Source organism: Dendrobates tinctorius, unplaced genomic scaffold, assembly GCF_039654945.1.
Source record: "Dendrobates tinctorius isolate UK_male_01 unplaced genomic scaffold, ASM3965494v1 ptg000028l, whole genome shotgun sequence".
NCBI classification, from domain to species: domain Eukaryota; kingdom Metazoa; phylum Chordata; class Amphibia; order Anura; family Dendrobatidae; genus Dendrobates; species Dendrobates tinctorius.
In genome coordinates, this window is record NW_027361696.1 from 6463541 (window position 1) to 6607719 (window position 144179).

The following is a 144179-nucleotide window of genomic DNA, read 5'->3' on the forward strand; positions in this document are numbered from 1 at the left end:
GCTTTGCTGAAGTCAAGATAAACTATATCTACAGCATTTCCTTGATCCACCCAATCAGTGATACCGTCATAGAAGGAAATTAAGTTAGTCTGACATGACTTATTAGTTACAAACCCATGCTGACTCTGTTTAATCACTTCATTCTTATCCAGGTACTGACATACATATTGTTTAATAATTTGTTCACAGATCTTTCCTGGTATAGAAGTCAGACTCACCGGCCTATAGTTGCCTGGGTCCACCTTCTTCCCCTTTTTGAAGATAGGAACAACATTTGCTCTTCTCCAGTCTTCTGGCACTTCTCCTGTTCTCCAAGAATTTTCAAAGATTATGGAGAGGGGTTCAAAAATTTCTTCTGCTATCTCCTTCAGTACTCTGGGGTGTAATTCATCTGGACCTGGAGACTTGAATTCATTTAGGTTAGCTAAGTGTTTCCTCACTATCTTTCTGTTTATAGATATCCTGGATTCTTCTATTCCCTTAATAGGACAGTGAATAACAGTTGATGTTACATTTTCTTTCTGAGAGAAAACAGATGCAAAATAGGAATTTAAAAGTTCAGCCTTCTCAACATCCTGTCTTACCATTTCATCATTTTCATCCTGTAAAAATCCTATAGCATCTTTGACTTTTCTTTTACTTTTGACATATCCCCAAAATCCTTTATTATTGCTTTTGACATCTCTTGCAAGCCTCAATTCATTTTCAGCTTTAGATAATCTGATTTGTGCCCTGCAGGTTCTGCAGACAGCATTATATTCTTCTTTAGATATTTCTCCCTCTTTCCATTTTATAAACATTTTTTTCTTCCTTTTTAGCATATGCTTAAGTTCTGTGTTCATCCATCCTGGTTTCCTTAAATGCTTCCTATTCTTCCCTCTTTTCGGAATTGTTAACAACTGTGCTTTGAGAATTTCATTTTTCAAGATTTCCCATCCTTCCTGGACATTTTTGTCTTTTAGGATATCCAGCCATTGGATCCCTCCAATTCTCTTTCTGAATCCCTTAAAATCTGCCTTTCTGAAATCTAACCTTGACGTCTGAGTCTTCACAGGTCTTCCGCCTCTAGTTATCCAAAATTCTAAAATAGCATGGTCGCTACCTCCTAGGGTCCCAGCCACTTTTACCTCCTCAACCATTTCCTCCCTGTTTATAAGGATTAGATCCAAGGTAGCAGTTCCCCTTGTTTTCTCCCTTACCTTTTGGAAGATAAAGTTGTCATCAAGAGACACATAGGGACACATATGGCAGCAGCGGCTCAGTATTGGGGTATCAGGTGCAGTAATAGGGACACATACGGCAGCAGCGGCTATGTATTGGGGTATCAGGTGCAGTAATAGGGACACATACGGCAGCAGCGGTTCAGTATTGGGGTATCAGGTGCAGTAATAGGGACACATACGGCAGCAGCGGTTCAGTATTGGGGTATCAGGTGCAGTAATAGGGACACATACGGCAGCAGCAGTTCAGTATTGGGGTATCAGGTGCAGTAATAGGGACACATACGGCAGCAGTGGTTCAGTATTGGGGTATCAGGTGCAGTAATAGGGACACATACGGCAGCAGCGGTTCAGTATTGGGGTATCCGGTGCAGTAATAGGGACACATACGGCAGCAGCGGTTCAGTAATAGGGACACATGCAGCAGCAGCGGCTCAGCATTGGGGTATCCGGTGCAGTAATAGGGACACATATGGCAGCAGCGGCTCAGTATTGGGGTATCCGATGCAGTAATAAGGACACATACGGCAGCAGCGGTTCAGTATTGGGGTATCAGGTGCAGTAATAGGGACACATATGGCAGCAGCGGCTCAGCATTGGGGTATCCGGTGCAGTAATAGGGACACATATGGCAGCAGCGGCTCAGCATTGGGGTATCCGGTGCAGTAATAAGGACACATACGGCAGCAGCGGTTCAGTATTGGGGTATCAGGTGCAGTAATAGGGACACATATGGCAGCAGCGGCTCAGCATTGGGGTATCAGGTGCAGTAATAGGGACACATACAGCAGCAGCGGCTCAGCATTGGGGTATCCGGTGCAGTAATAGGGACACATATGGCAGCAGCGGCTCAGTATTGGGGTATCAGCAGGATGAGGGGTTTGCGCAGGTTGGGAATACATGGTGATGAACCTGGAATATGAGAAGTGAAATGTGTCGTTGTTGTATTCTCTGTAGCCGAGTCGTGGCTGCAGAAGTTGTCATGTCAGTCTGGGCCAGATGGAAAAGACGTGAAAAGTGACCCATTCCATCAGAAAGATCGTCAGCGGTAAGACACCAACTATACCTGTGCAGTAATCACATATGTTTTGTAGGACTGGTATTTACCACTGACCATATGGCGGTAATATCCATGTTGGTCTTTATATAGGGATTATTTTCAGTAACAGCACGGTCATCTCCTACATCCACTATTAGGGTGCGTCACCGAGTTGTAATCAAAGTTACCTAGTAAGGCTGTGTGCACACGCTGCGGATTTTGCTGCGGTGTACAGTACCATTATTCCCTATGGGAATCAAAAACCGCAATGCAGACGGTGCGGAATTTTACGTGCGGATTATCTGCGGTTTTCAATCCGCAGAAAGAATTGACACGTCAATTCTTTCTGCGGATTCCGCTGCGGTTTGCCATCTCCTCCATTGAGGAGATGAAAAACCGCAGGGCAAAACCGCAGCGGAATCCGCAGGATTTTACAAAATCCGCGCGGATGAATCCGCACAATCCGCAGCGTGTGCACACAGCCTTAGGGGCCCACTCAGAAGTTTCGCCCCCCTGAACCGAAACCCTAGCTGCGCCTCTGCATACAGCCGATCCCTATACACCCCGCCGTTCACTGCACACACCCTCGATTCCTGTGCACACCGATGATCCCCGTGCACACCGATGATCCCCGTGCACACCGATGATCCCCGTACACCCCGCCGTTCACTGTACACAACGCAGATGCATGAACATTGAACAACACTGAACACTGTATCTGTAATTTGGCAGGCAGCTCTACACTGACAACATGCAACCCTTACCACACCCTCCGGCCGCAAGGAGTCGCTGTCCTCAAGGCGACACCAGGCGCGCAGCCGTCATCCAGCAGATCACCTGGGCTATGACGTCACTGCCAGGACTGCGACAGCGCAAGACACCGGAGATACCGGGTACCGGGGAGAGACAGAGAGGCTGTATGTAGAGAGACAGGCTGTGTGTAGACAGGCAGAGAGAGAGAGGCTGTATGTAGAGAGACAGGCTGTGTGTAGACAGGCAGAGAGAGAGGCTGTATGTAGACAGGCAGAGAGAGAGGCTGTATGTAGAGAGGCAGGCTGTGTGTAGACAGGCAGAGAGAGAGGCTGTATGTAGAGAGACAGGCTGTGTGTAGACAGGCAGAGAGAGAGGCTGTATGTAGAGAGGCAGGTTGTGTGTAGACAGGCAGAGAGACAGGCTGTATGTAGAGAGGGAGGCTGTATGTAGAGAGGCAGAGAGAGAGGCTGTATGTAGAGAGGCTGTATGTAGAGAGGCAGGCTGTGTGTAGACAGGCAGAGAGACAGGCTGTATGTAGAGAGGGAGGCTGTATGTAGAGAGGCAGAGAGAGAGGCTGTATGTAGAGAGGCAGAGAGAGAGGCTGTATGTAGAGAGGCAGAGAGAGAGGCTGTATGTAGAGAGACAGGTAGAGAGAGAGGCTGTATGTAGAGAGGCAGGCTGTGTGTAGACAGGCAGAGAGACAGGCTGTATGTAGAGAGGCAGGCTGTGTGTAGACAGGCAGAGAGACAGGCTGTATGTAGAGAGGCAGGCTGTGTGTAGACAGGCTGTATGTAGAGAGGCAGGCTGTGTGTAGACAGGCAGAGAGAGAGGCTGTATGTAGAGAGACAGGCTGTGTGTAGACAGGCAGAGAGAGAGGCTGTATGTAGAGAGGCAGGCTGTGTGTAGACAGGCAGAGAGACAGGCTGCATGTAGAGAGACAGGCTGTGTGTAGACAGGCAGAGAGAGGCTGTATGTAGAGAGGCAGGTTGTGTGTAGACAGGCAGAGAGAGAGGCTGTATGTAGAGAGGCAGGCTGTGTGTAGACAGGCAGAGAGAGAGGCTGTGTGTAGACAGGCAGAGAGACAGGCTGCATGTAGAGAGACAGGCTGTGTGTAGACAGGCAGAGAGAGGCTGCATGTAGAGAGGCAGGTTGTGTGTAGACAGGCAGAGAGAGAGGCTGTATGTAGAGAGGCAGGCTGTGTGTAGACAGGCAGAGAGACAGGCTGTATGTAGAGAGGCAGGCTGTGTGTAGAGAAACAGCAGGGAGAGGCTGTATGTAGAGAAACACAGAGAGAGAGAGGCTGTATGTAGAGAGACAGAGATATCAGAGAGGTTGTATAGAGAGACAGCAGAATGAGAGGCTGTATGTAGAGAGACACAGAGAGAGAGAGAGGCTGTGCGTAGAGAGACAGCAAGAGGCGCTGTATGTTGAGAGGCAGTGAAAGAGGCTGTATGTAGAGAGACAAAGAGACGGGCTGTATGTAGAGAGACAGCTGAGAGATGCTGTATGTAGAGAGGCAACAGAGAGATAGGGGCTCTATGTAGAGAGAGAGACAGGCTGTATGTAGAGAGACAACAGAGAAAGACTATGTAGAGAGATAGGGGCTGTATGTAGAGAGACAGAGAGATGGGCTGTATGTAGATAGAGAGAGGGGCTCTATGTAGAGAGACAGAGAGAGAGAGTGGCTGTATGAAGAGAGACAGAGAGAGAGTGGCTGTATGTAGACAGACAGAGTGTGAGAGGCTCTATGTAGAGAGACAGAGAGAGAGGCTTTATGTAGAGGGACAGAGAGAGAGACTTATGTAGAGAGAGGGAGGCTGTATGTAGAGAGACAAAGAGACAGGGGCTGTAAGTAGAGAGACAGCAGAGAGATGCTGTATGTAGAGAGACAACAGAGAGAGGCTGTATGTAGAGAGACAGCAGAGAGATGCTGTATGTAGAGAGTTAGAGAGAGGATGTATGTATTGAGACAGAAAGAGGGGCTGTATGTAGAGAGACAGAAAGATGCTCTATGTAGAGAGACGGAGAAAGATGCTCTATGTAGAGAGACGGAGAAAGATGCTCTATGTAGAGAGACGGAGAAAGATGCTCTATGTAGAGAGACGGAGAAAGATGCTCTATGTAGAGAGACGGAGAAAGATGCTCTATGTACAGAGACGGAGAAAGATGCTGTATGTAGAGAGACGGAGAAAGGTGCTGTATGTAGAGAGGCAGAGAGTGAGGGGCTGTAGGTAGAGAGACAGAGAGAGCGGCTCTGTGTAGAGAGACAGTGAGGGGCTCTATGTAGAGAGACAGAGCGTGAGGGGCTGTATGTAGAGTGACAGAGAGAGAGAGGGGCTGTATGTAGAGAAAGAGAGAGAGAGGGGCTGTATGTAGAGAGACAACAGAGAGGCTGTATGTAGAGAGACAGAGAGATAGGGGCTGTATGTACAGTAGAGAGACAGTGAGAGAGGCTGTATGTAGAGAGTCAGAGAGAGGCTGTATGTATTGAGACACAGAGGGGCTGTATGTAGAGAGACAGAAAGAGAGGCTGTATGTAGAGAGACATAGAAAGATGCTCTATGTAGAGAGACAGAGAAAGTTGCTCTGTGTACAGAGACAGAGAAAGATGCTGTATGTAGAGAGACGGAGAAAGTTGCTGTATGTAGAGAGGCAGAGAGTGAGGGGCTGTATGTAGAGAGACAGAGAGAGGGTCTATGTAGAGTGACAGAGGGAGGCTCTATGTAGAGAGACAGAGAGAGGCTGTATTTAGAGAGACAGAGAGAGGCTGTATTTAGAGAGACAGAGAGAGGCTGTATGTAGAGAGATAGAGGCTCTGTGTATACAGACTTTTTATAATCCACAGATGCAGGATGAAGCGAGTGACATCCAGATATTCGGAGTGCAGAGTGACCTCCATTATCCAGGAGTTGTGATGTTCTGGAGCTTTTATCTCTAGAGGCGAGAGGATGTCACCTGTACAGAAAGCGTCCGGAGAGCGCGGTGAGTGCTGTCTGTTCACCATCTGGGAGAGGGTAAGATGGTGAAGAGTGACATCAATAATACTGCCATATAATATTGACAGAACGCTGGCGGTGATGGAAAATGGCGAGCATCCTATATAATCCCTCTTCTGCCACGCCCTCCCCTCATTTCCTGCATCTTTCTTTCCTCTGGGGCTCCGTCCCCTTGTCTGGGACGCCCTCCCTTCTTCTGGTGTTCCTTCCCCTCGTCCGCGGCGCCTTCCCCTCATCCGGGGATCCCTCTTGTCTTCCAGGGCTCCTTCCTCTAGTCTGGTGTGCGCTCCCCTTGTCTTGGACTCCCTCCTCTTTTCTGTGGTGCCTTCCGCTCGTCTGCCACCACCCTCCCCTTGTCTGGGGCTCCCTTCTCTTGTCTGCGGCACCTTCCTCTTGTCCGCTGCACCCTCCCATCGTCCGGCGTTCTCTCTCCTGTTTCAGGGCTCCTTTCCCTTGTCTGGGGCTCCCTCCCCTCTTTCCTCTCGTCTGCGCTGCCTTCCCCTCATCTCCTGCACCCTCCGGTCGTCTGGAGTTCTCTCTCCTCTTCTAGGGCTGCCTCTCCTCGTCTAGGCTCAAGTCCCCTCGTCTCCTGCATCTTCCCCTCTTTTGGGACTCCTTCCCCTCGTCTTTGGCGCCCTCCCCTTGTCTCCTATACCTTCCTCTCGTCTGGGGCTCTTTCCTCTTATCTGGGGCTCTTTCCTCTCCTCTGGGGCTCTTTCATCTCATCTGTGGCGCCTTCCCCTCATCTGCTGCGCACTCCCCTCATCCGGATTTCCCTCTCCTCTTCCAGGGCTCCCTCCTCTCGTTTGGACTTCCTCCCCTTGACTCCTGTGCCTTCCACTCGTCTGCTGTGCACTCTCGTGGTCTGAAGTTCCCTCTCCTCTTCCAGGGCTCCCTCCCCTTGTCTCCTGCTCCTTCCCCTCATCTTCAGCACCTTCCCCTTGTCTGCTGCACTATCCCATCGTTCGGAGTTCCCTGTCCTCTTCCAGGGCTCCCTCCCCTTGTCTCCTGCTCCTTCCCCTCGTCTGTGGGGCCTTCCCCTCTTCTGCTGCGCACTCTCGTTGACTGGAGTTTCCTCTCCTCTTCCAGGGCTCCCTCCCCTCCTCTCCTGCACATTCCCCTCGTCTGGTGCTCTTTCCTGTCGTCTTCGGTGCCTTCCCCTCGTCTGCTGCACACTCTCGTCCGGAGTTCCCTCTCCTCTTCCAGGGCTCCCTCCTCTCGTCTACTGCGCCTTTGCCTCGTCTGGGGTTCCCTCCTCTTGTCTGCGGTGCCCTCCCCTTTCTTGGTTTCCCTCTTGGTTTCCAGGGCTCCTTCCCCTCGTCTGCCACGCCCTCCCCTTGTCGGTGGCCCCTTCCCCTTGTCTGACCCTCGCATTACCTCTGCAGTTTCCTTTTCCTTTTGGGCCCCCTGCATTCTCCCCTTGGCTCCTAGCGTCTCCCCACGACTCCCATATTCTCACCTCTCTTGCATTGTCCTCACAGGTGTAGACGATGTGCAGCACATACTGTCCAAGGCTCCATTACTCAGAGACAGGCGGTGGAAGCTCCTTGCTGCAGGGATCCTTCTGACCTGGCTGATTCTGGTGCACCTCCTGGTGAACGTCTGGCTGCTCCTCCTGTTCTCCAGCATCATGGCTGCTCTTGGGGCTTGGCTGGGGCCACACTTCATACTTAGCAGTGCCACGCCCATCCACTTGGAGAGATTTATCACCTTAGAGCACGGCTGCCGCTCCCCAGACGCCGAGGCGCAGCTGGACAAGGAGATCGGCCTAACCATACAGAAGATCGTGCAGGACTTCGTGTCCTCTTGGTATCGGAGGCTGAGTCATGAAGTGGCATTTGAGGATGAGGTCAGTGGCGTCATGTGGGATCTGTCCATGGCATTGAAGCGAAGGTTAAACTCTGCAGATCGGGATGCCATCACCCGGAAGCTGCTTGTCTTGGCCGGGTGTCACCTCCAGTGCTATAAGTGGGCAAAGGCGCGAGTTCAAAGCCTAAGTGACCCGATCGAGAGGGAGTCCTTACTATGGGAAGCCTACCAGGAGCTGAGTCCTGCCCACCAGGCCATGTGCAGCCCCCCAGATGAGCTGGCCCACACTCGTTGGTTGGTGGACTCCCTACTGACGGAGCTGGTGCCGCAGCCGCACCTGGACACTCGAAGCGGCAAGCACCTGGTGGTGGAGCTCATTGCTTGTAATGTGGTCCTTCCCTTGATGGGGAGAATGTCTGACCCCGACTGGATTAACATTGTCCTGACCACCGTTCTATCCAGATTGCCGCTGAGGCTGGAAGAGGCCAGTCATGAGTCTCCTGCACCCCTGTCTGTTCCCCGGTCACTTCCACTGGGTCCAGATCCGGCTCCTCAGCTCATCCTTCCTTCATCACCGTTGGGCGATGTCTCATGCTATGGTGAGATGGACGGTGCCGACCCAGAGCATGAGCTGGATGGGAGGACCCGAGACTCGGGGGAGGCCATGGAGGAGTCGAGTCCCTGTAAGGAAAGGTTGGAGCTTTTCTCTGTGCAGTATCTGCAGCCCCCGAAGCCCTGCAGCCCCTTCTTCCTGTGTGAGGAGTCTGAACTCGAGTCCCCCCTGTCGGACCCGGGGCGGGAAATGGACCCTCCACTGATGAACTCGTCTGATGACCTTTTGTCCGACTGCTGCTTAGACGCCCTCACCCCGGCCGAGAGCCCCATCATCTCGGCACATGATGAAAGTGAGCCAGCCCTGCCAGAAGATGCCTCTTTGTCCATCCATGGGGGGCCGCTTTCTCACCCCGAGATCCTTGTAGAGTCAACTGGACTGGACCCAGAATTTATTACCATACCTGACAGTGACAAAGAGGGGCTGAGTCCAATGGATGCCTCCCCCGTAATCACATCTTCCCCCACCGCCCCTCTTCATCCATTCAGTTTTGTGCCCCTCAGCAGCCCCGATGGTCCAGTCCTGATCCAGAACCTGCGGATCACTGGCACCATAACGGCTCGGGAGCACAGCGGGACCGGCTCACACCCCTACACGTTGTACACCATAAAGGTAACGCACCTGTGATTGCCAGCCGCAGAGCCCAGGTCCCACCACGCTCACAGTTCAGTACTGTGTGGAGGTCTGCCTAGCAAGCCCTGCTGCGCCACTGTGTGCCCCGCAGCAGTAGAACAGTGACCGCAGCTCTGGAGGATCGGACACAACGAACAGCAACTGCAGCTTCGTAGGATAGGACTAAACATAATAACAGAATAGTGTCTGCAGCTCTGGAGGATAGGGAACAACGTAATAACAGAATAGTGACAGCAACTCTGAAGAATAGGACACAATATAACAGCAGAACAATGACTGCAGCTCCAGAGCGTAGAACACAACGATCAACAACTGCAGCTTCGTAGGATAGGACACAACGTAATAACAGAATAATGGCCGCATCTTCAAAGGATAGGACACACCGTAACAACAGAACAGTGACTGCAGCTTCGGAGGATAGGACACAATGTAGTAACAGAACAGTGACAGCAGCTTCAGAGGATAGGACACAACGTAACAGCAGAACGGTGACCACTGCTCCGGCGGATAGGACACAGTATAACCACAGAACAGTGACCGCAGCTTCGGAGGATAGAGCACAACGTTACAGCAGAACAGTGACCACAGCTTTGGAGGATAAGACACAACATAACAGTAGAACAGTGACCACTGCTCTGGAGGGTAGGACACAGCGTAACAACAGAACAGTGACCGCAGCTCCGGAGGATAGGACACAACGTAACAGCAGAATAGTGGACGCAGCTTCGGAGGGTAGGACATAACAGAACAGTGACCACAGCTTCGGAGGATAGGACACAACAAAACAGCAGAATAGTGATCGCAGTTCCAGAGGATAGGACACAACATAACAGCAGAACAGTTATCGCAGCTCTGGAGGATAGAACACAACATAACAGCAGAACAGTTACCTCAGCTCCAGAAAATAGAGCATAACGTAACAGCAGAATAGTGACTGCAGCTCTGGAGGATAAGACACGATGTAACAGCAGAATACAGGCTGGAGCTCTGGAGGATAAGATTGATGTAACAGCAGAATAGCTAATGCAGCTATGGAGGATAAGGGTATGTTTCCACGTTCAGTATTTGCTGCGGATTGGACGCTGCGAACAGCTGCTGCGTCCAATCAGCAGCATCCAGATGTTACAGCATAGTGGAGGGGATTTTATGAAATCCCATCTCCACTATGTGTTCAAAGACGCAGGTGGCAGACCTGCGTAACCGGACATGCAGCGCGTCTTTCTAGACCGCAGCATGTCTATTTATCTTGCAGAGACCCTCAGTCTCCGCTAGATAAGTAACAAAGTCTAATGTATAGGATGCGGTGATTCTGCATGTGTTCAATGAACACATGCGGAATCACCGCACGTACAAAGCCGACAGTGCTTTGGACGGAGCGGGCATGTGCTGCGTCCAAAGTGCTGCCGATTCCGTACTGTGGAGACATACCCTAATACATAATATAACAGCAGAGTAGTGAATGCAGCTCTGGAGTATAAGACATGATGTAAAAGAATAGTGAATGCAGCTCTTTAGGATAAGACATACAGTAACAGCAAAATAGTCAATGCATCTCTGGAGGATAAGACATGATGTAACAGCAGAATAGTGGACGCAGCTTCGGAGGGTAGGACATAACAGAACAGTGACCACAGCTTCGGAGGATAGGACACAACAAAACAGCAGAATAGTGATCGCAGTTCCAGAGGATAGGACACAACATAACAGCAGAACAGTTATCGCAGCTCTGGAGGATAGAACACAACATAACAGCAGAACAGTTACCTCAGCTCCAGAAAATAGAGCATAACGTAACAGCAGAATAGTGACTGCAGCTCTGGAGGATAAGACACGATGTAACAGCAGAATACAGGCTGGAGCTCTGGAGGATAAGATTGATGTAACAGCAGAATAGCTAATGCAGCTATGGAGGATAAGGGTATGTTTCCACGTTCAGTATTTGCTGCGGATTGGACGCTGCGAACAGCTGCTGCGTCCAATCAGCAGCATCCAGATGTTACAGCATAGTGGAGGGGATTTTATGAAATCCCATCTCCACTATGTGTTCAAAGACGCAGGTGGCAGACCTGCGTAACCGGACATGCAGCGCGTCTTTCTAGACCGCAGCATGTCTATTTATCTTGCAGAGACCCTCAGTCTCCGCTAGATAAGTAACAAAGTCTAATGTATAGGATGCGGTGATTCTGCATGTGTTCAATGAACACATGCGGAATCACCGCACGTACAAAGCCGACAGTGCTTTGGACGGAGCGGGCATGTGCTGCGTCCAAAGTGCTGCCGATTCCGTACTGTGGAGACATACCCTAATACATAATATAACAGCAGAGTAGTGAATGCAGCTCTGGAGTATAAGACATGATGTAAAAGAATAGTGAATGCAGCTCTTTAGGATAAGACATACAGTAACAGCAAAATAGTCAATGCATCTCTGGAGGATAAGACATGATGTAACAGCAGAGTAGTGAATGCAGCTCTGGAGGATAAGACATGATGTAACAGCAGAGTAGATGGCCGTGGTGTCATCATATGATTCAGGCTTACACCGTTGGCCGCTCACTTCTTGTGTCTCATCCTCTCCCGTGTGTTTGGTGCGATGTCTCTTTCTACCCTGAAGACTTCGGTTGATATGAGATTTGATCTCAGGAAGTTGTTTGGAGCGACTCCCATGATTGATAATTGCATGGGGCGCGGAGTGCGGTCCCCCTGATTGCAGACCTGCTGTGTGCAGCTCCCCTGTGTTGTCCCTCTGTGTGCGGATTGCGGTCTCCCTGAGTGCACACCTGTGGAGTACGGTCCCCCTGAGTGCAGACCTTTTGTGTGCGGTCCCCTTGTGTGCGGAGCGTTGTGTGATTGCGGGGGATGTGCGGTGTGGGTTGTAAAGTGACTCTACGTGCGTAATAAGCCAGCTAGGGTGGCTGCATCCCTGACATTGGGCGTCATACATGTCAATTTTCCCCACAGTATGACACAGCGCTGGACAGCCAATCCCTGGGCTCCCTGCAGCCGATGGCATATCATACCGTCAATCGGAGATACCGCGAGTTTCTCAATTTACAGACGCGCCTGGAGGAGAAAGCCGATCTGCGCAGGTTCATCAAACGTGAGGTTCTTCCCTACTGCACGCATGATCCAGGGGCCGATGGTGAACGTATCTCACCATTTGAGCCCCTCCCCGTGTTTCCCCCATGTGAGATCCTCACCATGTTTCCCACATGTGAGACCCTCGTCGTGTTCCTCCATGTGAATTCCTCAACATGTTTCCTCTATGTGAGTCCCTCCCCGTGTTTCCTCCATGTGAGCTCCTCCCCGTGTTTTCTCCACGTGAGCCCCTCTCCGTGTTTCCTCCATGTGAACGCCTCCCTGTTTCCTCCATGTGAGCCCCTCCCCGTGTTTCCGCCATGTGAGCCCCTCTCCATGTTTCCTCCATGTGAGCCCCTCTCCATGTTTCCTCATGTGAGCCTCTCCCAGTGTTTCCCCCGTGTGAGTCCCTCCCCGTGTGCGCTTCTCCCCGTGTTTCCCCACGTGCACTACTCCCCGTGTTTCCCCATGTGCGCTCCTCTCCGTGTTTCCCTCAAGTACGCTCCTCCCCGTGTTTCTCCCATGTGCGCTCCTCCCTGTGTTTCCCCCATGTGTGCTCCTCTGTGTCCCCTTCTCACCAGGCCTCAGTGTGACGGAGATGATCGCGGGGTCTGTGCACACGTTCAGTATTTTCTGTGCAGATTTGCACAAGTTGCAGCATTTCTCCGTCCCTACAATGTGGCTGAGATTGCCCGGCCTTGTTTTGGGTCTTGTTGACATGCTGCTCATGTTTTCCTTGCAGATTTGCAGCACTTTGTCATCTGAGGATGTTTTATGCTTTTTCTGATGAATGGGGAATTATAGGTGGGATTATTCTCCGCTGTGATTTCCTTCCTGGTTTCTGATACAGAAATGTCTGAAACAAACGCTTAACGTGCAGAGGCCTGCAGGGGACGTGTGGTGGTGAGAGCAGAGCCCCCCGCCACCACAGACAAGCCCACCTTGTATCATCGCAAGCTGTCACTGGTTAAGAGAGACCCCAGCTGTCAGTGCGGCCTCCTTTGTACATGTCCGATCTTTTCTCTCAGATATTAAAGGACCTAAGAAGTTTCTTCCAGATTTACCATTTGGGAACATGGACAGTGAGAAGGTGGAGGCGCGGAAAAGTCTTCTGGAGGCGTTCCTGCAGGTCAGTGGGGTGTGGGGGGGCACGGAGGGTGTGGCAGGGCCAGGGGGCACAGAGGGTGCGGCAGGGCCGGTGGAGGACGGAGGGTGCGGCAGGGCCGGTGGAGGACGGAGGGTGCGGCAGGACCGGGGGTGGAGGTGGGGCGGTAGAGGTGGTGGGGGTGGAGGGTGCGGCGGGGCCGGGGGTCACTGTATGACCTCCTTCTGGGTTTGAAACGATAAAGAAAGGGGAGCAATAGCGCAGTTGCCCAATAAACAATTAGTGGACTATAAGGTAGAATTCTCCTGCATGTTGTGAGTATGCACAACACATATAATGAATTTGTCAGGAGGGCTGTAGAGGGCATCGGACCCACAACAGATCTTCAAGAAATTCTGGGCAGGATATTCAAGATACCGATAATTCCGCGCTCCTCCAAAATCAGGCAAGGGAACCACTGGGTTCAGAAGAGTTGCATACTTTATTCAGGGCTATAAAACTACACGTTTCGTGGCAGTTATACAATCATAAATTTGTTGCATATCTCTACAACAATGAATTAAAAATACAATTTATAGACATAAAAATTATATATAACATTAAAAATATATTACAAATAGACCTTTCTAAAAATAAAATTAGAATTAAAAAGTCTGCTGGGCTAAAAAACCTTATGGCAAGGTATTTTCTTGTCTTCATTGCAGACCAGGATTAGAACCTACTGTCCTTGAATACATTGTGGAAATAAATGAACCTCAGGGCACAGACCTCTGGGCTATTCTATTTATTCACCCTTAAAGCTAAACAATCTAAAAAAGATTATCTAAAAAATGAAAACGCTACAGGAACACTTCTGATATTTCATTCAACCCTTCTGGTTTCAAAGTATTAAGTTTATAAATCCAAAAAAACCACCTCTCTATTATGACATTGGATTCTATTGGAGCTCTCAGGTGGAATATGTTCAATGGGTGAGATCCTTATACAGCCAAAATCTTGTTTATGGTGCATACAAATATGTCGTGACAATCCATGTCTTAAAAAACCAGTGACCGCATTGTGTCTATGAGAGTTCAATCTCTTGTGGAGCGGCTGGGTGGTCCTACCCACATACTGTTTGAGACAGGGGCACTCTGTAACATATATACCATATTCGATGTCTCAAGACATTGGAGTGGTTATTTTAAAATTTTCACCTGTAACCACAGAACTGAAGTTATCGACAGTGTGTGTAATGGATTTACAGCACAAACAACTCCTTTTGCCACATTTGGTTATAGCTCATGAGGCTACCCCTGAGTTTTTCAGGGTCCCATAATTTGCTGGGTGCTAATATGTTCTTTAGTGATGTGGCTTTTCTGAAAACAAGGGAAGGGTGTTTAGGTAAAGCTTTTTTAATATAGGGTCACTATTTATAGGGCTGCTCGTGAGGCTACCCCCGAGTTTTTCAGGGTCCCATAGTCTGCTGGGTGCTAATATGTTCTTTAGTGATGGGGCTTTTCTAAAAACAAGGGAAGGGTGTTTAGGTAAAGCTTTTTTTAATATAGGGTCTTTTATCAGACTATGCCAATTTTTTCTTAATATCTCCCGAATTTTTTTGTGTTGATGATTAAAAGTTGGAAAGAAATTAAGGCTATGTTCAAAAGTATTATCGCTACCTTTCTTATTGGAGCCAGATAGGAGGGAAATCTGGTTATTGTGCTATTTTACGATCTGAAGGAATTATGGACCAGTTTTTTAGGATATTTTTGGTTTTAAAAATCTCTCTTTAAGAATATCCGATTGTTCAATAAAATCAGATTCATGGGTGCAGTTCTTCCTAATTCTTTGAAATTGGTTGTGAGGGATATTGTTCAACCATTTCTTGTTATGCCCACTGGTGTAGTGAATATAACTGTTGGCATCAACTGCTTTGAAATATGTTTTGGTACAGATCTGTTAATTTTTAGTGAACGTGGTGATGTCTAAAAAATTGATATACTCATCATTAATTTCTGAGTTGAAAGTGATACCCCAGTTATTGTCGTTTAAAAATTGGATAAAAACCTGTGGGTCAATCACATAAGAACAGGTCATCAATAAATCTTTTGAAAAAAAAATACCATTGTTAGAAGCCCCTTCATAAATAAAAACTTGTTCAAATAACCCCATAAAAAGGTTTGCAAAAGAAGGTGCAACTTTCGAGCCCATTACTGTTCCCCGTGTCTGATGGTAGGTTTTTTAAAAAAAATTTAAATAATTATTCTTCAATATAAAAGATAAACTTTCTAGAATAAAAGATTTATGTGCAGGAGACAGCCGATTATCAGTGGAGAAAATGTAACGCATAATCATTTTCTAATTCAATACTAGATATAAAGCAGCTACATCCATACTCACAAGAATATGATTTTTTCCATTTCAATAACTTTTGGGGTCCGGTTACCCTTAGGAAAATAAAAATTGGGGGTGAAAAGATCATTTTTGTGGAAAAAATATGATTTTTTTATTTTCACGCCCGGGCGTTATAAACTTCTGTGAAGCCCTTGGGGGTTCAAAGTTCTCACCACACATCTAGAAAAGGTCTTTGGGGGGTATAGTTTCCAAAATGGGGTCACTAGTGGGGGGTCTCCACTGTTCAGGCACATCAGGTACTCTCCAAACGCGACATGGTGTCCGATCTCAATTCCAGCCAATTTTGCGTTGAAAAAGTCAAAGGGCGCTCCTTCCCTTCCGAGCTCTGCCATGCACTGAAACAGTATCCCCCCCCCCACATATCAGGTATCAGCGTACTCAGGACAAATTGCACGATAACTTTTGGGGTCCAGTTTCTCCTGTTGCCCTTGGTAAAATAAAAAAAAATTGGACCTGAATTAATTTTTTTGTGAAAAAAAAGTTAAATGTTAATTTTTTTGGGGTCCTGAGGTTCCTTTATGTCCACAGTGTATCCAAGGATGGTAGATTCTAATCCTGCTCTGCAATGAAGACAATAGAATACCATGCAAAAAGGTTTTTTAATCCTAGCAGACTTTATATAAAAAATGTTATTAATTTTTTTTCACCTTCCCTTTAATTTTAGTTAATTTTATTTGTAGAAAAGTTTTACATATTTTTAGTAAACTCAGTACTTTGAAACCACAAGAACTAAATGAAATCAGAAGTGTTTTTGTAGTCTTTTAATAATAAATCTTTAGGTTTTTATCTTTTTTTAGCTTCAAAGGTCAATAAATTGAATAGCCCAGAGGTCTGTGCTCCGAGGTTCATTTATTTCCACAATGTATTCAAGGATAGTAAGTTCAAATCCTGGTTTGTAATGAGACAAGAAAATACCTTGCCATAAGGTTTTTTAATCCAACAGACTTTTTAATTCTAATTTTATTTTTAGAAAGGTCTTATATATTTTTAATGTTATATATAATTTTTATGTCTATAAATTGTATTTTTAATTCATTGTTATACAGATATGCAACAAATTCATGATTGTATAACTTCCATGTTCAGGGCGCCAGGCGTGTTTGACGCCCATTTTTTTCTAAGTCCAGCCCACCTTATATATATATATATATATATATACTGTGTTCCAAATTGAGTTTAGGAGTGATAAGGTTAGAATTTTTTTGTTTGTCATTTAAACTCATTGAAGGTGATGTGTGTCAGGGCTCTTTATATCACTGAAAGCAATTGCAGATACCTGTGCAAATTAATTTGGCAGGTGTGTCCAAATAAAGGCAAGACTACTTAAGAAGGCTGTTCCACATTATTAAGCAGCCTACATTTTTTGCCAAAATTGAAAAGAAAAAGGATGTGTCGGCTGCTGAGAAGCAACAAATTGTGGAGTATTTAGGTCAAGGCATGACTACAATCAACATTGCCAAGACACTTCATCGTGATCATCGCACAATCTAGAAGTATGTAGCTGATTCCCAGCACACACGTGTGCGTGCTGATAAGGAAAAATTGAGGACTCTTTCCAACAGGCAATTGCGTCAGGTTAAAAGAGCAGCTGCAAAAATGCCTTGTCATAGCAGCAGACAAGTTTTTGAAGCTGCTGGTGCCTCCAACGTCCCACGAACAACAAGATGCAGGGTCCTTCAGAGGTTTGCAGCTGTGCGTAAGCCATCCTGTCGACCACCTCTATCCACTGCACACAAGCAGAAACGGCTCCAGTGGGCCAAACAATACATGAAGACTGACTTCCAAACTGTTTTGTTCACCGATGAGTGCCGTGCAACGCTCGATGGTCCAGATGGATGGAGTGGAGGATGGCTGGTTGATGGACACCCCATGAAAACACGGCTAAGGCGCCAACAAGGAGGAGGTGGAGTAATGTTTTGGGCTGGAATCATGGGGAGAGAGATTGTCGGCCCCTTTAGGATCCCTGAAGGGGTAAAGGTGAACGCCATAATCTATGTGGAGTTTCTAAAACAGCACTTCCTGCCATGGTTCAAGAGGAAGAACCGTGCTTTCCACAGCAAGATCATTTTCATGCATGATAATGCACCGTCTCATGCTGCAAATAACACATCTGCATCTCTGACTGCTATGGGCCTAAAAGAGGACAAACTTATGGTGTGGCCACCATCTTCCCCTGACCTCAACCCCATTGAGAACCTCTGGAGCATCATCAAAAGGAGTGTCTATGATGGCGGGAGGCAGTTCACATCTAAGCAACAGCTCTGGGAGGGTATCCTGTCCATATGCAAAACAATTGAAGCACAAACCATCCAAAAACTGACAAATTCAATGGACGAGAGAGTTCAGAAGCTTCTTTCCAACAAGGGGTCCTATGTGCAAATGTAACATCACCTAGAATAAAGTTTTGACTTGAAAACTGATTTCATTTTGTAATAAGCTGATAATGCTTATAATTTCACAATTGACCATTTTTTGGTTCAAAATAAAAATAAAAAGGTTGAAAACTCTGCTGTGCATAATAATTTGGAACATGCATTTTGAGTGTTTCTAATTTCTAAAAATATACTGTTTTCATAGGCAGCTTGTTCATAAACATTGCAATTATACTAGAATATTAGATGACTGGAAAATAACAATGACTGCAATTCATATAGGTAATTTAGAGAAAATGAGGAAATATTTTTTGCATAATAATTTGGAACACAGTGTGTGTGTATATATATATATATATATATATATATATATATTAGTGATACCATGTAGTTAGTATTGGCTATGTACCCGAGGAAGTGGACAGGACGTCCACAAAACACGTAATTTTATAGCCCTTAATAAAGTATGGAACTCTTCTGAACCAAGTGGTTCCCTTGCCTATTTTGGAGGAGCGCGGAATTATTGGCATCTCGAATATCCTGTCTAGAAATCTTTCTGGGTTTGTCTTTTTACAGCACTTGTGCGCGGTGCCAGAGATCGCGAGCAGCGAGGAGGTGCAGGAATTCCTGGCGCTGAACACTGACGCCCGAATCGCATTTGTGAAGAAGCCGTTCCTGGTGTCCCGGATAGACAAGGTGTGTAACATCCGCGCCAGCGGCTCTGGACCCTCAGTGGTCTTGTGCGGTAGTAATTGTCCACTGTTATCAGCCGTCCTGAGAGCACAGCCGTGATGGCTGCGAGAGATCAATCACAGTATCATTATTCCCAGTTGTATCACCACATTTATAACTTTGGATTATAGGGCAGCAGGTTGACTCAGTGGTTATCACTGTATGGTGGCTGGTTGGTTAGAACTGTGCAGTGGCTCAGTGGTTAGCAGCAGGGTGACTCGGTGGTTAGTACTCTATGGTGTCTCGGCGGTTAGCAGCTGGGTGACTCAGTGGTTAGTACTGTATGGTGGATCGGTGGTTAGCACTGTACGGTGACTCGGTGGTTAGCAGGGTGACTCAGTAGTTAGCACTGTACGGTGGTTAGCACTGTACGGTGGCTCGGTGGTTAGCACTGCAGCCTTGCAGCGCTGGGATCCTGGGTACAAATCCAACCAAGGACAACATCTGGAAGTTAGTCTGTATGTTCTCCCTGTGTTTGCGTGTGTTTCCTCCGGGATCTCTGGTTTCCTCCCATATTCCAAAGACTGATAGGGGATGTAGATTGTGAGCCCCGATGGGGACAGTGATGATGTTTGTACAGCGCTGTGGTATTTGGTGGCGCTATATAAGCTTGTATATGCAGCGAGCGGCGTCAGATGAAAGTAGACCGGGTGGAGAGCGCACACACCGGCGGCATTCACACAGTGGGCACTCTGGGAAACAAGCACTGCTAATCAGAAGTGTAAGAAGGTCCCCAATATGCAAATGAGGACATGTAATGTTGCATCCTAATCTTGGCCACGCCCAGAGAAGCACCTCATTTTCATATGGTGGTTACTTTCTCAGCCCGGTGCCGGCACTGCTGTTCAGACTCTGAGCCTTGCACCACTGTCCCCCCCCCCCATGTAATATGCACGTTGGGGGTGACGGACCCCTGTAACTGGTGACAGACCCCTGTAACTTGTCCTTCCCGTTCTGCAGATCGTAGTAAATGCCATTGTGGACACCCTGAAGACGGCTTTCCCGCGCTCCGAACCCCAGAGCCCGACCGACGACCTGAGCGAGAATGAAGTGGACGGGAAGAGTCAGAATGACGCCAAGAAGAGCTCAAAGTGAGTGAGCGTCAGGGACGGCTCGTCATAGCCTGTCACCGGCGGCAGCCTGTACTCCGCTCAGCGTATGGCGGCATTACAACGGGCACAGGAGCTGCACTCTGCTCTGAGGGTTGGCAGCTTGTTGGAGCAGCCATGGCGTGGAGGATGCAGACCTTTTCTGGATTTCACCTTCCATTATGTGAGAGAAATATGCTACAATCTGCGGGAGCTGCAGGACGGGGGCGCAGAATGCAGGCTGCCCGGTCACAAGGTAATGGAACTGCTGGTCTCCAGGCGGCATGGATCTTTAGAGCATGTAGTCATTGCCAACTGTAGCGTCCGTATGGTTGGGGGTCTTCTGGATGAGAGCCTTGTACCTGGATATTCTGAGAGCGCCCTCTGCAGGGAGGCAGCTGCCATTGTCCTGTCAGCCTGTGTGCAGTGACACCCAGCAGATTAGTGCCGGCACCCCTGCATCTCGCTGTGCACTCTGGATCCAGGGAGTTGACTTAACACTTTTACCTGTTTCCTTCTTGCTCTCAGTCTTGGGGATGACAGCCAGGTTTTGCCCCAGATTTGTAAAGTGTCAGTAGGCGAGGGAAGGTGATGATGTCACGGGTGCAGGTGAGGACGCAGGTGATGTCACAGGTTCATGCGATGTCACAGATGCAGGTGATGATGTTGCAGGTAATGGTTGACGTAGGTGATGGTTGGCGCAGGTGATGGTGCAGATGATGATGTCACAGGTGCATGTGATGGATGTCACAGATGCAGGTGATGGCGTAGGTGATGGTGTCCCTGACATTGGTGATGATGCTGTAGGCGATGGTTGTCACGGGTGCAGGTGATGATGTCGCAGTTCTATTTTATGGCTTCTCCATGTATATGTATAACTCTCTATTCCAGTATTGGTCTGGGTCTATTGTATGGCTTCCTTATGTATATGTACAGGTGCATCTCACAAAATTAGAATATCATCAAAAAGTCAATTTATTTCAGTTCTTCAATACAAAAAGTAAAAATCATATATTGAGACATTACAAACAGAGTGATCTATTTCACGTGTTTATTTCTGTTAATGTTGATGATTATGGCTAACAGCCAATGAAAATCCAAAAGTCATTATCTCAGTAATGGCAAAAAAAAAGCAAAACAAAAAACAGCTCAGCTTAATAGCCTGTGGAGCGGGGAAGAACGGAAGCCATGGATTCGTCATGGATGATAATGACGAGAAAAAAGAAAGATTTTCCAGCTTCCAAAAAAATTCCAATTTATTGTAGATAAAACAACATGAAAAAATAGACAGCACTCACATGGTGAATAATTAGTGAATCACATAAAATCACAAAAGACATCAATACAAATGCATGCAAATTTACACATCATAACAAGGAAAAATGCATATAAAATACAATAAGTGAGTAAAGATGGATGAAAAGGAAAAGAAAAAAAAACTCCTTTTCCTTATAAAATATACAAACAGATCTAGTAAGGGAACATTATCTCCTTTCTTGCATTCAGACCGTTAGGATAACAGGTATTTAGACAAAATATCCAGTATGCCTCACGCATCATGAGCCGTCTTCTATTATCTCCTCCTCTTGTCGGTATATTCAGTCTCTCAATGCCAAAAACCTGAAGAAACGCTGTGTCTCTATGATGATGATTAATAAAGTGCTTAGATGCAAATGACAGAGCGGATTCCCACTAGTGGAAGAAACAATGTCAGTGATGTGTTCAGAGATACGAATTTTTAACATGCATGTGGTACAACCAACATATAAAAGATTGCATTTTGTGCATTTAATTACATATACTATATTTTTGCTATTGCAATTAATAAGTTGTTGGATTTTGTACTGTTTTATATTACCACTATCATAAAATACATGTGTTGTCTCTGAATGGACACAAGTTCTACACCTTGCGGTACCGCAATGAAAAAACCCGCTGTATTTCAGCCAGGTTTCTGTGTGTCCCTTGGGATTAAAATAACTTGGGCTTAGAGTATTGGCCAGGGTGTTAACCCTTTTGGCCACAATCTGGCAGCCAGCTGACAAAATTGTAGAAAGAGTTTCGTCCTCATAAAGAATAGGGATGTTTTTTAAAATAAGCGATTTTATATCTCTAAATTGAGGACTATATTTGATAGAACAAATTACTCTATCATTTATAGTATGGTCAACAACATTTGGTTTGTCAGCCAGCATATCAGATCGTTTTTTTCTCTGCACAATTTTTTTGGCTCTATCCACCAGAGACCATATCGGATAACCTCTTTTCTCCAATTTGCTGCAGCATAATTCCATCTCTTTCTTGAGAGCAACAGGATCACTACAATTTCTCTTGACCCTAGTTAACTCTCCAACTGGTATAAACTTAGTGGTGTGACTAGGGTGACTGCTGGAGGCATGCAATATGCTATTGCCTGATACTGGTTTATAATGAGTGGAAGTAATAACGTTCCTACCCTGTACACCATTTCAAGTCCAGAAAAGATGTGTCATGAGGATCGTTAGTGTACGTGAACCGAAGATTAAAGTCGTTGGAATTAAAATTAACCAACTCTGGTATGGCAGATACATCGCCACTCCAAATAAGGAGTGTATCATCAATGTATCTGCCATACCAGAATATGTAGGACGCAAAAGGGTTACTCATGGAATACAAAAATGCCTCTTCCCAATAGGACATCACTAGGTTAGCCACCGAAGGTGAGTGCTTACCACCCATGGAATTTACTACTGAGCAGTTGCTCAATAAAGCTTATGCAACTTATCATGAAGCATGAGGATGAAAAATTAAAAAGTGTCCAATCTGAGATTAATGAGATCAAAACTAGTTTTGAGAAGAAAGACAGTGTTAAATTTAATGACAATCTTTTAAATATACAAGAGTCTATCCTTAAAATCGAAAATTCGATTATGAGTTGGAAAAAGGGCAAATTTCAATGCAGCCTAGGTTGCTTTGATAGCAGCCTTCAGATCGTCTGTATTGTTGGATCTGGTGTATCTCATCTTCCTCGTGACACGTGACAATACCCCATAGATTCTCTATGGGGTTAAGATCAAGCAAGTTTGCTGGCCAATCAAGCACAGTGATACTGTTGTTTTTACACAAGGTATTGGTAGTTTTGGCAGTGTGGACAGGTGACAAATCCTGCTGGAGAATATTTCCATCTCCAAAAAGCTTGTTGGCAGAGGGAAGCATGAAGTACAAAATAGAGGGCTTTGCTGACTTAGGTCCACTGTGTTTTATCAAGACCAATGTCAGCAGATGACATGTCTCCCAAATCCAATATTGATTTTGGATAATTCACACTAGACCTTGGAAATCAAGGTCGCAGAGACTGGAGGAAGAGTGGAGAGGCCACAATCCAAGCTGCTTGAGATCTAGTGTGAAGTTTCCTCAATCGGTGATGGTTTGGGGAGCCATGTCATCTGCTGGTGTAGGTCCACTGTGTTTCATCAATTCCAAAGTCAGCCGTCTACCAGGAAATTTTAGAGCACTTCATGCTTCCCTCTGCCGATAAGCTTTTTGGAGATGGAAATTTCATTCTCCAGCAGGATTTGGAACACTGCCAAAAGTACCAATATCTGGTTTACAAACAACAGTATTCTAATTCAGGGTTCCCCAACTCCAGTCCTCAAGGCCCACCAACAGATCATGTTTTCAGGATTTCTTTAGTATTGCTCAGGTTATAATTGCATCACCTGTGCAATACAAAGGAAATCCTGAAAACATGATCTGTTGGTGGGCCTTGAGGACTGGAGTTGGGGAACCCTGTTCTAATTTACTGAGATAATGACGTTTGGGTTTTCATTGGCTGTAAGCCATAATCATCAACATGCACCTGCATAACTCTCTAATCCAGTATTGGTCTGGGTCTATAGTGTGGCTTCTTCATGTATATCTATAACTCCCTAATCCTGTGTTGGTCTGGGTCTATAGTGTGGCTTCTTCATGTATATGTATAACTCCCTAATCCAGTATTGGTCTGGGTCTATAGTGTGGCTTCTTCACTTATATATATAACTCTCTAATCCAGTATTGGTCTGGGGCTATTGTATGGCTTCTTCATGTATATGTATAACTCCCTAATCCAGTGTTGGACTGGGTCTATTGTATGGCTTCTTCACTTATATGTATAACTCTCTAATCCAGTATTGGTCTGGGTCTATAGTGTGGCTTCTTCATGTATATCTATAACTCTCTAATCCAGTATTGGTCTGGGTCTATAGTATGACTTCTTCATGTATATCTATAACTCCCTAATCCTGTGTTGGTCTGGGTCTATTGTATGGCTTATTCATGTATTTGTATAACTCTCTAATCCAGTATTGGTCTGGGTCTATAGTGTGGCTTCTTCATGTATTCAATTCAAAGAAGCTTTATTGGCAGGACTAAATACACATTAGTTTTGCCAAAGCAAGTGTACAAAAGGGAATAGGGATAAGGGACTGTAGGAATGTTGGGTGGGGGCAGATGCAGGATGGGGCTATAGAAGTCCATGGCATAGGGAAGGTGGATGGGGGGATGGGGCAGATCCAGGGTGGGGGCCATAGAAGTCCATGGCATATCATAGTTCTCTTTCTCGTAGTCTGACATTCGCTGACATATTGTGCTGCTATCTCCACTGCTCTCTCTTCTTCCCCCAGCAGGATATATGTTTTCTCTTCCTCCTTCATGGTGATGAAATCTGGGAAGAGATGTGAGAGTCTCCTGAAGTGAGTGTCCCTCACTGCTGAGTATTTGGAACAGTGTAGCAGGATGTGGGTCTCATCCTCCAGGGCCTCCAGGTCACAGTGTTGGCACAGTCTTTCCTCCCTGGGCTTGTAGCTCTGCCTGTGTCGGCCGGATTCGATGGCCAGACAGTGGGCACTGAGTCTATACCTGCTCAGGATCTTGCGGTCTCTGGGGTCCGGGAGTTTCTCCAGATATGGGGCCAGTCTGTAGTCTCTCTGTAGACTCTGGTACATGGTCAGTTTCTGTGAGCTGATGATGTCGTTCTTCCAGACACTTACGTACCTCTCCTGGCCTTCGTCTACCATCTTCTTGATTCCGGCTTTTGTCAGGTTGTTGTGATTGGTGTTCTGGTCAGGTTGGGTTTGGGTGGGCTGTTCCGAGGATCCTGGTTTTTCTGTTTCACCTACATGTGTCATGTATATCTATAACTCCCTAATCCTGTGTTGGTCTGGGTCTATTGTTTGGCTTCTTCATGTATTTGTATAACTCTCTAATCCAGTATTGGTCTGGGTCTATAGTGTGGCTTCTACATGTATATGTATAACTCTCTAATCCAGTATTGGTCTGGGTCTATAGTGTGGCTTCTTCATGTATATGTATAACTCCCTAATCCAGTATTGGTCTGGGTCTATATAGTGTGGCTTCTTCACTTATATGTATAACTCTCTAATCCAGTATTGATCTGGGTCTATTGTATGGCTTCTTCATGTATATGTATAGATCTCTAATCCAGTATTGGTCTGGGTCTATTGTATGCCTTTTCCATGTATATGTATAACTCTCTAATCCTGTGTTGGTCTGAGTCTATAGTATGGATTCTTCATGTATTTGTATAACCTTCTAATCCAGTATTGATCTGGGTCTATTGTATGGCTTCTTCATGTATATGTATAACTCTCTAATCCAGTATTGGTCTGGGTCTATAGTATGGTTTCTTCATGTATAACTTTCTAATCCAGTATTGGTCTGGGTCTATAGTGTGGCTTCTTCATGTATATCTATAACTCTCTAATCCAGTATTGGTCTGTTGGTCTGGGTCTATAGTATGGTTTCTTCATGTATATGTATAACTCTCTAATCCAGTATTGGTCTGGGTTTATTGTATGGCTTCTTCATGTATATATATAACTCCCTAATCCTGTGTTGGTCTGGGTCTATTGTATGGCTTCTTCATGTATATTTATAACTCTCTAATCCAGTATTGGCCTGGGTCTATTGTATGGCTTCTTCATGTATATGTATAACTCTCTAATCCAGTATTGGTCTGGGTCTATAGTGGGGTTTCTTCATGTATATGTATAACTCTCTAATCCAGTATTGGTCTGGGTCTATAGTGGGGTTTCTTCATGTATATGTTCTAATCCAGTATTGGTCTGGGTCTATTGTATGGTTTCTTCATGTATATAAATAACACAAAAACTGCTGTGGTAGGTTGCCATAGCAGTAAAAAGTGACTGGAAATTAAAATTGTTATAAAAATTATTCTTTATTAATTACACAAAGATAAAATACGGTTAAAAAAAAAGGAAGGGGATGGGGAATATACCTCCAACAAGAATCAGGGGAGCGCACAGCAATTTAATGTAGAATAAATAGCCTGCACTACAAACCAAAAGCATAGAGGGTTTCAATGAGGAATAACCTGTTGTAGGGGGAAAATCTCGGGATATTAAGAGATCAAGCAATGCTATGAAAGCTGGTATCTAATATATAAAGCTCAATGTGGGTGTGTATGTGTGTGTGTATGTATGTATGTCCGGGATTGGCATCCGCACTGTCGCAGCTACAGCCACAAAATTCGGCACAGTCACACGTCTGGGCCCCGAGAGTGTCATAGGCTATGTTGTGAGGCAAAATTTCTCCTTCGTCTCATTGGGGTACACAGGTACTGTGGGTGTATGCTACTGCCGTCTGGAGGCTGACACTAAGTATACAAAAAAAAAGTTAGCTCCTCCGCCGCCGCATACACCCTAGCCCCGATTGCGGGCGGAAACCAGTTTTTTGCTTAGTGTCCTATGGAGGCACACGCAGTCTGGATCTCTCCAGACTATTTTTTTTTTTTTTTTGGTTTCTTGCTATGAAGAGGAGAAAGGGGCGATGGATCCTATTGAAAGGGTCTGATCTCCCCAAACCATCAACGGGTGAGCACGCGTTGAGTATTGCCTCCGCGTATCCTTTCCCGCACCGAGGGACATCTCTGGGACTTTTCCCCAGACATCTATTTTTCTTTTTTATTTTATGAAAATAAGACAGGGTCAACGCATCCTATTGAAAGGATCCGATTTCCCCAAACCATCAACGGGCGAGCACATGCGAGTGTCCCTCCACGTATCCTTTCCCGCGACGTGGGACATTATGCCAGACTTGGCCCTGTCCACCCCTAGGTTTTGAAACCATGGGCTTGGACAGAGGCACAAGACTAGTCTGTGCGGCCCCCTCTGCTCCACCAACGCAAGACGGCGGTGCTGCATGGCGGCGGACGGTCCCTCTCCTCGCCCCTGTTAGGCGGACGGAGTTAGGGTGCCTGCACCGTCCTAAAATGAAATACCCCAGGTGCCGCTACCAGTGGCAAGTATGGAGCTGGGGAGAGCCCTGGGCAGCGTTTTTTGGAGCTCACACTATGAAGTCCCCTGAGGGTTCTCCACTGTTTATAATGGGGCTAGGGCTGCGATCTGCAAGCTCCATTACCCCCCACCCTCCCCCCGCCTCACTCCCTCACCTCTCTCCCTCCTCACCTCTTCGCCTCCCCTCCTCCCTCCTGGTACCTGCGCGTGGCTGTGTCCGGCAGGAAGCTCAGCAGGGCCGCAGACCTGCACCGCCAGCGGATGTGAGGAGAGCGGCATGAAGGACCGGATCGCCGGGGTAGTGGGGCCGACAGCGCACGTGCGGGCGGACGGTGTCTAATTTAGCCCGCGGCTTCGGCCTAGGCCGGGGGTGGAAGTTCCGCCACCCAGCGTGACGTCATATCCGGCGCCGCCCCAGTGACTAGGGCGGGCGCCGGATAAAATTGAGGCCCCGGCTTCAGTGCAGGGTACACCGCGATCAGGAGAGCATTCGCAGCCTACCCAGACTTGAAGGAGCGCATCGGAGGCAGACCCAGGAGCACGGGGGGACACACAGGAGCAGGGTAAGTGCGACCCCGTCCCGGAGCCACACTACGTGCATTAAAGTGCATCCTCCTCCTTTCCCCTCGAACTTTCATAATTTTGGCCTAATCAGCAATATGTCTGGGAAAGGAAAAACGCACAAGTTCCTTCATGCCGCATGCGTTTCCTGTGGGGTTATGTTCCCACGAGCGTAGACTAATAAGTTATGTGAGGCCTGTGACTCCGAACGCGCCCAGGAGCCCTCCCCGACGACAGAGCCCAGGGGTCTGGATCCCCCGGAATGGGCGTTATCACACTCTCGGTCCATGGTTTCGCTTATGAAGGCGATTGAGACCCTTCAGGCCCCGGATAGGGCTAGAGACGACGGCTCGCCTGTTTGGGAGGGTTCATCCACCTCACAAGAGCCTCCGGCCTGCAGGGGCCGCACTCTCTCTAGACAGACGCATAGGAAGAGAACCCAGACTGCGTCTCCAGGCCCCTCCGGTGCTTCGGCATCCGTGAATGCGGCGTCTCGCTCACCGTCACCATTTTCCGGGAGCGAGCAGAGTTCAGGTTATGATGTGGAGGAATCCTTGGACCTGGATACTCCGGGGTGTCGGTAGATGGTAGATTGTCTCATTGAGGCTGTCAATCAAACTTTGGGTATTGAGTAGGACGTCTCCCTAACCACAGGTCATAAGGTATCCTTTAAGAAGGCCAGGCGACCGCATAGATTGTTTAGCACTCATCCAGAGTTCGAGGACATAGTGCAGCGGCACAGGGAACGTCCAGACAAGCGTTTTTCGGGACAAAAACCGCTAGAAACGAGATATCCGTTTGCACCAGAGCTCTGTAAGGGATGGGCAGAATCTCCAGTTGTGGATCCCCCAGTGTCACGCCTGGCCTCAAGAACTTTGTTGTCGGTGCCTAGTGTTTCTTCCATTAAAGACCCCACGGATCGGCTCATAGAGAGTTTAGCCCACTCGGTGTATGAGGCATCAGGATCAGCACTCTCTCCTTCATTTGCGGCAACATGGGTAGCCAAGGCCATGATGTCATGGTCAGATTCTTTAAATAAGGTCCTACAGGATAGAGACCTGCCGACGGAGGTGTCTGAGATAGCAGGTCAGATCGCGATGGCAGGTGACTATTTAATCAATGCGTCCTTGGATGCGGCTAATTGCGCAGCACTAGCGGCGGCGAATGCAATCGCCATTAGGAGAGCCCTGTGGTTAAAGCTATGGCGGGCTGATTCAATTTCCAAGAAATCCTTGACTTCCCTGCCTTATCAGAGTAGCCGCCTATTTGGGGAAAAATTAGACAAACTTATCTCAGATGCTACGGGGGGAAAAAGCAGCTTTCTCCCACAGCAGAAAATTAAACTGCCATTTCGTCAGCCTCAGGCACGCTTTCGAGAATTTCGCAGCCCCGGGTGGATGGCAACAGCCAGTTCTTCCGCCCCAGCTCGCTACAACCAAGACAAGGAGCGTCAGGTCACGTATAGAGCCAACCCGGTGGACAGGATGTGAGGCCGCCCGCCCAGGTCAAGGGGGGCCAGGTCCCAGAGGCCCTCAGCGAAATGACTCCGGACATCCGTACCCGAAGACGGCAGAGTGGGCGGACGTCTACTCAGGTTCTGCCACGTCTGGGTCGCGGTGGCACGCGACGCTTGGGTGGCGGAATTGGTGTTGTCTGGGTACAAAATAGAATTTGTCAGCGATCCTCCAATACGATTTTTTCTTTCCCGGCTTCCCAAGCAGAATCCCGGGCAGAGGCATTGCTAGGGGCCATCAAGGTACTGCAGTGCAACGGGGTCATTGTCCCTGTACCAGAGTGCAAAAGAACTCAAGGTTTTTATTCCAACCTGTTCGCGGTGCCCAAGAAGGACGGGTCAGTAAGGCTGGTTTTGGACCTAAAGCTCCTGAACAGGTTCATCAGAATCAGGCACTTTCTAATGGAATCTCTCCGTTCAGTCATATCGACCATGGAGCAGGGAGAGTACTTGGCCTCGATCGATGTCCAGGATGCTTACCGCCACGTCCCTATTTTTCCCCCGCATCAACGATTCCTACGTTTTGCAATCGATGGTCGGCATTTCCAATTTGTGGCTCTGCCTTTCGGGTTGTCCACTGCCCCCAGAGTGTTCACGAAGGTAATGGCGGTCGTCATGGCCATTCTACATTCTCGGGGCATAGTGGTTTTACCCTACTTAGACGACCTCTTAGTGAAGGGTCCGTCCTTTCGGGCATGCGAGGAAAATGTCAGCATCACGCTGGATACCCTATCTCCCCTAGGATAGTTGGTCAACGGGAAAAAGTCATCCTTTGTCCCAGCTCAGAGGATTTCATTCCTAGGGATGATTTTCGACACCTTCCGAGGGTTGGTAATTCTCCCTCAGGACAAGGCTCGAGCGCTCCGGCAGGGAGTTCGGAATCTTCAACAACCAGGCCCTCACACCATTCGGTTTCGGGATGAGGGTTCTAGAGAGGATGGTGGCGGCAATGGTAGCGATTCCGTTTGCCCAATTTCATCTTCGTCCCCTGCAGCACGCTCACTTGACATCTTGGGACAAGTCCATTCACGCTCGATCATCAGTGCAGGTTGTCCTCTCGAGTCAGACGGTCACTTCAGTGGTGGACGCGTGACTCCTCTCTTCGTCAGGGGAAGCCCTTTCGACCAGATCAATGGTTGGTGATCACAACCGATGCGAGTCTTCTCGGTTGGGGAGCAGTTTTCCGCCATCACACGGCTCAGGGGCAATGGTCGCATCAGGAGGCATGCCTCCCGATCAACTTGTTGGAGATTCGAGCGGTGCGGTTGGCACTGCAACATTTCCAGTACTTTCTAGCAGGACATCCGGTCCGGGTTCAATCGGACAACGCCACGACGGTGGCGTACGTGAATCACCAGGGAGGCACGCGCAGCAGGGCAACCATGCACGAGATAGAGCATGTACTACGCTGGGCCGAAGGGAACCACTCGGTAATCTCAGCAGTCCACATACCAGGCGTGGAAAATTGGGCAGCAGATTTCCTAAGCCGGCAGGGTGTCGCGGCCGGGGAATGGTCCGTGCACCCCGAGGTCTTCCAGCAGATTTGCCAACGGTGGGGGACTCCGGACATGGATCTGATGGCCTCCAGGGAAAACGCCAAAGTGGCCCTGTATGTCGCTCGATCTCAAGACCTGCGAGCAATCGCAGTGAATGCGTTGGTCCTACCATGGAATCAGTTTCGGCTCCCATACCTGTTTCCCCCGCTCCCACTACTTCCGAGGGTCATCAGAAAAATCAAGACAGAGGGGGTTCCGGCAATTCTGCTGGCCCCAGACTGGCCCCGTTGGGCATGGTATGCGGATCTAGTGCAGCTCCTAAAGACGTTCCTTGGCGTTTGCCAGAACGACCAGACTTGCTGTCTCAGGGGCCGATCTGACACCCGAAGTCAGGGGCCCTGTGTTTGACGGCATGGCCGTTGAATCTTGGATTCTGACCCAGGCGGGGTTTGGGCGTGAAGTGGTTGCTACAATGGTTAGCGCCCTGAAGCCAACCTCGACGAGAATTTCCCATAACACTTGAAAGGTTTTCTTTCGTTGGTGTCGAGAGCACGGGGTTGCGCCACTGGCCTTCTCGGTTCCCAACATCCTGGCTGTTTTTCAGTCAGGCCTAGACGCAGGATTGGCCCCGAGTTCCCTTAGGAGGCAGATATCGGCCTTGGCTGTCCTCTTCCAGCGCAGGATCGCTACTAATATGCAGGTCAAGACGTTCGTTCAGGGGGTCTCTCATTTGGTGCCCCCCTTTAGAGCGCCCATAGACGCCTGGGACCTTAACCTGGTCCTGAGTGTCCTGCAGGAGGCTCCTTTTGAACCGTTGCAAGAAATTTCATTATTATCTTTCCAGGAAGGTTGTATTCTTGGTAGCCATAACTTCCATTAGGCGGGTCTCGGAGTTGGCAGCCCTATCTTGTAGAGCACCGTTTCTGACTTTTTACAAGGATAAGGTAGTCCTTAGACCAGCTCCTCCCTTTCTGCCGAAGGTCGTGTCCTCTTTCCACATTAATGAGGACATTGTTTTGCCTTCATTTTGTCCAGCGCCAGTGCATAGGCTGGAAAGGGCGCTCCACACATTGGACCTAGTGAGAGCGCTCAGGAGTTATGTGTCGAGGACGGCGCCTTTTCACCAGACAGACTCGCTGTTTGTGATCCCCAAAGGGCGAAGGGAAGGGGCTCGCAGCCTCAAGGTCGACCATAGCCAGATGGATTTGTCTAACTATTCAAGAGGATTACCGTATTAGAGGCACGCCGATTCCAACAGGGATAGGTGCGCACTCTACTTGGGCAGTGGACGCCTATTGGGCGCTTCGGCACCAGGCTTCGGCAGAGCAGGTATGCAAGGCGGCAACCTGATTCAGCCTGCCTACTTTTTCTAAGCATTACAATGTGCATACTCAGGCTTCGTCAGATGCGAGCCTGGGTAGAAAGATTCTCCAAGCAGCAGTGGCGCACCTTTAGACAGGAGGGCATGCGGCTTGGATCGGTGAGTTGACTTCCCACCCAGGGACTGCTTTAGGACGTCCCACAGTACCTGTGTCCCCCAATGAGATGAAGGAGAAACATGGATTTTTGTGAGTACTCCGCACCCACCCTATGAGCCAGTTGGCTCTTGTTTATTTAATTAGTATAATTCCTTTTTAAAAGTAGGGTGGTCCTTTTTCAGACATATGGTATTCTGCGTTAAGGCTAATTTGTTTTGTGTTCTCCTACTGCTGTTGCACTAAACTGGTTTCCGCCCGCAATCGGGGCGAGGGTGTATGCGGCGGAGGAGGAGCTAACTTTTTTTTTGTATACTTAGTGTCAGCCTCCAGAGGGCAGTAGCATACACGCACAGTACCTGTGTCCCCCAATGAGCGTCTCGGAGAAAGGGATTTTACGGTGAGTACTCACAAAATCCATGTTTTTACCTCCAACACTTTTCCTTTCACTTTTCCCCCATTATGTAGATAGGGGTAAAATTGTTTGGTGAATTCGAACGCGCGGGGTTAAAATTTTGCCTCACAACATAGCCTATGACGCTCTCGGGGTCCAGACGTGTGACTGTGCAAAATTTTGTGGCTGTAGCTACAACGGTGCAGAAGCCAATACATACAATTTTTCCCCATTATGTAGATAGGGGCAAAATTGTTTGGTGAATTGGAACGTGCGGGGTTAAAATATCTTTACACTATTCCTCCCCCCCTTTTCTGTCTTATTCCCTTTCCTTCCCCTTTTTCATTTCACTCTCATTCACCTCAATTCCCCTCTTTTACTTCCCTTCACCTCCCTTTTCAACACATTGTTTTTACTTTATTTCATTCCTCTCCATCTTGCACTTTATACCACTCCATTTTTATGCGCATGCAGGGCTTTCCCCATAGGGAAAACAAACCTTGATTTTCTAATATCCCGTGTGTTTTGTGCACATGCGCTGGACCGTCTTTTCCCCTTGACTTCCGTAGGCGCTCCAATTGTGACGCGTGGTGCATTCCACCGCATGTCATGGAGCGCCTGTCCAGAAGTCCCTTTTGCCTCGGGAATCCTCCCCTAGTTTCATGCGCCATCACAACGTGCGGGACTTTCCTGTTTTCTCGCTTGCACTTCCAGCTACGCTCTACACATGACACGCTGTGCGCTTCACTGCGTGTCACGGGCTGTCTGCCCGGAAGTCATTTTTCCTCCTCCAGCCTTATGCACCATAGTAACACACGAGTTCATGGGGCCACATAACCCTCCAGGTCCTTTGTCGGCACCTGTATATTTTGGTATATATAATCCCTTACCTCAATACTTACCTTAGCCCCAGTGTGAAGAAGCTTTCAAGCGAAACGGCGCTCCTCGGACGCAAGGCTGGCCACAGCACCCTTTCCTTGCCACACCTCACCGCAGCCCTTATCAACATTTGCATCCGGTAAATCTCTTTTCAGTTAAATATATTGAGGAATTTCCCCCTTTTTTCATATTGTTGATAGCGCTGTATGTTGCTTTAGTGTTTAGCCTTACAGGGGCCATTTTGACATTTCTAGTAATTTTACACAACTCTCTGGATTATATAATTTCTTCATGGCCTTTTTTTGCAGTTGCATATAAATAAAATTATATCCTTAATATACACTGCTCAAAAAAATAAAGGGAACATCGTAGATATCAGTGAATGAAATATTGCAGCTGCAAATCTTTATTCATTACATAATGGCATGCATTGAGAACAAGGAAACACAAAAATGATCAATGTAAATCAAAATTAATATCCCGTGGAGGTCTGGATTTCAAAGGAAACTCAAAATCAAAGTGGAAAATCAAATTACAGGCTGATCCAACTTCAGTGGAAATGCCTCAAGACAAGGAAATGATGCGTTGTAGTGTGTGGCCTTCACGTGCCTCTATGACCTCCCTACAACGCCTGGGCATGTCCTGAAGAGGCGGTGGATGGTCTCCTGAGGGATCTTCTCCCAGACCTGGACTAAAGCATCCGCCAACTCCTGGACAGTCTGTGGTGCAACGTGATGTTGGTAGATGGAGCGAAACATGATGTCCCAGATGTGCTCAATTGGATTCAGGTCTGGGGAATGGGCGTGCCAGTCCATAGCTTCAATGCCTTCATCTTACAGGAACTGCTGACACACTCCAGCCACATGAGGTCTGGCATTGTCCTGCACTAGGGGGAACCCAGGGCCAACCACACCAGCATATGGTCTCACAAGGGGTCTGAGGATATCATCTCGGTACCTAATGGCAGTGAGGCTACATCTGGCGAGCACATGGAGGGCTGTGTGGCCCTCCAAAGAAATGCCACCCCACACCATTATTGACCCACTGCCAAACCGGTCATGCTGAAGGATGTTGCAGGCAGCAGATCGATCTCCACGGTGTCTCCAGACTCTTGTCACATGTGCTCAGTGTGAACCTGCTTTCATCTGTGAAGAGCATAGGGCGTCAGTGGCGAATTTGCCAATCCTGGTGTTCTGTGGCAAATGCCAAGCGTACTGCATGGTGTTGGGCTGTGAGCACAACCCCCATCTGTGGACGTCAGGCACTCAGACCATCCTCATGCAGTCGGTTTCTAACCGTTTCTGCAGACATATGTAAATTTCTGGCCTGCTGGAGGTCATTTTGCAGGGCTCTGGCAGTGCTCCTCCTGTTCCTCCTTGCACAAAGGCTGAGGTAGCGGTCCTGCTGCTGGGTTGTTGCCCTCCTACGGCCCCCTCCACGTCTCCTGGTGTACAGCCTCTGTTCACTACGCTGACAGACACAGCAAACCTTGCCACAGCTCGCACTGATGTGCCATCCTGGATGAGCTGCATTTCCTGAGTCACTTGTGTGGGTTGTATAGTCCGTCTCATATTACCAAGAATGTGAAAGCACAACCAACATTCAAAAGTGACAAAAACATCAACCAGAAAGCATTGGTACTGAGATGTGACTTGTGGTCCCCACCTGCAGAACCACTCGTTTATTGAGTGTCTTGATAATTGCCAATAATTTCCATCTGTTGTCTATTCCATTTGCACAACAGCATGTGAAATTGATTGTCAGTGTTGCTTCCTAAGTGGACAGTTTGATTTCACAGAAGTTTGATTTACTTGGAGTTATATTCTGTTGTTTAAGTGTTCCTTTTATTTTTTTGAAGGTTTGGACAATTCTGTTTAAATCTTTGTATTGAAATTTTTAAACCAAAACTAGGGAAGGAAAGGGAATATATACATAGGGTAGGTAAGTGTAATAAAACTAGAGAACCTTTATAACCATGTCCAATTGAAGGGTCATATAGATAATACATATACCAATATATAGCTTCCAGAAGAGAGGTACAAAACGGCAATACCAACCAGCCATTAAGGCTATGTGCCCATGTTGCGTGTTAAAACGCACACTAAAAACCGGACTCCTTCCCAGAAATCGCGCGTTTTTTTCTGCGCGATTTCACCGTGATTATGTTCGCGATTTTGCCGCGATTTTCTCAAGCGCTTTCCAAGCGATTTGAAGCATCGCTTGGAAAGTGATTGACAGGTTGGTCACACTCGTCAAACATAGTGTTTGAAAAGTGTGACCAGGTTTTTACTATTGAGGCCGCCTATGCGGCCTCAATAGTAAAAGATAAAATGTTAAAAATGATAAAAAAATTAAAAATCGGGGTATATTTACCTTCCGACGTCCCGCGCTGACATCCCGGGCCACAGCATTCCCAGTAATGCCTTGCGAGACCTGTGATGACGTTGGTCTCGCGTTAATATAGCGATCTCGCGAGACCACGTCATCACAGGACCGTGCCGCAAGGCATTACTGGGAACGCTGAGGCCCGGGAATGCAGCGCGGGACGCCGGAAGGTAAATATACCCCGATTTTTTTATTTTTTATTCTTTTTTTTTTTTACAGGGGTATGGTACCCAGGGCCTGGAGGACAGTCTCCTCTCCTCCACACCATGGGTACCAACCGCACATGAGACGCTTAACTTCCCGCATGGTGGGCATAGCCACATGCGGGAAGTAAGCGATTATCATGCATTCCTATGGGTGCGGAATCGCGGCAATTATTTGCGATTCCGCACAAAAGAATGAGCATGCTGCGATTTTTTCCGCGATGCGATTACGCCGCGGAAAAAAGCGCAGCATTAGCACAGCATGTGCGGAATGCCATAGGAATGCATGGGGGACGTTCTGTACACGATTTTTAAACGTTTTTGCAGCGTTTTTGCGCTGAAAATCGCGGCAAAAACGCTTAAAAATCGCATCGTGGGCACACAGCTTAAATATAGTCAACAAGATGAAGATTAGAATTATCTAAATTTACTATTCCAAATCATCCCACTTCTTGATGTATTTGTGAATAATGTTATTACGAATTGCAAACCTCCGTTCGAGGGACTTGTGTAGATGAATTTTGTCCAGGATGTCGGAAAAATTTAGGCGGGTCAGGTTCCTTCCCACAAAAGGCTATGTTGTTTTTGACAACTTGGAAAATATGTATGACAACCTGTCTCACCGATAAGTCCAGACAGTCCAAATCTATGGAAAGTAAGGCTTTCTGGGGAGTTAAAATAAAGTTATCTAAAAAAGAATTGATATGATGTGAGACTCGGAGCCATAGACCTTTTAGCTTCGGACAACACCAAAAGATATGATAAAGGTTTCCCTGTTGTCCACAACCTCTCCAACAAAGGGGAGAGTGATCCTGACTAATATGAGAGAGTCTAATGGGTGTGTAATACCACCTGCTAAATAGTTTAAAAAAATACTCGTGGAGAGTCACTGAAATGGTTGAATTAATAGGCTGTGTTCACACACAGCTTTTTTTAGCGGTTTTTACCGCAGTTTTCACTATAAAACCGCTAAAAATAAGCTGCACAGTCATTTCTATGCATTTTGCACTTTTTGTGCACATTGATGCGTTTTTTACCGCGAAAAAAACGCATCGCGGTAAAAAGCGCAGCATGCACATTAATTTTGCGGATTTTTCCGCGGTTTAGGCTTCTCCCATGCTTTTAGAAACCGCTGCGGAAAAAAACGCATCAAAACCGTGCAAAAAACGCCGCGGAAAAATAGGTGCGGTTTCTGGGAAGGGATTCAGGTTTTTGAGCAGAAATTTTCTGCAACGTGTGCACTTAGCCTTAAGATAATATTTTAAAATTCCAAGCTCTACCCGTCAATATTTTTTGTACACAATCTTTTAGCATAAAAAAAGGAATCAGTTCAGAGGATGGTAATTTATATTTGGATTTTAATTCACTAAAGGTTAAGAATTTAGTCCCATTATGCATATCGCATACCCTTTTGATACCCAAGTTATGAAGCGTTATAAAGAGGGATATTAAATATTGAAGCCACAAGGTGTAATGGGACATTCAAGGCCTGTTCTTTTTTTTATCCAAATCTTTGTATGGCTTAATCGTTGTTCTCCAAGCAGAGATAATAGGATGGAAGATGGGATGTGAAGAGTCTCTTTGAAGTATTTGAAGGAAAAAACAAAAAAGTAAATCCCTAGGATTTCCTGTGTTACTTGCTTCCCTCTCTAGGTGAAGCCAAGCTGGACATAACAGATTATTATTGAGCCAGCACCAGCTCTGTTTAATTAGGAGAGCCATACAGTACACATGTATATTGGGAAGGCTTGCACCTCCTCTATATTTGTGTCTATACAGAATTTCTGCCGACACTCTAGGCTTCCATATAAATGAGTTTATAATTTTCTGTATATTGTATATAAACTGAGTTGAAATATTAAGTGGGAGGGCCCTAAAAAGGCAAAGAACCTTGGCTAAGATGATAGACATAAGTCAATATTTTCCCAAGCATGGAGAGTTTTATCCTTGAGAAGAAGGAGGTATCATGGGAGATGGTTTTAAGGATACCATTTAAATTTGCTTTAATTTAACTACTTTTGGCAATCCCGAGGTATACAAATCCCCTCTGCTTCCCAGGTAAACTCAGTACTTTTCCTCAATTCCCCAATTTCCAAGTCTGTCATGTTAAGAGTCAAAAATTTAGATTTCTGGGTGTTGATTTTAAAACAAGAAGCCCTAGAAAAAGCCTCCAACTCCAGGGTAAGTGCTTTGATTGAATTTAGGGGGTCAAGTAAAGTAAGAAAAAGATCGTCAGCAAATAGCCCTATTTTAAGTTGACGGGAGGGTAGGCTAAATCCAACTATAGGGGGGACAGTTCACCGCGGTCCCCCAGTGCAGCACCATATAAGCCCATAATGGGATTTCAATACTTATCAATTCTACACTAGTCTACCCTTCCTTGTATCTCTATTATAAGGTTTGATAAAGACCAGGGACATGGTCGAAATGTTACCTTATGGAATAGCTTGCATTTTCTACTGCGGTGAAGCAATTTTCTTTATTTGGTGATTGAAATAAATCCTTTTTCTGCAAATTACATGAAATCCTGAGTGTGACTGTTTATCCTCTAGGACACGGGAGTGATCGGATAAAGATTTATTCAAAATTTTAATAGATTGGAGCTTCTTTTAGTGTAAAAATGTTAGTAAGGATCAAGTCAATACGTGATGATGTGATATAAACATCCGAAAAGTGAGAATATTCTCGGGAAATTGAGTTTAAACAATGAAATATATCATAATATTCGTTTTGTATTAGCCAATTTTTTAGTACTGGGGCTTTGTATCTTGCCGAGGAGGATGAGTCAAGGCTGTTATCGGGAATTATAATGAAATCTCCTATTAGAATGAGGTCACCCGACTTAATTTTTATTAATTTTCTTTTGCAGCTTATTTAAGAATGCAATATGCCTTTTATTGGGTACATACAGTGGGGCAAAAAAGTATTTAGTCAGTCAGCAATAGTGCAAGTTCCACCACTTAAAAAGATGAGAGGCGTCTGTAATTTACATCATAGGTAGACCTCAACTATGGGAGACAAACTGAGAAAAAAAAATCCAGAAAATCACATTGTCTGTTTTTTTTTCATTTTATTTGCATAGTATTGTGGTGAATAATAAGTATTTGGTCAGAAACAAGCAATCAAGATTTCTGGCTCTCACAGACCTGTAACTTCTTCTTTAAGAGTCTCCTCTTTCCTCCACTCATTACCTGTAGTAATGGCACCTGTTTAAACTTGTTATCAGTATAAAAAGACACCTGTGCACACCCTCAAACAGTCTGACTCCAAACTCCACTATGGTGAAGACCAAAGAGATGTCAAAGGACACCAGAAACAAAATTGTAGCCCTGCACCAGGCTGGGAAGACTGAATCTGCAATAGCCAACCAGCTTGGAGTGAAGAAATCAACTGTGGGAGCAATAATTAGAAAATGGAAGACATACAGGACCACTGATAATCTCGATCTGGTGCTCCACGCAAAATCCCACCCCGTGGGGTCAGAATGATCACAAGAACGGTGAGCAAAAATCCCAGAACCACACGGGGGGACCTAGTGAATGAACTGCAGAGAGCTGGGGCCAATGTAACAAGGCCTACCATAAGTAACACACTACGCCACCATGGACTCAGATCCTGCAGTGCCAGACGTGTCCCACTGCTTAAGGCTGGTTTCACATTTGCGTTTTTTTTCCGCGGTATTTTAGCGCTAAATAGCGCATGCGTTTTTTTTTCCTATACTTTGCATGGGATGCGCTTATGTGCGCGTACACATGCGTTTGTACGCGTTTTTCCGCGCATGCGTTTTTTTGCGGTATGCACTCGGGCGCACAAAATGCAACCTGTTGCATTTTTTGGGCGTCCGACTTGCCTCAAAAAAACGCATGCGCGCGCAATGCGTTTTTTTTACAGCAAGACACCCATTATAAGTCTATGGGTGCGCATATGTGCGCATTGGCATGCTTATGTATGCGTTTTTTTGCACATGCGTTTTTTTTTGTTAACCATGGAATTTAGGGGTTTGGGTTAGAGTTAGGGTTAGGGTTAGGGTCAGGGTTAGTTAGGGTTTATGGTTTGGGTTAGGGTTAAGTATGGTTTGGTTAAGGGTTAGGGTCAGGGTTAGGGTCAGGGTCAGGGTTAGGGTCAGGGTCAGGGTTAGTTAGGGTTTAGGGTTTGGGTTAGGGTTAAGTATGGTTTGGTTAAGGGTTAGGGTCAGGGTTAGTTAGGGTTTAGGGTTTGGGTTAGTAAAGTCATGGTTTGGGTTAGTGTGAGGGGCCACCTAATGTTTGGAAAAAACGCAAACGCGGTAAAAACGCACTAAAAACGCATACAAACACATAAAAACGCTGTGTTTTTTTCATGCATGCTCATAAAAATGCTTGAAAAAAAGCAGCAGTTGTATGCTTTTGTATGTGTTTTTTCAATGCGTTTTTTTGCGGGAAAAACGCGCTGCAAAAAAAAGCAAGTGTGAAATTAGCCTAAGCCTGTACATGTCCGGGCCCGTCTGAAGTTTGCTAGAGAGCATTTGGATGATCCAGAGGAGTTTTGGGAGAATGTCCTATGGTCTGATGAAACCAAACTGGAACTGTTTGGTAGAAACACAACTTGTCGTGTTTGGAGGAAAAAGAATACGGAGTTGCATCCATCAAACACCATACCTACTGTAAAGCATGGTGGTGGAAACATCATGCTTTGGGGCTGTTTCTCTGCAAAGGGGCCAGGACGACTGATCCGGGTACATGAAAGAATGAATGGGGCCATGTATCGTGAGATTTTGAGTGCAAACCTCCTTCCATCAGCAAGGGTATTGAATATGAAACGTGGCTGGGTCTTTCAACATGACAATGATCCAAAGCACCGCCAGGGCAACGAAGGAGTGGCTTCGTAAGAAGCATTTCAAGGTCCTGGAGTGGCCTAGCCAGTCTCCAGATCTCAACCCTATAGAAAACCTTTGGAGGGAGTTGAAAGTCCGTGTTGCCAAGCGAAAAGCCAAAAACATCACTGCTCTAGAGGAGATCTGCATGGAGGAATGGGCCAACATACCAACAACAGTGTGTGGCAACCTTGTGAAGACTTACAGAAAACGTTTGACCTCTGTCATTGCCAACAAAGGATATATCACAAAGTACTGAGATGAAATTTTGTTTCTGACCAAATACTTATTTTCCACCATAATATGCAAATAAAATGAAAAAAAAACAGACAATGTGATTTTCTGGATTTTTTTTTCTCAGTTTGTCTCCCATAGTTGAGGTCTACCTATGATGTAAATTACAGACGCCTCTCATCTTTTTAAGTGGTGGAACTTGCACTATTGCTGACTGACTAAATACTTTTTTGCCCCACTGTATATGTTTACCACTGTGCAGAGCCTATTATTAAGGAGACATACAAGGATGTGGAATCTTCCCAAGGGATCAATGGTCTCACTGAGCAATTGGAACGGGACAGCACCGCTTACCATAGTAATGACTCCCGCTTTCTTTGAAAAAGCTAAGGATTTGAATAGGTGGGGATAGTTTTTGTGGTGGAAGATTGGCTGGTGATTGATTGCCACCTTGACCTCCTGCAGACAAACGACATAAGAACGAATATGGTTAATTTCTTTCCAAACTGCGAACCTCTTGTGAGGACTATTAACACCCCTAACATTGTAGGACAATATTTTCATGAACAAATAAAGAACAACATTTTAACAGAAAAAGAAAACAAACCTAGACAAGTAAACAATTGGCCTATAAATATCGGCCTTAAAGTAAAAGAAAGCTATCTGAGATAGATAGCAAAGAATTCTCCTGGAGGACTTCAATCTCCCTGAAATCTCACCTAATTTGGGGGAAAAAGCAACAAATTTGTGGCTAAGATCCCGAGCAGACAACAATTATTCAGAGGTATTTAGACATCAAAATTTAGTCTATACTAAGAAAGACAGGAGGATTAAACTATCCCCTCTATACCTTGTCTCTAAATGCCCCGTCACACACAGCAATCTCGCTAGCGAGATCGCTGCTGAGTCACAAGTTTTGTGACACAACAGCGATCTCACCAGCGAGATCGCTGTGTGTGACAGCGATCAGCGACCGGCCCCCCTGCCGGTATCGCTGATCGCTGCAAGAAACCTCTGGACATTTCTTTCGTCATTGATCTCCCGCTGGCCAGCACGCATCGCTGCATGTGACAGGCGGGAGACCAGCGATCAGCTGGTAACTAACGTACACATCGGGTATCCAAGGGACGCACGTCCCTTAGATACCCGATGTGTACGTTAGTTACCAGCGCGCTGCTGCAGGGAGCTGGTAACTAATGTACACATCGGGTATCTAAGGGACGCACGTCCCTTGGATACCCGATGTGTACATTAGTTACCAGGTCCCTGCATCAGCGTGCTGGTAACTAACGAACACAGCGATGCCGCACGCTCGGCGTCGCTGTGCTGATCGCTGGTGAAGCTGTCTGTGTGAGAGCTCACCAGCGATCACATAGCGACTTACCAGCGATCCTGACACGTTGATATCATTGTCGGGATCGCTGGTAAGTCGCTATGTGTGACTCCAGCTTAACTGTAGGTTCCTCCATAATAAAATCTAGGAACCTCACCCCCTCCTGAGGCGAAGTAATTGTATAATTCTTGTCGTTAAATCTTATTATCAATTTGGTAGGGAAACCCCATCTGTAAGGGACCTGGATCTCCCTCAGTTTTACAGTAATGTCTTTGAAGGACCTACGAGCTTCCATGGTGTAATCTTTGTGTAATTAATAAAGAATAATTTTTATAACAATTTTAATTTCCAGTCACTTTTTACTGCAAAGGCTTCCTACCACAGAAATTTTTGTGTTATTTAATTATTGAAGTGCAGCTAGCCTATAGGATAATGGGATTAACTAAATTCTTCATGTATATGTATCATTCTCTAATCCAGTGTTGGTCTGGGTCTATTGTATGGCTTCTTCATGTATATCTATAACTCTCCAATCCAGTATTGGTCTGGGTCTATAGTGTGGCTTCTTCACTTATATGTATAACTCTCTAACCCAGTGTTGGTCTGGGTCTATTGTATGGCTTCTTCATGTATATGTATAACTCTCTAATCCAGTATGGGTCTGGGTCTATAGTGTGGCTTCTCCATGTATATGTATAACTCTCTAATCCAGTATTAGTCTGGGTCTATAGTATGGTTTCTTCATGTATATCTAGAACTCTCTAATCCAGTATTGGTCTGGGTCTAATGTATGGCTTCCTCATGTATATGGATACAGTTAGGTCCATATATATTTGGACAAAGACAACATTTTCCTAATTTTGGTTCTAGACATTACCACAATGAATTTTAAACAAAACAATTCAGATGCAGTTGAAGTTCAGACTTTCAGCTTTCATTTGAGGGTATCCACATTAAAATTGGATGAAGGGTTTAGGAGTTTCAGCTCCTTAACATGTGCCACCCTGTTTTTAAAGGGGCCAAAAGTAATTGGACAGATTAAATAATTGTAAATAAAATGTTCATTTCTAGTACTTGATTGAAAACCCTTTGTTGGCAGTGACTGCCTGAAGTCTTGAACTCATGGACATCATCAGACGCTGTGTTTCCTCCTTTTGATGCTCTGCCAGGCTTTCACTGCGGTGGTTTTCAGTTGCTGTTTGTTTGTGGGCCTTTCTGTCTGAAGTTTAGTCTTTAACAAGTGAAATGCATGCTCAATTGGGTTGAGATCAGGTGACTGACTTGGCCATTCAAGAATATTCCACTTCTTTGCTTTAAGAAACTCCTGGTTGCTTTGCTTTATGTTTTGGGTCATTGTCCATCTGTAGTATGAAACAACGACCAATCAGTTTGGCTGTATTTGGCTGGATCTGAGCACACAGTATAGCTCTGAATACCTCAGAATTCATTCGGCTGCTTCTGTCCTGTGTCACATCATCAATAAACACTAGTGACCCAGTGCCACTGGCAGCCATGCATGCCCAAGCCATCACACTGCCTCCGCCGTGTTTTACAGATGATGTGGTATGCTTTGAATCATGAGCTGTACCACGCCTTCGCCATCATTCTGGTAGAGGTTCATCTTGGTTTCATCTGTCCAAAAAATGTTCTTCCAGAACTGTGCTGGCTTTTTTAGATGTTTTTTAGCAAAGTCCAGTCTAGCCTTTTGATTCTTGATGCTTATGAGTGGCTTTCACCGTGCAGTGAACCCTCGGTATTTATTTTCATGCAGTCTTCTCTTTATGGTAGGGCTGGATATTGATACGCCTACCTCCTGGAGAGTGTTGTTCACTTGGTTGGCTGTTGTGAAGGGGTTTCTCTTCACCATGGAGATTTTATTCAGTCGCCATGACAGCACCACGAGAGAGGGGATCCGTCCTTCGGGGACAGGAAACCTACAGACTTAAAAAGGGCGGCCCTCTCTCCCGCCTCAGTTGGTTTCCTGTCCCTGACAGGGGATCCCTTCAGACATACCTTTGGATCATGGATGAAGGCTCAGGCCTGGCGGCCGACTCAGGCCTAACCAGAGCTGTGGAAGCGCCGCACGGCAGGGGAACTGTTGGTGCAGGCGGTGCCAGGTGGAAGTAGCCTCCAGGGGGAGAGCCTACTCCAGGACGCCCAAGAGCTGGTACCGGGTGAGTAGGCCCGGTTTCCTTTCCCTCCTCGCCCGGGGGGGGGGGGGGCAGGCGCTGTCCTTTCCCTTGGCGGGGGAGAGAGGGCCTGGGTACGTTCGCACCATTGCCAGGCGTCTGCTTCAGAAGGCAGCCGTCGGCGTGCAGGTGCGGACTGATGACGCGGCCGGTCACGCGCTGCAGGCCACGACCCTGAAGTCAGAGGTGTGCGCCTCTGGAGGAACTGGGGGTAGCGGCGTGTACATGCACGGCATTCGGGGCCGCGCGCGCCGGCCGGGGGAGGGCGTCTCGCCGGCCCCCGTCGGGGGCACGGTCGGGGGGGGAGGGGGAGGTTGCTGGGCGTAGGAAAAGAGGTACTCGGCAGGCTTGATGGACGACACCTGCGAGCCCCAGAGGGGGCGGTACCGTGGCTACATAAGGGCTCAGGTGACAGTGGGAGCTGCTTCTGGCCCTGTGTCATTCCATAATGGCGTCGCAGGAGCAGCCAGGGCCTCTGGAGGAGACGCAGCCTCAGTCTTCATAGAAACCGGAGCAGCGTTCTAGTAGCAGCAGCCGCTCTGAGAAACATGGGTCTATCCAGAAGGCGAGACCTGAGAAGTCCATGAGCCGTAAGGGGTTGGCGGCTCCGATGGACCCCCCACAGAACCTGGTACTGCGCTGCTATAAGCCAGGGTAAGTGAGCTACGAGAAGGTTCACCGGGGTGATTCTCTGTTCCCCTTATGTTCTCTCTCTCCCATTCTACCAGGGGAAAAAGTGCTCGGGGAAAAGCAAGCACAGAGAGTTTGCCGAATGTGGAGTCCCCCTCCCGGATGGTCAGGGAAGGAAGTTCTGTAGACCCTGCATTGATCGCCTGGTCTCGGAAGAGACAGCTGATTTTACCTCCAGTGTAAGGGAGATAGTCAGACAAGAAGTCAGGGGTTCGGTTAGATCCCTTTCTCCAAGAGGGTCTAGAGAAAAATCCCCTAAATCCTGGTTCTGGTCTCCGATAGTGATTCGCAGGAGCTAAAATCGGATTCATCATCTTCCTCGTCGTCTGAAGCCAGATCGGGTCAGTCCTGTTTCCCACTGGAGAAGGTCAATCAGCTGGTAAAAGCGGTAAATACTACAATAGGGATTGAGGTAACCCCAACAGAGAAGTCAGTACAGTACTCTGTTTCGGGGTTTGGACCGGAAAAATCGAAGGTCATTCCCTCTGATAGATAAAGTCAGTGCCCTTATCACAAGGGAATGGAAAAAACCCGAGAGGAAGGGCTCCCTACCTCCGGCTTTTAAAAGAAGGTATCCATTTGATGAAGCAGCGTCATCCTCATGGGACAAAGCCCCAAGATTGGACTCGGCTATAGCGAAGGCATGTAAAAAGACTTCCCTACCTTTCAAAGATCTTGGTAGCTTAAAGGACCCTCTGGATAGAAAAGCTGATGCGTTTCTCAAGGGAACTTGGGAAACAGCAGCTGGAGCCCTACGGCCAGCAATTGCGGCCACATGCACCGCCAGGTCCTTAACGGTTTGGTTGGACCAACTGGAAGAACAGATCAGGGATAAAGTCCCAAGGCAGGACATCCTTTCCTCCCTCTCTACAGCTCAGGGGGCAGCGGCCTTCCTCTGATGTGTCGGTGGACTCAGTGAAATTAGCAGCCAGATCCGCGGCCCTCTCTAATGCCGCTCATAGGGCCTTGTGGCTTAAATGTTGGCCAGGGGATATGCAGGCCAGATCTAAATCCCATGTGAAGGGGTCTACTTGTTTGGCAAAGTTCTGGATGAGCTGTTAGAAACGGCAGGTGACAGCAAGAAGCGCTTTCCATATTTAGGAAGACCGCCTTACAGAAGAGACTCCTACAGAAGGTGGTTTGATCGTAGGAGAACATTCAGAGAAAGACCCAGATATGACACCAGGAGAAGAGGTAGGGGGTATATGTTTAATGCCTTCCCCCCCGCTGAATCTGATTCCAATGGTGCTAAGGAAAATCCGAGAGGACAGGGCCCACGTTATCTTAGTAGCCCCATTCTGGCCCAGGAGGTCATGGTTTCCTTGGCTGAGGAAGATGTCGGTATCTCAGCCATGGATTCTCCCCGATCTCCCGGACCTCCTATCCCAGGGTCCAGTTTATCACCCACGAGTCTCCAACTTACAGGAGTTTGAGGGGGTGCTGCTAAAGAAGAGGGGGTTTTCCCAAGGTCTAGTCAACACCTTCTTAAAAAGTAGGAAAGCCTCCACAACAGATATCTACGCCAGGGTTTGGAAGAGGTTTTTGGCAGTGTCGGGGGCGGAGGTTGATCAGATACTGGAATTCCTTCAGAGGGGGTTGGAGATGGGACTAGCCACAAATACTCTTAGAGTCCAGGTTTCGGCGCTAGGGGCTTTTTACAACTGCAATTTAGCAAGTAATTACTGGGTGGCGAGGTTCATTAAAGCAGCAGCAAGATCCAGACCCATTATTAAAGACAGGCTGGTCCCATGGGACCTTAACTTAGTTTTATCAGCACTCACGGAGCCTCCCTTTGAGCCTATTAACTCTGTTCCCATAAAGATCCTGTCATTCAAAACTGCCCTGTTGGTTGCCCTAACGTCAGCCAGGAGGGTTAGTGATCTGCAAGCCCTCTCTAGGATACCTCCATACACCCAGTTCGCAGAAGATAGGGTCACCTTAAAGCCAGACTCCTTATACCTACCCAAAGTCGCCTCGAAATTTCACAGGCTTCAAGAAATAGTCCTCCCATCCTTCTACCCGAACCCCTCTAACCTGACTGAGCAGAAGCTCCATTCCCTTGATGTGAGACGGTGCCTTCATAGTTACATTTCGGCCTCGGAGCCATGGAAAAGGGACAATGCCCTATTTGTATCTTTTCAGGGAGCTAGAAAAGGACTTAGAGTGTCCAAAAACACCCTAGCTAGGTGGATTAGGGAGGCTATCTCTTTTGCTTATACAGCAGGTGGACTGGAGATTCCGGAAGGCATAAGAGCGCACTCTACACGGGCCATGGCAACATCCTGGGCAGAGAGATCGGAAGTATCCATCGAGGACATATGTAAGGCAGCCAAGTGGTCCTCTCCATCCATGTTTTTTAACCACTATAGATTAGATTTAGGTGGGTCCGCCGACCTCACGTTCGAGAGAAAGGTGCTTGAGGTAGCTATCCCTCCCTAGAGTTCTCTTCATCTCTGCAAATCTCTCGTGGTGCTGTCATGGCGACTGAATAAATGCTCAGCTACTTAACAATAGCGGTGTTTTTCAGGAGCCCATGACAGCACCTTCAAATTCCCTCTCTCTGCTTTCACGTCTGGGATCAGCACCTTTACTTCTGGTTAAAAATTTGTCACGGGAATAAAGTATACTTAGTTTGACTGTACATATATGAATTGCTACTAACCAGGGAGGTCCTCTCATGCTCTGTAATCCAACTGAGGCGGGAGAGAGGGCCGCCCTTTTTATGTCTGTAGGTTTCCTGTCCCCGAAGGGCGGATCCCCTCTCTCGTGGTGCTGTCATGGGCTCCTGAAAAACACCGCTACCGGTAAGTAGCTGAGCATATTCTGCAATCATCCACCACTGTTGTCTTCTGTGGGCGCCAAGGTCTTTTTGCATTGATGCGTTCACCAGTGCTTTCTTTCTATCTCAGGATGTACCAAACTTAGATTTTGACACTCCTAATGTTGTAGCAATTTCTCGGATGGGTTTTTTCTGTTTTTGCAGCATAAGGATGGCTTGTTTCACCTGCGTGGAGAGCTCCTTTGACCGATGTTTCCTTCACAGCAAAACCTTCCAAATGCAAGCACCACACCTCAAATCAACTCCAGGCCTTTTATCTGCTTAATTGAGAATGACATAACGAAGGGATTGCCCACACCTGTCCATGAAATAGCCTGGGAGTCAATTGTCCAATTACTTTTGGTCCCTTTAAAAATTAGGGTGGCACATGTTAAGGAGCTTTAACTCCCAAACCCTTCATCCAATTTTAATGTGGATACCCTCAAATGAAAGCTGAAAGTCTGAACTTCAACTGCATCTGAATTGTTTTGTTTAAAATTCTTAAAATTCATTGTGGTAATGTCTAGAACCAAAATTAGAAAAATGTTGTCTCTGTCCAAATATGTATGGACCTAACTGTAACTCTCTAATCCAGTATTGGTCTGGGTCTATTGTATGGCTTCTTCATGTGTATATATAACTTTCTAATCCTGTATTGGTCTGGCCACACGGACTCGGCCTTTGACTTGATCAATGTTTACTTTGGTGTTGTAGACCGCAGACATTGTGCATTTGTCCTGTATTCTGTAACCTACATTGGAAATGTCCTCATGTCTGAACTTGCAACGTCCTGAGTGGCCGGAGATTGCAAATCATTAGGTCACGTTTTGTTTGTGCACTATATAAGTTATGTCTGCACAAAATTTGATGCTTCACATTCACTTTTCATTATTTTTACTGCTCTTATACAATGCATCCTTGCATTGCTTCATCTCTGTGCGCCGTCTCATTAATGGCTTTGTGTCGTCGTTAGGTCTCGGCTCCGATTCCCATCTAGCAGGATTGCTCCGGTGCTGAGCTCAGCGGATGCGCAGGAGAAGATCATCTACTGTGTGCGGGACGGCAGCGCGGTGAGTTCAGGGAATCCATCATGCAGGGCAAGTGATTGGTGTAGAGGGAAGCTCACATGGACGGGCTCTTCTGCATCCAGCGTAGGGCACATTTACCCTGCACCCACCCAGGGGGTGCCAGGAGTATGTGCCCAGGGGGTGGCCTGGAGCATGCGCCCAGGGGGGTGCCGAGAGCATGCGCCCAGGGGTGGCCGTGAGCCCCCAGAGATCTTTCCTATGAGGAGTCAGGAGGAATGGTTAATGGCGGCTTGTGCAGGCAGTGCTGACGCCCCATGTGCTCCTCCCCAGGTGTCCGACCATTTGTCCGTCAGCGGGATTGAGTCCTTCATCCAGAAGCAGGAGGCGCTGCTGTCAGCGATGGCAACATCCCAGGAGCCATCTGTGAGCGACACGCGGCCACAGCTTATCACCATTAATCCACCAGCGGCAGGTAGGAAGGAGTGGGCAGCCCCGGAGGCTTTTCATGCCTGGGCAGTCTTGGAGGCATTTCACGCCAGTAACCCCTGTACAATCCCCATTGTCTCCTGGATGCTCAGACGATTTGTACCAGATGCTGGAGGCTGTGATTGCTTGTACTTGTGGTGCAGGTCTGGAGGGCAGCCTGTCGGCCGTGGCGCTGGAGGTCCTGTGGCTGCTGATGAGAGAGCAGTGGAGCTGGCTGTGCACAGACGCCATGCAGCGGGTCACCCACCTCCTGTGCGGCAGCCTCATCCAGAGGTGAGAGCGGCTCTTACTGTCCTAGTGCTGTAAAATACTCTGTGTTGCTGGGGGGGAAGCGCTTCTGTCCCCTCTTAGTGGTTAGCATTGTATGTTGGCTCAGTGGCTAGCGCTGTTCAGTGGGTCCGTAATTAGCACAGTATGGTGGCTCAGTGGTTAGCATTGTATGTTGGCTCAGTGGTTAGCATGGCTCAATTATTAGCGCTGTACAGTGGGTCAGTAATTGGCACTGTATGGTAGCTCAGTGGCTAGCATTGTACAGTTAATCAGTAATTAGCATTTGTATAGTGGCTAGCTCTTTATGGTGGCTCAGTGGTTACCATAGCTCAGTGGCTAGCACTGTACGGTGACTCAGTGGTTAGCGCTGTGCAGTGGCTCAGTGGTTAGCACTGTACATTGGCTCAGTGGTTAGCATGGCTCAGTGGCTAGCACTGTACAGTAGGTCAGTAATTAGCTCTGTATGGTGGCTCAATGATTAGAACTATACGGTGGCTCAGTGATTTTTACTATGGCGCCATTTATTGCTTGGCGCTTTACATGTGAGGGGTGTACATAATAAAAACAAGTACAATAATAATGAACAATACGAGTCAGCTTCTGGTTCTGGAGGAGTGTACTCTGCCTGCGAGGGCTCACGGTGTACAAGGAGAACGTAGCACAAATATGGTCTTATGTGACATAAATGGTAACGTTCGGCTGCTGTGGATCCATGGCTCATAACACTGACAAGCATGAAGATAGGACTAATGTGCGTACATCTCAAGTGCAAGTGGTTTTTCTCTTTCGTCTCTTTGGGGGACACAGAAACTGTGGGTATGTGCTGCTGTCACTAGGAAGTTGACACTATGCATGAAAAAAATATTAACTCCGCCTCCGCAGTATACACCCCTCTGACTGGCTGTAGGACAGTCAGTTTTGCTTAGTGTCAGCAGGAGGTGGACAGAAGTCTCTCGCAGGCCCATGCCTACCCCAATGTGCGTCGTTCCTTTTCCGGTAACCATGGAGGGAGACAGAGTAGAGCTGCTACATCTGTATTCCCACACCGGGATCATGAGTACGGCGTGTACTGCCATCCCGTATCCTCATGAATCCCGCGGGCAGGACCCTATCCCCTAACACAGGACTCGTGTTCAGGTGGCAGCTCCGAGTCCTGACCTTCGTCTCCCATCACTCGCCCTCCAGAGCCTGATGATCGAGAGAGATGCCCTGCAGAAAAGGTTTGGGACAGCAATCTTTTCATGCAGATAACCGACCCCTGTTGCGGGGTGAACTGGAGGTAAGAGGTTGCAGTATTGTATGATCTGCTCACCAGCCTCTCTGGCTGAATGTGACTGCTCTAATCAGCACTCGGGCTTGCAACCCATGGCTCTATACTTAGTTTAAGAGCCAACACTTACTTTCAAGCACCCGGTGCAGCGCGGTTCCAGCCTCCTCCCGTCGCAGCGTTATGGCCCTGGGCACCAGCAGGAGCCCATCACGGCCGACGCCAGATTCCGGCTCCTGGCAGGCTCCGCCCCCCGGCTTCCTCTTCTTGTACCAGCTCCATCTTGGTGCTCCAGGAGGCCAGAGCAGGGCCCCGCCCACCACTTCCAGGCGGGGATTTCATAAGGCCTCCAGGCAGTGGCAGGGCTGTTCACCTTGCTCTCTCTCCTTCATCAGCCTTCGGGCGGCAGCTGCGATGGGGACACAGGTCGTGGGTATGTGAGTACTGCACTACAGGCTGATCCCTCACTCCGTTTTCTACCCCGACGGTCGGCACCAGGTAACACCTGTCAGTATGCCCAAGGGAGAGCAGTCCCGCTCTTCCTTCTCATCCGCTTCAGTGACCTTGGTCAAATATTTTGTATTTACCAAATGCAATGTCAGGCTTCCTTCGGGTCTGTCCTCGCCACTCTGCTCAGATTACAACAGACCTACAGTGTCACCTACACTAGAGAGCAGGTGAAGCCCCCCCGCTTTGCCTGTCAGAGCTCCCACTTTACCCCTGGAGCAGGAGGAAGCCACCTTGCCTGCCACCCAGGGGCCATCCATCGCCATGGGAGGCAGCGAGTGTCCAGGATGGGCCTCTTCCTTATCTAAGTCAGTGGCCGACCTTACCAAGGTATCACAGACCTTGGTAACGGTGCATAACAGATTGCCACTTCAGACTCCAGTGGACACAGGAGCACCAAAGGAGCCTCCTTTTGGGCCTTCTAGAGGCCGTAAAAGGTTTAGACAGGACCACCAACCCAGGTCCCATTCTCACTCCATCTCACCGCCAGAATTCCTCTGGCCGTCTGCCTACTCCAGGTCCTCATCCCCGGAATCAGGTGAGGCATTATCAGAGACACACTCAGAGGAGGGTTCTGAGTACGGGCCAGAACAGTCCAAGGTCAAGGATATGGTTCAGGGCCTCATTGCCGCAGTCAATGAGACTTTTAACATTGGGGACACCACATCAAAGCCTAATGATTAGGTTTTTTCATTTAAGCGTCATAAGTCCCCCTCTAGGGTTTTCGCCTCCCACAAGGATTTTGAGGAAGTGTTGGCCAGGGAAAGGGAAAACCCAACCAGGCGGTTTCAGAGAGGGAGTCATTTTGGGATTCTATATCCTTTCCCTCCAGATCTTACCGCCAACTGGACTGCCTCCCCTTCGGTGGACCCACCAGTGTCTAGACTCGCTGTCAATACAGTCCTCCCACTCGCCAGTGGGGAAGCCCTAAAAGATCCCAATGATAGGAGGATGGAATCCCTAGCAAAATCCGCCTTTGAGGCAGCAGCCGCTACATTGTGTCCAGCCTTCGCCTCAGCCTGGGTAGCTAAGTCTGTTACAGAATAGGCCAAACAGCTCAGACAGGGCATATTGGCTGAGGCACCACCAGCGGAACTGGCGGAGTTCGCAGATCAAATCTCATGCCGGGAGGTATATGGTATCAGCAGCCCTGGATGCTGCGTCTTGTGCAGCTCAAGCATCCAGTAATATGGTAGCCGTCCGGCGGATGGTCTGGCTAAAGGCTTGGCAGGCTGATTTGTCCTCAAAGAAATCACTGACCAATCTGCCGTTTCAGGCCATCCGGCTCTTTGGGTCAATGTTAGATCAAATAATTAAGGCTTGCAACAGGGGGTACAAGCTCCCTTCTCCCTCAGGCCAAGCCTCGTCGATATGTTTTCAAACGTAGGGCTCAGCCCTTTCGCCGTACCCCAGCGACAGGCACTTATGCTCGGGGCCCACAGAGGTCGCAAGCACCGAGAGATAAGAGGAAGGTATCATTTCGGGCCACCCTGTCATGGCATTCCCGCAGTTCCAACAGCAGAGCTACTAGGTCAGGGCCAGGCAGAGCCACTTCAGCCTGATGCCAGCAGGGAGTCCAACTCCCTTCCCAGTACCTCTCCCAGACTAGGAGGCCGCCTTCTCCTCTTCAGAGATGTCTCACAGAATTCAGTAGAGGATCTCTGGGTAAAGGAGGCAGTATCAACAGGATGCAAGATAGACTTCAACGTGCTTTCGCGAGATCGCTTCTTTATATCACAGCCACCAAAAGACGCTGCTATGGCTCTAGTTTTTTTTGCGGCAATCGACTCTCTTCTCAACGCAGGAGCAATCGTCACCGTTCCCGAGCAGGAACGTTTTACTGGCTTTTACTCAAATCTGTTTGTGATACCAAAAAAGGATGGCTCAGTTATTCCCATACTAAACCTCAAAAGGCTAAAAAGATGGGTCTGCTTACGCCATTTCAGGATGGAATCGATTCGTTCGGTAATTACGTCTATGGAGGATCAGGAATTCCTATGTTCCATAGATATCCGGGACGGCTACCTACACGTACCCATTTTTCAGGGACATCAGAGGTTTCTGCGTTTTCCTGTCCAAAACCAGCATTTCCAGTTTGTGGCCCACCCATTTGGGCTGGCAAGAGCCCCCAGAATTTTTACAAAGATTACGGCAGTGATGGTAGCTATATTAAGGGTCAGAGGCATAATATTGGTACCATATCTCGACGATATTCTCATCAAGGCGCCCTCCTTCGCTCAGGTCCAGGAAAATCTAGGTTGTAGTTTTAAACACGCTGTCCCGGTTTGGTTGGATAATAAACAGGGAGAAATCCCACCTAACACCAACACAACGCCTAGAATTCTTAGGAATGGTAATCGACACCCGCCGCTCAAGGGTCTTTCTCCCAGAAAGAAAGTGGATTACCCTCCAGCAGGGAATTCGCTCTCTGTTGAAATTCTGGCTTCTATCCTTTCGTGCTGCCATGAGAGTCCTGGGATGAATGGTGGCAGCTTCTAGGATACTGCAGAGAAACATCCTCCTTCAGTGGGACAGGTCCATCTCTTCGCTGGATCCCCCCTTCCTCCCTTCCATTCAGACCAGGGAGTCCCTCAAATGGTGGCTGACCTCCCCCCTTGTTCATCTGGGATGGCCTTTTCCCCCTGTCCACTGGCAGGTAGTAACTAGAGATGCCAGTCTCCTGGGCTGGGGTGCGGTATTCCGCCACCTGACTGTCCAGGGACGATGTTCGAGGCAAGAATCCTTACTATCAATCAACATTCTAGAACTGAGGGCGGTCTTTCTAGCACTTCTACATTGGGAAAGATACCTCAACAACCAGCCAGTCCAGATTCAAACGGACAACGCCACGGCGGTGGCATACATCAATCACCAAGGGGGAACCAGAAGTCCCCGGGCACTGGCCGAAGTATCCAGGATCTTCAACTGGGCAGAAACTGCAATTTCGGCAGTTTACATTCCCTGCACAGACAACACGGCTGCTGACTTCCTCAGTAGGGAGGGGCTCACGACAGGGGAATGGTCCTTACACTAGGAAGTGTTCCGTCAGATATGCCAGCTATGGGGGACTCCAGATGTGGACCTCCTGGCATCATGACAGAACAGAAGGGTCCAACAGTTTGTCTCAAGATACCGCGATCCTCTAGCAATAGGGGTTGACACGCAGGTCATTCCCTGGACACAGTTCAGACTCCCTTACCTGTTCTCTCCCTTTCCTCTCCTGCCCAGACTGCTAAAGAAGATCAAGGCGGAAGGGGTGCCGGTCATATTGATCACCCCGTACTGGCCCAGGAGGGCCTGGTTCGCAGAAATTATCAATCTTCTCACAGGCACCCGCTGGAGACTCCCCGGCAGACCAGATCTCCTGGCTCAAGGGCCGTTTTACCACCCGAATTCTCGGTTGCTCAATTTGACGGCATGGCCGTGGAAACCACAATACTGAGAGCAGCGGGTTTTTCGGACCGATTCATTGATACAATGATCCAGGCTAGCAAGCCGCCTTCTTCCAGGGTCTGTTATTGAGCCTGGAAGGCCTATTTTGGCTGGTGTGAGTGTAATCACGTCACACCTATGCCCTGTTCCCTGCCATCTGTCCTGGCTTTTCTCCAGGCAGGGTTAGATGGTGGTCTGTCCCTAAGTTCCTTGAAAGGTCAGGTATCTGCTCTCTATTCTTTTTAAAAAAAATTTGGCCTACCGCTTACAGATTAAGACCTTTCTGCAAGGAGTGGCACATGCGGCCCCTCCCTACAGATCCCCTGTGGCTCCATGGGATATTAACTTAGTCTTGGAAGCCTTGACAGGTTCACCCTTTGAACCCCTACAGGAAGCTCCCATGTCTTTGTTGTCCTGGAAGGTGGTATTTGTCATTGCCATCACCTCTATCAGGCGGGTTTCAGAATTAGCAGCATTGTCCTGTGGCCCTCCATTCCTATTTATGCACCAGGACAAGGTTGTTTTGCGGCCTCCTCCTAACTTTCTTCCCAAGGTGGTATCGGCCTTCCACCTGAACGAGGATATAATCCTTCCGTCATTTTGTCCCGCTCCATCCCATCCTTTGAGCGTTCTTTGAATAAGCTAGACCTGGTCAGGGCGATAAGGATCTATCTGACTAGGACCGCTCCCTTCAGGAAGGCGGACTCGCTATTTGTTTTCCCCAATGGGGTGAGAAGAGGCCTGCCGGCCTCTAAGGCAACAATTGCCCGCTGGATCAGAATGGCAATTCTGGAAGCCTACCGGTAAAGGACAGGGTGTCCCCTGCTGGGGTCAAGGCCCATTCAACCCGGGCGGTGGACGCCTCCTGGGCGGTACACAACAGGGCAACAGCCATGCATTTGTGCAAGGCTGCCACATGATCGTCCGTGCATACCTTTTCAAGATTCTATAAGGTCCATACCTATGCTTCAGCGGACGCCAGCCTAGGCAGAAGAATCTTGTAGGCGGCAGTGGTGAGTTCTCCGACCTGAAGGAAGTTTCTGTCTTTTCCCACCCCAGGGACTGCTTTTGGACGTCCCACGGTTTGTGTCCCCCAATGAGACGAAAGAGAAAACAGGATTTTGGTTGCTTACCGTAAAATCTGTTTCTCAGAGTCTTCATTGGGGGGCACAGCGTCCTCCCATGATTTTAATATGTGTAATGAATATATGATGACTTACATGATAATGTCTCCTCCTACTGCTTTTTCTCTAACTGACTGTCCTATAGCCGGTCGGAGGGGTGTATACTGCGGAGGCGGAGTTAACATTTTTTTCATGCATAGTGTCAACCTCCTAGTGACAGCAGCACACACCCATGGTTTCTGTGTCTCCCAATGAAGACTCTGAGAAACAGATTTTACGGTAAACACCAAAATTTTGTTTTATCCAACGCGTCAAAGCGTCAGCGCTTCTTCCACGATGATGTCAGTGCTTCATCCTCCATGTCATCAGCGCTTCATCCCCCATGACGTCAGCACTTCTTCCTCCATAATGAACGGTACCACAGGTACGTGGCCATTTCCTGTGGAAGAAGTTCTGTAACTTTGAAACGCATTGAATAAAAACCAAGCTGAGATTTGACGTCTTCTGTACACAGCAACGCGGAGATGTCCGCACATTAGTCCTATCTTCAGTCTACAGGGGATAAGTGATGATACAGTAGGTGAGGGTAGAGCTGGTCATGGTATGGTGGATTGGTGGTTACTGCAGGTTGTAGGGTTGTTGGGACCTCTAGGTTTTCAGGTTCCTTTTGAAGGTTTCCACAGTAGGCGAGAGTCTCATATGTTGGGGTAAAGAGTTCCAAATTAGGAGGGATGCGCTGGAGAGATCTAGTATGTGATTGTGGGAAGAAGAGATGAGGGGAGTAGAGAAGGAGATCTTGTGAGGATTGGAGGTTGTGTGCAGGTAAGTACCGGGAAATGAGGTCTCAGATGTATGGACGATACATGTTGTGGACGGCTTTGTATGCCATGGTTAGGGTTTTGAACTGGAGTCTCTGGATAATGAGGAGCCAGTGAAGGGATTGACAGAGGGGAGAGGCCAGGTAATAGCAGGGCATAGTAACAGTTAGCAAGGCGGAAAAAAGACATTTGTCCATCCAGCTCAGCCTAAATTCCGTTAGAATAAATCCACAGATCTACGTACTTCTAAAGAACCTAATAACAATATTGTTACGCTCCAGGAAGACATCCACGCCTCTCTTGAACCCCTCAACTGAGTTCGCCATCACCACCTCCTCAGGCAAGGAATTCCAGATTCTCACTGCCCTAACAGTAAAGAATCCTCTTCTATGTTGGTGGAAAAACCTTCTCTCCTCCAGACGCAGAGAATGCCGTCACATTCCTTGGTATCCTTGGAGAGATATTTGTATTGTCCCCTTATATACTTATGCATGGTTATTAGATCGCCCATCAGTCGCCTTTTTTTCTAGACTAAATAATCCTAATTTTGCTAATCTCTCTGGGTATTGTAGTTCCCCCCCCATCCCCTATATTAATTTTGTTGCACTCCTTTGTACTCGCTATAGTTCCATTATATCCTTCCTGAGCACCGGTGCCCAAAACTGTACACAGTACAACATGTGCGGTCTAACCAGGGATTTGTACAGAGGCAGTATAATGCTCTCATCGTGTGTATCCAGACCTCTTTTAATTCACCCCATGATTCTGTTTGCCTTGGCAGCCGCTGCATGGCACTGGCTGCTCCATGTAAGTTTATCATTAGCTTGGATCCCCAAGTCCTTTCTATGTCAGATTTACCCAGTCGTTTCCCATTCAGTGTGTAACGGTGATATTGATTCCTTCTTCCCATGTGTGTAACCTTACATTTAACAATGGTAAACCGCATCTGCAACCTTTCGGCTCAAGTTTCCAACTTATCCAGATCCATCTGTAACAGAAGTGGATTAGTCGGGCAGCAGAGTTTAGGATAGATTGGAGGGGTGCGAGAGTGTTAGAGGGAAGGCCACACAGCTAGAGGTTGCAGTAGTCAGGGTGGGAGATGAGTGCATGGACTAGGGCAGTGATGGCGAACCATTCTGTAACCGAGTTCCCAAATTGCAACTTAAAGCCCAATTATTTATGACGAAGTGCCAACACATGCCAAATGCCCCATCATGATCCCCTTCTTGTAGTAATATGCCCCATCATGATCCCCTTCATGCAGAAATATGCCCCATCATGATCCCCTTCTTGTAGTAATATTGGCCCATCATGATCCCTTTCATGTAGAAATATGCCTCATCATGATCCCCTTCATGTAGAAATGTAGAAATTGCCCATTCCACCACCTCCATCATTTCCTCCACCCTATCATTGCCCTCTCCCCATCACTCCCATCATTGGCCCTCTCCCCATCACTCCCGTCATTGGCCCTCTCCCCATCACCGCCCTCATTGGCCTTCTCCCCATCCCTGGCCCTCTCCCCATCACTCCCTTTATTGGCCCTCTCGCCATCACTCCCATCATTGGCCCTTTCCCTATCATTGTTCCTCTCCCCATCATTGTTCCTCTCCCCATCATTGGCCCTCTTCCCATCATTGGCCCTCTTCCCATCACTGGCCCTCTCTCCATCACTCCCATCATTGGCCCTCTCCCCATCACTCCCATCATTGGCCCTCTCCCCATCACTCCCATCATTGGCCCTCTCCCCATCACTCCCATCATTGGCCCTCTCCCCATCACTCTCATCATTGGCCCTCTCCCCATCACTCATCATTGGCCCTCTCCCCATCACTCTCATCATTGGCCCTCTCCCCATCACTCATCATTGGCCCTCTCCCCATCACTCATCATTGGCCCTCTCCCCATCACTCATCATTGGCCCTCTCCCCATCACTCTCATCATTGGCCCTCTCCCCATCATTGACACACACACACACACACACACATCCCCACACACCCCCACACACTACAGCGGCCACACTTACCTCTCCGCGCGCCGGCATCTTCCTTCCTCTCACTTCCTCTCACACATTGAGCGGCGCGGCCACGGCTGGATGACATCATCATTCAGCTCCACAGCTGCGCTGCTCAATGTGTGAGGCAGGAAGCTGTAGTCCGGAACAAGGATGAGGCAAGGCCGTGTGCCAGCTGAGAGGGCTCTGCGTGCCATAGGTTCGCTGTCAGTGGACTAGGGGTTTTGCAGATTCTTGTTTGAAAATGTACGGATCCGGGAAATATTTTTGAGATGAAGTCGGCAGGGAGTGGAAAGGGCTTGGATATGTGGTTTGAAGAGAAGGTCAGCATCAAGGATTACCCCGAGGTAGCGAGCTTGTGGGACTGGGGAGAGTGGGCAGCCATTGACTTTGATGGATAGATCGGAAGCCAGATTGTAAGCTAGCAAAGAGGGAGTAGGAAGAGAAGTGGGAGGACAGTCCAAGATGGACGTGTTGTTCCAGTAATCCAGTAGGCATGGGGAAGAAGTGATATGGGGTGATAGCTAGATAAAGAGGATGGGTCAAGGGAGGGCTTTTTGAGGAAGGGTGTGATTGAGGCATGTTTAAAGCATGAGGGGAAGATACCAGTTGTTAGTGTTAGGATGAAGACTGTGGTGAGGTTTGGGGTGAAGTGGGATGGGATCGGGTCAAGTGCACAGGTGGTGAGTTGTGATCTGGAGAGTAAAAGAAAAAGTTGTTCTTCTGTAATGGTGGAGAAGCTGGTTTTGGAGGAGGAGGGCTCAGTAGTTTGGAAGAAGGGTTGTGGGGGTTGCAGGCCAAAGCTTTCTCTGATGTTATCAATCTTCTACTTGAAGAATGAGGCAAAGTCTTCAGCTGAGATGAGTGGAGAGGGAGGAGGTGGACGGAGGAGTGAATTGAAAGTGTTGAGTAGCTGTTTAGGGTTGTGAGACATGGAGGATGTGAGAGATGAGAAGTAGTTGTTTTGCTGCAGTGAGTGTAGCTTTGAAAGTAGTGAGGGACTGTTTGAATGCGATGAAGTGCTCGTTGGAGTGGGATCATTTCCATCTCCGCTCAGCAATCCTGGAAGCTCGCCTCAGTTCTATAGTCAGGCTGGTGTGCCAGGGTTATCTGTTGATTTTGCGAGCTTTGGTATGTGTGAGAGGGGCTACCAATTCTAGAGCCACAGCTATTGTGGTGTTATATAAAGCAGCAGCAGCAGCGTCCGCATTGTTTAAGGAACCAATGTCTGCAAGAGAGAGGAGGGATTCAGAAAGTGAGTGTGGATTGAGGTGTTTGAGATTTTTTGAAATGGTGTGCAAGTTTGTGGAGTGGGGATTGTGGACCTGGAGAGAAAAAGGAAGAGAATGTAAGTAGGTTGTGGTCAGACAGAGGGAGAGGTGAGTTGGAGAGGTTGGATAGAGAGCAGAGATGAGTTAAGATGAGGTCCAGTGTGGCCATCTTTGTGAGTGACTGCAGAAGACCATTGAGCGAGGCCGAAGGAGGAAGTGAGAGAAGTTTAGTGACAGCCGAGTGGGAAGTGTCAATTGGGATGTTGAAGTTGCCCATGATGATCGTGGGGATGTCAGCAGAGAGGCAGTGAAGTGGTCAATGAAGGTGGTGGCTGGCCCTGGAGGACAGTAAGTGACAGCCAGTTGGAGGGGGAGTAGATGTGCAATGAGTGCACCTCAAAAGAAGGGAGCGTAACAGATGGTGATGGTGGGATTTGGGTGAAGAAGCAGTTAGGAGAAAACCAACTCCTCCGTAATGCCTGCTGCTGGTGCAGGTGGTGTGAGAAAGATGGAATCCACCATACGAAAGTGCAGCTGAAGAGGCTATGTAGAGGAGGGGAGCTACGTTGTTAGCACTGTACAAAGTGGTGGGCTCAGTGGTTAGCATTGTTTGGGCTCAGTGGTTAGCACTGTACAGTGGGCTTTGTGGTTAGTACTGTACGTTTACGTGGTTAGCACTGTACGGTGGGCTCAGTGGTTAGCACTGTATGGTGGGCTCTGTGGTGGGCTACGTGGTTAGTGCTGTACAGGTGGCTCAGTGGTTAGCACTGTACAGGTGGCTCAGTAGTTATCACAATAACCTGGTAGTGTTGGAGTTCCTCAAATCCCACCAAGGACAACATGTGCAGTTAGTTTGTATGTTTTACCCGTGTTTCTTGGGTTTCTTCCCACTCTCCAAAGACTAATTGAGGATTTAGACTGTGAGCCCCGATGGGGACAGTAATGATGATTATGTTTGTAAAGCTGTAGAATTAATGGCGCTATATAACAAAAGCATAATAAATAAAAATCCCCCCCCCCCCAATACCGCCTCCCCGTAATCGTCTGTGTGTAACCCCTTTTCTCGCTTGTCAGGTGGCTGGAGGTGCAGGTGGTGAACTTCACGTGTGTGCAGCGCTGGGCGATCTACCTGCGCCTTCTCCAACAAGCCATCTGGCCAGGGGGAAAGTTGCGGACTCAGCCCCGACCGGTGCGGACGCCGGAACAGAAGGAGGCCGCGCGCAGACAAGCCCTGCACAGCCTGATGGGGGTTATACCAGGTGCGTCCACCTCCCCTCCCCATCCCAAGCTCTTGGCTGCTGGTCTTGACCCATGTTCTGTCCACAGATTTGGTGCAGGAGATACTCGGCGTGGAGAAGTGTCAGCTCGTCTGGCAGGCGGTCCTCGACTCGCTGCAGCACCCCCAAATAAACAGGTGAGGGCGCTAACAAGAATTCTGAGTGCTGAGCAGTGGCAGATGACAGCACCATAGGTGCTGGTAAACAGTGTTCAGTATAAGTGAGTACACCCCCCTGTATTATCACTACATTATATACACAGTGCTCAGTATAAGTGAGAACACCCCCTGTATTATCAGTACATTATACAGTATATACAGTGTTCAGTATAAGTGAGTACACCTCCTGTGTTATCAGTATATTATATATATACAGTATTCAGTATAAGTGAGTACACCCCTGTATTATGAGTACATTATATATACAGTGCTCACTATAAGTGAGTACACCCCTGTATTATCAGTACATTACATACTGCTCAAAAAATAAAGGGAACACTTTCATTTGCAACAAGGCTGTTTGTGTTCCCTTTATTTCTTTGAGCAGTATATATACAGTGCTCAGTATAAGCGAGTACACCATCCCTATGTAAAGTCAAATTTACTCAATATCTCACTGGGCACAAGATGATTTTTCTGACAATTGTCGGTTTCACAGAACATTTCCCCCATAACAGGACAGGGAGATTATAATATAACCCATCACAAAAGCTTCAGTTTTACTCCACTTAGGTGATGCAGAAATTAGTACACCCCCATCAATAACTCTTCCATGCAGTGTTGTGTGTGACCTCCATGATGTGTGAGGAGGCACGAGTCTTCTGTGCCTGGAGGTACAAGGTGGAGAGCTATTACAGCGTCCATCTTTTTCCAGAACGAGCTCTAGAGCCTGGATGTCGGAGGGGAAGTGTTATACAGAGCAGGTCATGGTTGGCTCAGTGTCCGCCAAATTCTGGCCTCCTGTGGCTGGCGTTTCGACAGACATGGTTCAGGACGTTATGGATAAACATGTCCACTTTTGTCCTGTTTCTACAAAGGTCATTGGTTCTGAAGTTTTGAGGTTTCTTTAGACGCAGCTTTGCAAATGTCCTCTGTGCGGCCATGTTCTTATGAAGAGGTTTTCTACCAACAACCCAAACTCACAAGCCTGACCTGTGCTGAGGCCTGTAGAGACTGAGCTGTAGCTCTTGGGGATTTTTTTTTGCATTTTCTTTGAAAATTGCACGGTATGACCTCAGGTTGAATGTTCGCTTCTGGGAAGATGATTTGTCTGGAATGTTTCCCCCTTGTGAAGCATCTTGCTCACTGTTTATCCGTATGGATTTGGCCTTCTACCCTTCCCAGATTGATGGACAGCAGCAGTTGCTTCTCTGATCTTTGCTGACATCTTTCCTCCTCGGCATTGTGGTAATGCTGCTCCTGACTTCTCCAGAACAGCAATCTGCCAGAACTTCTGCTCTTACAGTGGGGTTCACACTGACTCATGGGTATTGGATTAGCAGCAACTGGCTGCTATCTACCCTGCTAATTCCTAGGGAAGGAGTAAAGATGTACTGAATTTGTCACACTTGTAGTCTTCATGGTTTAATTTATCATGTCGATTTTACGAAAAATCATGATCTTCCAAAGGCCAGATTAATTCTGTCCTGATCCATAAAGCCTACAATTTGCGGAGGGTGTACTTAGTTTTTTCTGTCACCCATGACCGCACCAACGAGAGAGGGGATCCGCCCTTCAAGGACAGGAAACCTTCAGGATAAAAGTCTCTCTGCATCAGTGGTTTCCTGTCCTTGACGGGGGAGCCTTGTTGGACGGCGGCTGAAGATAGGATGGATTCCCAGACCTGGGCTGTCCGACTAGGGCACAGTCTTGGCTGCAGTGGCGCTGGAAGCCCGATGGGGTATTGTCCGTCGAACATAGCGTGAGTCTGCGGCGCCATCAGCGCATGTTATCTAGGAGCCGTGTGTCCTGGATGCCTGATCACGAGATGCAAACCAGAAGTTGCACCCTGATGACGCGCGTCTGGATTTTTCATCCGGAATTAACTTCCAGGAGTGAGTACCGGAAGCTGAAGGAGCGTGCCGGCCGGCAGATCCTCTTGCTACTAAGTATTTAAGGGAGGATAACTGGTCAGGCAGGGGAGCTTGTGATATTACAGTTATAGAATCACAGTAGCCCTTTATACAGCACCAGAAGCATACAATGCAGCAACAGCAGCCCATGGATCCGGAGCATCTGCCGCAGCGTCTCCAGCCATGGTGCCAAAAGCTTTCCCAGGAAGGTCAGCCACGTCTGGACAAAGGTGGCCGCTACAGCGGAGTACCCAGGACCAGGGACTCCAGAGATTCCAGGTCTAGCTGGCACAGCTCCAGCGGAGTACACAGGACCAGATACTCCAGAGATTCCAGGTCTAGTCGGCACAACTCCAGCAGAGTACTTAAGACCAGGGATTCCAAGTCAATTTGGCATAACTTCCGTGGAGTACTCAAGACCTGGGATTCCAGAGATTCCAGGTCAAGTTGGCACAGCTCCAGCAGAATATGCAGGACCAGAGATTCCAGGTCAAGTCGGCACAGCTCCAGCATAGTATGCAGGACCAGGGACTTCAGAGATTCCAGGTCAAGTCGGCACAGCTCCAGCGGAGTATGCAGGACCAGGGACTCCAGAGATTCCAGGTCTAGTCTGCACAGCTCCAGCAGAGTAGACAGGACCAGTGATTCCAGGTTAAGTCGGCACAGCTCCAGCGGAGTATGCAGGACCAGGGACTCCAGAGATTCCAGGTCTAGTCTGCACAGCTCCAGCAGAGTAGACAGGACCAGTGATTCCAGGTTAAGTCGGCACAGCTCCAGCGGAGTATGCAGGACCAGGGACTCCAGAGATTCCGGGTCAAGTCATCACAGCTCCAGAGGAGTACTCAAGACCAGGGACTCCAGAGATTCCAGGTCTAGTCGGCACAGTTCCAGCAGAGTACACAGGACCAGGGCATCCAGAGATTCCAGGTGTAGTCGGCACAGCTCCAGTGGAGTACTTAAGACCAGGGATTCCAAGTCAATTTGGCATAGCTCCCGCAGAGTACTCAAGACCAAGGACTCCAGAGATTCCAGGTCAAGTCGGCACAGCTCCAGCAGAGTATGCAGGACCAGGAATTCCAAGTCAAGTTGGCACAGCTTTCACGAAGTACTCAAGACCAGGGACTCCAGAGATTCCAGGTCAAGTCACCACAGCTCCAGCGAAGTACTCAAGACCAGGAACTCCAAAGATTCCAGTTCTAGTTGGCACAGCTCCAGCGGAGTACACAAGACCAGGGACTCCAGAGATTCCAGATCTAATCTTCCCAGCTCCAGCGGAGTGCACAGGACCAGGGACTCCAGAGATTCCAGGTCAAGTCATCACAGCTCCAGCGAAGTACTCAAGACCAGGAACTCCAAAGATTCCAGTTCTAGTTGGCACAGCTCCAGCAGAGTACACAGGACCAGGGACTCCAGAGATTCCAGGTCTAGTCGGTACAGCTCCAGCGGAGTATTAAGGACCAGGGATTTCAACTCAAGGCGGCACAGCTTTCGCGGAGTACTCAAGACCAGGGACTCCAGAGATTCCAGATCTAGTCTTCCCAGCTCCAGCGGAGTGCACAGGACAAGGGACTCCAGAGATTCCAGGTCAAGTCACCACAGCTCCAGCGAAGTACTCAAGACCAGGAACTCCAAATTCCAGGTCTAGTCGGCACAACTCCAGCGGAGTACACAGGACCAGGGACTCCAGAGATTCCAGGTCTAGTCGGCACAGCTCCAGCGGAGTACTTAAGACCAGGGATTCCAAGTCAATTCGGCATAGCTCCCGCAGAGTACTCAAGACCAGGGACTCCAGAGATTTCAGGTCTAGTCGGCACAGCTCTAGTGGAGCACGCAGGACCAGGGACTCCAGAGATTCCAGACCAAGTCGGCACAGCTCCAGCAGAATACGCAGGACCAGGGACTCCAGGTAAGTCGTCAACGCTCCAGCAGAATAGAATATTCCGCTGTCTCTAAAGGAGAGAGTGGTGAGTGATCTACGAAAACGTCCAGCCTGTTAATGAGGTTTTCTCTTTCTCTTTCGCCCTCTATGGCTGGAATTTCCCAGAAAATTCTCTACAAAGTCTAATCATCGAGCCTGTCAGCTATGTGGTCAGGGGTTAACCAGGACATGGCCTAAAAAATGATGTCAGGCTTGCATAGAGGAGACTGTTTCCTAGGAGTACACGTGCCAATACATGCAGATTTCCAAAAATTTCTCAGAGTGGCAGTGACTATAGACGGGGTCACGAGACACTTTCAGTACAATGCCCTACCCTTTGGCCTAGCAGTGGAACCTCGGGTGTTCACGAAGTTAATATCAGAGGTCACGGCTCACCTCAGAGAAGAGAACAGACTGATCATCGCCTAGCTAGACGATTTCCTCAAGTAGGAAATTCATATGATCATTGTCAGAATTAAGTGGGGGAGATATGCAATACCTTAAGAGGCTTAGAATGGTTTTTGAATCTAGACCAATCAAAATTGGACCCACGAAGGACACAAGACTTTATACGGCTCATACTAGATTCTGAGCATCAGGAATGTCGCCTTCCAGATCAAAAGCAAGAAAAGATAATCAGTCTGATATCTATGGCAATGCAATAACCTGTAATAATCCTCAGAAGAGCGATGTCCCTGCTAGGCTCTCTCACCTCATGTATCCCGGCAGTGAATTGGCCCAGATTCACACAAGAGAATTAAAGTGGAACATACTAGAGAACGAGAGAGCCTTACGGGGAGATCTAGAAGGCTATCTAACACGGTCTCAACAGGTGATACACTCATTTCACTGGTGGTTGGGGTTGGACTCGGTCCAGGAAGGTTTGCCTTGGGATCCCAACATCAACAGGGTAATCACCACAGATGCCAATCCCAGGGGGTGGGGAGCCCATCTGGATGACCATTTAGTTCAGAGAAATTGGTCAGTGGAAGAAAGGAAGGGTTCCTTGAATATATGCAAGCTTCTGGCAGTAGAAGCTAAAGGGACTGCTACCATTCCTGCAGGGCCATCATGTGAGAATGCTCTCAGACAGCCAGGTCACGGTTGCATACATAAAATAACAAGGTGGCACTCGCACCAAGACCCTGATGCAAATTTCAAGGTGTATTTTTGTGCAGGCAGAAGTGAATGTCCCGTCATTGTCCGCCCTACACATTAAAGGCAGCTACAGAGGGAGAATGGTGCCTAAAAAGTCAGTATTCAACCAGCTTGGGGCCATGTGGGGTCCTCCAGAGATCAATCCGATCGCAACCAAGATAAACAGGAAGCTAGAAAAGTTTTGTTCTCTGAACCTGAAGGAAAATCCTCAGGTAGTGAATGCCTTTCTAATCAGCTGGGATTTCAGTCTTGTGTTAGCTTTTACTCTGATCTGTCTGATTCCAGCGGTATTAAGGAAGATCAGACAAGACGGAGAAAGAGTGGTTCCCATAGTCCCCTTCTGGTCCAAGAGACCTTGGTTCTTCTGGCTCAAGAAAATGTCAATCACAGAGCCCTTTATTCTTCTGGAAATCCCAGACCCTCTATCTCAGGGGCCTATATACCATCCTCAAGTGAGGTGGCTGCATTTAAAAGCCTGGAGCTTGAGAGGTCGTTACTAGAAGGAAGGGGGTTCTCTTTAAATCTTGTTTTCCAACCTACTGGGTAGTAGGAAATCAATTACCATGAAAATATATGGTAGAACATGAAGGAAGTTCCTATCATCCACAGGGTCTACTTTAGGAGGGAAAGGTACCTCTCAAAGCGATCCTAGAGTTCCTTCAGAAGGGACTAGAACAGGGGCTTTCGGTCAGTACCCTAAAGGTTTAAGTGTCGGCCTTAGGTGCACTATACAACTACAACTTGGCAGAAAACAAGTGGGTGTCTAGGTTCATAAAAGCATGTGCTAGAGGCAAACCTGTCCTGAGTTTTGGAGGATAGAGTAAACTTGAAACATTGAATCCTGATCTGGCCTTTTTTTTTTTTTTTTTTTACCTAAGGTCGTATCGAAGTTTCATAGATCTCAAGTAATAACATTACCTGACCCTAAAGAGATCCATTGTGCAGTTTTTGAACTAATTATCTTTCCTCCATCTCACATACCTTCCCTACCTGATCTATCTATCACAATAAATGAATTCACACTTTCCCCTGTCCCGGTAATCCCCTGCCTTGGCGTAACCCTTGACTCTGCCCTGTCATTCAAACCACACATCCAAGCTCACGCCACCTCCTGTCGCCTCCAGCTCAAAAATATTTCCAGAATCCATCCTTTCCTCAACCCCCACTCTACCAAAATGCTTGTGCATGCCCTAATCATCTCCTCCCTCGACTACTGCAACATCCTCCTCTGTGGCCTACCTTCTAACATTCTCGCACCCCTCCAGTCCATCCTTAACTCTGCTGCCTGACTAATCTCTCTCCTCGCTACACTTCTACTTCCCCTCTTTGCATATCCCTTCACTGGCTCCCAATTTCCCTGTGTATCCAGTTTAAACTACTAACACTGACCTACAAAGCCATCCATGACCTTTCTCCTCCATATATTTCCAAACTAGTCTCTCAATATCTTCCCTCATGTAATCTCCGGTCCTCCCAAGACCTCGTTCCAACCTCCACTCTTATTCGCTCCTCACCCAATTGCCTCCAAGACTTCTCCCGAACATCCCCCATCCTCTGGAATTCTGTGCCCCAGCACGTCCGGTTATCCACCACATTTGGATCCTTCAAACGGAACCTGAAAATCCATCTCTTCAAAAAAGCTTACAACCTATAATGACCACACGGCCACCTCAACATCATCGGAGCTACTGCAACCCCTGACCTACTGTCTCCTTCCCCATAATCCTGTAGAATGTAAGCCCGCAAGGGCAGGGTCCTCTTCCCTCTGTACCAGTCTGTCATTGTTAGTTTTGTTTACTGTAAGGCTGTGTTCACACACAGCGTTTTTTTAGCGGTATTTTTAGCGGTTTTGCCAATAAAACAGCTAAAAATATGCTTCCCAGTCATTTCTATGCATTTTGCACTTTTTGTGCATACTGATGCGTTTTTTACCGCAAAAAAACACGCATCACGGTAAAAAACGCAGCATGCTCATTAATTTTGCGGATTTTTACGCGTTTCTGGCTATTTCTATGCTTTTTGAAAACGCGCGGAAAACACGCATAAAAAAAAATCGTTTTCTGCGCAAAAAACGTGTGGAAAACGCGCAGAAAAAAATGCGCGGTCTCTGGGAAGGGAGTCAGGTTTTCCAGCAGAAATTTTCTGCTACGTGTCCACTTAGCCTAAGTGATATTTGTATTTTGATGTAATCCCGTCTCATGTACAGCACCATGGAATTAATGGTGCTATATAAATAAATAAATAATATTTAATAAAATAATAATTTAGCCGCTACGGAGACATGGAAGAAGGGTAGGGCTCTATATATCTCCTTCCACTGTGGCCAGTAAGGAGTCAAAGGTTTTGAAAAGTACCTTATCGAGGCCATCAAGATAGCCTACACAGAGGCAGGTATAGCGGTGCCAGAAAATCTAAAAAGCCCTCTCTTCAAGAGTGATGGCAACATCCTGGCCAGAAAAAGCTGACGTGTCCATCAAACAAATCTATAAGGCTACGTCTTGGTCTTCTCCTACTTTTTATAGACACTATAAACTGGATCTTCAGGGTTCTTCAGGCTGTGGTCACGCTCTAGCTTTCTTTGGTTCTCTGTAATTCTCTCGTTGGTGCTGTCATGGGTGACAGAAAAACAGGTATATTACTTACCGGTAATGTGTTTTTTCTCAACCCATGACAGCACCCTTATATTCCCTCCCTTTACTGAGTTGATCACCTTCTTTGTGTGTGGTTTAGGTCGTTCACTTATGGTGACTGTCTTAAAAAAAAAAAAAAAAGCTTTATATAGGTGTGTACACTAATCCTGGTGTTCTCTGTAAATCTACTGATACAGGGAGAAGTGCCGACTTTTTTATCTTGAAGGCTTCCTGTCCTTGACGGGCGGATCCCCTCTCTCCTTGGTGTTGTCATAAAAAAAAAACCTCATTAATGGTAAGTAATATACGTGTTTTCTCATGGTTATACTGCGCATCAACATGTGCAGGGAATAAATAATTTCGGAAACCACAGCAGATGACGGCGGCTTATGTAATAATGGTTTCCAGTCCGGCACAGATATGTACCTAGTGCCGTTCCAATGCACTGTTGTGGGTTCTGTTGTGGGGCCTCGTGGTTTGTGCTGCTGTGGTCACTGATGCTTTCCTCTCCGTAGGCATCTGCTGTACTGTATATGGGATGTTCTCCTAGAGAGTATGACAAGCGATCGCCCTTCGGTGGATGACGCCGGCGCCGTGTGATCTGTTTCTGGACGGACCAGTCACCGTAAATTTATGGCATGGATGCTGTCAGTGCCCCCTTCATGGATCCTGTTACCAGTGCCACTTTGCCACCTCCCTTCATGGATCTTGTAACCAGTGCCACTCCACCACGCCTCCTTATGGATCCTGTTACCAGTACCACTCCGCCGTGCCCTCTCACTGGTCCTGAGCACTGTTTGGCCGACCTCCTGAGACACACAGGAGAGTGTGACAAGCGATCACCTCTCTGTGGTTGACGCCGGTGCCATGTGATCTATTTCTGGATGGATCAGTCACCGTAGATTTATGGCATGGACGCAGTCAGTGACCAGGCAGCGGTGGAGGAGCACCCCCTCATGGATCTTGTTACCAGTGCCACTCTGCCGCGACCCCTCATGGATCCTGTTATCAGTGCCACTCCGCCACGCCCCCTCATGGATCTTGTTACCAGTGCCACTGCGCTGCACCCCCTAATGGATCCTGTTACTAGTGCCACTACGCCGCGGCCTCTCATGGATCCTGTTACCAGTGCCACTCTGCTGCGCCTTCTCACTGGTCCTGAGCACTGTTTGGCTGTCCACCTGAGACACACAGGAGGGATGTGCAGCGCAGAGCCGACACCATGTGATGATGGATGTAAAGGCCCCACCCAGTGTAGGAGTCCCCAGGTCTCCCTCTAAGCTGCTTCTGGAATAACTGGGAGATGAGCGGCCACATCGTACAGAAGCGGCTCATTGTGTTGTGGCAACTGACAACCTGGGTGGGAGATGGATGGCGATTGGTTGTCATCAGATAAGGAACGGCTCAATGGAATCTTTGCAAGAGATGACAACACGAGACTGAGCTCCACTGGGGGGGAGGTGTGTTATGTAATGAATGGGTTAAATGAACGTTATGTAAGTGGGGGTCACAGGTTGGCTCCACAAAGAGCGGAGATATCGTCACCGTTTCAGTTACCGGCTTGGGTGGTACCAGTGTGTGGTGCGCAGGAGCGGCGTGTTGCGTCATCGCTGCACATTGTATCGTCGTCCGTCCGGTGTTTTATTTTTCTTCTGCTTTTATGTATTATTTTATTTAGTAAATTGCAGAGAACCTGATGAGTCGTCTCCTATCTACTCCGGGGCAAGAAGAGGCGCTGAGTAACATAAAGTACCGCGGATGGGGTCGTTACTACATCATAGCGATTATTTCGATACTGGAGCGTTATAAGAGGATATCAGTCACATATGATGTAAATGGCACATGTTATGTGTTGTGGGTTCTCATTGGTTTCTGGGAATGTGCAATTATATTTTCATCCGGGACAAGGTATTTTGGTGTCCTAGGCAGATGAAGGCAATGCCCCTCCTGCCCTCTCAGCTCACAAGCAAAAGAATGGGTCAGAAACCAAAGTAATAGGACCCCTAATGCCCCCGCCACCTCCAGTGGATCAGGTAACAAGTTCTGATGACCATGTCCACTGACTAGAATTATTACCTGTTTCACCAAAAAAATACCAATAAAATTAAAAACATGGTGTACTTTAGGGGTGAGGTTCAACAGGGAGCAATTTCAAGCTATATATAGAATCACTCATTGTTTGTGGACCATTTACACAATACAAGGGACAAATAGCGATATTCATCCCAGACGCCCTATATTATAGTGTCAGACCCAAGGACGGTCATGAAAACTAGTGTGACTCAGCTATAATGGGGGCCTACTGGTTTCAATTAAGGTGTCCAGCATTTGGCGGTTACCCCAACGGAAATTAAACAGATTCCATTATAGATAAAGGGATATGCATAATGGTTTTTGCCTTGCTCATGCAACAAAAACTGTTTGCTACAAAATTGATGGCGATTCAGGACCCATATTCCCGTATGGACAGAGGTTCAGGAACCATATTCTTGTACTGAAACTTGTCGTATTGCTGTACTGATGGTGTTTTTTGTGTTGCATTCCTGTACTGATGGTAGTTTTTGTGTTGTATTCTTGTACTGGTGGTGGTTTAATTCATGTAGTCATGATTCTGGTGCTGTATTAATCACCAGAACCATCATCAGTACATGAATATGAAACCAAAATCATCATCAGGACATAACTAGAGTACCAGAACCATCAATAGTACATGAGTATTGCAATGGAAACATCATCTGTAAATAAATACATCACGGGAACCACAATCAGTACATGAATACATTGAGAAAACCACCGTGAGTAAATGAAAACATCAGTACCATCATCAGCACGTTTGTCACCAGAATCGCCATATGTATTTGAATACCAATTCATTGTAATATCTAGTCAGCCCCATACGCCTTTATATTACATAAATCTACCACTCCCAGTATGTCCTTAACTATAGTAAGGAGATGCTGGGAGTTATTAACAGTCATCATCAGACAGGACCATACAGGAACCAGAGTATGATAATTAGTCAGTATCACAAATAATCCAGGTACCTTATAGATCAGTGGTCCCCAACCTTTTTTGCACCAGGGACCGGCTTGAAGCAAGACCATTCTTCCATGGCCCGGCAGGGCGGGGATGGAGGTGTGACAGGGGCGGGGCTTTTGTCATAAGGGGGCGGGGCTATGGACGTGGTTGTAGTTTAGCAGTGCATACTTATCATTTAATTATAACATTTATAATGTGACTCAACTCACCATAGGTTTTAAATGAGTGGGAGCACCTGGCTTGTTTCTCTGTTTCAGTGGGAGCACTGGGCTACTTCTACTGATGGCCGTCACTGCTAATGATGATTTGAACCTACAAGGAAATGTAGCATTGAGCACTTAAGAAAAATTGTACTGGAGTTCTGTACATGCTGATTATTTTCTAATCATCAGAAAATGTATGTGTGGTTCCCCCTGTCCTGTCCAGCTCTGTGTGGCTCCCTCTGTTGTATGCATGGCTCCCCTGTCCCACCCTTGTATACATGGCTCTGCTCCCATCCTCCCATCCTGTATGCATGGCTCCCCTGTCCCATCCTGTATACATGGCTCCGCTCCCACTCTTTCTCCCCTGTATGCATGGCTCTGCTCCCACTCTCCCTCCCCTGTATATATGGCTCCGCTCCCATTCTCCCTCCCTTATATATATTATATATGGCTCTGCTCCCACTCTCCCTCCCTTGTATATATGGCTCCGCTCCCACTCTCCCGGCCTCCCTTGTATATATGGCTCCGCTCCCACTCTCCCAGCCTCCCTTGTATATATGGCTCCGCTCCCACTCTCCCGGCCTCCCTTGTATATATATAAAGTAGATATGACAGGCTCAAACCCCAACTTAGGTGCTCTGGGAAAAAACAAGACTAAAGTATAGGAGTAACCCCGGCACACTAATAACATGAAAGTAAAGTCTTCTCAACGACAGTCTTTAATTGTTGTGATTTTATTGATTGTGAAAAAAAAGGGGTGGTGTTACAATCCAAAAAAGGGTGGTGTTACAATCCAACGTTTCAGCTCTACATCTCGAGCTTTCATCAGGGATATGACTAGATCCTTGGTTTTGAGGTGTGTGTATAAGTGGTATAGGTTTGCCTTTGTAATCCAGCTGCTGGAACGGTACCTATAGTAACCACGATGTGTAGGGTCAGCACGTGACTCCCGTCCTTGTGTCCTAAATCTAGTCAGGTGTGGAGGAGGCCGGAAGTCTTCCGGCCTCCTCCACACCTGACTAGATTTAGGACACAAGGACGGGAGTCACGTGCTGACCCTACACATCGTGGTTACTATAGGTACCGTTCCAGCAGCTGGATTACAAAGGCAAACCTATACCACTTATACACACACCTCAAAACCAAGGATCTAGTCATATCCCTGATGAAAGCTCGAGATGTAGAGCTGAAACGTTGGATTGTAACACCACCCTTTTTTGGATTGTAACACCACCCTTTTTTTTCACAATCAATAAAATCACAACAATTAAAGACTGTCGTTGAGAAGACTTTACTTTCATGTTATTAGTGTGCCGGGGTTACTCCTATCCCTTGTATATATGGCTCTCCGCTCCCACTCTCCCTCCCTTGTATATATGGCTCCGCTCTGCTCCCCCATCCTCCCCCATCATACTTACCCTCACATCGCTGACCTTTCTTGCCGTCGCTGAACTTCCCTCCCTGCATCTCACGGCGCTTCAGCTCCTGTGCGGAGCGGTCACGTGCTACCACTCATTAAGGTCTATGAATATGGACGCCACGCCTATGGGAGATGAGTGGCATCCATATTCATGACCTTAAATGAGCGGTACACGTGACCGCTCAGCGCTGGATGAAGCCGCCGCGGGATGCAGGGTGAGTATCAGCTGCTGCACCCCCTCCGGCTCCCCTTCTGTCCGCGGACCGGCAAGGGCACTGCAACGGCCCGGTGCTGGGCCGCGAACCGGTGGTTGGGGACCCCTGTTATAGATGACTGTGGAGACACGGGGTCGGCGGGTGCCCAGGTCTGCTTGCTAGAACCACATGGACCAAGGAACGTCCTGCTGAACGCCCTCTCTCATTTTAACGTGGGCATAACGCTACTCAGACAACACAGAGTGAGGGTAAAAGTGTGACAATATTTTATTGAACCACAAAACAGGCAGATAACATGTAGAACAGTCCCAGCACATTACCCTAAGACGGTGCACATTACAGAGTCTCATCCTTCCGCTGACTCACCGGGATAATAGCAGCTGTTACTTCAGAGCTCCCAGGGGCGACTACCCCACCTGTGGCATGCACAGAGAGGTGGTAACGACAAGTGTAGCAAGATGACAGTTCATTCAGGTACAATGTCAGTTGTCAGTCACAACCTGGCTTCATCTTCCAGGGTCTACTGCCCCACCTGTGGCACACACACACAAAGAGAGGAGGTAACGACAAGCTTAGGAAGATGACAGTTCATTCAGGTACAAGGCCAGTTGACCCGAGGGTCACAACCTGGCTTCTCTGAACATCTCCATGGAGCCAGGCGACCGGCGGGACCCAATCCTGGCTTCCTCCATACATATCCATGGTTCAGCGATGACCTATGGAACAGATCTGTATTCTTCCAATTGGGACCAAAGTCCCCCGAGTTGTTTCCTGAAGAATGATAGATCTGTGTCCTTCGTGATGTAGCCATGATGTATTGGCAGCAGTCCTGTAGGGTCCCCTGGATGTTTGGCAGCATCTCTTGCTGTCTTTCTCTCTTTCTGTGTCTCTCTATACTGATAAAGGTCACTATATGAGAGAAAAGCGCAAATAGGGTTTCAGGATGTACAATCAGATTGCACTCACCTGGTGTATCTTTACATTAAAGCATAGAAACTCATCAGAGTTGACAGCTGCTGCAGAACCACAGGTCAAACTAGTAACTGAATCATATCATGAAATCTGGAAAATTCATGGATACCATCTGCACTGCTCCATAAATAAAGGTCCAGGCGAGTTGAAGATAAAGAATGGAGGTTTATTCTCAATGCATTTCGAAGTCCATAAGACTTCTTCCTCAGGAGATGCTATCGCTCTATACTGAGGCATGTAACCTTTTTATAGTTAGCAAGTGTCCTTCATTCAGTATTACAATAAATGCTAAGAATGGAGATGAGATCAAGTAGCATTACTTGATTATTTAATCTATTTGCATAGTTTTTCCTCCTCTGTTCTCAGAGTCACCAAACTATCTGGCCTACACAATGCATAATTAGCATATTAGTAAACATCACTAGTCATCAAGGATAAGAGCACAATATGTTATATGAAATGTCAATATTACAGACTTAAGAGCCTGTCACACTAAGCTATATCGCTAGCAATATTGCTGTAACGTCACAGGTTTTTGTGACGTTATAGCGATATCACTATGTCTGATACTTACCTCCGACTGCTCCCCCGCTGGTTATCGCTGATCGCGCGAGAACGTCCTGGACAGTTTCTCGTCGTCAGCTTCCTGCTGTGACAACGAGCAACGCGTGGAGCCGGGCGGGAGGACGTCAGGATCGCCTCGTCTGACAGGTAAGTAGCGACCCCTGACCCCTGCGATGTCGCTGGTGAGATCTGCCTGTGTGGCAGCTCACTAGCGACCACTTAGCGATGTACCAGCGATCCTGACCGCGTCATATCGCTGGTCGGGATCGCTGGTACATCGCTAAGGGTGACAGTACCTTTACACAAGCAAAAGTCTGTTTTTTTGACCAAAACATACATTCAAAAGCCAACATACAGATAAGACTATTCTCCTTGGTTTGCTTAAAATAGGTGTGTGGTTAATTAAGCTACAGTGCTGTGTCTCCACAATAACATCTTGCAGTCGTCTCTTTCTTTTCATCTCCATCTTGTCTGGATGCCATAATGATTTTTCACATCCACAGCTGTTCCCTGCCGACCTCTCTCTTCTCTGGTCTTTGGCAGCACATCCCAACACAGTGTCCGTAAACATAAGAGTGTTATTAAAATGCCCTCTGCATAAAAATATTTGTCCATATTATGACCCTAAATAATCCTCCTATGGTATATGGCCTCAGCCCTGTCTGCCATTATCATTTTATGCCCCCTCACACTATGCCATCATACTGCCCACCGCGCTGCCCGCTTTAAACTGTAACCACTCCTCGCACGGTATCTACTTACACTTATGTGTCAGGAGGGAGTTTTTTTTGTGCATATTCATATATTTTGTCATTTGCAATATTTAGAAAAAAAATTTAAAAGTGCCTCAGTCTGAAGATCCTTTACACATTTGTTAGACCTAACAAGTATATGTCATGGGTTCAATTTAGGCTTGATCAGCGTTAGATTGATGGGTAGGCCGAGTTTAGGTTCACCGCTCTTGCCTGTTGTGGACGGCCGGGTTTATGTTTCATCCGCTCTGGCCTGGTGTGGACGGCCGGGTTTAGATTTCATCCGCTTTGGCCTGGTGTGGACGGCCGGGTTGGTTTAAATTTCATCCTCTCTTGACTGGTGTGAATGGCCAGGTTGGTTTAGGTTTCATCCGCTCTGGCCTGGTGTGTACGGCTGGGTTTAATAGAAAATGAAGAAACAGCCGCACTCAGAAAATTAGTTCCTTTGCAAAAAATAGTCTTGTATTCATTTACATATGTAGAAAAAAGCACCAAAACACCAAAGCAGGATCAAATAGACCCTATTCCGGGTCTTTCTCAAACCTCACTGCAAAATGAATACACAAGCATTAGTGTATTGGAAAAGATAATGTATATACAAGGAAACTAGAACAGATATATACAAATATACAGAAGTACAAACAAACAAAATACAAAAACATTCCCTGGTATGAGCTTTCAATAAGCGTGGATATAAGCGGTGGGGTCCAACACATGGTCAACTAAAGGCTTAGGTATTGACACAAAAATGAATTGATTATAGGAACGAAGAATTTATAGAATTCCATATAACAATTGAGACCTTGATCTCACCATCTATAGTGGTGGATAGTGAATGCCTCATAAGAGTAGGAATAGGATTCATGTACAGAAGCAGGTCTAAAGCAACTAACCTGAAGTCAGAAGAAAAAGTAGATGAGGTCCCTTTTAAGGGCTGTGGAGGAAGACAAGCACATAGTAAAATATATGAAAGATCCAGCCGGGGGTGTGCTTGGATCCACAATACTAACCTCCATTATGAGAATAATGTCCTTCATCTGCTGTGGTGTGCTGCAAAATGCAGTGGGTCTATTTATATCGTTCTGAGAAGTCAGAACAAGGTGTGGGAAGCAGCGATTGCGTAATATGGAGCATGGGAGAGAGGCTTGGGGTGAGGTGTGACGTGACGCAGTGTCAGAGCCATGCTACTGCGCATATGTGGTATGAGCAATGACATAGCACAGCTGGAATTGGTTGGCTGCAAGGGGCTGCCTTGTGTGCTTATGTATGACTAATAGTGCTGCGTGGGTAATGGCAGAAGGGTAGTAATCTGTGACAAGGTAGTTGTTTGGCCTGGATTATTGGAATAGAGGGTAAATGGAAGGTTATTTCAAGAAATGTAGTGGAGGCAAGAATATGGAAGAATTGGAAAAAAAAACAGCTGGGTTTAGGTTTCATCCGCTCTGGTCTGATGTGGACGGCAGGGTTTGTTTTGGGTTCATCCACTCTGGCCTAGTGTGGATGGCCAGGTTTAGGTTTCATCCGTTCTGGATTGGTGTGGACGGCCGGGTTGGTTTAGGTTTCATCCGCTCTGGACCGGTGTGGACGGCCGGGTTTAGGTTTCATCCACTCTGGGCTGATGTGGACGGCTGGGTTTAGGTTTCATCCACTCTGGACTGGTGTGGACGGCCAGGTTTAGGTTTAATCCGCTCTGGACTGATGTGGACTGCCGAGTTTAGGTTTATTTTGCTCTGGCCTGGTGTGGATGGCTAGGTTTAGGTTTCATCTGCTCTCGCCTGGTGTGGACGGCCAAGTTAGGCCTCTTTCACACTTCAGTTTCTTGTGTCAGTTAAAATCCGCCAAAAAGGTGGAAAAGCGGATCCGTTCCTAACTGAAGTGAACGGATGCAACAGGATCCGTTTTGTGACGGATCCGCAGAATGAAGAATTTTAAAGGAACCGCTGGCCGAGCGAAAAAAAATTTTCATCCGCCAGAAAGGATTTGAGGGTTAATTTTCTCCCTGACTTCCTTTCTCCGGGCATGCGCAATGGAAAATGCGGATCCAACAACAAAAAAAACGCTGCAAGGTCCGTCCAGGCATGCCGGTGGACGCAAAAAATGTGGCGGATCCTCACAAAAACGGATCCAACGGATGGCCATCCATCAAGATCCGCCAGTAATGCAACTCGATGGGGAAAAAAAACGGATCCTCAAACAAAAAATGGCGGATCCGTTTTTTTCAAAACCTGGCGGATTTGGACTGATGGTCAAAAACGGAAGTGGGAAAGAGGCCTTACGGATTCATCCGCTATGGCTTGGTGTGGATGGCCAGATTGGTTTAGGTTTCATCCGCTCTAGACTGGTGTGGACGGCTGAGTGTAGGTTTCATCCACTCTGGCCTGGTGTGGTCGACCTGGTTTAGGTTTCATCTGCTCTGGCCGATAACAAGCTGGATGGTCTCTACTTTACAACAAGCTAGATGGTCCCTCTCTTCAGTAACAAGCTGGATGATCCCTCTCCTCAATAACAAGCTGGATGGTCCCTCTTCTCAATAACAAGCTCAACGGATCCTCTCTACAATAACAAGCTGGATTATCCCTCTCCTCAATAACAGCTGGATGATCTCTGTCCTCAATAACAAGCTCGATGGTGCCTCTCCTTGATAACAAGCTGGATGGTCCCTCTCCTCGATGATAAGCTGGATGGTCCCTGTCCTCGATAACAAGCTGGATAGTCCCTCGACTCCAGTAATGGCGAACCTTTTAGAGACCGAGTGTCCAAACTGCAATCCAAAACCCACTTATTTTTCGCAAAATGCCCTGAATACTGAGGTTTTAGATTATAAAGACAACTCGTACATTAGCGCGCTATAGAGTCAATATCAATGAGCTTGTAATCGCTGCACTACAAGCCTAAGATAGTAGCCATCAATTGTAGTGAAGGTCTGTTCTGGAGAATGGAGAGGATTTTTAATCAAAAGTAAAATTGCAGTTGTTTGTTTTTACAACCTCTTTGCAATTGTAACCCTTTATCATGATGAGAGCAATCCCTTTAAGGCAGGGATATCAATCTCAAATACACAGAGGGCCAAGGTTAAAAGCTTACAGAAAGTTGCAGGCCATCCTTGATATATAAATGTCTACAATTGAGGAAGTTTTTCCTTATCAAATAAAAAGATTAATGTGTGGAATAATATAATGTTATGTAACAGTAGTAAAAAGCATATGGCCCCATGACCTAATTTAAAAATGTAATATCAAAGGATAAAAAAAACTTGAATAAAAAGATAATAAAGTATGATGCAAACAATAGTGCTCCCAAACACAGTATGTTACCCCCACAGTGAACTACTCCACAAACAAAGTATGATGAGCCTACTGTACCCCCCTCCCTCAGTTCCCCCAACAAAGAATGGTGACCCCATCACAGTATGATTCTCCAACTGTGATCACCACACAGCCCTCCATACAGTTTAACGGGCACATAAAGTCCTCCATACAGTACAATGGCTCCACGTAGATCTCCATAAAGTATAATCTCTCCACATAGTCCTCCATACAGTGTAATGGCCCCCACATAGCCCTGCATAAAGTGTAATGGGCCCCAAATAGTGCTTCATGCAGTATAATGGCCCCACACGATGCTCCATACTATAAAATGGCCCCACAAAATGCTACATACTGTATAATGGCCTCACATAGTGCTCCATGCTGTATAATGGCCCCACACGATGCTCTATACTGTATAATAGCCTCACATGATGCTCCATACTGTATAATGACCCCACGTGATGCTCCATACAGTATAATGGCCTCACATGAAAAAAATACTGTATCTAGTCATGTATAAGCCGACCCGAGTATAAGCCGAGGCACCTAATATTGACACGAAAAAATGGGTAAACTTATTGACTCAAGTATAAACCGGGTATGCATTGTCCCCTAATCGCTATTCTGGTATGCATGGTCTCCTCATCCCTATTCTGGTATGCATGATCTCATCATCATCCTTGTGTGCATAGCTTCTCATCCCTATCCTGGTGTGCATAGCCCCCTCATCACTATCCTGGTATGCATAGCTCCTTATCCCCTCGCATGCCATAGATCCGCCACTGCTGCTCTACTAAATAACAAGCTGGATGGTCCCTCTTCATATCAAGCTGGTTGGTTCCTCTCCCCGATAACAATCTGGATGGTCCCTGTCTGCAATAACAAGCTGGCTGGTTACTTTCCTTGATAACAAGCTGGATAGTCCCTCTCCTCCATAACAAGCTGGATCGTCCCTCTCCTTGTAAGCTGGATGGTCCCTGTCCTCGATAACAAGCTTGAAGGTCCCTCTGCTCGATAACACGCTGGATGGTCTCTCTCTTCAATAACAAACTGGACCATCTCTCTCCTCAATAACAAGGTGGACGGACCCTCTCATTGATAACAAGGTGGATGGGCCCTCTCATTGATAACAAACTGGATGGTCCCCCTCCTTGATAACGATCTGGATGGTTCCTCTCTTTGATAACAAGCTGGATGGTCCCTGTCCTCAATAACAAACTGGATAGTCCCTCTCCTTAATAAAAAGCTTGACAGTCCCTCTCTTCAATAACAAGTTGGATGGTCCCTCTCCTTGGTAAAAAGCTAGATGGTTCCTCTCCTCAATAAAAAGCTGGATGGTCCCTCTCCTTGATAACAAGCTGGATGATTCCTGTCCTCGATAACAAGCTGGATAGTCCCTCTCCTTAATAACAAGCTTGACAGTCCCTCTCTTCAATAACAAGTTGGATGGTCCCTCTCCTTGGTAAAAAGCTAAATGGTTCCTCTCCTCGATAACAAGCTGGATGGTTTCTCTCCTTGAAAGAAAGCTGGATGGTCCCTTGATAACAAGCTGGATGGTCCCTATCCTTGATAACAAGCTGGATTGTCCCTTCCTCGATAACAAGCTGGATGATCCCTCTCCTCAATAACAAGCTGGATGGTCCCTTTTTGATAACAAACAGGATGGTCCATCTCCTCGTTAACAGGCTGGATGGTCCCTGTCCTCAATAACAAGTTGGATTGTCCCTCTCCTGAATAACAACCTGGATGGTCCCTCTCCTTGATAACCTGGATGGTCCCTCTCCTCGATAACAAGCTTGATTGTGTCTCTGCTTGATAACAAGCTAGATGGTCCCTCTCTTCAATAACAAGCTGGATGATCCCTCTCCTCATTATCAAGCTGGACCACCCAGCTTGTTATTTAGGAGAGGGACCATCCAGCTTGTTATCAAGGAGAGAGACCATCCAGCTTATTATTGAGATGGACAATCCAGCTTGTTATCGAGGACAGGAATCATCCAGCTTGTTGTCAAGGAGAAGGACCATCCAGCTTGTTTTTGATGACAGGGATCATCCAGCTTGTTATCAAGGATAAGGACCATCCAGCCTGTTATCGAGGAGATGGACCATCCAGCTTGTTATCAAGGAAAGGAACCATCTAGCTTGTTATCAAAGACAGACCATCCAGCTTGCTATCGAGGAGAGAAACCATCCAGCTTGTTTTCGATGACAGGGATCATGCAGCTTGTTATCAAGGATAAGGACCATCCAGCCTGTTATCGAGGAGATGGCCCATCCAGCTTGTTATTAAGGAGAGGGATCATCCATCTTGTAATTTCCTAATATCCTAGGTACACATCTAGAGTTGCCTGTTGCCCTCCCCCATTGGTATGTTAAAATCAGACTTCACAAACGATCCCCCTCGCTGTTGCAGCTCCCCTCTTTGTCTACCTCTGTGAAATTCTATCTCTTCCCCCCTCCCTTCAGCAGATGGTCACTTTTATTACTCTGGCCAGTTAAGTGTGTTTTTTTTCCTTTTCCCTCCAAAACATTCCTTTGTCTTAATCCTAAAATGCTCAAAGTCAAATTTAATAGCTCCCATTAAACCTAGAAGCAGGAAAAGTAGATTTCCAGGATCAGGATAATTTAGGTTACGCATGGCAACGTTTTGCAGCCTGTACAGTCATCAGAAACCTGGCAAATGACTTTCTGCCTCCCAGTAACACGCAGACATGTCGTGTTCAGTCTCAAAAGAAAGATAAATTTGCAGGGGAAAATATAATACCCCTGTCGTCACCCTCTGAGCTTCCCACCCAAAGATATGGCAAGGAGAAGCTTTTTATAACTTTTCAAAATAGACGGTCCTCCTGGGAACAGCACATCTGTGAGGTCAACAAAGGTGTGAGTTCCTAAGTTCATGGGCAAGCCATAAAAGCAAAACAACCATTTTGAGACGGGTTCAGACCTGGGGAAGACAGCTAACATCCATGCTGTGGACTGAATCTTTTCTCTGGGAACTCCCCTTATTAATATGTCATACCTATGACTGAGATATAGTAAGTTTTCTATTTTAATCCCTTTTATTTCTGACTGTCTTTACATATTGTATTTTGTCTCCTTTTGTAATATCTTTTGTAGTTTTGTAAACACTGCCTATATTTTCTGGAGTAAACGTATAAATTTACTAGTTTTGTTCTCCTTGCTCTATGACCGAACCAATACGTACTCCGTGCCAAATCACGCTACCTGTGGGTTAGTTCATCACCTGATATATAATTTAGTATCAAACGAGGAACCGGTGGCAGCATAGCGTTCTGGTGCTATTGGGGAACCCTGGCAGTGACGGATTGGAGGTTTATGTGTGTATTCCCTGCCTGGGACTGGTGATATACATACTGCCCTCACTGCAGAGTGCTGAATAGCCAGTAAGCGACATGGCTACAATGGGAGAGTTCTGGTATGTCCAGCAGAAAAAGGACACTCTTGTTGGGATATGTACGACCAGAGGCATTGACCCCCTTGGCAAAAACAAAGACCAAATGGTCGCTGAACTTGTGCGACTTGAAGCAGATCAAGACCGTTGCCAGAGCCCAACAGAAACAGGGGTCAGCCCAAGTATGGACAGTACTGCTCCGGGGGTCCCACCTGTAGATGCAAGCCGCATTAGCAACCAGAGTGGTGTGGACCCCCTCCTGTGGTTGGCCCTGGAGCAACTGGATGCAGGCGATAATGAGGCACATCTGAACCTGATCCAGCAACATCGAGAGGCCGAGCGGGAGTGGAAAGAGAGACAGAACCTGCTGGAGTTAGCACAAATCCAGGGGCAGAGATCTTCCCAGTCCAGCACTGCTCCAGGGCTCAGAGTAAAAGCTCTGGAAGCATTTGCTTCTCTCCCTCGAGACCAAGATGGAGACTATGAGGCCATCAAGCAGGCCCTGATAAAATAGTACCAACTGACTCCTGAGGTCTACCGTAAAAAGTTCCGGAACCTCCAATGGGGACCACACATGGTGCATGGACTCATAGCCCACTTTGAGCAGTGGGTCCAAGGACTCTCAGTGATCACATTTGAGCAGCTGAAGGACCTGATGGTAAAAGACCAGTTCCTACATCTTTGTCCGGCTGAGGTGCGACAGTTCGTGATGGACTGGGAGCCCAAAGACGCGGACAAAGCAGCGCAGATCGCCGACACCTACGAGGCCAATCATAAACCGGAGGCGGGGAAGCCTGTCACCGCAAGCTGGAAAGGGGGTAAGCCGTTTCCCAGCAACCTTGCCCCTGCCAGTCGACCCTCCGGAGGCCATGTACCCTTTGCCAACGCTAGGCCTTCACCTGATCCCCGCAATTGTTATTTCTGTAGTCAGACTGGACACCTCAGTGTCACTTGTCCAGAGAAGCAGAAGAGTCCCCCATCGAAGGTCTCAGGGCCTTATGCAGCAGTTCTTTTTGTGGGTGGGGCGGTTGGGCTGGGCCTGTGAAAATTTGCAGTCACCATGTGGGACACTGTCACTATAGGCCTCAAGGACACCGGGGCCGAATGAACCCTCATCTGACCCGAACTGGTGTCCCCTGAAGAGATTATCCTGGGGAAAATCCTCTCCGTCATCGGGATTGGGGGCATCCGCTGTCCCTTGCCGATGGCCCGAGTTTTCATAGATTGGGGTGCCGGGAGCGGGGTGAAGGAAGTGGGGGCATCTGAAAACTTACCCACACACTTTTTGTTGGAAACTGATTTGGGGAGGATGTTTGCTTATTATGTCACTGACACCCCTCCCTGATCGGGTACTGTTGGTAATGTTAATGCTAATGATGTGAATGTGCATGCTTTGCCTGATAATGATGATGTATCTGGAGGTACAGGAGTACTGAGGCATGTCTCTCTGCGGGGTGATATTGCTGAGGACCCCCTAACAGGAGCAAGCGTCGGCGCTGAGGTAAATGGGGAGAGGCACAGGAATCATGAAGCAGGTGATGCCGTGCAACTGACCAGTGCCACAAAGGAAGGTGACCTGGCCGATGGTAATTGCCCCATAAATAGCACTGCTCCTGAGGTAATGGGGGAGGATGGATCGGTAGCACCCATAGACGAGCAGGTTGATGGGACTGTGGTATTCCCCAGGGAGACGGCCTATATAGCTGCTGTCACCCGCAGAGTGCCAAGAATGCAGGTAACGCCCTGACTTCTGGACCCTCCTCAGTCAGAGGGATGACTGAACCAGAGACTGACCCAGGGCAGGTCCCACAGGGTCCCCGTGAGGAAGGGACCTTAACATCACTTCTGGCTGCCTCCAGCGAAGAGTTCCAGGCTGCTCTGCAAACAGATGCTAGCCTGGAGACTTTGAGAAACCTCATCGAGAAGCCCACCTCCGAGACTGATAAGGAGAGGGTATTCTGGGAACAAGGGAGGTTGTACCGGGAGGTGGTTCCCTGTAAACCCCAAGAGGAGTGGTTGAGGGAGAGACAGCTGGTCGTACCCTACCAATTTAGGGGTGAGATTCCACTCGCTGGACACTTGGGGGTCAGCAAAACTAAGGCCCGGCTGTCTCAACACTTCTATTGGCCTAAAATGGGGGCAGATATAATCAACTACTGCCGCTCATGTATCACATGTAAAAGAGTGGGAAAGACAGGACCTGCTCCCAAAGCTCCCCTGATTTCTTTGCCAGTGATAGAGGAGCCTTTCCAGAGGATTGCTTTGCACATTGTGGGACCACGGTCCATATCCAGCAGCTCTGGAAAACGTTACATCCTTACTGTGGTAGATTATGCTACCCGGTATCCGGAGGCAGTGGCTCTGTCCTCAACTAGGGCGGATAAGGTGGCGGATGCCCTGTTGGCCATCTTTTCCCAAGTAGGATTTCCCAGGGGGATGCTTACCAACCGGGGAACTCAATTTATGTCTCGCCTAATGGAGGCCCCCTGTAAGAAAGTGCAGGTGAAGTGTCTGGTATCAAGCGCGTATCACCTTCAAACCAATGGTTTGTATAAGTACTTCAACGGTACCCTCAAACATATGCGAAGAAAAATGCTGGTTGAGACCCAGGGACGCGACTTGAAGCGGTACCTCCCACACCTGCTATTTGCTTACCGAAAGGTTCCGCAGGCCTCAACGAGGTTCTCCCTCTTCGAGCTCCTGTACGACAGGTGAGTCCAGGGAACCATGGGTTGGTAAGGGAATCCTGGGAAGAAGAGCCGAGCCCATAAGAAGTGTCCATCGTGGAGTATGTCATGAGCTTCCGTGACAGGATGCAGACCTTGACGCAGTTGGTGCATGATAACATGGTGCAGGTCCAGACTGGCCAGAAGCAGAACACCACAGAGCGTACCTACCAGGTGGGTCAGAAGGTGTGGGTGCTGATCCCCGTACCAAAAGGTAAGCTTCAGGCGGCCTGGGAAGGCACATACTACATACGCCAACAGCTCAATCCAGTCACCTACGTGGTCACTCTTAACCACCCTCGGGGTAGGCTTAAGGCCTTCCACGTCAATATGATGAAAGCTCATCAAGATGGTGGAGCCTGCATGCTACCGGTCTGCAACCTGCCCGAGGACAGGGAGGAAGACCCCCTCCTGGACATGCTGGCCCAAGCAAAGGCCGGCGGGTCCATAGAGGATGTGGAGGTAAGCGCCTGGCTATCCGCACACCAGCGGTCGCAGTTGTGAGCCAATTTGAAATCCTTCCAGGCCATGTAGGTAGCAGTCCACGAACTGGACACGGAATCATGCCCCAATTGCAGTTGGGGGTAATTAAGCGGTCCAAGAGCACGTGGACCTCACCTGTAGTCCTGATGCCAAAGAAAGATCGGACCACCCGGTTCTGTGTGGACTACAGGGGGCTCAACGCCATAAAAGCCTCCGATGCCCACCCAATGCCACGCATTGAGGAGCTGCTTGAGCTGTTAGCTGGCGCGTACTGTCTATCCATGGATATCTATGGATCTGAGCCGGGGATATTGCCAGCTTCCCCTGAGCCCAGAGGCACAGGAGAAGTCTGCCTTTATCACCACCTTCAGACTACGAGTCCACGGTCGTGCCTTTTGGAATGAAGAATGCCCCTGCCACATTCCAGCGGATGGTCAACCACCTGCTCCAGGGACTGGAGAGGTGCGCGGTGGCATACCTGGATGACATTGCCTTCTTCAGTTCCACCTGGAAGGAGCACCTCGAGCATCTGCAGCAGGTGATTGGGCACATCCACAAAGCAGGCTTGACCATCAAGCCTGGAAAGTGCCAGATGGGCAGGAGCGAGCTCCACTACCTGGGGCACTGGGTAGGCGGGGGTATTATGAGGCCAGAACCTGGGAAAGTGAACACTATTGTGTCCTGGCCCACCCCCAGGACCAATAAGCAGGTGATGTCCTTCTGGGCACTGCAGGGTACTATAGGCGCTTTGTGCAAAACTATAGTAGCGTTGCAAAGCCCTTGATGGATCTCACCAAGAAAAACCTACCCCATACAGTCAATTGGACAAACGTGTAAGGATTCCGGATTTCCCTTTTGAGCCTGTTTGCCCTTATCCAAGATCTAGTCTTGTATCTCGTCCTGTCATGGAACTTTCTGTCTGTCCTGTTATTTAAGTCCAGGTCGTGTGTTCCTCCTTGCCTGAGTATTTTGTGCTATTGGCTCCTGAGCTCCTGTCCGGTATGCTGGTGAACTCCCTGGTACTGCTGCTCGTTACTCGGTGGTCTACCTCACCTTGTTCAGCTGCCTTCCATTTTCTATGTGCTCCTGGATCCTGACTGGGGTTGCCTATTGACCGGAATGCTTGGGTGCTGCCTCTCGTCTCAGAAGATGCTGTGGTCAGTAAGAAGTGTAACGTCTTTATATCTTCTGGACTACGTCTGGTGGGCTGTGGTGCGGGAATTGAGTGGTACTTGTCAGCCTTTAAAGGTACTTTTAGAGACCTTCCCCTGTCTACGCTTCTACGTATTATTGGATTCCCACAAACAACTGACGTACGCATGTGTGATCAAGTTATTGCTGGACTCCCTCGTTAAAATACTGTGTGCATTTCCACAACCCCCTTGCTGGATACCCACGTTTAAGTACTGTATGCATACCCACTGATATCTTTAATGGACTTCCTCGTTTAAATGTCTCGCACACTCCTGCTTCATATCCTTGCTGGACTGATTCGTATTAGTGGTTGCGTTCCGCTATTCTGTTTTCTGTGATTTATTATATTGTGCTGAACACCTGGTTTCAATTGCAGGAATATCTGTGTTAGTTCTGTTTGCATTCCTGTTTTTGTTTAAATACATCTTTTTGCTGCAGCTTTGTTCTCAGGTTTTGTCTTACACTATCAGATTCCTTAGTACCTACATAATTGTTACAAAACGACTGTGAGGGGGCCTTTTGGGCTTTGAAGATCGCCCTGAGCAGCATTCCTGTGCTAAGGGCAGTCAACAGCAGTTGACCGTTCTTAGTACAGACCAATGCCAGCGAGTTTGGCCTTGGTGCTCTACTAAGCCAGGTCAACTCGGAGAGCCAACAGCACCCCGTGTTGTACCTGAGCTGGAAGCTCCTGCTGAGGGAAGTGGCGTATCCCACCAGAGGAGTGCCTGGCCATGGTTTGGGCCCTGCAACGTCTGCAGCCCTACCAGTGTGACCAACCACAACCCCCTGAGTTGGCTGCACCCTGTGCCTGGTACCAATGGAAGCTTGTTATGCTGGAGCCTTTCCCTCCAGCAGTACAACTTTACAGTTAAATACAAAAAGGGCAGCGAGCATGGCAATGCAGACTGGTTATCCCGGTGAGGCAAGTCCGCATAGGTGCGCATGGAGGAGTACCGAGTGGTCCTGCCTTCGTAGCGCAGTCCAAAAGGGGAGGTGTCAGGAAATTATGAGTTATTTCCTAATATCCTAGGTACACATCCGGAGCTGCCTGTTGTCCTCCCCCATTGGTTTGTGAAAGACAAGCTTCCCAAACGATCTCCCTCACTGCTGCATCTCCCCCTCTCGGTCGGCCTCTGTGAAATTCTGCATAGTGCCCGACAGCCAGTTAGCAACAAGACAGCCTTTCTGGCAACTACTTATCCTAAATGCAGTTCCCTGACTGACCTGATGTTAAGGGGGCGCCAGAGAGCCGCAAGTTCCTAACCGAAAGTCAAAACAAAAGTTGTGGGTTATATCTCTGCAGATGGTCCCTGTGCTCGATAACAAGCTGGATGATCCCTTTCCTTGATAACAAGCTGGATGGTCCCTCTTCTTAATAACAAGCTGGATGGTCCCTCTGCTAGATAACAAAGCTGGACAATCCCTCTCCTCAATAACAATCTGGATGGTCCCTGTTTGATAACAAGCTGGATGGTCCCTCTCCTCAATAACAAGCAGGATGGTCCCTCTCCTTGAAAACAAGCTGGATGGATCCTCTCCTTAATAACAAGCTGGATGGTCCCTCTCCTCAATAAGCTGGATGGTCCCTCTCCTTGATAACAACCTGGATGGTCCAGTTTCTTGATAAGCTGGATGGTCCCTGTCCTCGAAAACAAGCTTGACAGTCCCTCTTCTCAATAACAAGATGGATAGTCCCTCTCTTCAATAACAAGCTGGATGGTTTCTTTCCTTGATAAGAAGCTGGATGGTCTTTCTACCTGATAATAAGCTGGATGGTCCCTCTCCTCAATAACAAGCTAGACAGTTCCAGGTCTTGATAAGCTGGATGGTCCCTGTCCTTGATGTCAAGCTTGACAGACCTCTTGCTCGATAACAAGCTGGATGGTCCCTCTCTTAAATAACAAGCTGGATGGCCTCAATTTGGGATTCTGTGAGGCTTCTTATAGCCTCATTGTGGAGCCATTCCTTATCGCTTATACTCTGACCCTTGGCTGAGTGTGTCTGACCCTGTTGTGCCTCTGCTTTGTGCCTGTGCTGTTATATATCTGTATGGTTCTGATTTGGTTCTGTCCCTGTTAAGAGTTCTGCTTGTCCCTTCTGTACTGCATATGACCCTCTGGCTACGCCTTGACTATCCTCTGCCTGCCCCTTCTGTACTGTGCTGTCCTCTCTGTGTATGACCCTTTGCTCTGTCTGACCTGAGTCTGTCCTCCTGTTCCATCGCCGCATACCTACCGGGACCGCCTGCTCCCATTAGTGCTTTGCAGTAACCCCGCCCCTTTCTCTAATGCACGGTCACATGACCGCAGGTCCTGCAGCCACCCGGTACCTCACAGCATCCCGGTGTACTCCGGCCCTCAGGTCCCGTCCGCTTTTACACCTCAATGACGCCTGACCTCGGGCCCCCTCGTAGCTGTGGGTGAGTTGCCCTGGTCAGTCGCAATAAGTCATTCGCGCTGTAACGAATGGAAGCGGAGGCAGAGATGGTGAAGTTCACATGCGTTTTTTATTTTTAAAGTGGAACCTCGGGACCACGGTCCGGAGGGCTCCGAAGGGGGCGTAACCAATGAGCCCCGGGTACCCGTAGTAAAGTCCCTCGTACAGGACCAGAGTGGAATACCTGAAGGACACAGGTGCTACCTCCAGTTAGACCCCGGACACGTGGCAGCTGTCCCAGCAGCACAAAAGGGGTAACAGATATAATGGAAGAGATGGAGTATGCGTAGAGAAGCAGGCACTGGTGAGGGAGGTCCGGTTCCAAGTAAATGGTAGCAAGCTGGCACCGGTAACCTTGTTACAGTCCACGGGTTTGGATGGCTGTTGGCAGAACGGGATGGCACTTGCACAGATGAATGCTGATGTTGTCACGAGATAGCTGAATGCAGGATAATGATACTCTGTGGAGACAAACAGCATGAGCTAGTGCACACAGACTGCTTACGTAGCGCAGACAGATCAGAGACAGAACTGGATGTAGCAATGGTAAATAATCGTTGCTCCAGCACTCTCCCTATGGAGGAGAGGCCAGAAATAGTAATCAGTGTGCTGTCTTTATATCAGGGGTCTCAAACTTGGCAGTGTAAATGGGCCACACATAAAAAAAAAAATTCAGCTGGGGGGCCGCATTCCTTTCAAACTTAATACACCCCGTACACGCACGGCTCTGCACACCTTGTACACACACGGCTCCGCTCCGTACATTTCGTACACACAGGGCTCTGCACACACAGGGCTCCGCTCCGTAACCTCATACACACAGGGCTCCGCACACCTCGAACACACAGGGCTCTGCTCCATACACCTCGTAAACAGCAGGGCTCTGCTCCGTACACTTCATTCACACAGGGCTCTGCACACCTCGAACACACAGGGCTCCGCTCCATACACCTAGTACACGGCTCCGCACACCTTGTACACACAGGGCTCCGCTCCATACACCTTGTACACACTGGGCTCTGCTCCATACACATCATACACACAGGGCTCCGCACACCTCGAACACACAGGGCTCCGCTCCGTACACCTCATACACACAGGGCTCCGTACACCTTGTACACACACGGCTCCACTCCATACACCTCGTACACACAGGGCTCCGCTCCATACACCTCATACACACAGGGCTCCACTCCATACACCTCGTACACACAAGGCTCCACACACCTCGAACACACAGTGCTCTGCTCCATACACCTCATACACACAGGGCTCCGCTCCGTACACTTCATTCACACAGGGCTCCGCACACCTCGAGCACACAGGGCTCCGCTCCATACACCTAGTACACACGGCTCCGCTCCATACACCTTGTACACACAGGGCTCTGCACCATACACCTCGTACACACAAGGCTCCGCATTCCTTGAACACACAGGGCTACCCTCCGTACACCTCATACACACAGGGCTCCGTACACCTGGTACACACACACGGCTCCGCTCCATACACCTCGTTCACACAGGGCTCCGCTCCATACACCTCATACACACAGGGCTCCACTCCATATACCTCATACACACAGGGCTCCGCACACCTCGAATACACAGGGCTCTGCTCCATACACCTTGTACACACAGTGCTCCACTCCATACACGTTGTACACACAGGGCTCCGTTCTGTACATCTCGTACACACAGGGCTCCGCTCCATACACCTCAAACACACAGGGCTCTGCACACCTCAAACACAGGGCTCTGCTCCATCCACCCTGTAAACCCCTCCTGACCCCATGCATAAACTTACCTTCATCCAATACCATGACAACCAGCACACAGCAGCGACCTGAACACACTGAGGCCCCTGATCTTGTGACCCCTGATTCCTCCCCCTCCTGTGACCTCATCACAGGTCCTGTGCAGTGTGTGCACACAGAACAGCCAATGCCATTGCCGCTCCTGAATGCGTGCCTTCCCCTGCCTCAGGGAGTGAGACGTGGTGCACTGTGGGCCGCAGATGCCTGCCTCAGGGGCCGCTTGCGGGCCGCGTGTTTGAGACCTCTGCTTTAGATAATTACCAAATTCAAAAAATGCACGCTGTCCCTTTAAGAGACCAGGGAGACACGCACACGCGTTCTAAGGACTTTCCCTGAAGTTCTGCTGGCAGGAAGTGGGGGAGGGAGAAAGAGCAGGATGCTGAGAGAGATACAAAGCATGAGACCAGGGCAGGGAGCTCGCTGATGCACAGGGACAGGATGGAAAGCAGAAGGTGAGTGACCAGAATGGGGTGCAGAGGCAGCGTGGGGTGCAGAGCCAGAACGGGGACCGTTTGTAACACGCGCTGACAGGGTTCTGACAATAACAAGCTGGATGGTCCCTCTCTTCAATAAGCTGGATGGTCGATCTCTTCGATAACAAGCTGGGTGGTCCCTGATCTCGATAACAAGCTGGATGGTCCCTCTCCTTGACAACAAGCTGCATGTTCCCTCTCCTCATTAACAAGCTGGATGGTACCTCTTCTTGATAACAAGCTGGATGATCCCTCTTTTCAATAACAAGCTGGATGATCCCTCTCCTCAATAACATGATGGATTGTCCCTCTCCTTGATAACAAGCTGGATTGTCCCTATCATCAATAACAACTTGGATGGTTCCTCTCCTTTATAACAATATGGATGGTCCCTGCCCTCGATAATGTGCGTGATGTTACCTCTCCTCAATAACAAGCTGGGTGATCCCTCTCCTCAATAACAAGCTGGATGGTCCCTCTCCTCAATAGCAAGCTAGATGGTTCCTCTCCTCAATAGGAAGCTGGGTAGTCCCTCTCCTCGATAACAAGTTGTATGGTCTATCTCCTCAATAACAAGCTGGATGGTCCCGCTCCTTGATAACAAGCTAGATGGTCCCTCTTCTCATTAACAAGCTGGATGGTTCCTTTCCTTGATAACAAGCTGGATATTCCCTCTCCTTGATAACAAGCTGGATGGTCACTCTCCTGGATAACAAGCTGGATGGTCCCTGTCATCAATGACAAGCGTGATGGTCCCTGTCCTTGATAACAAGCTGGATGGTCCCTCTCTTCAATAACAAGCTGGATGATCCCTCTCCTCAATAACAAGGTGGATGCTCCCTCTCCTTGATAACAAGCTGGATGGTCCCTGTTCTCGATAACAAGCTGGATGGTGCCTCTCCTTGATAACAAACTGGATAGTCCCTCTCCTCAATAACAAGCTGGATATTCCCTGTCCTTGATAACAAGCGTGATGGCCCCTCTCCTCAATAACAAGCTGGATATTCCTTCTCCTTTATAACAATTTGGATGGTCCCTGTCCTCGATAATTAACTAGATGGTCCCGCTCCTCAATAGGAAGTTGGATGGTCCCTCTCGTCGATAATAAGTTGTATGCTCCATCTCCACTCTAATTTCCAGCCTTTTGTTATCGTGTCACAACTCTTCTGAGATGTGTTGCTGCCATCAGTTTTTTCTAAATGAGGTAATTTATCAAACGTTCAACATCCAATCTGTTGTGTGTGATAAAATGTGTGATATCCAGATCATCGCATTCTAATTTTCTGTACATTTTACACAGTTGCTTTGGCAGTGTGGTTGTATAGACTACTGGTGTCAGGTGACTCGGGATAAGGGGCACCTTCCCTGTACCTAAAACTAGGGGCGCCCTAGCTCGCCCTGCTCCCTGGGATACTTCAGATTGTGAAGATGCTGGGTCTCCGCCTTTGCCTTATCTTATAAGTTAGCTCTCCGTCTGTTCTTTTACCTCACCCAGGGAAGAGGGGGTGCTACTGTGCACTGTAGTACACCACTGTACACTCTGGGTATGGTGGAAGATGAAACCGGCAGGGTATCAAAGGGATAATATGTGTGTAATATATAATATAAAGGAACACACAAAATAGAATAATCAGAAAAATGGCCTCTATTAAAATATAAAACAACAATAGGTGTACACTTAGAACGAATAAAAAGGCATCCCAAATCTGTACATGGTATTATAATTATATAATAGGCTTTATGATAAAGCTTTTCTAATCACCATGTCAAACTGGCTCAATAATGAACAGGTAAAAAATGCATACAATGACCCAAAAAATTCAAAAATAAATATAGTGCAATGTGTGGCAAAAAATAATGTTGACCGCGGCCAACATGAGATAAAGTGCACAGATAATATGGACAATGAATGCCAATACGTGATGAAGTAGAGCGCCACACAATGGAAAAAGAGGGAAACCAAGGAATAAACAATTACCTGGTGAGCCAGCAAATGGTGCCTGATAACGCGCCCCGACGCGCATTTTGGAGTTGATCTCCTTCGTCAGGGGGGTGACGAAGGAGATCAACTCCGAAACGCGCGTCAGGGCACGTTATCAGGCACCTACTTGGAGCAAGTAGAAAATAAGATGTAGTGTGATTTGGGAGGCAGCAGGAGACTTTGCCATCCACACAGCAGGGGAGCAGCTGGCGTTACTGAACCCCACTGACACAGGAGCGAGTGTTTCTATCTGTGTGGATGGCACTTCCAAGCAACAACTGGCTGTGTTGAAGCCCAGGATCAATGACGGAGCTGGCTGAGGCCTACTTGAAGCAAGTTTTATATCGGTTGTACACTACTACTGATGGTAACCGTGCTCCACTTATGCCTCTGGCTCTACTGTCTCCAGTATTTCCCCTGGCCTCCAACCCCGCCAGTTGCTGCTCTGAAGTGGCGTCTGCACAATCCACACTTGTTCCTGGGTTACAGGGGCTCTGTCACGTCAGTGGATCCCCTGATGTGTGTCTGGCAAGGTCTCCTGCTCTGTCCACATTCCCATTACTAGTAGTGGGAATGTGAACAGAGCAGGAGACCTTGCCGGACACACATCAGGGGATCCACTGACGTGACAGCCCCTATAACCCAGGAACAAGTGTGGATTGTGCAGACGCCACTTCAGAGCAGCAACTGGCGGGGTTGGAGGCCAGGGGAAATACTGGAGACAGTAGAGCCAGAGGCATAAGTGGAGCACGGTTACCATCAGTAGTAGTGTACAACCGATATAAAACTTGCTTCAAGTAGGCCTCAGCCAGCTCCGTGATTGATCCTGGGCTTCAACACAGCCAGTTGTTGCTTGGAAGTGCCATCCGCACAGATAGAAACACTCGCTCCTGTGTCAGTGGGGTTCAGTAACGCCAGCTGCTCCCCAGCTGTGTGGATGGCAAAGTCTCCTGCTGCCTCCCAAATCAAACTACATCTTATTTTCTACTTGCTCCAAGTAGGTGCCTGATAACGTGCCCCGACGCGCGTTTCGGAGTTGATGTCCTTCGTCACGAAGGAGATCAACTCCGAAACGCGCGTCGGGGCGCGTTATCAGGCACCATTTGCTGGTCACCAGGTAATTGTTTATTCCTTGGTTTCCCCCTTTTTCCATTGTGTGGTGCTCTACTTCATCACGTATTGGCATTCATTGTCCATATTATCTGTGCACTTTATCTCATGGTGGCCTCGGTCAACATTATTTTTTGCTACACATTGCACTATATTTATTTTTTGAATTTTTTGGGTCATTATATGCATTTTTTACCTGTTCATTATTGAGCCAGTTTGACATGGTTATTAGAAAAGCTTTATCATAAAGCCTATTATATAATTATAATACATGTACACATTTGGGATGCCTTTTTATTCGTTCTAAGTGTACACCTATTGTTTTATATTTTAATAAAGGCCATTTTTCTGATTATTCTATTTTGTGTGTTCCTTTATATTATATATTACACACATAATATTATCCCTTTGATACCCTGCCGGTTTCATCTTCCACCATACCCAGAGTGTACAGTGGTTCTTTCACCGGATGGTCGGCCATCCATTTTTTCGGAGGGGTTATTTTGATATATAGTTTCCATTACATATTTTACTAATAATTATTTATTTTGGAACACTATCCCCACTGTTCTAATTACTGTAGTACACCAACCTGACAAACAAGACAACATTGACAAGAGTTAACAGAAAACTCCAGGCATACAAAATATTCACTCACATATAACAGAGGAATTCACCGGGGTGTGAAGGTAGGGGAAGAAACAAAAACAGAGAAGGATAAGGAATTACTATGCATACAAATCACGCTTATAATTCCTCCAACTCTCCCTCTCACATGTGCTCCTCTCCCACCGATAGCCATGCAGCAAATGTTAGGTCTGAGGAGGATTTGTAACAAAGCCCAGATTATAAAGGGAAAAGGAGTGGCTAACTGAGCACAGCTGTGAGCACAGGGATTTCCAACATGGCTGATTAACCCCTGTTCTGTCAGAAGAAATAAACACATTTAAAATGAAGTTGAAGTCCTTTTTCTCAGCACCGGAGAAGGTGCAATCAGACGCTGCGGTCTTCTGGCTCCACACTGTCGCGGTAACTCTGTGACAGCTGGGTATATAGTATCCCTGTGATCCGCTCTCCACTGTGGAGTTTACACATTTCTCTACATTTATACACTGAGCGCTGGGTGCGGAGCAGCGTAAACCTTGTGATGGGTGGATTTCCTTGGCCCTGTGAGGTTGGTGCAAAACATTGGATCCTTCTGGTGCGTGGCTCGTGTCTGAATCACAGGCAGTTGTATAAACAGAACATGGCAGAACAATTAAGTGGAGATTATAACAGTGCAGAGCTGTCTTCTACAAGTATTATGGCAATAAAGGAAAATTGTAACCAGACTGCTCAGACCTGAGAAAAAAATCACACGAGATTTCCAGAAAATTCACAAGTAATAGTACTGTGGATGAGCAAAGACGCTAAGACCCCTGCAGCCACATCCACCATGTGCCCTACAATCTCTGACGTAAGGATAAGCAGGAGTGATACGTCTGTGGTACTGACACTGCAGTAGATGTAGCGATCAATGATATTAATGTCAAGAACACTGCAAGAAAATGGTGCCTGTTTCAGATTGCGTGTGACATCCAGTGATACTGTTCATTCAGACCCTGTTGGCTCTGCTGCCATCACATACAGTACAGTATTGGGACAATGGTGCCTGTGTCCTTTCTTCTAGGTTGTGTGGGACGCAGCGCTGATCACACTCATTACTCCATCAATGCTCTCTTTGATGGCATGTGGACCCCTGTGACCTAGCATTAAAGGCCAGGCTCCATCCAGAAGTGTGCCGCTCTGGCTGGACTCCCACTCTCTGACCTTTCCTCGAGAGCTCTTGGGTCAGAAGGTGTGATCTCTGCATCAGGTTCCATAAGACATCAATGGGGCAATGCGTTCAGCATCAGGATTTCACATTAGTATGAGCGAGAGCAGATCTATGGGATTCACTTCAGGTTTCTATGCTGTGAATTCGCTCTAGCTCATATACATGTGACTGGCTTATTAGAGGAGATATATCGTATTGTCTTGCCACATCCACCTTGAGAGGATCCCAGAATATCCTTGAGGAACATCAGCATTCCTGCCATTGGACACAATGTGATGCTGCAGATCTAAGAACCACAGAAATCAACGACAAAGAAGAATCAAACATTTTCCAAACTACGTGAAGCGAATCAGAGAGGAATGAGAGTGAGAGGGAAACTGTGGAACTCGTGATTTCTGAAATATAGAGCCGCCATCTCATCCTCGTTCACTCTGTTTCATACTTACATCTAATAGCTGGAGGTGGTTTCCTGCCTTCCTTGAGAAGTGGGCACCATTCACAATATGTGCCCACCACACCCAATAAAATGCCAACAATCTTTACATTACCAAGGCCCATCAAATTATCTGGTCTGTAGAGCTGAGTGGCCACTAGGGTTCATTCCTACTGAATTGATGATATCGTGATCCTTTTGGAGGGGCTCCAAAGAGGACTTTCTGGGGTTTGTTGATGCCTTAAACACAAATCTAATTGGCCTTTGGTTTACTTGTGAAATTGATAATGAAATACTTCCATTCCTTGATCTGATGATCGAGAAGATGGAAGGACATCTCAAAACAACCGTCTATCGTAAACCCACCTCCACGAATGCCTTGAAGTGGGACAGCCACCGTCCAGTCCCACTGAAGAGAGGCATCCCTAAAGGTGAACATATAACCCTTAAAAAATATGTTTATTGGAAGAAATATAAAAGCAACACCACAAAATAAAACTTTAAGTGCACAAAAATGTGATAAACTCACTGAAAATACAAACGATATATTTCATATGTGACTGTTATGATGCACCATGTTATTCTAACAGTCAAACATACACCATTTCCGATAGAGAGCCACCTCTTCCTTAAACCCAACCAACGTTAGGGGATTTTATATAGATACAAGAGGGACAAATGGACTGAATAAGCTCTATTGTAACAAATCCCAGGTATCACCACATATGACCTAGGAAGCCCAACATGTCCTCTACCATCCCTGCCTACTAGCGGAGGTTGGCACCCTAAAATGCGATATTTGGAGCCCCCGCTCCACGCTGGTTGTCCCTCACTAACCCTGCAGGCCCTGTACTGATAAGCAGGGAGCCTAGGCCAGACAGCGATCAACTAGGCTAACAGTGGGTGGATGTTATATCGCACGTGGCAGATATTAATAAGGGGTAGTTATTCTGATGTAGATGGATAAACTATTCTTCTATGCCTCTGCCTCGACACGTTGCTCCTTAGGTGGTTCATCAGGAGGCTTGGTTTGTTGAAAAGAGGTACAGTTGCAATATGATGGTTAGAGGCCCTTCTATCACGTATCGGAAGAACAGGTCAATTGGACAACGAGTACTTCGCAGTCATTTCTCAACTCCACCAACGGGGCATGTGGCTGCCTGTGAGACTAAATGGCTGCTTCAGATATCATGGCTGTGTGGCATGCCCACATATTAATAACTTAATAGTAGTGTCACAATCCTATTCCAATTGTGGAGAGAACATTGGACCCTTTGATCATTTGATGTTGCTCTTTGGATTGATTGAACCATATAAGCTGATAAGCTTGCTCTCTGCTTTTCATGAAAGAGAAATATATATTAAGGACCTTTTTTGGTTCGGGTTCCAGGGAGGAGGTTTATCCCCAAATGTGGAACTATGGTGCCATACAGACATCATTGGCTTTGAAATCGCCAATGACATCTTGAAATGCCATCCCCCTAAACAGCTATTTTATCGTTCCCTGGCGATCGTGATGGTATTGTTTTGATTTGAAGCCGTGCCTCCAGAGACGCCTCTATGACACATATCTGGTGTGCTAGGCAATTGGTAATTTATCCCAAATCAGTTCCCACAATCCCTCTCACCTGATCCTCTACTCAGTCCTATATATTCAGATGCCTTCTAGGGGGGCACGTGTGCGGGTCAGGCACGTGTCTCCCTGCAGCATAAGTATCACTGCAGCAAAAGTATCGCGAAAATGCAGTTATTACTACGGCAGTTAGTCTTGGCAGGAGTCAGGACCTCACACTATCTACCTGTCTCTTTTGGGTATGTCTGCTGAGTAAGCCATTCTTATTACTTGGACCTAGCTTTTCTTAACCTATCTTATTTCTTCACCATGTTTACATATGCCCTCACAGTGTTTGCTCCTTTAGTCCTCACTCTCCTTCGCTATCCCCAAACCCCAGCAGCCTCTAACCAAATAATCATCTCCCCTTCCCTCTTTCCTCCCCACCTGACCTCCTCTGCTGAACTGCTCCTCAACCTCAAATCTGTCCGAATGAAACATAAAACAAGCTGCCCACTCTCCTCCCATCTGCTCTCCCTTTCTCTGCTTCTCACTGCTGGCGACATATCTCCCAATCCTGGACCCCCACAGCTCTCACCCCCACTACTTCCCCTTCCTACCGCTCCCTATCTAATAAGAACTACCACAATCTTTCCAACTTAAAACCTGTGCCATTGACACCCAACCCCCTGCTCCCTCTCTCGGGAGCACTTTGGAATCCCCGCTCCATATGCAATAAGCTCCATGTGATTCATGACCTCTTTCTCTCTCACAATCTTGCCTTCCTCGGCCTCACAGAAACATGGCTGACACCCTTTGACACCGCCTCCCCTGCTGCGCTGTGTTACGGCGGCCTCCACTTTACCCACACTCCTCGCACTGGCAACAGACACGGTGGAGGAGGGGTCTTCTCCTTTCTTCCAACTGCACCTTCAACCCAATCCCACCTCTTCCCTCCCTAATCCTCCCCTCTTTTGAAGTCCACTCTGTCCGCATCTACTCTCCCCCCAACCTCCAAGTGGCCGTCATATACCGACCTCCAGGCCAGACCACTGCCTTCATTGACCAATTCTCTACCTGGCTTCTTCATTTTCTTTCAACTGACACCCCCACTATCATCATGGGTGACTTCAACATCCCCACTGATACCCTTCAGTCAGCAGCCTCCAAACTCCTGTCCCTTACTTCATCCTTTGGACTTACTCAGTGGTCCTCCTCAGCCACCCACACAGATGGACATACATTAGACCTGGTCTTCACCCGTCTCTGCTCTCTTTCTAACTTCACCAACTCCCCTCTCCCTCTATCTGACCATCATCTACTCACTTTCTCATCCCTGTCCTCCTCACCTGGCACCCATGTCCAGCAACACGCACACCCCCACAGGAACCTTGCACACCTACACACCCACGCACTCTCTGACTCTATTCTACCACTGGCATCCATATCCTCACTCCATGACACAGACTGTGCCACTGCTTTCTACAATGCCACTCTCGCATCAGCTATTGACACGGTTGCCCCTCTCGTTCATGGCAGAATGCGACGCATCAACAGACAACCCTGGCACAATAACACCACTAAAAAGCTCCGGCAAGTGTCCAGGATTGCAGAGCGGCGCTGGAAGAAAACAAATTCGCAAGATGACTTCACCACATTCAAACAGGCAACACTCGATTTCAAATCTGCCCTCACCTCTGCTAAACAGGCCTACTTCACAACCCTCGTATCTTACCTATCTTACAACCCAAAACAGTTGTTCAAAACTTTTAACTCCCTCCTCTGCCCACCACTGCCTCCTCCAACCTCCCTCATCTCTGCCGAGGACTTTGCCACACACTTCAAAAACAAGATTGACCAAACAAGGCAAGTCTTCATCACTCAACCACCACAACCCCTTTGTATACCAGACCAATGCCCAAACCCCATAACCTCACTCTCCAACATCACTGAAGGGGAGCTTAATCGCCTCTTCTCCAAATCACACCTCACAACCTGCGCACTTGACCCCATCCCATCCCACCTCCTCCCCAGCCTCACCACCAAACTTATCCAATCCCTAACCCACCTCTTCAACCTATCACTAACGTCCGGTACCTTCCCTTCTGCTTTCAAGCATGCCACAATCACGCCTATCCTTAAAAAGCCAACCCTGGACCCAACCGCTATGTCCAGCTATCGCCCAATATCATTGCTTCCATTCGCTTCCAAACTCCTGGAACAGCACATCCACGCTGAACTTTCCTCCCACCTATCATCTACCTTGCTCTTTGACAATCTACAATCTGGTTTCCGCCCCCATCACTTCACTGAGACAGCATGACCAAAATTACTAACGACCTACTTACAGCCAAATCAAATGGACAATACTCTATACTCCTGCTTCTAGACCTGTCCGCTGCATTCGACACAGTTGACCACTGCCTCCTACTACAGATCCTCTCCTCCTTCGGCATCAAAGGCCTTGCCCTATCCTGGATCTCCTCATACCTTTCCAACCGCACATTCAGCCTCTCCCACTCCCACACCACCTCCTCATCCCACCCTCTCTCTGTTGGAGTCCCCCAAGGCTCTGTTTTAGGACCCCTACTCTTCTCAATCTATACAATTGGTCTGGGACAACTCATAAAGTCCCACGGATTCCAAGACCACCTTTATGCTGATGACACTCAGATCTACCTCTCTGGCCCAGACGTCACCTCTTTGCTGTCCAGAATCCCAGAGTGTCTATCAGCCATATCCTCCTTCTTCTCTCGCTTCCTCAAACTCAATGTAGACAAATCTGAACTCATCATCTTTCCTCCATCTCACAGATCTTCCCTACCCGACCTAGCTATAACAATTAATGACATCACACTTTCCTCAGTACCAGAAGTCCGCTGCCTCGGAGTATCTTTTGACTCTGCCCTGTCCTTCAAACCGCACATCCAAGCTCTTTCTACCTCCTGTCGCCTCCAGCTCAAAAATATTTCCAGAATCCGTCCTTTCCTCAACCCTCAATCTACTAAAATGTTTGTGCATGCCGTCATCATCTCCCGCCTCGACTACTGCAACATCCTTTTCTGTGGTCTCCCTGCTAACACCCTCGCACCTCTCCAGTCCATCCTTAACTCTGCCACCCGACTAATTCATCTCTCTCCTCGCTACTCCTCCGCTTCTCCCCTCTGCAAATCTCTTCACTGGCTCCCATTCCCTCAGCGTATCCAGTTCAAATTACTAATACTGACCTACAAGGCCATCTATAACCTGTCTCCCCCATATATCTCTGAACTAATCTCCCAATACCTTCCCTCACGTAATCTCCGGTCCTCCCAAGACATCCTTCTCTCCTCCACACTTATTCGCTCCTCACCCAACCGCCTCCAAGACTTCTTCCGAATAGCCCCTATTCTCTGGAATTCATTGCCCCAACAAGTCCAACTATCAACCACATTTGGATCCTTCAGACGGAACCTGAAAACCCACCTCTTCAAGAAAGCCTACAGCCTGCAATGACCCCGCTACCTCCTTCTCTCTCACCACTACCAGTGATATCACCTCAACCAACACCGGAACTACTGCAACCCACCAACCTACTGTCTCCTTCCCCACCATCCTGTAGCATGTAAGCCCAAAAGGGCAGGGTCCTCTCTCACCTCTGTATCAGTCTGTCATTGTTAGTTTGTTTACTGTAAGTAATATCTGTAATTTGTATGTAACCCCTTCTCATGTACAGCACCATGGAATCAATGGTGCTATATAATAAATAATAGTAATAAAATAATAATAACATATCGCGTCACTCTGACTCACCGGCTTGAATGGGCTGGTGTGAGAGGTGCTCTGACAAGCCATCGATGAAGCGGATCGCGTCTTTGGGAATGTACGCAGTTGATGCCTAAACATACCCCGGATTACATGGATTGCATCTTTGGGCGTTTACGTGATCAGTGCCTAGACACACCCCAGATGACATGGTGTGACGTCTGCCTGCGGGTCTGGGCTGCAGCCAGGCAACACCCCGAGAAACACTGATACCCTTTACCCCTATACAGGGATCTGGATTTATAGCAGAGCCCAGGAGGCGCTGTCTGAATAGGAGCAATGACCAGAGCAGGACGGTCGCCAGAAAGGTGTTCCAATACGGGACACAAACGTGGAGATATGCAAGTCTAAACCAGTCGGACAGCAATGGTACAAAAACGGTAGACAGAAGCAGAGTCAGATTCAGGCCGAGAGTCATAAACCAGGAGAGTAGCAGAGGTACAGAATCGTTAGGCAGAGGCAGAGTCAGATTCAGGCCGAAAGTCATAAACCAGGAGAGTAGCCGAGGTACAGAATCGTTAGGCAGAAGGAGAGTCAGAAGTCCAGGTCAAAGTCAGAGTCAGTCAGAAAGTAATTCGCACAGTAACACACGGGGGGAACCAAGAATATATCCGGCGGCTTGCAAGACCAGTCCCAAGGTATTTCAGGGATCTGGTCACCCCTCATAGGTTCCTGAACTGATGATGTAATCAGTACCGCCCCCAGGACCAGGCCAGATGGAGATGCAGTAACCTCTTGATGACTGACAGAGGGGCGGAGCCTGCGTCCACCAGATGCCTGCGCAGGTGCCCTTACTCTGTCAGCACCATAACTCCCGGGCGAGCCATAGCGCCTCCTAGTGACCACGACAGGAGCAGCAGACCCAGAATTTAACGGCGACGTGACAGACCGGCGCCTCCTAGAGGCTAAAGCCGGGACAGTAGGCTCTGAGCCTGACGTGACAGAACCACGGCCCCTTCCAGTGGCCGAGGCAGGAACAGCCGTCCCTGAGTCTGACGATAAAGTGGCGGTACGGCGCCTCCTAGTGGCCGCGACCGGAACAGCAGGCCCTAAGTCTGGCGGAAACGTGACAGTACCCCCCCCTCCAAGAGGGGCCTCCGGACCCTTAAAACCCGGTTTATCAGGGTGAAGGAGGTGAAACCTTCTAATCAACCCCTTGGCATGAATGTCACTAGCGGGGACCCAGGACCTCTCCTCTGGGCCATAGCCTTTCCAATGAACTAAATATTGCACAGACTTTCTCACTAAACGGGAATCAAGGATGCCCTGGACTTCGTACTCCAAGGCACCCTTGACCAAAACTGGAGGAGGAGGGGATTGGACGGGACGAATTGGGGAGCGGTACACCTTGAGAAGGGATTTGTGGAAAACATTAGGAATTTTAAAAGCCTGAGGGAGCTTTAAACGAAAGGCTACCGGGTTAATTACTTCTAATATCTCGTAGGGACCAATAAACCTGGGCCCCAGTTTGGCAGACGGCACCTTAAGCTTAATGTTTCTGGTAGACAGCCAAACTTTGTCCCCAACTCCTAGGTGCGGCCCCGTGGACCTCCGTTTATTTGCGGCCGAAGCCTGCCTGACCTGGGACCCTTTCAAGTTTGTGTTCACCTCTGACCAGATTGTCCTTAAGTTACGTATGGAATTCTCTACTCCCGGAAGCTCCGACATCTTGGCCGAAAAGGAACCAAAACGTGGGTGCAAACCATGATTGCAGAAGAACGGAGTGGTTTTGATAGATTCCTGGTATTGGTTTTTTAGAGCGAACTCAGCTAATGGGAGATGTTCCGCCCAATCAGACTGATGTTCCGAGACATAGCAGCGAAGATATTGCTCTAGAGCCTGGTTGGTACGCTCCGTTTGACCATTGGTCTCAGGGTGGTAAGCGGAGGAGAAGGATAATTCAATACCAATACGTTTGCAGAATGCCATCCAGAATTTGGAAACAAACTGGGTACCTCGGTCGGACACGATATTCTCTGGAGCGCCATGCAGCCTTATCACATGAACAATAAACAACTTACTCAGAGTTTCTGAATTAGGTAATCCAGAGAGGGGAACGAAATGACATTGCTTACTGAACCTGTCCACCACCACCCAGATACATGTTTTCCCCTCTGAGGGTGGTAGGTCAGTAATGAAGTCCATGGAGATGTGGGTCCATGGACTCTCTGGAGCGGGCAAGGACTGGAGCCAGCCGGCAGGCCGATTGTGAGGGGACTTGGCGCGAGCACATATTTCACAAGCTAGTACAAAATCCTTGCAGTCCTTAACTACCGTTGGCCACCAAAAACTCCTAGTCACAAGTCTGGCGGTATTATTGACCCCAGGATGGCCTGCCAGGACAGAGTCGTGCGACTCCTTCAGAACTTGTAGGCGAAACGGCGCTGGAACAAACAATTTCTGGGGGGGCGTCGAGTCAGGGGCTGGTTCTGGGGATCTACGGATCTCCTCCAGAAGGTCCAGAGACACAGCCGACACAACAATACCATTGGCCAGTATTGGAACTGGCTCCGAGTCCTCAGCCTGTGAGGGGCAGAAACTTCGAGAGAGAGCATCAGCCCTCACATTTTTGGTACCAGGACGAAAGGTTATTAAGAAGTCAAACCTAGAGAAGAACAAGGCCCACCTCGCTTGTCTAGGATTTAATCTTTTAGCTGATTCCAGGTAAGTCAGATTCTTGTGATCTGTAATCACAGTGATCTTATGTTTGGCGCCTTCGAGGAAGTGGCGCCATTCCTCGAAGGCCCATTTGATCGCCAATAACTCCCGATTACCTATATCGTAATTTTTCTCAGTGGGAGAGAATTTGCGGGAGAAAAAGGCACATGGGCGAAGCTGAGTGAGTGATGCAGTGCCTTGCGACAGCACTGCTCCCACTCCAACCTCAGAGGCGTCCACCTCTACAATAAACGGGCGGTCCAGATCAGGCTGAACCAAAACTGGGTTGGCTACAAAGCACTCTTTTAACAAAGCAAAAGCCTGAATTGCCTCAGGGTTCCAATTGGTCACGTCTGCCCCTTTTCGGGTCAAATCCGTGAGAGGTTTAGCAATTTCGGAGAAACCCCTGATGAATTTTCGGTAATAATTTGCAAACCCTAAAAATCGCTGCAGCGCTTTTAGCGACTTGGGTTGCACCCAAGTTTTAATAGGTTGGATCTTGGCAGGATCCATACGGAAGCCTGTGCTTGAAACCACATATCCTAAAAATTGTACCTCCTCCGCAAAAAAAACACATTTCTCCAGTTTAGCGAACAGGGAGTGTTCTCGCAGTCTCTGCAGTACGGAGCGAACGTGCTGAGCATGTGTCACAGGGTCAGCAGAATAAATCAAAATGTCATCTAAATAGACGACGACATACACCCCACAAATGTCCCTGAAAATGTCATTTACAAAGTGCTGGAACACGGCAGGTGCGTTACTGAGTCCGAAGGGCATTACCAGGTACTCAAAGTGGCCAAGAGGGGTATTAAAGGCTGTTTTCCACTCATCCCCGTCTCTTATGCGGACTAGATTGTATGCCCCCCGGAGGTCCAGTTTAGTAAACCAACGGGCTCCCATTAGCTGATTAAAAAGATCAGGGATGAGTGGAAGCGGATACTGGTTCTTAATGGTGATTGCATTCAATTCCCGGTAATCAATGCAGGGTCTGAGACCACCATCTTTCTTTTCTACAAAGAAGAAGCCAGCTCCAACTGGTGAAATGGACGGTCTGATAAACCCTTTTCTTAGGCTATCCGCTATGTACTCGTTCATAGCCTGACGCTCTGGACCTGAGAGATTAAATATTCTCCCTTTTGGGAGACGGGCATCTGGAATCAGATCTATAGGGCAATCATACTTTCTGTGAGGGGGTAGCTTTTCAGATTTTGCAATAGAGAAGACATCCTCAAAATCTCTGAAGGCAAACGGTATGTGGAGGGGTTTAACTTTAACTTGATTTACTGTTAGCGACATGCAGTTTTCCTGACAGTGTGAACTCCAGCGTATAACATCGCCTAGGTGCCAGTCGATGACTGGGTTATGCTGGCGTAGCCATGGCATCCCCAATATGACTGCAGCAGACAAATTATCCATCACAAAAAATGACATAACCTCGGTATGCAATGCTCCCACCGACATAGTGATTTTGTCAGTAACAAATTTAACCCCCTCCTGGACAATAGATGTGCCATTAATAGCTGTAGTTTTTATAGGGGCATTAAGTTTTAATAGGGGTACACCGAGACTTTTAGCAACCAAAGAATCCATAAAATTCCCTTCAGATCCACAATCCACATATGCGTTCACACACTGAGATTTCTGACCAAAAGAAAGGGCAATAGGCAATAAAACTTTAGCCGCATCTGCGGGCAATACCTGTGCCCCTGGGCAACCATAGCCAGAGTTGCCCAGAGGCCGATGTCTCAGTAGTATGGATCTCTGACGCTCAGCTCTCTCTCTGAAGGCTCCAGACTGCAGCATACTGGTGCAGGAAGATGAAAGTGCTCCTTCCGGCTGTGCACTGAACCAGGTGTTTAGGCCAGAAATCAGCTCAGTCAGAAGGGAGAGAAAAAAAAAAAAAGGTTCAGGGAGACTGCTTTTGTATATGGTGGATATATACACAAGAAGCAGTTTTTTTGTATGTGGCCGGATATAATGTGACGTCTGCCTGCGGGTCTGGGCTGCAGCCAGGCAACACCCCGAGAAACACTGATACCCTTTACCCCTATACAGGGATCTGGATTTATAGCAGAGCCCAGGAGGCGCTGTCTGAATAGGAGCAATGACCAGAGCAGGACGGTCGCCAGAAAGGTGTTCCAATACGGGACACAAACGTGGAGATATGCAAGTCTAAACCAGTCGGACAGCAATGGTACAAAAACGGTAGACAGAAGCAGAGTCAGATTCAGGCCGAGAGTCATAAACCAGGAGAGTAGCAGAGGTACAGAATCGTTAGGCAGAGGCAGAGTCAGATTCAGGCCGAAAGTCATAAACCAGGAGAGTAGCCGAGGTACAGAATCGTTAGGCAGAAGGAGAGTCAGAAGTCCAGGTCAAAGTCAGAGTCAGTCAGAAAGTAATTCGCACAGTAACACACGGGGGGAACCAAGAATATATCCGGCGGCTTGCAAGACCAGTCCCAAGGTATTTCAGGGATCTGGTCACCCCTCATAGGTTCCTGAACTGATGATGTAATCAGTACCGCCCCCAGGACCAGGCCAGATGGAGATGCAGTAACCTCTTGATGACTGACAGAGGGGCGGAGCCTGCGTCCACCAGATGCCTGCGCAGGTGCCCTTACTCTGTCAGCACCATAACTCCCGGGCGAGCCATAGCGCCTCCTAGTGACCACGACAGGAGCAGCAGACCCAGAATTTAACGGCGACGTGACAGACCGGCGCCTCCTAGAGGCTAAAGCCGGGACAGTAGGCTCTGAGCCTGACGTGACAGAACCACGGCCCCTTCCAGTGGCCGAGGCAGGAACAGCCGTCCCTGAGTCTGACGATAAAGTGGCGGTACGGCGCCTCCTAGTGGCCGCGACCGGAACAGCAGGCCCTAAGTCTGGCGGAAACGTGACACATGGATTGCATCATTGGGAGTGTACATGATTGGTGCGTAGACACACCTGGATTACATGTACACGATTGGTACCTAGAAACACCTGAATTACATGGATTGCATCATTGGGCCTGTACACGATTGGTGCCTAGTGTAGTGCTGTGCCTACTGTTTGGGTTGGGGGACACTCGCTTGGCATGGAATTAACGTAGACAGGCACGGTTTTTGCTCACGTAAACAGGCTATGAGATTTATTTTATACAGCATAAACCACACGGTAGGGCCGTTGTACGTCACATGTCTACCACCGTCCATAATATTTCAACGCATGGCTTTAACTTGCAGTCCCTAAACACGCCGGACCACTCTGTCCCATGACCGGGGGCGGCCGTACGCGAAACAGTTCATTAATGTTCATAGAACATACCAAGCACCAACAGTCTGTGGAGGTACCTTACAGGAGCTCCTGCTCCAGATGCTGACTCCAGTCAGTTCTCTCTCCTGGGGGAGCTGACTTGCTGGGAACAACGTCCTTGTGACCAGGGATCCGATCCTACGGCCAGGACCTCCCAACACACCGGTCTCCAGGTCCAAGGCCTCACCATGTGTTCTTCAGGAAGCAGCTCCCAACACACAGGCCTTCCAGGACCTTGCACTCTGACCACTGAGGTTCAAAACACACGACCATGTGACCAGACCTCAGTCACATTATATATCCAAAACCACCCCTGTTATGAATGGGTCACCGAGGGGAATCGCAGGACCAGGCTAAGCCACCAGAAAACCAGAGAGGTTGGTAGCTAAGCGGATTGCAGACCCCTGATCCTATCCATACAACGAGCAGTAGCCGAGGAGCGTACCTACGATACCCTAGACGCTCCGCACAGCCGCAGAGCTAACTCAGCCTAAAGCAAGAAAAGTGAAATATAAACTGTCCCGGAGCAGACCCCAAAGGAATAGATAGCCCCCAAACATATATTGTCGGTGACACAAGATGAAAACACAAACGCAGGCAGAAAAATAGACTGAGCAAATGATGGGGCCCAAACTGACTAGACAGGACAGGAAAGGAAAGGCACTGTCTGCAATCACACAAAAAACCCTGAAAAATCCAACATGTCTGATGCACAAAAAACACTGAAGTCACACGACTTCGCCCCCACTATATCAGCACTCTGGTATATACTGAAAGCAAAGCAAAAGGAGACCAATATAACAAGGGACAGAACAAACTGACACAAGCAGTAACATATGGGCGGTGATCCAGCACAGCCCCAGCAGGAGCAAGATGACCAACACAAAGCAGGTATAGACAAAACCAGATCAAATGCAAAAGATTAGCAAATGAACCACTTATTTAAACCACGCAGAAACAGAGCAGGAGACATCAGACCTCAGAAGGCACAGGAAGGAAATCACCAGCAGGGATTGAAGGAAGTCAGCTGTCTTAAATACTCCAGTCGGAAACCCCAGATCTCCAATCGTCATCATAATTATCAGGTGGCAAGCCTCTGTCAATCTGACCAGCTCCACTACCTCCAGTAGCCACCAGAGGGAGCCCAGAAAGAGAACTCACAACACCTCTGTCAATCTGACCAGCTCCACTACCTTCAGTAACCACCAGAGGGAGCCCAGAAAGAGAATTCACAACAGTACCCCCTTTTGAGGAGGGGTCACCGAACCCTCATCCACGCCACCAGGCCGGTCAGGATGGACCCGGGGAAAAGCACGAACCACTCTCTCAGCATGAATGTCAGAAGCAGAGACCCAAGAATTATCCTCCTGGCCATATCCCTTCCACTTGACCAAGTACTGAAGTCTCCGTCTAGCCAACCGATAATCCAATATCTTCTCTACCTCATACTCCAAATTACCTTTAACCAATACAGGGTCAGGAGGCGCTGCCATGGGAACTACTGGCTCCACAAACCTCTTCAACAAAGACTTATGAAAAACGTTATGAATCTTAAACGTAACTGGAAGAGCCAAATGGAAATAAATGGGGTTAAGGATTTCCAAAATCTTATAAGGTCCAATGAATCTTGGCTTGAATTTTGGAGACGCAACCTTCATAGGAATATTTTCTGAAGACAACCAAACCATATCACCCACTTTAAACCGGGGAAAAATGGTCTTTTGCTGGTTGGAAAACCGTTGGGCCTTTTCCTGAGAGTGGGACAACTTACCACTACTTGGTCCCAAATCTGCTGCATTCTCTCTACCACAGAACCACACTTGGGCAGGCCGAAGATTCCACCTGCCCTGAAGAAAATCGAGGATGAAATACAAAGTTACAGAAAAAAGGCGACAAAGTGGCAGAACTAGCCCTATTGTTTAGCGCGAATTCGGCCAAGGGCAAAAATGAGACCCAGTCATCCTGATCAACAGATATGAAACATCTCAAATAGGATTCCAAAGTCTGGTTTGTTCTCTCAGTCTGCCCATTGGTCTGAGGATGAAATGCAGAGGAGAAAGATAACTGAATTCCCAGTTTGGAACAAAAAGTTCTCCAAAATTTGGAAACAAACTGGACTCCTCTGTCCGACACAATGTTCTCAGGAATCCCGTGCAAACGAACCACCTGTTGTAAAAACAAGGGCACCAACTCAGAAGAAGATGGCAACTTTGGGAGTGGTACAAGATGGACCATCTTAGAAAATCTATCACAGATCACCCAGATAACAGTCATTCTCTGAGAGACAAGAAGATCAGAAATAAAATCCATTGAGATATGGGTCCATGGCCCCCTGGGCACCGGCAGGGACATCAACAAACCACTAGAACGAGAACAGGGCTTGGACTGAGAACAAGTCCCACAGAACTGCACAAAATTCCTAACATCACGAGATACGGCAGGCCACCAAAAAGACCGACTCACCAAATTTATGGTACCAAAAATACCTGGATGACCAGCCAACGTGGAGCAATGAATTTCAGACATTACTCTTTTCCTCCACTGGTCAGGGACATACAATTTTCCCATAGAGCAACATTCAGGTTTGTCCTCCTGAAATTCCTCCAGGGCACGTCTCAAATCGGGTGAGATGGTGGAAAGAACTACACCCTCATTTAGAATGGTAGTAGGCTCGGTCACATCAAGAGAATCCGCAAAGAAACTCCTAGAAAGGGCGTCCACCTTAACATTCTTTGTGCCCGGAAGAAAAGAGACAACGAAATTAAAATGCGTGAAAAACAAGGGCCTAGCCTGTCTAGGATTCAAGCGTTTGGCTAATTCCAGATAAATCATTCTTGTGGTCGGTGAGGACCACAACTTGATGTCTAGCTCCTCCAACCAATGTCTCCACTCTTCAAATGCCCATTTCATGGCCAACAATTCCCGATTCCCCACGTCATAGTTACGTTCAGATGGGGAAAATTTTCGAGAAAAGAAGGCACAGGGATTCATCTTAGAAGTCACCGGATCTCTTTGGGACAAAACGGCTCCTGTACCAATCTCAGAAGCATCTACCTCCACCTGAAATGGGAGTGAGACATCAGGTTGCTGTAGAACCGGAGCAGAAGTGAATCTCCGCTTAAGCTCCTGATATGCCGAGACTGCCTCTGGAGACCAATTCACCACATCAGCACCCTTTTTGGTCAAATTAGTCAGTGGTTTAACAATACTAGAAAAATTACTTATAAATTTGCAGTAGAAATTAGCAAAACCCAAAAACTTCTGGAGAGCCTTCAAAGAAGTGGGCTGAACCCAATCATAAATGGCCTGTACCTTGGCCGGGTCCATTTCAATAGCAGACGGGGATAAAATGTATCCCAAAAATAAAATCCTCTGTACACCAAAGAGACACTTCGATCCCTTAACATACAGAGTATTTTCCCTCAAAATCCGGAACACAGTCCGGACATGTTCGACATAAGAATCCCAATCACTGGAAAAGATCAAAATATCATCCATATAAATTATCAAAAACTTATCCACAAAGTCCCGGAAAATATCGTTCATAAAAGATTGGAAGACAGAAGGAGCATTAGTGAGCCCAAAAGGCATCACCAGGTAAGCAAAATGTCCCTCCGGGGTATTAAATGCCGTCTTCCATTCATCCCCGTGCTTGATGCGAATAAGATTATACGCTCCCCTGAGGTAAGTGTGGTAAACCAACAGGCACTTAACTCTGGAAAATAAATCAGAAATCAGGGGTAACGGGTATTGATATTTAACAGTGATTTTGTTAAGGGAACGATAGTACATGGCCTTAATGAGCCATCTTTCTTGGCCACAAAAAAACAGCACCTAAAAGGTGAAGAGGATGGTCTAATATGACCCTTCTCCAATGATTCCTTGATATAAGATCGCATAGCATCATGTTCGGGTACCAATAAGTTGAAAAGCCGACCCTTGGGAAATTTACACCCGGGCGTTAACTCAATTGCACAGTCATAACTCCAATGAGGAGGCAAAGGCACAGACTTACTCTAACTAAATACATCAGAAAAATCAGCCAAATAGTCAGGAATGAACTGTGTCAAGTATAGCGTGGCACTACCACAAGGTGCACAAGTAGGTTACCCAGACCCAAGTGAATAATAATAAAAGTAACTTGGCACTCAACTGAATTGTCCTTTTTAGGTGAAGTTTTTATTTATGTGCAGTCCTACAAAAAGACGTTTCGGCCTACACTTGGCCTTCGTCAGTCCGACTGCTGTCTATATAGTATGAGCAAACGTATGTCCACGAGCAAAATAATTTTTTGTAAGATCCTGCTTCCAAATATGGTGTAGGCATATAGCAGGCTTCCAACTACCCTTAAGGCGTGCTGTGCTGGTATCTACTTGACTGCACATAAATAAAAACTTCACCTAAAAAGGACAATTCAGTTGAGTGCCAAGTTACTTTATTATTAAATAGTCAGGAATATCATGAGACTGGGGAGAGGTGAGTGTCACTAAGATCATATTGACAACCCCAACTCACCACAGACACAGATTTCCAATCCAAAACAGGATTATGAGTTTGCAACCAAGGAAAACCCAGAACAATAGTATCATGCAAATTGTGCAACACCAAAAATTTACAATTCTCTTGGTGGTCCTGGGCGACCTGCATTATCACCTGGGTCCAAAACTGGGGTTTATTCTCTGCCAAAGGAGTAGCATCAATACCCCTCAAAGGGATAGGAGTCCGCAGGGGTATCATGGGAAAACCACAACGTTTGGCAATATCAAAATCATCACATTCAAAGCTGCTCCTGAATCAACAAAAGCCTTAGCGGAAAATGTAGACAAGGTAATCGCCAAAAGGAACTTAGGCTGTACAACGCCTTGCGTGTAGTTTTACGTTCACGTAAACGCCGATCAATTTGAATGGCCAATGACAGAGTCGTCAAGACTAGAGGGGACAGGAAATCCCACCATAACATCTTTTACGGTTTCTGCCAAACCCTTCCGAAAGAGAGCTGCTAGGGCATCGTCATTCCATTTAGTAAGGACCGCCCTCTTTCGGAATTTTTGACAGTATAACTCTGCAGAATCCTGACCCTGGTTTAATGCCAGTAAGGTTTTCTCAGCTTGATCAATAGCATTAGGTTCAACACACAACAACCCCAGGGCTTGAAAAAACACGTCCACATTAGCCAGAATAGGATCTCCGGGTGTCAAAGAAAAGGCCCAATCCTGGGGATCACCGCACAGCAGGGAGATGATAATTTTAACCTGCTGCACAGAGCTCCCTGATGAGTTAGGTTTCAAAGCAAAAAATAGTTTACAATTATTCTTAAAATTCAAAAATTTAGACCAATCCCCAGAAAACACATCAGAAGTAGGGATTTTTGGTTCAACAGCAGATGATTGAGCGAAATAGGCAGAAATTCCCAGCACTTCAGCAGCGAGCTGCTCAACATGATCAGACAATTGCTTAGTCTCCATTTAGACAAAAAGTATCCTCCTACGGCCCCAGAAAAAAAGAGGAAAAAATATGCCAAAAAAAATTCTGACATTTTTTTCTTCAATTCTTTCCTTCTTTAGAGTACCCTAGAGTCTACAGTAAGGCTGGTGATTCTGATATGAATGGGTCACCGAGGGGAATAGCAGGACCAGGCTAAGTCACCAGAAAACCAGAGAGGATGGTAACTAAGCGGATTGCAGACCCCTGATCCTATCCATACAACTAGCAGTAGCCGAGGAGTGTACCTACGATGCCCTAGACGCCTCGGCACAACCGGAGAGCTAACTCAGCCTAAAGCAAGAAAGGTGAAATCTAAACTGTCCCGGAGCAGACCCCAAAGGAATAGATAGCCCCCAAACATATATTGTCGGTGAGACAAGATGAAAACACAAACGCAGGCAGAAAAATAGACTAAGCAAATGATGGGGCCCAAACTGACTAGACAGGACAGGAAAGGAAAGGCACTGTCTGCAATCACGCAAAAAACCCTGAAAAATCCAACACATCTGATGCACAAAAAACACTGAAGTCACACGACTTCGCCCCCACTATATCAGCACTCAGGTATATACTGAAAGCAAAGCAAAAGGAGACCAATATAACAGGGGACCGAACAAACTGACACAAGCAGTAACATATGGGCGGTGATCCAGCACAGCCCTAGCAGGAGCAAGCTGACCTGCACAAAGCAGGGATAGACAAAACCAGATCAAATGCAAAAGATTAGCAAATGAACCACTTAACTGAACCATGCAGGAACAGAGCAGGAGACATCTGACCTCAGAAGGCACAGGAAGAAGATCACCAGCAGGGATTGAAGGAAGTCAGCCGTCTTAAATACAGCAGTCAGAAACCCCAGATCTCCAATCATCATCATAATTATCAGGTGGCAAGCCTCTGTCAATCTGACTAGCTCCACTACCTCCAGTAACCACCAGAGGGAGCCCAGAAAGAGAACTCGCAACACCTCTGTCAATCTGATCAGCTCCACTACCTTCAGTAACCACCAGAGGGAGCCCAGAAAAAGAATTCACAATACACCCCCATATGTGGGCGGTATATGTGTGGCTAGTCGATCCCACCCAGCTCTCCGACTAGCCCTATAAGCCCCCCTTATAGGTAAATAAACTCATGGACTACAAGTCGCAGCACAACAACATCATTTTGGGGCTTACAGCGCAGAGGACCTCTGCGATACATACCGGCCATTTACAATCATACCGGCCACTGTTTCACCATCACAATCAAGGAAACGCCCACACGCATATTCTGAGGAGCACATACAGCACCCCCTAGCTGTAAGAGGGGTCACTGCATCACACTAGATACACCCCGGATAACATGTATTGCATTATTGGGCATGTACACGGTTGGTACCTAGACACTGCCCGGATGACATGGATTGCATCGTTGGGCATGTACACAATTGGTGCCTAGACACACCTGGATTACATGGGTTGCATCATTTTGTGTGTACACAATTGGTGCCTAGACACACCTGGATGACATGGATTGCATCATTGGGTGTGTACACAATTGGTGCCTAGACACATCCCGGATTACATGGATTGCACCATTGGGTGTGTAAACGATTGGTGCCAAGACACACCTGGATTACATGGATTGCATCATTGGGCGTGTACAAGATTGGTGTCTAGACATACCTGGATTACATGGATTGCATCATTGGGTGTGTAAACAATTGGTGCCAAGACACACCTGGATTACATGGATTGCATCATTGGGCATGTACAAGATTGGTGTCTAGACATACTTGGATTACATGGATTGCATCATTGGGTGTGTAAACGATTGGTGCTTAGACACACCCTGGATTACATGGATTGCATAATTCGGCATATAAGCGATTGTTGCCTAGACACACCCCAGATGACATGGATTGCATCACTGGGTGTGTACGTGATTGGTGCCTAGACACACCCCAGATTTCATGGAGTGCATCATTCGCCATGTACACGATTGGTGCCCAGACACACCCCAGATGACATGGATTGCATCATTGTGTGAGTACGTGATTGGTGCCTAGACACACCCCAGATCCCTGGAGTGCTTCATTGGGCATGAACATGATTAGTGCCTAGACACACCCCAGAGCCCAGATGACATGGAGTGTATCATTGGACGTGTACGTGATTGGTGCCTAGACACACCCCAGATAACATGGAGTGCATCATTGGGTGAGTTTGTGATTGGTGCCTAGACACTCCCCGGATGACATGGAGTGCATCATTGGGTGTGTACGTGATTGGTGCCTAGACTCACCTCGGATGACATGGATTGCATCATTCGGCGTGTAAACGATTGGTGCCTAGACAGACCCCAGATGACATGGATTGCATCATTGGGTGTGAACACGATTAGTGCCTAGACACACCCCAGATGACATGGATTGCATTATTGGGTGTGTACACAATTGGTGGCTAGACACACCCCAGATAACATAGAGTGCATCATTGGGTGAGTACATAATTGGTGCCTAGACACACCTCAAATTACATCGATTGCATCATTGGGCATGTACACAATTGGTGCCTAGACACACCTCAGCTGATATGGATTGCATCATTGGGTGTGTATACGATTGGTGCCTATACTCACCCCAGATTATATGGATTCCATAATTGGGTGTGTATACGATTGGTGTCTAGACACACACCAGATGACATGGATTGCATCGTTGGGCGAGTACCTGATTGGTGCCTAGACTCTCCCAGGATGACATGGATTGTATCATTGGGCGCATCAACAATTGGTGCCTAGACATACCCCAGATGATCTGGATTGCATCATTGGGTGTGTACGTGATTGGTGCCTTAACACAACCTAGATGACATGGAGTGTATCATTGGGCGTGTACGTGATTGGTGCCTAGACTCACCCCGGATGACATGGATTGCATCATTGGTTGTGAACACGACTGGTGCCTAGACGCACCCCAGATGACATGCATTGCATTATTGGGTGTGTACACGATTGGTGCCTAGACACACCCCAGATGACATAAAGTGCATAATTGGGTGAGTACATAATTGGTGCCTAGACACACCCTGAATGACATTGATTGCATCATTGGGTGTGTACACGATTGGTGCCTATATTCACCCCAGATGATATGGATTGCATTATTGGTTGTGTACACGACTGGTGCCTAAACAAACCCCGGATGACCTGGATTGCATTATTGGGTGTGTATACGATTGGTGTCTAAACTCTCCCAGGATGACATGGATTGTATCATTGGATGTGTCAATGATTGGTGCCTAGACACACCCCGGATGACCTGGATTGCATCGTTGGGTGTGTATGTGATTAGTGCCTAGACACAACCCCAGATGACATGGATTGCATCATTGGGTGTGTACATGATTGGTGCTTAGACACTCTCCAGATGACATAGATTGTATCATTGGGTGTGTTCACGATTGATGCCTAGACACTCCCCAGATGATATGGTTTGCATTGTTGGGTGTGTATGTGATTAGTGCCTAGACACACCCCAGATGACATGGATTGTATCATTGGGTGTGTACACGATTGGTGCTTAGACACTCCCTGGATGACATGGATTGTATCATTGGGTGTGTACACGATTGGTGCCTAGACACACTCTGGATGATCTGGATTGCATCATTGGGTGTGTACATAATTGGTGCCTAGACACTCCCCGGATGACCTGGATTGCATCATTGGGTGTGTACGTGATTTGTGCCTTGATATTCCCCAGATGAAATGGAGTGCATCATTGGCCGTGTACACGATTGGTGCCTAGACATTCCCCGGATGACATGGATTGCATCATTTGAGCATGTACATGATTGGTGGAGAGACACTCCCCGGATGACATGGATTTCAGCATTGGGTGTGTACACGATTGGTGCCTAGACACACCCCGGATGGCATGAAGTGCATAATTGGGTGTGTACACGATTGGTGCCTAGACACTCCCCAGATGACATTGATTGCATCATTGGTAGAGTTGAGCGATACCGTCCGATACTTCAAAGTATCGTATCGGATGGTATCGGCCGATCTTTAAAAAAAGTATCGGTATCGCCGATTCCGATACCGGAAGTCCCATTCAAGTCTATGGGACTTCCGGTATCGGAATAAGAAAAACCCTTTCCTGCCCTTGTACAGCCTCTCTGGGGTCTGTACGGGCCTTTCGGGGGGCTGTGCCGGCCTGCCAGGGGGTCTGTGCAGGCTCCGGTGGTCTGTGCCGGCCTGCCGGTGGTCTGTGCAGGCTCCGGGGGGCTGTGCCGGCCTGCCGGGGGGCTGTGCCGGCCTGCCGGGGGGCTGTGCAGGCTCCGGGGGGCTGTGCCGGCCTGCCGGGGGGCTGTGCCGGCCTGCCGGGGGGCTGTGCCGGCCTGCCGGTGGTCTGTGCAGGCTCCGGGGGTCTGTGCAGGCATCGTCCGATGGGACTACAAGTCCCATCGGGCGATGCCTGCTACCATGACAGTGATTGACACATTAGCCAATGATGGGACAGTAGTAGTCCCATCATCCGGCTAATGTGTTAAATGTAAAAAAAAAAAAAAAAATTACATGCTACATACATACAACATGCATACTACATACATGCTACATTCATACTACATACTACATACATGCTACATTCATACTACATACTACATACATGCTACATTCATACTACATAAATACTACATGCAACATACATACTACATATATACTACATGCATGCTACATACATACTGCATGCTACATACATACCACATATATACTACATACATACTACATGCATGCTACATGCATGCTACATGCTACATACATAACACATATATACTACATGCATGCTACATACATACTACATGCTACATACTACATATATACTACATGCATGCTACATACTACATGCTACATACATACTACATATATACTACATGCATGCTACATACATACTGCATGCTACATGCATGCTACATACATACTACATACATACTACATGCTACATACATACTACATATATACTACATACATACTACATACATACTACATGCATGCTACATGCATGCTACATACATACCACATACATAACACATATATACTACATGCATGCTACATACATACTACATGCTACATACATACTACATATATACTACATGCATGCTACATACTACATGCTACATACATACTACATATATACTACATGCATGCTACATACATACTACATATATACTACATGCATGCTACATACATACTACATGCATGCTACATACATACTACATGCTACATACATACCACATACATACTACATATATACTACATGCATGCTACATACATACTGCATGCTACATGCATGCTACATACATACTACATACATACTACATGCTACATACATACCACATATATACTACATACATACAATACATTCATACAATACATACATAGACATACAGTACATATAACATAGAGTAACATACTTACCAATACTTGTCACATTGTTCCCCGAAGCCATTGTCTTTTCCGGAATAAATATTAACATAACAAACCACAAAAATACTCACCCACGATCCGAAGCAGTCCACGAGTGTGTCCCATGACGATCTTGGGTAGAGAACTGCAGCATCAGCTGTTGCTGCCGTTCTCTACGGGCTGCAGGAATCCAATGACGGAAGGTAGGTATCCTTCCGCACTGTATTCCTCCGCCACTTAAAAAAAAAAAAGTCCCTAGTCTCACTTTATGCCATTGCTGTGTGGGAAATTCCCATGGCCGTGTACACGATTGGTGCCTAGACACTCCCAGGATCATATGGATTGCGTCATTGGGCGTGTACACGATTGGTGCCTAGACACACCTCAGATGATATGGATTGCATCATTGGGCGTGTACGCAATTGGTGCCTAGACACACCCCAGATGACATGGAGTGCATCATTGGCCGTGTATACGATTGGCGCCTAGACATCCCCGGATGACATGGATTGCATCATTGGGCGTGTACACGATTGGTGCCTAGACACTCCCCGGATGACATGGAGTGCATCATTGGGTGTATACATGATTGGTGCCTTGACACTCCCTGGAAGACATGGATTGCATCTTTGGGTGTGTACACAATTGGTGCCTAGACTCTCCATGGATGATATAGATCACGTCTACATACATGCACAGAAGAGGTGTTTTCACACACCTCCAATGACAGAAATTGCATCACCACACATTCAAAGGTTGCTATTGGATGGGACATCACACGTTGAAATTTAAAAGTGGACGAGAAACTAGAGACCTCATGACACACAGGACAGAGGTCATCTGGCACCATTGAGCTATAGACGCCCTAAATAAGGCCTAGTGCCACTGCACAGCCAAACACACATCTATTTTGTTACCTAATTTACATCCACCCCAAGTTCTCGATACTTCCCTGAAAAGGCCACTGAAATGAAGCCAAAACGTGTAGGGAGGGGGTTGTGGGGGTTGACATCAATAAGCTGTTACTCGGGTACTGCCCTGTCATGGCAGGAGTCTTTACATGGGGCTGTCAGAATCCTGTCAGCGCCAGCGTGCAGCCTCCACTGAGCAGGGACTCACCCACACTGTAGGGGTACAGGGGTCAGGTACAGCCAGAAAGTACCGATACACAGGACCTGTGGACGCTGAAGTTTAGCAAGCAGACACAGGATCTACGGTCATGTGACTGCAAGGGGGTGGGGCTTAGCGTCCTGCTTAGTGAGATCGCAAGACACTATACAGAATTACTCAGAGTCAGGCAAAACAGGGTTCATACACAGAGATAGCAGTAACGTACCAGGGATGAGACAGAACGGATAGTCAGCGCCAAACAGAAGTCAAAACCAAACAGACATAGAAGGTACCAAGCAGAATCCAAAGCAATATCCAGAGAACAGACCGAGTCATACACAGATTATCAAGCAACTAGAACACAGCACAAACACACTCAGGGGTCACCACACTATGCCAAGGGCAAGAGTATAACTGACGGGGATGGGAGCTTCCTGCGGCTATAAGAAGCTTTCCCAGAATCAATGAGAGGCCACCATAATAGTTCCCAGGTGAGCAGGTAAGAGTCTGCACTGAGATCAAAACATTAACTCCAGAAGTGCCGGTCCACCAGCACTGGTATCATGACAGGGGCATGAGGCATCTTTCCCCTTTTTTCTAGTGCGGTGCTTCCTTGAGCAGGTGCCTCAAGACAAGGGTGAGATCCTTCCAGTGTTATACCGGCAGTGATTACGTCGTGACCACTTTATACACATGGATGGTGTTTGTTGTGGTCTTGCTATTTTAATTTTTTCCATTAAGTTATTTTTTTTATATCGCATATCTACCTTATGGGGCTTTCCTTGTTAGCCACTTTATACACATATAATACTTGTTTTCCTTTTTACATGTACTGTCTGTTGGTTTTTACTTTAATCTGATATCCGACCAAAGGTTTTGTTTGGTCCAATTGTAAGTTATGTTTTCAGGTTCTCTTTTCTGTATACACATATTGATTACCAAGAGTTTATTGACTTGTCATACACCCTTGCTGATTTACTACATTTATTCCTAATGAACCAGAGATCATTACAAAATCTGCAAGGAAATGGCGCGATCCCCTGGCGAGAACCAGAACGGTGGACACTGGAGTTGGGAGCATACTTTCATATTGAGGCACAGAACAGTTTTTGGCCGTGTGATCCTCTCCACCAATTAAGTGGCCAAAGTTGATTGTCTTGTAATCTTTGTACTCAAATCATTTTCTGACCATCCTGAGAGGCTCGTGTCATATGATAATTTCAGTAGGATACCTTACCAAATCTGAGGGTCTGACTGATCACAAATATCCCTCAGTGAGGAGCGAGGCTTCAGACCAGATGGCCTCTGACTAACACACAGGCCTCACTGTCTGTTCTTTGTTCACACTTCTCTGCTCCATCTTTAACTCATGTATTAGCCTGTCTTTGTATAGCAGTGGTGGAGGAGGTGGTTTGCTCCCTGACAATCCATGGGTTAAATGTGCCTTATGTTTATGTATGTTATAACAGGATGATACCCACCGGGGCTGCAGTTAGCTTAGACAGGGTTAACTCTAATGGCTGGCCCAGTTTAGGAGGGGAGAACTGAGAGTTAGGCTGTGTTCACATGTAGCGTTTTTTTTTGCATTTTCACGGCGATTTTAAACGCGCGATTTTGCCGCGAAAACGCAAGAAAAAGCATCCCATGCAATTCTATGGCATTCCGCACATGCTGTGCTAATGCTGCGGATTTTTCCGCGGCGGAATTGCATTACGGAAAAATACGCAGCATGCTCATTCTTTGTGCGGAATCGCGGGAAAATCTGCACACATAGGAATGCACTGTTCTGCTAACTTTCCACATGTGGCCGTGCCCACCATGCGAAAAGTAAGCGGAACATTTGCGGATGGTACCCACGGGCTGGAGGAGAGGACATTCTCCTCCAGGCATTGGGTACCATATCCCTGTAAAAAATAGAAAATAAAAAAAATTGTGCTATTCTCACCTTCCGATGTCCCGCGCAGAGTCAGCAGGCCTCAGCGATGCTCCCGGCAGGTCCCGTTCCCAGTGATGCATTGCGACAATGACCTTTGATGACATCGCGGTCTCGCGATACCGTAGCAGTTTCGCGAGACCGCGACGTCATCAAAGGTCATTGTCGCAATGCATCACTTGGAACGGGACCTGCCGAGAGCATCGCGATGATCGAGAACGCTGCGCGGGACATCAGAAGGTGAGAAAAACACCATTTTTTATTTTTTTTAAATTATTTTCAACACTAGATCTTTTTACTACTGATGCCGCATAGGCAGCCTCAATAGTAAAAAGTTGGTCACACTAGTCAAACCCTATGTTTGACGAGTGTGACCGACCTGTCAGTCAGTTTTCCAAGCGATGCTAAAGATGGCTTGGAAAACGCTAGCATTCTGCAAGCTAATTACGCTTGTAAATCGCTAGTTTTTCAGCGGGAAATAGGCGGGAACTAAAATGCAGTTTTCTCGCATATTTCCCGCGGAATGGAATTCTGGAAATCTCTGCGGCAATTCCGCAACATGTGCACATAGGCTTAGTGGAAAGTCCAGGAAATGACAGTCATTTAGAGTGTGGAGAGCAGTGTGTGAAGTAGTGGGCCTGAGTCAGAGGCTGCTATGGACAGCGCGAGGCCTAATACTTGGGGTAGTGGATTGCTGAAAATACTCTACCGTGTGATTCCGTCTAATGGCCTGGGGCAACCTCAAGATGGATGTTGGGGGCCTGGGGCGAACTCAGCCTGTGAAGCTACAGGAAAAGAAGGACTACATGGGGCGGGAGGTATTACAATCCGAATATATACTGCTAGTTGTGGCGAAGACTGCATAGGGCTAGAGAAGCCAGTGAGATAGACATTCTACCTATACCGAGAACCAGGGCTGAAGTTGGGAAAGATGACAAGCCACTGGGCCTTATCCTCTACATCTGCCTGTATATACTGCTATTCATCAAGTAAAAGTTTGGTTTTTTATGAACCTCGTGTCTTCTGGATTTTGCTGCCCAAGTTCTAAAAGAGGGATTCCTAGACTCAGAATAAGAGGTCTGCAGCCCTAAAGTAAGTCTTATGCACCTCACACACAGCAGCACACTGGGACATGAGATGTCTGTAGAACGCCAAAACATGTGGGAACAGAAGCTTGCCCATGACTACCTCGCTTGGGCATCTTACATCTTCAACAGTGAACACAGACCTAAAATAATCAAAACGTTCAGCGTCCTGATTCGACTCACCTCAGATCAGCCTTGTTCTTCTGTAAGCTGGTGGCCATTGTGGCTACTCTTGTGTTCATCCTTCTCCTGACCTGAGTTATAAACCTGGCTGGTACTGATCCGACCTCCACCTGTGCAATGTAGAGACAGCCACCACATTTATGTGCCCATTAAGGATCAGTGCGGGAGGACGTACATGACCTCTCCAATTCAGTAAACCTTGGTCACACCTGAGATTATGAATGAACTGGGGACAAAGACCTAGAGGAGATAACACAGAGAATTTATGTGCTCGCTGGTATCTTCCTGGGTTATGACCACTGACAACATGAAAATGTAACACAAGAAGTTCTGGTCTGTGCCTGGTCCTACTTCCCACATACTGATGTTCCTCCTTCTGAACATTTCCTTTCTGTAAAAGAATTTTCCATCATCTATTCCCAGGACTGGACTTTATGACTCTTCTTATTTTTCTTTCTGTAATGATCCACGAGCCGTAATAGCTGTCAGCAGAGATCACAGCCTTGTTCTGCCTCATTTACAGAAAAGTAGGAGATCTGACCCAGAAAATGTGTCCTGCACGTGTGACCACCAAGGAGTGTGGCTGAAGCTGGTATCCTGTTTCTTCTGTACAGATGGCAGTACAGATGTGCACCAGGATGTTTCCTAGGGACCCCCAATATTTCCCCTCACTTATGCAGCCTGGAAGACACCCTCCCCCAAAATGACCGGATAGGAGGAGAGTCCAACTCAGGATGGGAAATCTGCTCCTTCCATCAGAAAAGCATCCTCAATAACGAGTAGTAGGTTCCTAACACTCCACGACGTGTCTTAAAGGTTCCTGTGAGGAGACTCTGGGGCAAGCTAGACCAGAAATGGAGGAAAGAAAGCAGAATACGCAGGATGTCTGAGAATCTGGAGCAAATCAGAAGACGATCTGGCAGGCTCTGCATAATCAATGCGAGATTATTGGAACTTTACCATATACAGTCATGGCCAAAAGTTTAGAGAATGACACAAATATTAATTTTTACAAAGTCTATTGCTTCATTTTTTCTAATGGCAATTTGCATATACTCCAGAATGTTATAAAGAGTGATCAGCTTAACAGCAATTACTTGCAAAGTCAATATTTGCCTAGAAAATTAACTTTATCCCCTAAAACACATTTCAACATCATTGCAGCCCTGCCTTAAAAGGACCAACTAACATCGTTTCAGTGATTGCTCCATTAACACAGGTGTGGGTGTTGATGAGGACAGGGCTGGAGATCAATCTGTCATGATTAAGTAAGAATGACACCACTGGACACTTTAAAAGGAGGCTGGTGCTTGGCATCATTGTTTCTCTTCTGTTAACCATGGTTATCTCTAAAGAAACACGTGCAATCATCATTGCACTGCACAAAAATGGCCTAACAAGGAAGAGTATCGCAGCTAGAAAGATTGCACCTCAGTCAACAATCTATCGCATCATCAAGAACTTCAAGGAGAGAGGCTCCCTTGTTGCCAAAAAGGCTCCAGGGCGCCCAAGAAAGACCAGCAAGCACCAGGACCGTCTCTTAAAAGTATTTCAGCTGCGGGATCGGGCTACCAGCAGTGCAGAGCTTGCTCATGAATGGCAGCAGGCAGGTGTGAGTGCATCTGCACGCACTGTGAGGCGGAGACTCTTGGAGCAAGGCCTAATCTCAAGGAGGGCAGCAAAGAAGCCACTTCTCTCCAGAAAAAATATCATGGACAGACTGATATTCTGCAAGAGGTACAGGGAGTGGACTGCTGAGGACTGGGGTAAAGTCATTTTCTCTGATGAATCCCCTTTTCGATTGTTTGGGACATCTGGAAAACGGCTTATTCGGAGAAGACCAGGTGAGCGCTACCACCAGTCTTGTCTCATGCCAACTGTCAAGCATCCTGAAACCATTCATGTGTGGGGTGGCTTCTCAGCCAAGGGAATGGGCTCTCTCTCAGTTTTGCCTAAAAACACAGCCATGAATAAAGAATGGTACCAGAATGTCCTCCAAGAGCAACTTCTCCCAACCGTCCAAGAGCAGTTTGGCGATCAACAATGCCTTTTTCAACATGACGGAGCACCTTGCCATAAAGCAAAGGTGATAACTAAATGGCTCAGGGAACAAAATATAGAGATTTTGGGACCATGGCCTGGAAACTCCCCAGATCTTAATCCCATTGAGAACTTGTGGTCAATCATCAAGAGACGGGTGGACAAACAAAAACCTTCAAATTCAGACAAAATAAAAGCATTGATTTTGCACGAATGGACTGCTATCAGTCAGGATTTGATCCAGAAGTTGATTGAGAGCATGCCAGGGAGAATTGCTGAGGTCCTGAAGAAGAAGGGTCAACACTGCAAATATTGACTTGCTGCATTAACTCATTCTAACTGTCAATATAACCTTTTGTTACTCATAATATGATTGCAATTATATTTCTGTATGTGATAAAAACATCTGACAAACACACATAAAAACCAGAAGGCCAGGAGATCATGTGAAAATATAATATTTGTGTCATTCTCTAAACTTTTGGCCATGACTGTAGTATAAATGTGTGAGGCTACCAATCAAACAAAGGTGTTGGAGAAGCAAGGTAGAAGTATTGTCTAAAATTTAATTTTAAATTAACTTTATATAATATAAGGAGCCCTCAAATGAGACAGAGAACAACCAAAAAACAAATAATGTAGAAAGTCACAGAAACTATCAGTAATCTGTGGTGAGGGATCGCTGGGTAGAAGTGTACGTCCTGCACAAAGGAAGGGGAATCATTTCCAGAATAGTTAAATTCCGTCTGAGTTCATGCTTTATCCCAACAGGACTAAAGTTTTTTTACACGCTGTCTGCTATGAAAGCCAAAAATGCTAGAACAGGAGGACCCATGGCTGACTCCTGGCATGGGACAACGCAGTAAAGCAATAAATAAGGAACAATCTCACCCAGTGTCCCGAGCTGGACCAGATCGTGTGCCAATGAAAGCATCGAGGAGGCTGCAGATTCTCGCCACACATTACTCCACCACAGGAAACTTCATAGCATCCACCAAAAATAGCCCCAAATGGCTCCTACACGTTTCACCTGTACATCTCTTCAAAGGGGTATTGGGGTGCGTCCAAATTTTGGGCAGCCCTGCCACTCACTACATATGCAATAACAGTATGACCCAATGTTTAATAATGGGAACAACAAAGCATAGCCGGCTGATGGCTCTCCTAGAATAGTGAGGGCTGTCTGCTGGCCCTTTATGAATAGTAAAGGCTGCCTGATGGCCCTATAAAAATAGGCTTTGTGACTTTCAGAGTCCCTCCTTCATAATTGAAACGGGATGTGTCTGACAGGGCCGCTATCAGGGCATTACTGCTCTAACTGGCGTATGGGGCCCGATGGGCAGAGGGGGCCCACATCGGACCCAGTCTCCTCTGCTCACCGGGCCCTTACTGGCAGGTAAACCGGGCCCTTAGCGCAGTGCTGTGGGCGGCAGCTAAACCCTATTGACATGCGGGCCCGTACGTCAGTATTTAGCGCACCTTGCCGGCGTCTGACGTCAGTGTCAGTCACCGGGCGCCGGCTAGAGCGTGCTTCAGCAGCTTGGAGGGACGGAGCCTCGCCCGCCGCTGGGGCAGAAGGCTGGAGACTGGGGCAGAAGGCTGGAGACTGGGCAGAATGGAGATACGGGGCATGCTTGGAGACAGATGGGGCAGGGTTGGAGTCAGATGGGGCAGGGTTGGAGACAGATCGCACAGGATCATGGGGCAGGATGGATACGATGGAGGTCATATGGGGAAGATTGGATACTCATGAGGGCGGGATGGAAGAACATATGGCTAAAGCCAGGAATGAGACACACGGGGGTCAGGATGGGGGATATTATTACCATAGGGGCTAATTAAGGGATATTATTACTGCAGTGATGTATTTAATTTTTTGAGGATACTGTTTTAAATGGGGGGGCGGGGCGGTCCTGTTGTGCAGAGTGACACTATGTCGCCTTTTTTTCTTCATGTGGTGTAATGTAGAAGTTGGGAAAAAATAAGTTATGTGTTCTGCAAGCGGAGCTCTAGATAACTGTGTTATTTCCTGCAGAGACGAGCCCTGGCTGGAAGATGTGATGGCGGTCTGTGCTGGATGAATGAAAAGCAAGGATGAAGGACTTCACCTAGAGACATCACTGGTGAGTTAGTGTGTTACCTGTACACTGACACTATACAGTGTATACTATATATACAGAGGTCCTGTGTATAATGTCACCAGTGATCACTGTGTTACCTGTACATTATATACAGAGCTCCTGTGTATAATGTCATTGATCACTATATTACCTGTACACAGACACTGCATACTAAATACAGATCTCCTGTGTATAATGCCACTTATGGTGATAGTATTATGTTTTTTATTAATGATCAATATTGTAGTATTCAGTCACCATGTGGTGGTAATATGTGGTCTAGGCATGATGCGGTGGTATTTGTTCCTTGTATGTGATATTATTCGGTCACTATGGTAGTAATATGTGGTCTGGTCATGGTGTGGCAGTTTTTGTTCCTTGTATGTGGTATTATAGGTCACTATGTGGTGGTAATATGTGGTCTGGACATGGTGTAGCGGTATTTGTTCCTTGTATGTGATATTATTGGTCATTTTAAAAATTGAAAATTAAATAAAAATATACCTAAAGTGTATTGCATATTTTAACAAATATTTAATAGGTTACAGTAGAGTACAGCCTGGCCAAAAGTGTCTACCGTGTAGTGGTGGCGACTTAAAAAAATCTTTTGTCCAAAGCAAAAGCTGCTGGCTATATGTGTGATCTGGTGATGGGAACTGTTAATGTGTGATAGGTGAGAAGTGGAGTTTTTCCAAGAGAGAGCAGTGGGACAGTGGACAGTTTGAGGGGTGGAGGCAGGGCTGGGTGGAGCCTGGGCGGAGTCTCAAGGGGGCCCCGAAAATTTTGCCAGTATGGGGCCCCAAAATTCCTAGTGGCAGCCCTGGTGTCTGATGATGTGTCACACACCACATGGCAAGATAAGGTTGCAAAATATTAAAGTGACATTTCCCAATGAATGCATTTGTCTATGTTGAAAGCAATGCTAAAGTTGAGAAACGCATCAAAAACGCTATGTGTGAACATAGCCCCAGATGTGGAGGAGCATTTTTTGGGTTATTTATTTTGCCTTATATACAAGACATTACCCTGGAAAGGATGTTCCTTAACATATTTCCTATGAAAATCCATTTTGGTTTCGTTTTTTGTATGTTTTATTGTGAGTTTGTAAAAGTGGCGTAAAACTCTGACAACATTGTTCACAGCAGTGACCTGGGAGTCAGAAATGCTTCCAGGGGTCTTCCCCATGCTGTTCCCATGTCATTTGAGCACTGCACCCATTGATTTCTAGTCCGTCTAAAGAGCCTCCCTGGGGGGGTGCGGTAAAAATGATCGAGTTTCCCATAGAGTTAAGGCCCCGTCACACTAATCGATGTCCCAGCGATCCCACCAACGATCCGACATGTTGGGATCGCTGGGACATCGTTAGACAGCCCCAGCGATCAGGACCAGCGATGCTGTACGCTGGTTTCTAATGTAAACGTCGGGTATCCAGGAGCCGCGCGACTCCTGGATATCCGCTGTTTACCTTGGAATCCGGCATACACGCTGGTTTCCAAGGTAAACATCGGGTATCTAGGAGTTTCGCGACTCCTGGATACCCGACGTTTACATTAGCAACCAGCGTCCAGCGTCGCTGATCGCTGGTCTCTCGCTGCCACACGCAGCGATGCGCGCTGGGCAGTGGGAGACCAGTGATCGAAAAACGGCCCAGGCCACTCGAGCACGATCAGCGATAACCGGCAGGGGGGGCCGGTCGCTGATCCCCGTCGCTGGCGAGATCGCTAATGTGTCACAAAATCAGCGATCTTGCTAGTGAGATCGCTTAGTGTGACGGGGCCTTTACATTGGGGTCATTGCTCGGGTCGAGCACCCAAGCACTACAATATGCTTGACCCGAGCAATGGGCACCCGAGCATTTTAGTGCTCGCCCATCACAAGTCTCTATCTTTTAGGGTGCCTACCTCCACTGCTAGGTAGTCATCAATTTTTAAGGTAAGAATAGGGTCCTCAGGGAATTCCAACTCACATATTTTTCCACTGGGTCCCCATAGGCCCCCTGCCCTCTAGGCTTAGAGGTCTATGATATAGTCATTAGTGTCCGCCTTCCCTCCCAGTGCAATCAGTGCTCATCTTGCCTCTGTTCCTTTAACTTCCAATGTCCAATTTTTGATCCTCCCTCCTCAACACCTGACCCAAATGTGGACGCACCACAATAACCCTTTGAACAGGCATACAGGATGGCTGTGGGGTACTCGGTACCGGGCCGGTATCAGTGGGATGTGTCACAGTAGCAGTGACCCAGACCGTGGCCCTGGGCGCCCAAGTAATGGGGAAATTGTGAATGGTGGAAGGTAGTTAGATGGAATAGTTCGTGACACCACCTGTGGTGTTCGGCGAGTGAGATGTTAGGCCAACGCTGCTTGTAGATCCGCTGGGACTGATGGTATGGTGCAGCAGAGATGAAAAAGCTCCCCACAGGTGAAGCTGTAGTCCCAGGGCAGTGTAGATGTGGTTGGCACGGGGATGTAGCGGTGCCGGAAAGGTAGGAAGTAGACAAGACACAGCAGGGTGCAATTTCTGTACCTTTACTTGAGAAACGCAGTCCAGGGTCCTGATTACAGATGGTAACAGAGCAGGCTAGCCTGGAAGCAACTCGGGATTTTCTCTCAGCAGATGGGCTATGCAGTCTCCTTCCTAGCGCTTTTTTGAGTGAAGTACTCCTAGTACTGAGTTACACTGAAGTTCCTCTCAATTCTCTTCTACTCTCACTCCTCGTATGGCAGACAGCTGTAGCCGCTATTCCTCTCTTGGCTCACTCCGTGCTGTTGTGCCTCCGAGTCTTAGATGGGGTAGGGCATTTACAGCCTCCTACTCCTCTGGTGTCTGTTGCAGAATCATTAGCATCCATACAACCGTGGAGACCAGGCTCCAGTTCATGCGCTCCTACGGGAGATGAGCTCTTCTTCTCAGCTCTATCTCAGCGCTCCTTCCACACGTCTGCACACTTCACCCTCCACAGACTAACTAACCACTCCTTCCTCTTGGCCTTCAGAGAGCACTCCTCCCCTTAATTCCGGTTCAGAGTCCCCCCTGCTGGCCTGGAGTGGAACTGTGTTGCATGCATAGATTGACTGCGAGAGAGACCCATCATTGCCTCCAAGCCTGGCATTACCCTCCCTGGAGGAAGGCAAAGCCACTGTGGCGGCCATGCTCCTGGGGGTGCCACATTCCCCCTAGTGCAAGTCAGCACTCCTGGGCTGAATAAAACATGAAAACATGTCAACAGCTAAGCAATAATAATTGTACAAGATTTTAAAAAAATGAAAAATCACAAAAACCGAAAGGTGGCGACTGAGCCTCAGGGGTGCCACACATGTCATAATCGGCATGCGTTCGCGATGTGCCGTCATTCTGTGATGGACCCTCGGACGCAGGCTGCAGCGTTCGGGGGTCCATCACCGCTAGCACATTGCACTGAACGGACTGCATTAACGCAATGTGAACCTTTGCCTTATCAAGAGCTGCTCCACTCTCCCGCAGGGAAGAGAGGTGAGTGGCATAAAAACTCATGAGAAAACAAGAGCGCTCTGTAAGGCTGGTTTCACATTAGCGCTTGTGTGAGCAGTGTTTGATCTGCATGCATCATGCGTACATATATTTAGCATGGTGTACCTAGGGACATGCGTTTGCATGCATTCGCATGCTTTTGTGTCCGGCAAACGCAACATGTTGCATTTTTTGAGGCGTCAAAAATTCAATAGGCATGCACATACAGATGAATGCGTAAAAAAAAGCATTACTGTCTATGGGAACGCATTTGTACCCAAGGACATGCGTACGCATGCGTTCGATACGCATGCGTTCGATACGCATGCGTTCTTCAAAATGTAAATAGAAATCCCATGAAACACGCCCATCTTTGTCTGGTGTCATATCAAACACATGCACATAAACAACGCAAACACATGCAAAAATGCATACAAACTCATGCACAATCTCATGCGTAAGAAGATCACATAAAAAACATTGCGTAAACGTGTTTTGCATGCGTTTTTGCAAGCGTTTGCGCTTGCGGATGATACGCTGCTGATTCAAATGCTTATGTGAACCTAGCCTTACTTTCAATGCTCCGCAGGCTGCAGCAGCCGAACATGTCAGCCGTGTTATCAGTGACGTCCGCGCTGCTCTCTGAGTAGCTCTCAGTGTCGGAGCCGGGAGTAGTGGTGATGTCATGCTGGGAGGATGTCCTGCTCGTGGCTCCTCCCACAATTAGCTCAACAGACACAAAAATGGGGAAAGCCAACCTAGCCATCAGGAAAAAGTAAGATAGCAATATATAAACATATTGCTATCCTCCCACAGTTAGTCAGAGAGCAGTGCAGGCTTCACTAATTACGCAGCTGACATGTTAGTCTGCTGCAGACCGCGGCACACTGTAAGCAACAGAGCGCTCTTGTGTTTTCATTACTTTTTCTGTCACTGTTAGGGGAGAGCGGTCGGTATGCACAGTGCAGGCACAGTGACATGTTCACTGTGCAGACTGTTTCAAACACTGCCGGCTGCTAAAGTGAAATTAATATCCACCCCTCTCCATGCCCATGGGGGCGTGGGGAGCAGTGAATATTATTTTCTCTTTAGCAGCGGGAATAGGCTTTAGCCGCAGCAGCCGGCTTCTGCTTCCTGTCACCTGCTGCTGCTCCGCTGGCACCGGAGGCCCCCATAGCAGCTGCTCACTGACTGGGGGCCCCTGGAGCAGTGGGGGCCCTAGGCAGCAGCTGCCTATGCCTGGGCCCACCAAGGAATCCACCGGTTCTCTGGTGGGCCAGTCCGACCCTGGATGCACCCCAATAACCCTTTGAACAGACGTACAGGATGGCCACCTGAAAGCAATGTCCCCATTATTATGAAATTGGTACTCCCATACTGTTTGCCAATGAAGTGAATACAAGGCCTGCCCTGCACCAAATTTAGACGCACCCCAATATCCCTTTGATCAGACGTACAGGATGGCCACCTGAAAGCAATGTTCCCATTATTAGGAAGTTGGTGCTCCCATACTTTTTGCTCATGAAGTGAATGCAAGGCCTGCCCCAAATTTGGACACACCCCAAAAACCCTTTGAACAGACGTACATGATGGCCACCTGAAAGCAATGTTCCCATTATTACGAAGTTGGTACTCCCATACTGTTTGCCCATGAAGTGAATGCAAGGCCTGCCCCAAATTTGAATGCACCCCAATATCCCTTTGAACAGATGTACAGGATGGCCACCTGTAAGCAATGTTCCCATTATTAGGAAGTTGGTACTCCCATACTGTTTATCCATGAATTGAATGCTAGGCCTGTCCTGCCCCAAATTTAGACACCCCACAATAACCCTTTGAACAGTTGTACAGGATGGCCACCTGAAAGCAATGCTCTCATTATTAGGAAGTTGATACTCACATACTGGTTGCCCATGAAGTGAATGCAAGGCCTGCCCCAAATTTGAACGCACCCCAATAACCCTTTGAACAGATGTACAGGATGGCCACCTGTAAGCAATGTTCCCATTATTAGGAAGTTGGTACTCCCATACTGTTTATCCATGAATTGAATGCTAGGCCTGTCCTGCCCCAAATTTAGATACCCCACAATAACCCTTTGAACAGTTGTACAGGATGGCCACCTGAAAGCAATGCTCTCATTATTAGGAAGTTGATACTCACATACTGGTTGCCCATGAAGTGAATGCAAGGCCTGCCCCAAATTTGGATGCACTCCAATAACCCTTTGAACAGACGTACAGGAGGGCCACCTGAAAGCAATGTTTCCATTATTAGGAAGTTGGTACTACCATACTGTTTGCCTATGCACTGAATTGCAGTGTTGAGGCTGAAGACCATGCAGTGGCGAATTGCAGTTTTGTGGCTGAAGACCCGGCATTGGCGAATTTCAGTATTGAGGCTGAAGACCCAGCAGTGGCGAATTGAAATGTTGAGACTGAAGACCTGGCAGTGGTGAATTGCAGTGTTGAGACTGAAGACCCAGCACTGGCGAATTGCAGTTTTGAGCCTGAAGACCCTGCATTGACGAATTGCATTGTTGAGACTGAAGAATCTGCAATGGAGAATTGCAGTGTTGAGGCTGAAGACCAGTCAGTGGCGAATTGCAGTTTTGAGGCTGAAGACCCAGCATTGGCGAATTGCAGTTTTGAGGCTAAAGAACCTGCATTTGAGAATTGCAGTGTTGAGCCAGAAGAACCTGCAGTGGAGAATTGCAGTGTTGAGGCTGAAGAATCTACAATGGAGAATTGCAGTGTTGAGGCTTTCCTGATGGTCTTTGAAAGGGTTGCCGAGAAGGATAAACTCCTGCCAGAGCTGTGGGCAGAGGTACTGGCGCCATACTTGATGGGGAAACCCCAGAAGGCATACTATGATTTAGCTTTGCAGGATGCTAAAGAGTATGGCAAGCTAAAAATGGAGATTTTTGCACGCTTGGGCATAACATTGGCTCTCAGGGCACAGCGGGTTCACAAATGGCTGCAGCCAGAGTCCTATATGCCTGCGCAGATGGTAGAACGGGTGGTGATGGATTGGCTTGTGCACTCCCTGCCGAGGCCCGTACAGACTTGGGTTGCCCAGGGTGATCCCTGTAATGCAGATGGTGTCGGACTGGTCGAGAGATACCAGGGGACGGAAGGTTCCATGGGAAAGCAGCCCACTCCATACTGGAGGTCCCAACAGTGGGCGGAAGTTTAAAAGGGGCCCATACTGTTTGCCTGTGCAGTGAATTCCAGAGCTGCCACAATTTTTGGCGCACCCCAATACTCCTTGGAAGAGACGTTGAGGAGGGCCTCATTAAACAATTTTCCCATTATTAGGAAGTGGGTCTCCCATACTGTTTGCCTATGCAGTGAATGCGATGGCTGCCAAAAATTTGGACGCACCCCAATACCCCTTTGACGAGACATGATGGAGGGCCTCATAATAAATGTTGCGATTATAAAGGAGCAGGTCACCTATACAAACATTTACCCCTGGGGAATATACATGAACATACTGTATAAACACCCTGGTGATATAGTGGTGGTAGCTGATGAGGATGAGGAGGAGGAGGACAACAGCAAATAGCCCAAATCAGGAAGCATATACCCATGTGTGGGTGTGAAGAGGATTATGGGAATAGACCTCCCAAAAAAAGACACTGGATTTGAGTTTATGTTACGCTGCTATCATTCGGTGGTGTAGAGAAGTCTGGCCCAATCCACCCCTTGTTCATTTTTATAAGAGCCAGCCTGTCAGCATTTTCAGTTGAAAGGCGGATGCGCTTATCAGTTCTAATTCCACCAGCAGTACTAAAACCCTGCGCTGACAAAATGCTAGCGGCAGGGCAGGCCATGACCTCCAAGGCGTAGAGAGCCAGTTCATGACACATGTTCAGCTTGGATATCCAATAATTATAAGGCACAGAGGAACCACGGAGGACATTGGTACGGTCAGCAAGTTACTCCCTCAGCATCTTCCAAAACTTTGTACTCCTTGTGAGAGTACCCCGCACCTCAGGACCAGTGCGATGGGAGGGTCTGAGAAAACTCTCCCAGAACTTTGCCACATTGCCAGTGTTCCCCTGCCTCTACAGGATTGGAGTTGTGTTTCTCGCCTATACTCCTTGGTTGTCCAACGAACTGTGACTTCTGCTGCCAGAGTTTTCAGATGGGAATTTTTTTTAATAATTCCGCAACAAGGGCCTTCTGGTACTGCCCCATTTTAGTAGACCTGTCTGCCTCTGGAATAATAGATAGAAAGTTCTATTTGTAGCATGGGTCTAGAAATGTCACCAACCAGTAATGACTGTCAGCCAAAATTTTGACAATACGAGGCAGCGCAACACAAAGTCAGCCATACGTTGCAGACTGCTAACAGGCAAGACTTCCGTGTCCTCATCAAGAGGATCACGAAACAATCACTGATCTCAGTGAGACCAGTCAAAGAAAACACTGCGGCAGCCAGCAAAGGCGCTCAATTAGTGAAATCCTAAGTGCAATGCTCCCTGGGAAATACGAATATGCAAATAAAGTCCGTGGAGCCTCATTTAAGAGTCTCAAACACGGGACTAGCCAGATATTCCTCCAGGGAAGGACCCAGTCAAGGGGTGGCTCCTTTCGGAGACCACCATTACCACCATATTAAGTGACCCTTTAAGTCAATATCCAGCTCTTTACGAGTTTACAGATATGACAAAGGAAATACCAAGGCCAGGTATCCATCCACAGACAGCTGTTTCGGGGTGTTGCCCCTCATCAGTGTGGAGTAGGATTCTGGCTAGGTGGGAGCAATGCCTAGTAGACCAACATCACGAAACAATCACTGACCTCAGGGAGACCAGTCATGGAAACACTGCGGTAGCCGGCAAAGGCGCTCAATCAGTGAAATCCTAGGTGCAATGCTCCCTGGGAAATACGAATATGCAAATAAAGTCCGTGGAGCCTCATTTAAAAGTCTCAAACACGGGACTGGTCTCCCTGATGTCAGTGATTGACTTAAAGGGCCACTTAATATGGTGGTAATGGTGGTCTCCGAAAGGAGCCACCCCTTGGCTGGGTCCTTCCCTGGAGGAAGATCTGGCTAGTCCCATGTTTGAGACTCTTAAATGAGGCTCCACGGACTTTATTTGCATATTCTCATCAAGAGGATGACTGACCATGCTCTCCTCCTCCTCATTCCTGTCCGCAGGCCATCCACGCTAAACAGATGGTGTGACAGTTGTGCAGGTAGTACCATCTATATCGCATGAAACTAGCTCCTGTTCTTCCTCCTCCTCCTCCTCATCGTCACCCAATCCACTTTGGGATGAGATGAGGCTGGGCTGTGTGTAATCACCCTGTATGGTTCCGTGCTCCACCTGAAATGCATCCTCTTTAACTGTGAGCAGAGAGTGTTTCAGAACACAGAGAAGTGTGATGGTGATGCTAATTATGGCGTCATCGCCTCTCACCATCTTGGTGGAGTCCTCAAAGTTTTGGAGGTTGGTACGTCCATGTCCACTCCTGAGGTCTTATGTGTGGAGTCTGAACTGAATACCGACGACCTTGTTTTTGCTGATAGTCAACAACTGCCCTCTTCTGCTCACAAATCCTTTCCAACATCTGCAGTGTAGAGTTCCAACATATGGGGACATCACACAAAAATCGGTGAGCCGGAAGCTGCAAACGCTGATGAAGCATGGCAAGGGCGATGGAAGCTGTAGCTCAATTTCTAAAATGGGCACACAGGCGGCGTACTTTGACAAGCTGATCCGGCAGCTCCGGGTACGTTTTGAGAAACCATTGAACCACGAGGTTAAGCACATGGGCCAGGCATGTTACGTGTGTGAGCTCGCCTCACCTCAGAGCTGCCACCAGGTTCCGGGCATTGTCACACATGACCATGCCTGGCTGTAGATTATTGGTTGTGGACCATGGAAAGTCGAGTGCATTGAAAATTTGAAGCATTCTATAATGTTGTAGATAAGCCCCGATCCGACCTGCAAGAAAATAAAAATAAGTTTTATTATACTCAGCTGCGGTGTGGTCCAGTCCGATGGGTGTCACGGGTCCTGGTCCGGCGCTTCCCATCTTCTTGCGATACCGCCCTCTTGCATCATCCACACTGTCTCCCCAACATCGCACTCCTGCGCAAGCATACTTATCTACCCTGTTGAGGGCAGAGCAAAGTACTGCAGTGCGCTGGTGCTGTGCCTCTCTGACCTTTCCCGGCGCCTACGCACTGCAGTACTTTGCTCTGCCCTCAACAGGGCAGATAAGTATGCCTGCACAGGAGCGCAATGCCCGGGATCATTGAAGCAAGCAGGAGGACGGCATCGCAAGAAGATGGGAGGCACCGGACCAGGACCTGCGACACACATCGGACCGGACTGCCCCGCAGGTGATTATAATAAAACTTATTTTCCTTCTCTTGCAGGTCAGATTGGGGACAGATACAGTGGGTACGGAAAGTATTCAGACCACTTTTAATTTTTTCACTCTTTGTTTCTTTGCAGTCATTTGGTAAATTCAAAAAAGTTCATTTTTTTCTCATTAATGTACACTCTGCACCTTATCTTGACTGAAAAAAACAGAAATGTAGAAATTTTTGTAAATTTATTAAAAAATAAAAACTGAAATATCACATTGTCATAAGTATTCAGACCCTTTGCTCAGACACTCATATTTAAGTCACATGCTGTTGATTTCCTTGTGATCCTCCTTGAGATGGTTCTACTTCTTCATTGGAGTCCAGCTGTGTTTAATTAAACTGATAGGACTTGATTTGTAAAGGCACACACATGTCTATATAAGACCTCACAGCTCACCGTGCATGTCAGACCAAATGAGAATCATGAGGTCAACGGAACTGGCAAAGGAGCTCAGAGACAGAATTGTAGCAAGGCACAGATCTGGCCAAGATTACAAAACAATTTCTGCAGTACTCAAGGTTCCTAAGAGAACAGTGGCTTCCATAATCCTTAAATGGAAGAAGTTTGGGATCACCAGAATTCTTCCTAGATCTGGCCATCCAGCCAAACTGAGCAATCGTGGGAGAAGAGCCTTGGTAAGAGAGGTAAAGAAAAACCCCATTTTCACTGAGACTGAGCTACACTAATGCAGTAGGGGAGAAAGTTCCAGAAAGTCAACTGTCACTGCAGCCCTCCACCAGTCAGGCCTTTATGGCAGGGTGGCCCGACGGAAGCCTCTCCTCAGTGCCAGACATATGAAAGCCCGCATAGGGTTTGCTAAAAAAAAAAACAACACATGAAGGACTCCCAGACTATGAGAAATAAGATTCTCTAGTCTGATGAGACAAAGATAGAACTTTTTGGTGATAATTCTAAGTGGTATGTGTGGAGACAACCAGGCACTGCTCATCACCTGCCCAATAGAATCCCAACAGTGAAACATGGTGGTGGCAGCATCATGCTATGGGGGTGTGTTTCAGCTGCAGGGGTAGGACAACTGGTTGCAGTTGAAGGAAACATGATTGAGGCTGAGTACAGAGCTATCCTGGATGAAAACCTCTTCCAGAGTGCTCTGGACCTCAGACTTGGCCGAAGGTTCACCTTCCAACAAGACAATGACCCTAAGCACACAGTTAAAATAACAAAGGAGTGGCTTCAGAACAACTCTGTGACCATTCTTGACTGGCCCAGCCAGAGCCCTGACCTAAACCCAATTGATCATCTCTGGAGAGACCTGAAAATGGCTGTCCACCAACGTTCACCATCCAACCTGCCGGAAATGGAGAGGATCTGCAAGGAAGAATGGTAGAAGAACCCCAAATCCAGGTGTGGAAAACTTGTTGCATCATTCCCAAGAAGACTCATGGCTGTACTAACTCAAAACGGTGCTTCTACTCAATACTGAGCAAAGGGTCTAAATACTTGACCATGACCATGTGATATTTCAGTTTTTGTTTCTTAATAAGTTTACAAAAATTTCTACATTTCTATTGTTTTCAGTCAAGATGGAGTGCAGAGTGTACATTAATGAGAAAAAAATAAACTTTTTTGAATTTACCAAATGGCTGCAATGAAACAAAGAGTGAAACATTTAAAGGGGTCTGAATACTTCCCATACCCACTGGATCTCCTCATACCTTATCAACTGCATATTCAGTGTTTCCTACTGTCACAGTACCTCCTCATCTCACCCTCTGTCTGTTGGTGTCCCTCAAGGCTCTGTCCTGGGACCCCTACTCTTCTTACTTTATACCCTTGGCCTGGTACAACTCATAAAGTCCTTTGACTTCCAGTACCATCTATACACTGATGACACTCAGATCTACCTCTCTAGTCCAGACGTCTTCTCTCTGCTGTCCAGAATCCCAGAATGTCTATCATCCATATCCTCCTTCTTCTCCTCTCACTTTCTTAAGCTCATTGTGGACAAATCTGAACTTGTTATCTTTCCTCCATCTCACAGATCTTCCTTACCTGATCTATCTATCACAATATATGATGTCACACTTTCCCCTGTCCCGGAAATCCACTGCCTCGGAGTAACCTTTGACTCTGTCCTGTCCTTCAATCTGCACATCCAAGTTCTCGACACCTCCTGTCGCATCCAGCTCAAAAATATTTACAGAATCCATCCTTTCCTCAACCTTCACTCTACCAAAATGCTTGTTCATGCCCTAATCATCTCCCGCTTCGACTACTGCAATATCCTCCTCTGTGGCCTCCCTGCTAACACTCTTGCACCTCTTCAGTCCATCCTTAACTCTGCTGTCTGACAAATTCATCTCTCTCCTCGCTACTCTCCTACTTCCCTCCTTTTCAGATCCCTTCACTAGCTCCCAATTTCCCAGCTTATCCAGTTCAAACTACTAACACTGACCTGCAACGCCGTCCATATATCTCCGAACTTACCTGATATCTTCCCTCACGTAATCTCTGGCCTCCCAAGACCTCCTTCTCTCCTCCACATTTATTCGCTCCTCACCCAATCGCCTCCACGACTTCTCCCGAATATCCCCCATCCTCTGGAATTCTGTGCCCCAACATGTCTGATTATTCACCACATTTGAATCCTTCAGACCGGACCTGAAAACTCATCTCTTCAAAAAAGCTTACAACCTGCAATGACCCCACTGCCCCCTCAACACTATCGGAGTCACTGCAACCCCCGACCTACTGTCTCCCTCCCTATCATCCTGTAGAATGTGAGCCCCCGAGGGCTGGGTCCTCTCCCCTCTGTACCAGTCTTTCATTGTTAGTTTAAGAGCAAAATCTACTGACAGCCCCTTGAGGAAGACCACGCGAAACGTGGGTCGGAGCTGCTTTTTGGACACGCTCACTGGCAGATACACATGGGTAAGATATGTGTCCCTTCTCTAGTGGCCATATATTCATGATACGTTCACAATATACATTGATATCTATATTATTATTGCACCTGGAGATTTAGCTAGGTTTGCCCACTATTGATATGCACTATGCACTTTTTTCAGATCATTATGATTAATTGTTGTGGGTAACTCTTTATAGGGTATGGTTATCATTATCTATTCTGCTACAATTGTGCTGCTGTGTCCATTACACATGAGCTTTGTATAGTGCTTTGTCTTTTCTCTGTTTATTACATGTAACTTTATCTAGATTACTTAATAAAATTATTGTGTTTTATATAGTTCGGACATTTTTCTCCACTGTTTTGGTAGGATTTATTTTCATTGTTAGTTTCTATACTGTGATATTTGTATTTTGATGCAACCCCTTCTCATGTGCGGCACCATGGAATATATGGTGCTATATAAATAATAATACTGTATATGCAAGAAAAAGCATTTTTAGCAAATTGAACCCACTTGACACGGCATGTATTCTTGAGCTACTGCTCACCCTCATACACCTTTGCTGTTGGTGGCAATCCATTGTCCGTATGTGACTATCACTCAACCATGTGTAGCTGTCCTTCTGCCATGTATGGCTGTCCCTCAATGATGTGTGGTTCTACAACGGCTGTATGTGGCTATCCCTTGACTGTGCGTGGCTGTCCCTCAGCCATATGTAACTGTCCCTCAGCCATTTGTAGTTGTCCTTCTGGCGTGTGTGGCTATGTGTGGCTGTACCTCGGCTGTGTGTAGCTATCCCTTGGCTGTGTGACACTGTACGTTGGCTGTGTGTGGCAATCCCTTGGCTGTGTATGGCTATCCCTCAGCTATATGTAGCTGTCCGACTGCTGTTATGGTTGTACCTCGGCTGTGTGTGGCTATCCCTTTGCCATGTGTGGCTATCCCGCAGCCATATATAGATGTCCTTTTGCTGAGTATGGCTATCTCTTGGCCGTGTGTGACTATTGCTTGGCCAGTTGTGGCTGTCCCTCATTATATGTAGCTGTCCTGCCATATGCGTCTATCCCACAGACATATGTAGCTGTCCCTCAGCCATGTATGGCTATCCCTCAGCCATATGTAGCTGTCCTGCTGTGTGTGGCTGTCTGTTGGCCATGTGTGTCTGTACCTCAGCTGTGTGTGGCAATCCATTGGCCGTATGTGGCTATCTCTCAGCCATGTGTGCCTGTTCCCAGCCATATGTGACTATCCCTCTGACATATGTAGCTGTCCTGCTGTGTGTGGCTATCCGTTGGCCTTGTGTAGTTGTACCTCGGCTGTGTGTGACTAGCCCTTGGCCGTGTGTGACTGTACGTCGGCTGTGTGTGGCCATAGTGTGGCTATCCCTCTGACATATGTAGATGTTCTTCTGGCATGTGTGGCTATCCATCGGCCGTGTGTTTCTGTACCTCGGCTGTGTGTAGCTATCCCTTGGCCATGTGTGACTGTACATTGGCTGTGTGTGGCAATCCATTGGCCATATGTGGCTATCCATCAGCCATACAGTCATATGTTAAAGTTTGGGCACCCCTATTAATGTTAACCTTTTTTTCTTTATAACAATTTTGGTTTTTGCAACAGCTATTTCAGTTTCATATATCTAATGTTAAGAGTGGCGGAAGGCACTAAAAAATTATAAATAAAGTGCCTTCGCCACCCGGGGTCCACCGTGCGGCAGATGGTAAGACCGCTGCTAGAAGATGGCAGAATATGAGGCGGTAGAGTGCACGGGGTTAACGTCACCCTGGTGCACTGGGCAAGCTCAGTTTAGCTCACAGAGCTGCCAGGATAAACAGAAATGCAAAGGTGCTGAGTCTGTTTAACTCACAGAGGCTCAGCTACACAGACGCGGTAACTGGTCACAGGAGAGGCGTGAGCTGACGGCTCCAACTCCGTCTAGACCTACCGTATACGTCTGTGACAGAGACGTCGCAACTGCGAACGTACACTGTGCTGCTACAGCAGCGCGGCAGGAACGCAACCGCTAAGAAAACGCTGCTATCAGGCAAGCGCAATATGGACGCTAGGCTGCTGAGGCAAGGATGCAAATGGCACGCTGGCGCTGTAACTGACTAAGACCGACACACTGTCACCATTCGTAATAACCGAGGGAAGGGGTTTCATAATAAGTCAGTCACCAGTCCATGCATCCATCACCATACACACACAGCATAATATGCTACACTAGCGCACGGCGGAACGGCCATGCACACTTTTTATAGCGCACGGGACCTTCCGGAAATTTCCAGGAGTCCAGGAAGAGCCAATAGGATCCGGAGCGGGACCTGAGCACCTGACTCCCGAAGTCCAATAGGAACTCGTCCCGTGAGCATGCCCAATAGATGGAATAAAGGACTTAGCCTCTGGAGACAGTTGTTGTGAGACAATCTCCTCAGCAATCTCTTCTGCTGCAGCAGATGGGCAAGAGACTGCAGCATGTGAGAATCTGGGTTTCTGTATAGACGTGTCAGAAACCAGATTCCTAACATCTAATAACTGATGGACTCAGTTATATTTCTGGATTCAAATGAGGTTTATTGTACTAACAGAAAATGTGCAATCTGCATTTAAACAAAATTTGACCAGTGCAAAAGTATGGGCACCTCAACATAAAAGTGACATTAATATTTCGTAGATCCTCCTTTTGCAAAAATAACAGCCTCTAGTCGCTTCCTGTAGCTATTAATGAGTTCCTGGATCCTGGATGAAGGTATTTGTGATCATTCCTGTTTACAAAACAATTCCAGTTCAGTTAAGTTTGATGGTTGCCGAGCATGGACAGCCCACTTCAAATCATCCCACAGATGTTCAATGATATTCAGGTCTGGGGACTGGGATGGCCATTCCAGAACATTGTAATTGTTCCTCTGCATGAATGCCTGAGTAGATTTGGAGCGGTGTTTT

The 144179-nt window shown here is 47.5% G+C and overlaps 1 protein-coding gene and 1 long non-coding RNA gene across 7 annotated transcripts; one reads left to right on the forward strand and one right to left on the reverse strand.

Annotated features, from left to right (window-relative positions):
• Window positions 1–3025: 3025 nt before the first annotated feature.
• Window positions 3026–71118, forward strand: SNX19 (sorting nexin 19). Of its 6 annotated transcripts, XM_073570051.1 has the most exons (14): window positions 3026–3152; window positions 5858–5994; window positions 7490–9042; window positions 12025–12163; window positions 13170–13270; window positions 18589–18708; window positions 19705–19835; window positions 49123–49219; window positions 49508–49649; window positions 49756–49936; window positions 61442–61626; window positions 61694–61781; window positions 69619–69716; window positions 69937–71118. In XM_073570051.1, the coding sequence occupies exons 2-13, from the start codon at window positions 5961–5963 to the stop codon at window positions 69695–69697; spliced, it is 2850 nt and encodes a 949-aa protein (XP_073426152.1). In that variant the 5' UTR covers window positions 3026–3152; window positions 5858–5960; the 3' UTR covers window positions 69698–69716; window positions 69937–71118. The 6 variants fall into 6 exon arrangements, with proteins under 6 accessions (XP_073426152.1, XP_073426151.1, XP_073426154.1 ...); XM_073570050.1 differs by lacking the exon at window positions 69619–69716; XM_073570053.1 differs by lacking the exon at window positions 69619–69716 and having other exon boundaries at window positions 49807–49936.
• A 3423-nt stretch (window positions 71119–74541) lies between these two features.
• On the reverse strand, window positions 74542–77810 carry LOC141085050 (uncharacterized). The gene is made up of 3 exons (XR_012231204.1): window positions 77597–77810; window positions 77480–77520; window positions 74542–77133 (listed from the first exon to the last, which is right to left on the reverse strand). It is a non-coding gene; the product is annotated as an uncharacterized lncRNA (long non-coding RNA).
• Window positions 77811–144179: the final 66369 nt, after the last annotated feature.

Bases quoted from the DNA above. Each gene is read 5' to 3' on its own strand.
- SNX19 (XM_073570047.1), top strand. From the start codon at position 5,961: ATGTCACCTGTACAGAAAGCGTCCGGAGAGCGCG. The intron at 13,271-18,588 runs GTCAGTGGGGTG...GTCTTTTTACAG, and splicing joins TTCTGGAGGCGTTCCTGCAG to CACTTGTGCGCGGTGCCAGA. The intron at 19,836-49,122 runs GTGAGTGAGCGT...TGTCGTCGTTAG, and splicing joins GACGCCAAGAAGAGCTCAAA to GTCTCGGCTCCGATTCCCAT.